This window comes from Aythya ferina (assembly GCF_964211825.1).
Source record: "Aythya ferina genome assembly, chromosome: 2".
Lineage (NCBI taxonomy): Eukaryota > Metazoa > Chordata > Aves > Anseriformes > Anatidae > Aythya > Aythya ferina.
The window spans coordinates 19,271,720-19,393,615 of NC_140297.1; the positions used below are offsets into that span (position 1 = coordinate 19,271,720).

The 121,896-nt window shown below is 39.5% G+C and overlaps 1 protein-coding gene and 2 long non-coding RNA genes across 4 annotated transcripts; all 3 read left to right on the top strand.

The window, feature by feature from the left end:
- The first annotated feature begins 6,258 nt into the window (after positions 1-6,258).
- Positions 6,259-7,142, top strand: LOC311432565. Its single transcript, XR_014690135.1, has 2 exons — positions 6,259-6,493; positions 6,843-7,142. It is a non-coding gene; the product is annotated as an uncharacterized lncRNA (long non-coding RNA).
- Positions 7,143-13,036: 5,894 nt separating this feature from the next.
- On the top strand, positions 13,037-121,588 carry PIP4K2A (phosphatidylinositol-5-phosphate 4-kinase type 2 alpha). 2 transcript variants are annotated; one of them, XM_084509913.1, is made up of 10 exons: positions 13,038-13,458; positions 70,591-70,688; positions 71,718-71,814; positions 88,728-88,880; positions 100,734-100,880; positions 103,368-103,406; positions 112,885-112,998; positions 116,302-116,545; positions 117,310-117,413; positions 119,249-121,588. In XM_084509913.1, the coding sequence occupies exons 1-10, from the start codon at positions 13,318-13,320 to the stop codon at positions 119,327-119,329; spliced, it is 1,218 nt and encodes a 405-aa protein (XP_084366039.1). In that variant the 5' UTR covers positions 13,038-13,317; the 3' UTR covers positions 119,330-121,588. The 2 variants fall into 2 exon arrangements, with proteins under 2 accessions (XP_084366040.1, XP_084366039.1); XM_084509914.1 differs by lacking the exon at positions 103,368-103,406 and having other exon boundaries at positions 13,037-13,458.
- LOC311431925 lies at positions 37,315-39,304 on the top strand. The gene is made up of 3 exons (XR_014689707.1): positions 37,315-37,592; positions 38,234-38,328; positions 38,927-39,304. It is a non-coding gene; the product is annotated as an uncharacterized lncRNA (long non-coding RNA).
- Positions 121,589-121,896: the final 308 nt, after the last annotated feature.

The window sequence follows — 121,896 nt, forward strand, 5'->3', positions numbered from 1 at the left end:
GTACTCCTAAAATACGGTGAGGAGATGACCAGTGTAGCTTTCCATGCATGGAAGAGACAGGGGACTACCTTTCTCTGCCCAGTTTGTTAGGGCTAACCACAACATAGTCTATTACTTTACCATATCCCATGCCCTCTGGTATTCAACTATTGTTTTCCTCCTGGAAACTAGATTAATATACAGAAAAATTATACATTTTTTAAATAGTTTCTCATGCAAAAGTTAGTTAGGTTTGGCTTTTTTTCCTACTTTTCCTTAGAGGCTGTTAGAAGCAACAATATTTCAGACTTACTGGAATGCCTAGAGAAATACATCTTTCTCCTTGAGAGATTTGTTTCAAGCTAATAGTGTTTTCTGCCAGGGAACATGACTGAAGACAGAGCTGAGAGAAGCCTGGTAACTGACAGAAAATATCCCAGCAATGGATGAAGAAGCAAACGAATAAAATAATGAAGTGATAAGTCATACAAATTGTTTCTTTGCTCTGAGTGAAAGGGGAAACGTGACAGTATCTGACAGAGCAGGTCACTTTGATGGCAGTCTTCCTGAGACCTACTGTCCCAGCAGAAGCTATTTGATTTCATTTATAAGGAAATGTTTGTTTCAAAAGATCAGTCTCATTCAAGCTTTCTCTGCCATTCCTTTTTAAACATCTATCTGATGCCTGAACCTCCAAGTAATTTTCTTGTCACAAAGACTGTGCAGAAGAGGAAAGAAAACCCCTGCTGCTTCCTCCCTTCCTTTTCATTTGATTATTTACTTGTTTTTCAGACTCTCTTCTCCATTTCCCTTTTTGTCAGCTCTTTTCTGTGCCAGCCCCTCTTCTTTCTGCCTGGTGCATCTGTGTATGTGGGTCTGCATATTTGCACAACCAGTAAGTGACAAGGAATAATATTTTCTTATATATATATATGCATATATATATATGCATATATTTAATGGTGTCTTTTGGTACTCAGATAGTGATGCTAAAAAGTAGGTTCTGTCTTTCAGTTAGACAAAAAAAACAACCTGTTTGCCACATATAAGAACAGCTAAACTCTCTCCTTTGCAATAATCAGCAGCCAAAATAATAGGGAAAAGCACACACAAATACCAGGTTATGTGGTTGTGTTTACTGCAGTTTTCTCTGCTTTGGAAACAGAGGAGCCCAGCAACATGTCACAGGTTTTCTTTCCTCACCCACGCTCCCCGCAGGAACCCGAACAGAAACCCTGTGGTCTGCAAGCTGGGAGCAGCATGGAGATGGTTTCCTTCCCACTCACACATATTTAAGCGTGTCTGGGTTTTATTTTTGTGTTGATGCTTTTCTGTGAGTAAACACTGGTTCTGAACTGAAAAGCGGGGTCTGTAGCAGTCAGCCTGGTGTTGGTTCAGCGCCACCAATACTCTGACTCTATATCCAGCACTGCCTCTAGGTCTTGAAGCCCTTCCCCACTGTGCAGCAGTAGTTTAAGACGTTTCTTAAGCTCAAGCTCATCCCGGAATATAGATGTTCAAGGAACTAAAAAACACACTGGAACACATGAATATTTCATTCAAAAAGAGACTTTATTCATCTTTGCTTCAAAGAAGAGCAAAACTTCTTGGCTTCCTTGCTTTATTCTTCCACATTGAATGGAAACTCTTAATTTCTGCAGGACCATGCAGTACCTAACATCAAAGAATTGCCGTTTATATCAACACAAAAGCTCTTGCTCTGCTGCACTTACTCTGAAGCCTGCAACCTGCTAGGCGGCCCTTTCTGCCTGCCTGGCAGAGGAAACATGGTAGCAACTTCATTTGCAAATGTAGAAATGGTGACAGCGTAAAAAAGCTGTGGTTTTGCAGTATTTCTTCTTTTGCTTCAATTTTCCGCCCCTCTTACTCTGCACACCTCACACGTGTGAAACTGTACACTGTAAAGGGAGCTTTGGGCATATATCAATTGTTTATCTGCTATTTTTGTCCTTTTTTTTTTTTTCCTCATTAATGAATTAATCTCCAAGCTTACTTTATATATAATCACAGACAAGATGTTCTCCTGGTGTTAACTTGTATAAACTTTTTTTTATTTTAAAGAACTAGGCCTGTTAGGTGGTACTAGCTAAGGTGCTCTGTGCTTGGAAAGGGCATATAGTAAGTCATCTTCCTGCCTACAGTAACTCACACGGATAACTCTATGCCCTGCCTTCATCCGTGTTGTGCCAATCATTCCCTGCTGGATTTTGTTCTCATTCAAAATAGATACAAACCAAATCTTTGAACATTTCTTACTTGTTTTCAAACAAAAAATAGCTAAAAAAAATAAAAGTAGAATACACCAATAACCTATTAGTTTAGTTAACACCTAGAATGGCTCTTTTTTTTTTTTTCACTGTGGGACCACTGGATTTCTCCAGAGCTGAATTCCTAGAAATGCTCACGCTTCCCCAGTGAAACTGAGGGAGCCTCAAGCCTGCTGGCTCCGACAACAATCCTGGGAGATGTGTTGCTGAAGACTGCTGTGACATTTTCAGCGGCAGTGTATAATGATCAAAGCTTTGTCAGCCCACAGGTCAGATTGTTTTAATAACACTAACGATCCCTGCTAACTCATCTCGTACCAGGACTCTGGTCCCTGCCACCAGACCCCCTGTGCAGAGGCAGCAGCACCCTTTCACCCCCAGGATCACCAGGAAACACCACCCCCATGCCTGCCAAGGAGGAAGGCTTGGGCCAAGAGGCCCCTCCTCACACCTGGAATAGCTATGGTTGCTTTGCTTAGCCTACTTTTAACACCAGAGTGGGCAAAGCACTGCTACCTCTTATGGTTGGAGGATGTCATGTGTGCTCTCATGGTGCGGCTTCTCCCACAAACAGGAGATAACCCACCCAGGCTGGTGCAGCCATTTACTGTAAGCACCTCGGCACTTGTAAAACCATTTCTGTTTAAAGTTACCACGCACATTTACTTACAGGAACAAAAAACTGTGTAGATCAGGCCTCAAGCACGTGTATCTTGAAACAGACATGCCCAAGAGGAAAGAGCCATAGTACACCGAACCCCACCACGAGCACTGCCTCCCGTGAAATGGTGGTGCTCTAAGGGCTTGCAACTATGTAGGCCTGTCACAGATGGGGTCTGAGCTTTAAAACACATTACCACACACTCAAAGCCTATCTCGTTATCCGTCTCTACAACATTTTATGCTGTTGCTTGGAGATTTCACTAGAATCTCTTTCGGTCTTATGTCTAACCAGCTCCTACAGCATTTTCACTTCTGCTCTCGTGAGAGCTGGGTTTCGTTTTCTCTTCGGCTCCTTGAAGTTTCACACAGTAATTAGAAAGTAATTAAGATGTGCACATTCTTCTTCCTATCATTTTTCTCCTGTCTTATTCTGATGTCTGGCAAGCTGATTATTTGCATTTATTTTACATAAACTAAAAGCTTTAAGTATCTGTTGGCATCAAGAAAGTTTTTCAGTAACTGAAATAGGCTTAAGGAAGTGACTTTTTCTCATTTCCATTTTTTTAAAAGAATATTTCTTGGAAAACATGTATTTGTTATGTAAATCAAAAGAATTCGAGGTGAGATTGGTTTTATCTAGGATAAAAACTTCTTTAGCAGAAACATATAATTTACTGAAAACCTAAATATTGCAAGTTATTTACATTAGAAATATAAAATATCGTTACAAGGAGAGACGTGATAGACTAAACTTTCTAATAGCATATTTGGGTCTCATTGTCAATTACATATTGTTGAAACAATAATATATTACAACTGAGCCATGAAGAAGAAAATGCAAACTCGTGTCCACCCTGAAGATGGACAAAAAGGAGAATCTGGGGAAATACAGACAAGACAGCTTAACTGCACGCCCTTAGAGGGTTATGGACTGAATTCTTCTATAAGCCATTTCCAAGCAAAAGAAGGATAAGAAGGTGATTGGGAATAGCCAGCACAGAATTATCAAGGGCAAATTATGCCTGAGCAACCTGATTGCCTTCTGTGATGAGGTGACTTTCTCTGTCATGGAGGGAGGAGCACTGACTGCTGTATGCTTTGATTCTAGCAAGGCCTTTGATACAGTCTCCCATTATCTCCTTAGAGCTAAATTAGTGAGGTATGGACTGTGTAAGTGGATGATAACATGGGCAGAAAATCAGCTGAGCCACTGGGCTCACAGGGTGGTAATCAACAATATGAAGCAGAACTGGCGACTGGCTGTACAAGTGGCATCCCTCAAGGATTCATAGCGGAGATAATACTGTTTAATATCTTTATTCATGACCTGGATGATGGGATGGAGTGCACTCTCAGCAAGTTTGCAGACAATATGCCATTGGAGGGAGCAGCTGTTACACTAGGAGAACAGGGCTGCTGTGCACAGGCACCTGGACAGACTGGGGACGTGGTCTGATGGAAACCTCCTGAAGTCCAGCAAAGGCAAGTGGGATCTAGGATCTTGCATTTGAGATGGAATAATTGGGCTGTAAGAGTGTATCCAGCTGGTTGAGAAAAGTGTTTATCCCCCATGTTCACTTCTGAGCCTGTACCTGGCATGCTGAGTACAGTTTTGGAGTACCCAGGCCAAGAAAGGCATTGCCATACTGGAGCAAGCCCCGTGGAGGATCACAAGGATAGCTTTGGGGCCGGACCACATCCTATGTGAGAACAGGCTGGGAGACCTGGTTTTGTTCCACAGTAAGCAGTAAAAGCAACAAAGAGGGCTTACTGCTGCCTCCAGATACCTAATGAAAGAGCACAGAGAAAACAGAATCAGGCTCTTCTCAAAGGTGTCCAGCGACAGGACAAGGAGCAGCAGACACAAGCCGGATCGTGGGGAATTCCTACTGGACACATAGAAAAAACGTGGAGGTGGCAAAATGCTGGAAAGGTCACAGGATTTCCTTCCCTGCAGAATTCAGAACATGAATGGACAAGGTCTGGAGCAAGCTAATGTGTGGTGAAATGTTATCCATGTAAATTCTTTAAATGCAGGTAAGGCCAGATTTTTTAAAACACTACTTTATTTAGATACCATGCATGAGAGACCTGCTTCTCACAAGGACTGTGCCACTGAAGCTTCTGGATTCATTTGGTGTTGTCAGTGCTCAGGTTCTTGGTATCTGGTGTTTCATGTCCAAAAGAGGGGCATCCAGTATTAAAGGATTTTATTTATTTATTTATTTATTTTTTCCAACTTGAGCTTTGAAAACTACGTACTCTACTTTTCCATGAGTTTCACAAGGACTTTTTTTAAGGGCTATTTCTCCGGTATTGGCATTAGTGGAGCTTTTCAATGTCTCCAGAAGAAAAACGCTCGAGAGTTGTTTAGCAACGTTGAAAGAGAGCACAAACAACCTCCTCTAAAAACAAAATCCTTAGTAACAGTGGCAACCATCTAAATTAGAGCATGCAGGAACTACTGCAGCTCTTTAACAGTTCATCAGCTACGGTAGTTCCTGTGATTAACCACAGCAAGCGAGAAACTCTAAAATGGTACACGCTAAGGAAGCTGTATTTCTGGGCTAGAAATTGAAAAGGCTGCTCCAGTGCTGTAGCAGGAAGGAAAATTCCTCAGAAACTTCACAAATATGAAGAATATAGCTAGATGAAAATGGAACTTACTGGCTTTACCAATTAAGACGAGCTCTGTACCAAGCAGTTTCTATTAAAAGTATGTGCCACTATAGGAAGTAAATACTGCATTTTATTTCTTAGACTATTTTTAAAATGTGTCATTTCATGTTTAATTACATTTAAAAATAGAGGAAGCTCAAAATCTTTTCAATCAGAAAAAAGAGTATATTTTGAAAGAAATCAGCTCTTAGACACAAATGTGATTAATGGATTTTTCAAAGTGCATTTATTACCCAGTGTTGATCAAAATACTTTGCAGGTTGAAGAACAAACAAGAAGCATATACAGAATGTCCTTATTGAACTTACATGTTTTTGATACCATAATTTTAGTAGTGAAATCGATCAATTTAGATCTTTTTGCTGAAGCAAAACAAAACAACCTGAAGGTTTACATGTTGTTTAAGGTTTAGATTCTCTATTCCCAAGCTGGAGCAACGGTACCCAGGAGCAATTCTGCAACTCCATTGCTGACTACACCTGAGAAAACAGGATCAGTAAAGAGACGCCAGAAAATCCCAGGAAGCTGCACGTAAACAACTCACCAGCTGAGCTGTAGTCACTGTGAACCTAGAAAGGGTTAAAACCCTTTGCTTCAGAAGAAGGAAGAGGTTAGCCCTTAAAGACTATATAAGCTGCAAAACCTGGCAGTTGTGGCTTGTTAAACTGCTGGGAGGTGGAACTGACAGCTGTGCTGCCTAAGTGGGGGAAGTCATAAAAGGGAAGCAGAGGGCCCCTGAGGGAGTGGGATAGCTGGGCTTTAGCGTTGCTCTGGCTAGGGGGAATTTTACTTTGTTTGAACTAAAATGGATGCGGCTACTGTGAGACACCGATCACGATCACTGTAAGGCTTTCAGTTGGGTTGTTTATGGAGAGTTGAACAAGGTGAGAAGAAGCTGTCCTGGCTTCCATTGCATTTGGGGAGGTGACTAAAGGAGCTACCCCTGGCTGTAATAATTTCCTAAGCCTAGGCTGGAGTAGGTTGTCTATTTTTTTCACCATAAATAAAAAGAAAGCAAAGCATCACTTGAGATAGATGCCTGACTCCTAATTGAGGCTGATTGCCCCCTTCATAGGTCTTTGGTTATGTGCCATGCCTTGTGTTGGGGAACAAAAGGAAATTGGTAATGCTTAAAATGAAATGTAAGACTCCTTTGTGCTTAAGGAATTGCTGCATTGATCTCTGTAAATTAATTTTAATAACTTTGTTTTTGCATTTTAAATTATGTTCCAGAGTTTGTTTGAAATCCTCTGCAATGATGTGAAATTCTGCAAACCCGGCGACTCTTGATGGCACATCTGACGACTGGCAGGCAATGCCTTCTGCCTGTAAACATATATAGGCAGTAATCATTTCCATACACAAATTGTATTTGTTCTTCTGAAAGCAGAGCAATTAAGGAGTCTGCATTTTAAAAAAAGTTTATGCTTACTGGTTTTCTGTTTTTCAGTTTTACAAATGAAGGAAATGCTTTGTCTTCAAAATATTTGGACTGTTCTTTCTGTATTTCCAATAAATTGGTAAATAACTTGACATCCTTGTGGGTTTTATGCTCTTGTAGAAGGTTAATTTATTTCAGGAATTTATTTTCATCATGTCTTTAAGATGAATTCTTTTTTAAAAACAGCAATATTTTAGAACTATGGGCTGGATTTAAAGTAACCCAGCTTGGCTTGAAGTGACATGTACCCAGACCAATTTATAGAGTAATGGAACAATTTATGAGTCTGCCCTAGCTGAAATTAGTTTCTATGGCAGTTGGCCCAGGGATACTCTGTGGGCCTTCTGTTCTTTGCAGCTGCAGAAAATAATTGTAAAGGGCAGTATTACCTTCCAGTAGCTAGGCAAAGCTTCACTTACAAACTGTGTGATATCCCTTTCCTCAGGAGTAGAGACCCTAACTCACCAGAATTGCTCTCGATGATCAGTGAAACAAAAAGCAAGTCATTCCAATATGTGCTGGGATGAAGTATTAAGTTAGGAAGTGTTATGTTTAAATAGTAAGGCTCAGCAGGACTTTGCTGCAAGCATCAATAAGAGCAAAGGGATTTTAATGGTGAGCTTGCTAGTCCCAGGCTTTACTTAAATGCTGAGGTGAAAGCCTGCACCCTGTTTTTAATTTATGCAAACTGTTGATGAAGTCAGTCAAGGGCAACCAGTCATTAGCACAGTCTTGCTAGCTTATTCTCTCCTTCCCTCTCTCCTGTCCACCAGCTCCCCATGGAGCATCTTGTACAGGCACAAGAAGAAACAGGAGAAAAAAAAATAGTACCAATGACAGAAAAAAAATGATGCAGATATGACAAAACAAAACACTTTCATCTCCTCTGGAGCTTCTAACTACTGCTCGGTGCTAATAAGGATAGTAAACCACTTCATCAGAGAGTGAGCACGTTCTGACCAGCTTAGTCCACTGGTGATATCACACCCTTAATAAAGTTCCCAAGCACTGTGAATTGACCCTGGCCGTGCCCTCCTATTCAGTCCTCAGGCAGTTCAAAAGCTTTATATTCAGCCATCAAAAAGTTCTGGACACTCTAAAGGAGTCTTTAACGCTTGTAAATCCACAGGGGGTGGATTTCTTTAAAGTCAAGTAGGAAGTGCCGCTCCGTTGTTGGAGCGTGCGGTAACTCAGAGCATGAATCTCCTATTCCCAAAAACTGTTCTTACCAACGCTGGAAGATACAGATCCCAAACAGTCTCCTAAGAAACAGCTAAAGACCAACTGCTACCTCAGAAGAGGTTGTACTGTCATAATTTGGCCCTTCAGTCTTCTGTCAGGTCCTGGGCCATCATCTCAACATCTATGTTAGCTTGCTCACAGGTTATCTGTGAAGTGAAACAAGCTGTTTTGCTTACAAAGGCTCATGAATGCTGTTGTGGAGATACACTGAACAAGAGATATCTCCCCATAGGCACTACAGGCAGTATTGTACCAGCTTTGGGTTTAGCTCTGAAGTTTTTCAGTCCTCTCCCAGAAGGTCTTTCCTCTTCAGATACTGGATGTACACCACAAACTGATCAGCAACATATATTCACAGTGTCATGCTATAAAAAAAATCTGTCAATGGACTGAAGTACAAGTGTTGTGCCAGGCAGTATATGTGAAACACCTCCTCACACATGCACAAAATTGTCCATAAGCTACAAGGGAGCAAAGAGCAGACCTTGGATGCAGGTTCTCTTTCCCAGAGACAGTCAGCCTGTGTTAGGGTGGGGAGAAATCCCAAGAGGCTGCCAAGGTTACATGGCTACAAAGAGAACTTTCTGGTGTCAGTGCTGGAAGGGGCCCGTGGCCAAGGCTCAGCCTTCAGAACGCATCAGGACCACAGTTAGGGTTAGGGTCAGGAGCAAGAGCCTGCTGCTGCAGGTGGATTGGGGTTGGAAAGGAGTTTCAGAAAGAGCCAGTGGGGTGCAGAGAAAACTTGGGAGGGAAGAACGTTTGGTGGGTGTCTTGGTCTGAGGTTCACCCTGTGGTCACGGTTAGGGTTAGGGCTGAGGAAAAGAGAAAGCCAAGAGCCCCAGTTGGAGGGAGATGGGAAAGAGGCTGCCAAAGGAAATGGCGGGCTGCAAAGAGAACATGGCTGAGAGAAAATTTTGGTGTGGGCAGTCTGGGAGGCCTGGTCAGCATATAGTTGGGCTTAAAGCCAGGGTTACACTTGAGAGAGATGAGAGCTCCAGCTGCAGAGGGACAATGAAGGAACTGGTAATGGGAAGTGTAGGCTGCAAGAACATGGTTGCCAGAACATTTTGGTTTGGCCTGGTGAGTTCTAGGCCAAGGCTCAGCCTTTGTTTGAGTTTGATATGGCTAGTGTTAGTATTAGGGCTGAGAGAAAAAGATAACCTAGAGCTGCGGTGGGACTGGGGTAGAAAGTACTTGCCCAGAGAAAGGGTGGCATGCAAGGAGAGCTTGGCTGGGATAACTTTCTGGTGATGGCACCAAAAGGGGGCAGTGACAAGGCTCAGCTTATGGTTAGGTTTATTTTGGAGTTAGAGTTGGGGCTGGAGAAAAGAGAGAGACAGCTCCAGCTGAAGGGGAGCTACAAAGGGACTTTGAAGGGGAACTTTAGACTGCAAGGAGAACGTGGCAGGGCTGCTTGGTCTGAGGCTCAGCCTCCTCCTAGGTTTGGAGGTAGGGTTAGATGTGTGAGCAAGAGCGAGCCTAATGCTGCAATTAGAATGGGCCTAGGAAGCGCAGGGTGCAGGAAGAACTTGGTTGCTTTTGCTGGTTTTGTTTTGTTTTTTGTTTTTACTGCTTGGCATCCTGGTCTGAGGCTAAGCATACAGCTAGCGTGAGGGTTAGTGTTAACATGGGGAGAAAGAGAGAGCCCAGATCTCCAGCTGCAGGAGAGGTTGAAAGCAGTTGCTAGAGGAAAGGCTGGGACACAAAGATAACTCGTCTGTAAGATCTTTTAGGTGTGTGCACTGGCTGGGGGCTTGGTCTAAGGCTCAGTACTGTCAGGGGTAGGGATAGGTCTGAGGTTATGGCTGACAGAAAGAGAGAGCCAAGAGCTGCAGCTGGCTCAGGGATAGAAAGTGGCTGTCACAGGGACGTGTAGGCTGCAAGAACTCGGCTGCAAGAACTTCCTGGTGTGGGCACTGGCCGGGGGCCATGTCCAAAGCATATGGTTTGAGCAAGCATTAAGATTAAGGCTGAGAGAAAGAGGGAGTCTGGAGCTGCAGCTGGAGTGGAGCTGGAGAGGAGCTCTGAAGAAAAAACAGTGTAGATAAAATGTGGTGTAGAGAAAATGTGGCAAAAGGAACACATTGTGGGCACTGGCTGGGGGTCCTGGTCTAAGGATCTGTGTTAAGGTTAATATCTGGGCAGAGACAGACTAAAGTTGCAGCTGGAGGGGAACATGAAAGGGAACATGCCAAAGGAAAGGTGGGCTGTGAAAAAAAACATGCCTCTGAGAAGGTTTTAGCTTGGGCACTGGCTAGGGCCCCTGGGCTGAGGCTTAGCACAAGACCAGGGTTACTCCCAGGGTTAGAGCTAGGAGAAAGAGAAAGCCCAGAGCTCCAGCTAGAGGGGAGCTAAAAGGGTTTAAAGAGAAGTCTAGGCTGCAAGAACTTGACAGGGGGAATTTTTTGCCTTAGGAATTGGCTGGGTAATCCAGTCCCAGGCTAAGCCTCTGGCTAGGTTTATTTTAAGAGCTAAGGTTAGGGTCACAGTTGAAGGAAAGAAAGAGACTGGGGCTCTAGTTGATGCACAGCCAGAAAGAGATGCAAAAGAAAAGCGTAGGCTGCAAGTGTGACTGGGTTTTGCCTCTTCAAGTGATGCCCACGTCCATCTCCAGGTATATCATGGCACAGGTGGTAGACCTGTGTCATCCCAACAAGATAGACAAGTGCAGGTAACTATCCTGTTCTTGGTGCCTGAAACTGGAGAATACAAACCTGTGCCTTAGACCTCGTCTAGGTAGTCCAGGCACTTGATTTGTTCAGATTGTGCTCTAAAGATTATGATCAACATCTTTTGTTCCCCAGAAAACACATAACCTTCCTTGCTAAGGATTCACATCTGCAGGAAAGAGCTCTTCAGAATCTAGGCCAAGATGACAAGAAAGTCTCCTGGAAGAAAAAAGAAATATGAAAACAAAAAACAACTTCCTTCCTGTGTTGTATATTACACGCTTAAAAACCAAAATGCTTCACTATATGGATTTTATGGATTTATTCTGGAAAGAAGATGAAAGACAAATATGACAGATGTTAGTCACGTTGATGTGTGCAGCATTGCACAATGCTCAGATGTCATGTTCTAAGCATAACGTAAGGAATAAAATGGGTACTGAACTCTTCTAAAAATCTGACTTCAAATCTATATTTAGGCATCTAAGTGACCTGCTTTTATTCAGAGGTGCTGACTATTCAGCTGCTTCCATTGACTGCAGTAAAAACATCAGGGATTTTTGCTGTTGTAAGATTTTTTTTCCAAGAAATATTAGAATTTAGAATCTATCTGTAATTCCTAATAACTTTTTACTCTTAAATAATAAAAATAATAATGAAGTATAGCATTTCTGCTCTCTCCTACTCTCAATAAGACACAGAAAAGAGGTCATATAATAAACCCCAGTAACTGTTTCAATGCTAGAGGGAGATAAAACTATTTACTTGGATACCTTTGCTATTGAGATCACAAAGGCAAAAGAGTAATGGAAAGGATGTGACACTTGACCAACTGAGTTTGGGGCAATGAGGTTTTAAATTTATAAGCACCTGTGTAAGTCAGTCCCATGAGTGCACCTGTAGACCTTAACGGCCTTGAGCAGCCTCACCTGGGAGGTCCATCCCCACCCTCTGCCCATGACCTCTATTTAAGTTCAGGGATGAGGTGATGCTGTGTTTTTGCCTGAGCTATGCTGTAGGTATGCGTGTCTCCAGTCTTGCCTTCTGCATATGCCTTGGGGCTATACCAGCAGTAGCTTGCCTCCAGGCCTCTGTCTCCTTGTAGCCTGGCCTCCTGGATGGACCTTGTGCCTATGCTGAACCTTCCCAGGTGGACCTGGCTTCTCTGGGGCTGCTGCTGCATACTGGGCCCCACTGGTGAGGGTGCTGCCTGAACTGGGACAACCCTTGGCTCCTGGTTTGTCTGCCCATGGGGCAGCCATGCTATTGCTGTTCCCCATGGACCTGGTGACCTTGCTGAGCAAACAGCAAATGCACAAAGCAGGACCTGTAACGGGCACATCCCTCTGTGTGCCTTGGAAGTCAAGGGGTGGCTTAGCCTGAGTGTGCTGGTCCTTGGGAAGGGGCAGTGCTGCCAGGAGGACTTCCACTGTGCAAGGAAGGAAAGTATATTTCGTGTACAATGCTTCTGACTTGGGCAGATGTGCCTTTGCAGGATGTCATCTACCCCCGACCACATCCTCTGTGGTGATAGAGGCAGTTCAGAAACACTTTTAAAACATTTTTTAACATTTTTTGCTGTGAGTACAATTGGGCAAGCGCGTGTTACAGGGGTGCAGTGCCTTCACAGCACAGCAAAGCCCCTGCGTGGTGCCTGCAAGAGGCTGTTTTGTGGTGCTTGCTGCATGCTGGCTGTGACAGCTCCGCTCGCAGGCAGGAGTCAGGTGAGGAGAGGGCTGGCGATGTCCTGTCCGAGGAGGACATCAGTGTCCCCTTGCCCAAGGTGTCTCTTCAGGTGTATTTATTTGGAGGGGAGAGGTGGGGAGTGAACACAGGAAGGGCGCAGAGCAGCGTGTATTTAGCTACGTTGGTGCGATTTGTGATCCCTTCACCACACGGGGAGCAATCCCCAACCCCTCAGGGCACCGAGCGGGCTCTCCCCCCTTTCCCCTCAGCCAGCAGCCGCACGGCCGCCATGACGCCTGCGCGCGCCCGCGGGGCATGCGCGCTGCGGCGGCAGGAACCGAAACTCCCGCGCCGACTGGGAACGGGGCGGGGGGGGGGGCGGTGGCAGCTCCCCCTCCACTCCCCCCCCCCTCCATGCAGCGGGGAGGGGGCGGGCGGAGGGGGCGTGGCCGCGGCGCGCGAGCGGGGCCATTTCGGCGCGCGGCTGCAGGCCGGGATGCGCGCGGCGCCCCGCGGCACCCTGCCCGCCCCGCGGCACCCTGCCCGCCCCGCCGCACGCACGGCCGCGGCGCTGAGCTGAGCACCGCCGCCTGCCCTCCGCCGCCTCCTCCTCCTCCATCCCTGCCTCCTGCCCTTCTTCCCTGCCTCCTTCCCTGCCGGCCGCCGCGCCATGGCGGCCCCCAGCACCATCGCCCCCGCCCTGGCGAGTAAAACCAAGACGAAGAAGAAGCACTTCGTGGCGCAGAAAGTGAAGCTGTTCCGGGCCAGCGACCCGCTGCTCAGCGTCCTCATGTGGGGGGTCAACCACTCGGTAAGCGGCGGGGAGGAAGAGGAGGAGGAGGAGGAGGGAGGGCCGCCGTGCCCCCCCCCCCCCTTCAGGCTCCGGGTGGGGTCGTGTCCCCCCCTGCAGCGCTGCGGGGACGTGCCGCGGTGCCCCCTGCTCCTTTCCTTGGGGGTGGAGGCGGTGAAAACCCCCCAAAAGCTCTGCTCTTAAAGCTGGAGCTGCTCAAGTTCACGGCTGCCTCCTGTGCGGTTTGCATCGGGGCTGCTGCTGGTGGTGGTGGTGCTCGGTGGTGGTGGTGCTTGGTGCCGTGGTGCTGGGCATTTAAAACCAGCGAGCAGCCTGCTGAGGAGGCTGTCACATGGCCGGGCATTATTACGGGGCTCAGGGCGCAGCTTTGCATCTTTAAATAGCCGCCGCGGCAGCTTGCGAGCACGGCCCCCAAAGATCACCCCCAAAAATCAGCCGTCCGGGGGCTGCCAGGCCGAAAACTTCAGCTGCTGCCTCCCCCAGCGCGGTGCCGCCGCTTCCAGGTGCTGCTCGCTGCTGGTGGGCAGCCAGAGGCTTTGCATCAGGCTGCGAGCCTTGTGGCAGCAGAGCAGTCGGTGGCATGAAGCCGGTTTTCCCTTTGTTTCCTGCACATCCAAACCTGTGTCGTTTTCTTTGTGTGTGGTTTAACAGCTCGGGCACAAAGCTGGGCATCCCACGGGGGTGGTGGGGATGTGCTGGGGGCCCCTGGGTGCCAGCGAGGCAGGGAGGGAAGCGGGGTGAGGCTGAACCATCCCCTGAGGGTGGCCCTGCGAGCCGGCAGGAGCTGGTGACAGAGGGCTTCGAGCTGTCCGTAGGTCGGCTGTAAGCAGTGACACCCTGCATCACGAACCGATAAGGAACTAGATAGCTATCTGCTCAGCAAAAAAACCTCTGATTGTGGAAGTGCGCAGCGTGCCGCTTGCCGGAATTAGGCTTACGTGCACGAGTTTCTCTTGCTCCTAGTGGCTATTTTTCTGCACAGCTCCGAGGCAGACAGTGTCAAGGAAAGCTGGTGGAGGTGGGGTGAGGCGCTTCTGGGGTCTCCCTGGGTGGGAGCAGAGACCTGGCTGTAGTTGTAGCTACACGTGCCTGTTCTGGAAATACCAGTGCTTTCAGAGGCTCTGCCCTCTCCAGTGCCGTGCCTAATAGCAAAGTAAATAGTGACAAACACAATAGTGTACATGACTCCTACCATCATGTGCTACCGGGGAGCGCGTAGCTGTGCCAAGTGGAAGAAGCAATGGAGGCGTGCTGCTTCGTGCTTGCAAAGCTAAAAACTGCAAATTGGAATCCTTTAGTTGGGGAGGGTGGGCGCAAAGAGCACGCTCGGGAATACGATAAACTTGGAGAAGTGCATCCCTGTGTTTGTAGAAGGCATGGCTGTGGGCTTGAGCATCTGCCGTGTGCTACAGATATTCTGGTTCCTCACCCTGCTGCAAGGTGTAATCGTGAATAATACTTTGGGCCCCATGGAATGGAAATCCCTCTAAATTAGAGTATGAAAAATAATTTGTGTCCGAATCTAAATACTTCTTAGCCAAGAACGTAGCACCAAAGCGTTGCAGGATCCTCTGTTAGGTGCTCACCCTGTTGGTTTGTAACGCCTGATGTGGCTTTGTCTGACAAGTGAAAATGAGTCTTTAGTGTGATTGGAGCAGGCCCTGTTATCACAAATCAGAATTTCTTGCAGTCAAAATGCAGCATACCTATGTGGATTCGTTAGAAACAGGAATTAAGGATACTTGTGTTTCTTAGCAAAATAAACAGAAACCCATAATAAAAGGTTAGTCTAGGAAATGAGCGTAATTCATAGGTTATGATGATGGTAATTAAATAAACTTTGAGCATATTACTCATCTGAAAAATCTGACTTAAGACTGCTTCCACTGCTGTGTGTAGCAATTAATGGGACAGTAACAGTCCCCGTGTCTCACAACAGATTTGGGAGGAAGGATGCATTGAAGTGGTGCGTCTGAGACGCAGTTCCCATGTTTCTGACAGAATGTGGTGCATGCTGGAAGGAAGCATTTGGTGAAGGTAAAACGTGAAAAATGGGATTCTCTGTAGGCTTCTCAACTTTGAGTGTAGGCCCATAATACTGCTATAATGTGATAGCCGAGTTCTGAGGGATCCTTGGATTTTAAATTGAATGCGTAGAGAGGTGAACTATATAAAGAGAAAGTTACAAGATCTGTGTTCTTAACTCTCCTGTCCTAGAAGGAAATGCGTCTAAAAAGGGAGGTGTAGTGCATCAGCATCACAAAGCAATGGGGATTATAGCAAGTGCATGAATTCCTAATCAGGAAAAAACCTGCAGGGAGGTGCCTGTTACCTAAGGCTCTTAAAACAAGCAAAAGCCTCCTCCCTCCTCAAGCTGTTAGAAAATCGTTGTGGCGGCCCAGGCTGTTGTTTAGGTAGAGAGATACCAAATGCATAATCCTAATTGGGAATGCAGTCAAATTCAGCAAATTAGAAGGGCACGTGGGGGAAAATGACATGTAAGCAGTACCCAAAGATGTTAAGAAGCATAAAAATATGCTCACATTCAGAGCAATAAATTCACTTTTTGGTGTGCTGAAATACGCTGTTGAGTGAAACTTTCCACCACGTGAAAAGGCGAGCAGCCCTGTCCCAGACCCGAGGTGCGATTGTGATACTGGTGGCTGCTGCAGCATCAAAGGCTAATTGCTGGTGTGCTCAGATCTTCCGGGCATCTGCATCAGTAAGAATTGATCTTATCTTGGTCTTTTACGTTGTGTCAAAGATAATCTGTCAGTGCTGCTGAAACAGTTGTTTAAACTCAGCAATTAATGTGACTTAGAGCTACATTTCTAACTAGAACAATTGTAAGAAAATTCCATGTACCAGTGGCATAGTAATTGACATCCTTATTCTCACCTTCATACTGTCACCCCCGGCAGACTTCCAGCAGCTGGGGGAGGGAGCAGGAAGGTGGCACGTAAGTTTTTGTCCAATGCTTTGGGAAGTCATGCTTCCCTCCTTTCATTCTGTGCCAAAAAATGGGAGGCAGGCATACATACCCTGCCTTTCCTGCAGCACACTACAGTTGTCTGGGCCCAGTCATGATGAGTCTGCTCACTCCCGTGTTGGCTGTCTGCTTCTGTCGGAAGCTTGTTAGGAAGGCTGGGAATTTGTAGGGGACCGGGCTTAGGTCCTTTGCCATGTATTGCCCACAAATATGGAAGATCACAGAAGTGGTTTTTTTTTGGTAACTGATTTTAAGGTAAGGAATTGAATGCCGGAGACCTTGCTTCTGACTGCATGTAATGGTTAATGCAGAAGAGAATGAATGCCTAATGAAGTTCTTGAGCATAATGTTGAGTTTATAGAGGGAAAAAAAAAGCCCTCAGCCCCTAGAATCTGTAATCGCCATCTGTTTCAGGATGATTACAAGCTGATCTAAAAATTTACCAGTGCCTGACTTCACAGTGGCACTTGCTGCCTGATAAGCGAATGAAACAATACGAATACATGGATCAAATGCCTTTTTTTCTCCTCCAGCGTATTTACAGAGCGCATCAGAAAGCGTGTACTTCCAATGGGTGAAGAATTCAACAGGCAATAAACTCCAGAATCACCTTCGGCTGGTTACACGAGGCATTGCGAAGCCTGATGCTACTGTTGCACTCCCAGCTGTAATCTGGCTTGATCTTTTTAAGAAAAGTGGAGCAACAACACAAGGACAGTGTAATAAAAGGGGTGAAAGCCATGAACTCCTGTCTGCCAGTGCAGTGTCTTCACCCCTATAGTTAGATGTGGGGAGAAGAAAGCCAGTGGGACAAGTAAACGCAGCTTTCCCCCTTGTATATACTAAGATATATTTGATCGCATTAGGAAACCTTCTGCAATTCCACAGAAATACAGAATAATTAAAGCTTGGCTATGCCCTATAGAGTAAAAACGAATAGCTTATGTTTATCACCAGTTTCTTTTAAAGAAAGAAAAAATGGCAGCACTTACTGCTAGGAGTGCATGCTCATAAGTGACAGGACTTGGTAACTTCTGGGTCTGTATTTTTATGTACTTTTAAACGATAGTGAGACTGGTTAAACCCTGAGGATATGGAACTGTAGTGTTGATTCATGGCATCAGCTGTCAGCACAGCAGACTGGTGGGAAACTGAGAAGGGCAGGGCTGCTCATCAGTTATATTGTCAGCTGTGTTGCTAGTGTTTATGTTAATGCAGAGCATCACCACTGCACATGGGCTCCAACAGGGCTTTTTCGAAGTAAAATGCAAGTTACTGGTTTTAGATTGATCTCCAGATTTGTAAGCGTGAGCTTGGAGAAAAGCCCTCCTTATTAATTGTTTAATGGCAATGGTGGTAGATTGCATGGGAGAAGGCTCTTTCGAAGAAGCAGGAAGCAACAACGTATTAAAAAGCATTGATTACAGCATAACAGATAATAAAGCAATTAAAACTATTTTTGAAAGTTATCTGGGCACTCAGCCCAGATGTTTGTATATAGAAGGAAGTAGAACAGGAAAAGCTATTTACTGAAAACTTGGTTCTTTTTTGGGTGTCAAGCTCTGCGTTGCTGCAGAAATTCACTTCATAATGCTTTTGCATCTCGGTGGACAAACTCTAGGAAAAATACAAATTGCAAATGTTTACTGTGGTTGGAATAAAGGTAGTAAACGTTCTTACATGAAATAAAATCGGGAGTGATGTCTCATGTGGGTGTTCTTCTTTGAACTATTGAAAGGAAATGTACAATAGCTTCTGTTAGGGTTGAGACAGGAAGAGCTATGAACAAAAATCTCACAGCAGTCTCAAAGCTACTTTCTGTTTCTTCCCCTCTACAAAATAAGGCACTGCAAAGGCTAGGGTATTTTGCCTATAGGGTTTTGAAACTGAATTTCATTAACCACAGCAGGGAGGGCTGGACAATGTTCAGCGAAGCAAACAGGCAACATAAATTTGTTTCTCTGAATCAACTTTGTCATCTTATTTGAGTATCTTGCACCAGATGCCTTAAAAGAAATTCTGTGGTGGATTATTTTAGAACTCCTTGGTCAATAATGCAGGCACTTATATTATGCCCATTGGCTAGAGACTGGTAGTTGTTTTTTTGAGCCCTATCCTAGAATGACAAGCTTTGTTTAGTACAACTGTCCCACCCCATTATGCCTCTCCTGGTGAATGATCCTGGTTTCTGCTCTTCTGGGAGAATGCCTCGTGATGGTCTTGCTTCCATGTGTCGTGCAGCTTCATCAGACCCTTGGAGTAAGCTGGAACTACCTATTATTTATTGATCTTCAGTTTAATCTTGCCTAAGCACTCAATTAGAGTTGTAGGCATGTTGGCTGAAAGGTATCTTGACTTGTTGAAAGGTTAGTCTTTGTTGAAAGATGACATTTTAAAGACTTGAAAGAAGTAAGCATTCGTCTTCATTTTCTTCTGAACTCTAGGTGATTGAGTGCTGTTGTGGATAACAGACTCAGTATGAATTTACTACTTTATATTTACTCCTAGGTCCTATTTCCATGTTTTTCTGCTTCTTACCCTTGATGCTTGCTATTTAGGTATCTAACAACTCTTGGCTTCTCTTCTTCCCTTCTCGCTGATAGTGAAACACATCTTAACCTTGCAAAAGGGCTGCAACAGTCTTAAGAAAATTGCTGCCCCTCTGGGATGGTAATGACAAACCTTGGTAGCTTCTACAGACTGCATCCAGGTGCTGTGGCGAAATGGGCTGGGTTTGAATTGTTGGGATGGTAACCTCGGGTATGTGGCTCGCTATGAGAGCATCTGTTCTATGATCTTCCTGTAGAGCCCGGGTTCTACAATAAGTTAATTAGTTTTGTGCTGAGATAGCTCGATAGCGATGTTGTGAAAATTGTTTGAAGTAGCGGAATGCTGCAGTGATGGATCTCACAAACTGAAAAGAAAACATTAGCTTTATCTTCAAAGAGCAGGTCTGAATCGCTTGCAGTACAAATACATACGGCCATACACCTTTTAGAGTACTTATTTTTCATCAGACTTGGTGAACTACCACCTCGTGTACTGAGACAAGGTAATTAGAGTAATCCAGCTCTTTTGAGTGCATTTTAAGTTCCCAAGGTAACCTTAATATCGTGAATGTGGCTGTGAGTATATGCGTGGTCCTTTTGGATTCTAAGAAAAAAAAAACAAACAAAAAAAACAGGAAAAGAAGCAAATTTCCCTCTGTGGCATTATTAGAAAGCCTGTGGAGCTGCTCGGTGAGGCTGGGATTGCAGAACCACCTTGCTGCCACCTGTGCTAACTGGTTTAATCCCTCACTTTCCCCAGTGACCCTCTGGTGTCCCAGTTATGTGCTGTACCACCTCTTGCAGGTCTGCTGTTCTGCATTTGCATCTTATCGAGTCTTTGCCATTCCAGTCTTTCTGGTTAACAAGCTCAGCTGTATCTCCTTTTCCTGATCAGTAATTACCCAGCCCCAAACTAATAATCCAGCAGAACTAATATGCTCTGAATTTTTGGATGGACCGCAGCTCACTGGGGTTCATCATCCAGCCACGCAGACGTCTGTACCAGCACAAAAAATGGGGAAAAGCAGAGATGGTGGGGAAAAACACCTTTGCAAGGAAGTGCCAATTTGTACTAGCATTAGGTTAGTCACACCACAACCTCTGTAACACTTGAGCCAGCCAAAGTGAGGGCTGTTGGGCTTGTTTCCTCTCCTTTTCTGGTACTAAACTGATCCAGTGGTGACTTTGTCTGGGGAGATGCAAAATTTAGGGGAGGGAAGAGGCTGGCATGATGTGCTACAAGGTACATTTTTATGGCTGCGTAGGACAGTTAGAGGGACTGTGTTAGCTCTGGTTTGTGCTCTTCAGCTGATGAGTGGTTTCCTGTCAGCAGTTTGATTTCACATCTGGAGTTGAACTGTTGCCCCTTGTAAAAATAAAAAAAAAAATGAGAGCTCTTAGAGCGGAGACCTTTCCAATTATTTTAACCTTTTGAAATAGGCACGCATTTTGTACGAGGCACAGCTGCCTGTTATACCTGCCAGTTTCCTGTCATCTCTTCCACCGTGGCCTTGAGGAAGATGCAAAAACATTTAACTTTTTAGTTTGCATTTCTGGATAGAAAATGAATGACTTTAGAAGAGTTGCAGTGGCTTCGTAGGGGCTGCACCTTTTGAAGTTTTTCTTAAAAGTAAGCGACAACACTTGGAAGACCACCTAAAAGATATTTCTTGAGTCTTGCCTTAAAGGTTCTGCTGTAGAATACCAAGCCTGTGGTTATAGCAGTCAGTGACTTTTTCTGGAGGGGAGAGAGGAAAATATCCAAGTTGGTTAGCATGAGACCAGTCAGAAGAAAACAGCTTAATAAGAATTTTATTATACCGAGCTGAAACCGAGCAATATCTGATTAGCTTGGTGCCAAGCCTCACTAATTCTGTTACCAAACTAGTAATTATGCTGTGGTGCCCTTCGTCTGCGGGAGGCATGTCCTGGTGTGAGGTAGGCTCAAAGCTGTTCTGCAGAGTTGAGTTCCTGCTTTGATCGTGTTGCCCAGCACATTGTAGATCCCTGCTAGATCATTTAGGTACCCAAACATTGTTTAGCTACTGGCTGTGTTTCTTGTTTGCTCTGCATACTGTTTTTCTCTCCCAGTGCTGCAAGCTGTCTGTGGTTAGAGGGGATTTATTGGTATTCTGCTGTAGCATGGCCCTGCTCGTGGGTTGGGTCCTGGGTAATGATGACAGAAAACTTCCTAGAGGAGCTCAGACTGTTCATTAGGTATGCAACTGTCAGGGCACTTCATAGCGTGCAAATCGGATGTAGTATAGTTGCATGTAGCTGAGCAAAAATCAGTAGATTTGCATAACAAAAGCAGGGTTGCTAAATTATAAGCTTCTTGCTTCAGTCTTTTAACTTTCTATATTTTGGGCTAAATCTTCAGCCAGTTCTGAAAGACCAAATTGTAAAATAACAAAAACTGAGAGGGCAATTGGATGAAGAATGGGACTTTTTTTTTTTTTTTTTTTTTTTTTTTTTTTTTTAAGACTTTGAAGTTGTGATCCTAATAAATCCTTTTTTGTAAAAGCCTAATGGTGATCAAGGTTACTTCTTGGCTTTTGTATAATTTTGAGAACAGCAGAACAAACACTTGCATTCAGGCTATTGGTTCTGAAACTTATGACTCATTAATAAATATCCCCTTTTTCATGAAGTATTGTGTGATTTTTCTTCTGCAAATGATATATATATTAAAAAAATAATAATCACTCAGATCCTGTCCAGGTAAATTCCTTCTCTGGAGTTTCTGCTTGTCATTTGCTGTTCTGTTTCTAGGGGTTTTTTGTGCCTTTCCTGATTGTGAAAGCAAATCCTGTCATCTGTTCCAGACTTGCTTAAGAAGCCTATATAAAGATGTACAACTTCGGTTTTTAAGATGGTATGCAAATCAGTTCTCAATGTGTAAGATGTATAGACTGTCTGCTACAAGAAGTGACAGCATTTAAAAACTTGCACTTGAAATTAAATTTTTACGGTAAGGCTTCTAAGAGGAAGTCCTTATTAAATCTGTTCTCAGTTGGCTATTCAAAAGACTTGGTCGTATTTCTGGGAAAGATAGCAGCCAAAAACACGCTGACTTCACTGGAAAAGCCCATACGTGGCCTCCTCCTCCTCCTCAGCCACCACAGACTTCCCATGGAGGCTGAAGAGATGACTCACGGGGCCGAGGGGCAGCAGCTGGTGGCTCTTGTGGATGGGGCCTTGCTGCTCCTGATGCTCGCTTATTTTTTCCCCCTCTGATGGTAAGGCTGGGGGAGAGCTGAAGAGATTCTCTGGCCTAGCTGTGCTTTCTGGGCCTAAGCAGAATGATCGTATCGGTGAGTTTTTGGTCTGACTCATGCTGCACTTGCTATCTGCGATAAGCAAGCCTGCCTGCTGCTCTTGCACAGTGGACGGGACCGAATTAACAAAAAAAGCTTTCTGGATATTACTGCTAGTCTTCTATAAACTGGGGGGGAAAATAATTTCCAGGAACAAAATCTTGGTATGTTAACACACACACAAAGCCTCGTGACCCCTGTTCTCAGAAGCCTTTGCCCATTGCTATAGGTGCCCGAGTTCCTGATGTAGCAGTTTCCCCAGCTGTTATTTTGGTCTTCAGCTGATTCAACAATGCTGCTTTCTCTTTCCTACCTACAGCTGCAGGCAGTTGTAGCTGGTTATTTCACTGGAATGAGCTATGCCCTCGGGCTGTGTTGGCTTGGGGATGTTAATAGGGTTCAGATGTCTCTTGGCTAGCAGTCCTGCACTCTTCCCTCTTCAGTGCTCCACTGCTGCATGTCAAAGCAAAACAGTATCAAACCCTTGAATCTTGGAGTGCTCTATGCCTTTTTCCTGATTGGAATCGGAAGGATTTTTTTCCTTTCTGTCATTTGCTAGGACTTTTTTTTGCCCCCCAGGTACAGCAGTCACCTGTGTTTAGTAGATATGGTGGATTTGCAGATCAAATTATTTGAAAAGAGTTAACTTGGGAGACTAATCTAATTCGTTTCTGACATGGCAAGCACAAAAATACCAACATAGGCTCTTTAAAGGAAGGATATAGTTTTGGTTGCATATTTTTCAAGATGAAAGTTGTATAACTACTCACCTGGACAAGTTTTTTTTCACTGCAACAACTTCCCTGTTGCTGAAAATCAATTCAAATGCTGATGCTAGTTGGTCACTCAGAAGAAATTTAATACTACACCTTCGGGTAGGTGGAACAAGTAACAGGACTGAGTTAGTAAAGCATCAAGCTACACGTTCTCCATTATTTACCATTACCTTCCTTGCTGACAAGTTTGTCTGAGCTCAAAATTGGCTTGTCAGATTCCTGCCAGTTGTTTGGTCTTCTCCTTTATTTGATAGACTAAGGAATTGAACCCTAACTTAATTTATTTTATGTCCATTTCTCAAAGTATGTTGAAGTCTTGGCAGCTTCATTCTCCAAGTACTTTGAAGAAAGCTTTAAGAGTTTCGCATGTGCTGTTGTAAAGATCCCTCAAGAACCTTGCCATCCCAAGAACAGCACTGGTAATCAGGCAAAGTATGTAAGGAAATAACATCTAGGATCTAATCTTAACAAGTGAAGAGGGAAAATGTGCTGTTAGAAATGGAAATCTTGTTTGACTCTTATGAAAAAAGTCATTTAAGCTGTTAAAGTGCGCTGGGCCTGTAAACTTAGGGAAAGGGGAAAAACCTTACTGTAACTCTGCAATTTACTTAAAAAAAAAAAAAAACAACAAAAAAAAAAACACGTTTCTGGACTTGTAGAAAGTCTGTTTGGGTATTGCATAAATAACAATATGAACTTTTGAAGGTTAGGCAGAGATTCTACAAAAGATGGATTTGATGATCAAGATTCTGCCACAGCTGCCTTCTCCCACAGCTTTCTATCCTGCATTTTATTTGTGTTGGGATTGACACACTCATTAGAGGCTGATCAGTCCATAATACCCACACCCCAAGCATGCAAGTCTCCTGACACAAACATCCTCCACTATTTCTCTGCTAATTCACGTATTTATGAAATGCTGATGAAAACTTTCTCATTTTTATAATCCCATTTCACTGAACAGAAAAAGTTTGCCTCAGAATGAAGCTTGATCTTGTATCTCACTTTCCAGGCACCGCAGCGAATATCCAGAGCTTTGTGCTGTGGTTCTGGTGCACCCCATTTTTCTTACCAGGCTCAAATGTGGGCTGATGGCATATGCCCAGGTAGTCATTTTTTTCCCTCTCCTTGTGTGCTTGATGTGCCAAATGTTTTATTTAAAGTTCTACAGGCTGTAACCATATAGGTTAGTTATATATAGGCTGTAACCTTATATACTTAGTTGATGAAAATGATCTCTTGCTTGCTGAAATGCGTTCAGTTCGGGAAGGCTAAACCTGCCCTAGAGCTGTTGATGCAGTTGTGCCATAGTCTGTTGGAACGATTTGTGCCAAACTTCTTGATCAGGCTTCTGTGAGAGAAGTGTTTTTAAAACTACTGCCAGTATTGGCCAAGTTTTTGGATATATACAGCAGCCTAGAGCTCAGGGTAGGGTGGAGAGGAGCATACAGTCTCACCTCCCGTGTTGGACATGGTTTGGGAGCTGTGTCACTGCAGTGGCTCTTCACAACTGAGGCTTGAGAGATGTATTTATTTTTTTTACAGCAAGCCTGACAAACCAGGAACAGAAATGCTCGGCTTTTAGACTCCTTGAGCATAAAATAAACAATGTGCTGTGAGTCACAGCACTGCCACTGCATAACTGAGGGCAGCTTGCAATTTTCTTTCTTCTTTTTTAGAAACAGACTAGTCAAAAGATTGGTATTGTTGAATTTTGCTGTGCCTTCCAGGACAGAACAGCTGATTTTCTGCCTGATTAACCTAGCACTTCGTGTTTCCTGAAGCCTTGATCCAGTCTATTTTCATATATTTGCCCCTCTCCGAGCAGGCAGCTCTGCAGCTGTGCTGGAAAGGAAAGGTGTGTTAGATGACACTGTGCTAGATAAGCAACCAAACCCAGTGAGATCTCCCCACCTAGGCAGGTCACACTGGCTCGGGTTCAGGGCAGTGAAATCCACTCTGAAGTGTACGAGGTGATTAATTAAATACTTTAGGTGGATGTCTCGAGTTTTTGGATTAAAGTTTGCATCAAAGCCAAGCTAAGCTAACAATACAAATTCTCCACAGCATCGTTAATCATCTTTAACTATCCAGGCTATGATTGCAGAATAGTTGCGTTGCTTTATTGGAAATATAAAATATTTCCTGTGTGAATATAAACAATTTACATAACAGTGACATTTTCCTTGTCATTTAACTCCAGCGCTGTGAAACTGAAGGCATTTAATTAATCTTGTTAACTTTGCATGGTGATTTACTAATGAACTGCTTCAATTATTTATCTTTTTTTTTCCTCCAAGGAGTGCTTAAGTTCAGGAAGCACAAAATAACTAACCTGAAGCCAGTAAAGCTCTAGTGCAATCACTTTGCTCCAAGAGACTTCCAGCTGCTTAAAGCTGGCACTGCATCTCCCCTGCCCCTGTTGGGAAGGGGAGAGTGCATAACCTAGGGTGTGGAGGTCCTGCGTTTGGGGCCTTGTGTTTTGGGACAGTCGTGCTTCTCTAATTTCTGGTGGAGATGTGCAATAAAAGCATGGTTTCATTGTCCTGGTGAGACAAAGTGAGAAGAAAGGGGTGGCACCAAGTAAAACCCAGCGCTGTCACCTCAGCGGTGCCCCATGGAAAATTAACTTTGTGTGAGGGGAGCAGGGAGGACAAGGATGTGATGTGAGTTGCTTTAATCTAAAATAACTACCAAAATTACTTAATTCTCCTCGTGGCCTTTTTAAGCACTGGTGGTAGCAATTAGTGGGCGGGAGAACATGCTGAGAGTTGGGCTGTGTTTCTCCTTTCTGCAGAAGGTTTTTTCTTCACTGCAAATGCCAACCAAACTAAAATGTAGAGGAAATGGAGGTGCAGTCTCTTATTTTTAAACTGGAGTACAGACAGTCCAAATCCATAGTAACTTTTTTTGGATCTTGGAAACACTTCTGTTTGTACCAGCGAGAGACACCAACACCAAGCCTAAGGCTATTGTTGAACCTAGAAGTTAATGTGTTAGACTTCATCCATCTTAGAATTTGGCATTTAATGCTTTGGGCCTTTTTTTTTTTTTTTTTTTTTTTTTTTCAGTAAGTAGTACAGAAACCTTTGCCTGTTCTCCATCATCTTTGTGCAGAAATTGGAAAATGCTTCTATTTTTTCGATTAGTCTTCTGATAAGAAACTTCTTCCTGACATCGTGTAAGGAGGTCTTCAGTACTGAAAAGGAATAGTGTACTTTCTCCATGCTTATAGGATCTCTCGTCTTCTAGTTTTGAATGTGCATTGCACTCATTTCTGTGCCTGTCCCCTTCCTGATGTGACTGTCTTAGTAAATCCCTCCTGTGAGGACAGTTTATGCTTACACCAAGGAGCAATTTGCCAGACCAACAAATAACTTGCATCTACATGTGCTGTGAGAATCTGAGTGCATATGGGAGTCTTGGAGCGGTAACTTTAACTTGTGGTTCAGCTGTGATATGTTGTTTCACTTTTACCTCCTACCAGCAGCAAGAGTTGTTGCTCTTAGCCCAATTTTTTCCATCCCTTAACTTACTGTTAGCTTGGCTGTTAACTAATTCAGCAGTAAAAAACCTTTTGGGAAGGAGGAGTTACTTTTAGGAAAACAAGTAATTATTTCTGGTGGGGTCTGGCAAGTAGCAGCGCCCAAGGCAGGGGCGGGATTGGCCCCATGGGCTACAAGGAGTGGCTGGAGTCTGGTCTGACCCCCTCACAAGGGGAGAAGGTGCTTGGCTCAGAGTCGTGTGTCCCTTCAGCCTTGTTTGTTGAGATTTTAACCTCACTCATATTGTACTTGAAAAATCTCATAGCAGTATTACTTTATAGTTGTCTCAAGCAAGCATGTGTAATTTACATGGGCAAAAAATGTAAGAAGACTCTGCTTGAAATGACAATTTTCTGTGAAGTTGCCACGCATTACCATGTGCTTCATGAGAGGTAACTAGCTTACTGAAAGCTTTCTCGATTGCTGTCCAACACAACATTTTAAGAGGTATTTTTGAGACTCTCTTAAATCTCTTCTCTCTGCCACTCCAACAGAAGACATGCTTCAAATTCAAGAGACTTCTCTCCCGAGAGAGCTGTTTGTAGCTAGCCTTTTCTTAGGCAGTCTTTGTACTAAACCACATCCAGTCAGTACAAGTCACATCCGATCAGCAGCACTACCTGTGGTATAAGGTAAAGGGATGAATGATTCCGGTCAAGCCCTTCCCAGCTGCATCTGGTTTTAATAACAGGAGGCCCAGTGCCTCCTGCTTAGTTTATGCTGGCTCTAGTATTTGTCTGATCATCCAGTAAATCAATTCAGCTTGCTAAAAGACCAGAAACTAATCTGGCAAAAAGTCTGGGTTTGCCTTTTTTTTCTTCTCACTTTTCCCGGGATCATAGATGGGACCAGCTTGCCTTCTTATGAAATGGGGTTAGTGGAGAGGGGGGCAGGGGAAGTGAGGCTGCTGCCACTTGCCAAGTGGCAAGCTGTGTAATTCAGCTCAGCCATGAAGCAAAAGGCTGCAAAACCACAGCCTAAGCTGATCTAACTGCTGGCTGCTGCTCAGGTCAGTCTCCGCTAACCGAGCTCAACAAAAGGCATGTCAAATGCCAGGGGGTAGGAGTGCTGGATCCAGCGCTCACGCTGGCTTAGACGGCTGTGGAGCTGCAGCCAGAGCAGTGGATGAACAAAATGAACTCTGTAGCACTGTGCTGTATGGTAAAGTCTTCTGAGTTTGTCGTTCTGATGATGATGAATTGGTCTGACGATGAGCATTTTCAATTTCTTACTCTCTTAGGCTTCCATACGTCAGATCTGATACTTGGCAATACTTAAGGTGCTAGTGTGCTTTCAACACCAGATTTCAGGCTGTGCATGAGTTATGATGCATCTGCTTTGTGCAAGTGTTCTAGCTCTTCCTTTTTTAGTGACAGCAAGCCCTACTTTGGGCCTGAGGAATCTTCGGAGCTGAAGTAACTCTGAATAAGTCATGTGCATTGAATACTTCTAAACTATTCAGGACCAGGGTGCTGTTTTTTGTTGTTGTTGATTTGGTTTGTTTGTTTGTTTCTGCTAACTTTTCTACTGTTCTTATAAGAGCTATATGAGTCATGACTGTGTACCTTTATAATATTTTGTATCCTGGATATTCTCTGATATGAATAATACTGAATACATTCTTAAAGGAATAATACTGTTGTCTGAAGGTATCCAGAAAGAATTGTGACTGCATGCATATGCAGATATTCTTAGGAGGTGTAATACTCCCCAGTATTCTTGGGACATGGACAAGCTACCTCAGCTCATTTTGATGACGTATTGTAAAGACTTTATCATTCTGATTGCTTTCCATGCTTCCTACCCCTTTCAGCATTTTCCACACAATGCTATTTTAAGAGCTACCTGCTGCTGCACACCCTGACTGTGCTTAGCGGTGAACCTGAGTGAGGTTTTTGAACCACGAATTTTGATGCTTGGCTCCAGCATACTTATAGAAAGCACTGGCCAATACTTGAACTTTAGTTTTGTCTCTGTAGATCATGTTTCATACATGGATTCAAATCTTGGTGCTAGCTATGGTTTGTTCATGTAAGCTGTCACTAGTTCCTTGCTTTCCTATGGCTGAAGAAACTTGGAAGTGTAATGGTTAGTAACTGCTTTGCGAAATGAACCAAACATATCTGAAATCTAGGTGACACCAAGTATGTCTGGTTGTGTTGGTAATGTGCAAATGTAACATTGGTAGTGAGGTAGCTACTTTTTATATGTGTGACAAAAAAACTGTAAATACCCTACCAAAAGTGGAGAATGGTGTATTCAAATACAACCTTGTAATTTCAGCAGACTTAAAATGTAATCAGCTGTCTTGGCAGATGGCCAAGGACACAGAAGGCTCCTGGAAGACTTCCAGGTGCTAATAGTGTATTTTGATTAAATTTAACTATGGACATTGAGTCTGGGTCTTCATATTTCGGTATGTGTTAAAATGAATGTTCTAAATATTAGTATTTCATTTAAAAATCTGTTTTAATACTCAAAAGATCAGGTATCCGGTATCCTCATGACATAGTTCTTCCCTATGTCAAGCACAATAAGGGCTGAAACATCAGTGTTACGTGAGTATGTAGTCCACTGTGTTACATTTCCTAGGGTTCCATATACACACACACACAAAAAAAAACTAGGCATTTCAAAAGCTTTACAATATTTGTCAGCAGCCTCAGATCCTCCCAAGAAACATTGCTGCATTTGTTCTGAAGTCTGTTTTATTGCTGGTGTAATGAGCTATTAAACAAAAAAATCCACCGTAGCAGAATTGTGGTGTGGTGGATGGGGCCTTTGACAAGGCTTCAGGCTTGTAGGTTGGCCCCAGGCCTGCTGGATCAGTTATCTGCCTGTCCATTTTTCTGTTGGTGAAAAGGTTGCAAATCACAGAATCATTTAGGTTGGAAAAGACCTCCAAGATCATCAAGTCCAACCATTAACCTAGCACTGCCAGGTCTACCACAAAGCCGTGTCCCCAAGCACCACATTACACATCTGTGTACCTCCAGGGATGGTGACTCAACCACTGTACAGCGTGCTCCAATGCTGCACAACCCCTTCAGTGAAGAAATCTTTCCTAATATCCAAACTGAACCTCTCATTGAGGCCATTTCTTCCTGTATCTATTCTTGCTTGGGAGAAGAGACCTGCTGCAACCTCCTTTACGTACAAGGAGGTCTCCCCTGAGCCTCCTCTTTTCCAGACTAAACACCCCCCAGTTCCCTCAGCCACTCCTCACAGGACTTGTGTTCCAGGCCCCTCACCAGCTTCGTAGCCCTTCTCTGGACACGCTCCAGGACCTCGATGTCCTTCTTATAGTGAGGGGCCCAAAGCTGAACACAGTTCTCAAGGTGTGGCCCCACCAGAGCTGAGTACAGAGGGACGATCACCTCCCTGGTCCAAAGCAATGGAATGACAGGGCAAGCCTTCATGCTTCCAGATGTGTCAGTGTAGAGAAGAAAACATTAAAGTGAAGTGGCAGAATGAGGTGGTTCTTTTCATTTAATTTAGAAAAATTTGAAAATTTCTCACATTTCAGACCCTGAAGAATAAGTATGTAAGATTTGGTAGGCTGCTGTCAAAGATGAAGGTAGCTGTACAAGTGCATTCCTGTTAAAATACTCACAAATGTATCTATCTTTGATGCTGTACCTAGCTTGGGAGAAGGGGGGAAGTAGGTTACTGTAATATTTGCAGGAGTGCTGGTGTGATCATGAGAGCAGGTGACTGGATGTGGGATTAGTTCAGCTCTTCTGTGTAGAAGTGTATTAGGAGGTGCTTGCATTAAGGGATTGTCAGGTCAATAAGTCAGTCTGACTGAATTCAGGAGCAAGAAAAGTGAAATAACGCTTTCCCTGGAAAATATTTTGGACAACTGATGCAAACTGTAACTGCGTAAATGTTTACCAAGTGAATGGGTGTGCATCAGTAAACTTCTCGTAAAGACAAGTATTTAAGGAGCCTTCAGATAAAGTGTCTTCAAAAGAAATAAAGGCTGCCTAACTGAATGAGTTGAGAAGTCATTTAGGTTCTTAATCCTCGTTTGGTTGTTTTTTGTTCCCAGTTACTTGAATATAATTGCATTGTCACTGCAGTTATGTCACTGTATTGTCTAGAGATGTTTCTAACATCATTGAACTGCCCTTGTCATTCCATCAGTCTTAAATTCTGCAATAAAATTTGCAGTGTCTCAGAGCACCATTAGATATGCTACGATATCTTATTGTAGAGGTCTGATCTTTAAATCATGGTTTCTTTTATTCATTAAAAAGGCCTGATTCATTATTGCATTTTTCTTTTGATCCTTGCGCTGGTTAGTAAAATTAATTTTCTAGTTAGCTTGCAAATAATGTTGTAGTTGAATAGGCAGGTGTTTGTGTAGCCAGGCTTCTCAGCTCATGCTAAGCTTCACCGTGTATCTGATAAGACCGCAGCAATATTTAGCACATCTTTAAACAAGACTCCTATGTCTTTGCTCAGCATTTTTGATGTTGAAGTGATGAATCAAGGCTGTATAATGACGGGAGGCTATTGTGTGCAAAACAGCATCCTGGCTGTTAAAGAAATGGGAATGTATATTGTGCAGAGGGGTTAGAAAACTTATCTGGAGGCTAAAGCTAAGGGAAGTAAAACGAGGGAGCTTCATTCTATCCATCACTGAAAAACATACTGCTAAGTGACTACATTACCCTGATGTGCTGGGCATGATATATATGTTCATTTCAGTATGTTTTAAAAACTAAAGAAATATTGAGTACTTGGATGCCAAGCATGCATTTTGTTTGTATGTTAAATGTGCCAAATATTAAAAATCTTATTTTAACACTTTTTTTTTTTTTTTTTGAGGGAAAACTGAAAAATCATGTTTGCTTTGAGTATTTGCAAATCTTTTGTGTGCTGTGGGTAAAGCAGTGCCCTGCCTTTAAACTCTGAATATCTAAGAAACTGAAATGTGCTATCCATATATAAGTATTCTAGAAACTGATAAGAAAATTAATTCTATCGCTATTGCAAGTATAGAACTTTCTCCGTGGCATTACATATTCATACCTGTTTTGTTTAAGAACTGATGCACGCTCTTTAACTATTATTCAGTGCACGTTTTTTGGTTTGAATGTAACTTCATAGTTTTTCTTCATGCTGTAGAGGCCTCTATACAAAAAGTGACAGTAACTTGTTGCTTCAAGGTGGTTGCATGAAATACATGAAGAAATACCTGATACAGGGTGGGAAGACTAGTTGTTCCTGTACATAGCTGCTGTGTAATTTTTAGAGGGGAATTTCTCCTATGTGTCAGCACAGGACCCATCTCCTTAAAACTAATGTTTCTCAGGAGTTAAAATACATGTTTTATTTTTGATAAAGTTTTTGTTTTGATTAAGTGCACCACCTTTATCCACTACATTCAGTTCCTGTTGTGCACATCCAGTCATTCAGTGCAAGTATCTGACCAAACGAAAAAAGTTAGGTAACTTGCATATCCTCAGCTTAAGTTGTAAGTAAACAAGATGAGGCTGTTTTAAATTACTGATTTATGTAACTCTTTCAATCTTATCAAGTAATCTATTTTTAGTGTTCTTAGCAAAAGTTCCTGAGGTGCATGAGGGCCTCAACTGCGAAATTGTGTATAGGGAGCACTCCATATTAAAGGATCAGGTTAAAGATGAGCAGTTACTAATTCCTGTAGGAAATACTTCAGTTCAAAATCTGTATAAATCTGATCTTCAGAGTTAAATACAGCAAATGTCTGTTGGAAATGATCTTAGTCTGCTCCCCTCAGACTTCTCAGATGTTTAAGCCGGGATCCTGACTGAATTGACTTTTTTTTTTTTTTTTTAATAAGACCAATTACCTGCTGTTTTACAATGCTGAGTCTTCTCTGTTTGAGGCTTGGCTAATGAATGCATGGCTGCAAAATAAAGAACAGTGCTGCCCTTTTGGGATGTGTGGCACTGATCAATGGTAGGAATGACATTAAGAGCCAGACTAATCTTAGAAGGAAAATGAGATTCTCATAGTGGTAGAGAGCTGATCTGGGTCCTGGGAACTGCAGTGTGCTGGGCACGGTGGTTAATGTAAGCAGCTCACCTAAGCTTGAGTTGCTGTGCACTGACAGCTTCTAGTTCAAGCTGTGGGTTTAGCATGAGCTCAGATGTCTGCATGCTGTGTTGCAGCCTGCGGGGCTTTTTTTGTTTCCTGTGGTATTGTGTATGTGTTGTTTTTTGTGTTTCTAACTAGTGTTCAGACGCAGCAGTTCTCAGAAAGGGTGATGGAGGTATTTTTCATGTCTCCGTTTCAGAAGGTGGGAGAGAACGGCTCTGTTCACCTGCTTCTTCACTGCATTTCTCAGAAATCTTTAATTGTCCTTTAAAGCTCTTCTGGCTACGCAGGAACTCTTCCAGAAGGCAGAAAACAAGCAAGAGCTTGACTGCAGCCTCCCCACCCCCAAGCCACATACTTTCTATCTGTTAAACTCTGTACCAGAGGACAGATCCTCAATGACTTTGTTCCTGTCCAGGCTCTGCTTCTGCTGGGGAGCCAGGCATTGGCAAGTGGCATCTTTAATGAAAATGGGTGGCTTGATTGCTTGCCTAGGGAGCAACCTATGGGATTAACATAGAACCTGATCTGTTCCTCTTTGTTGCATTGGAGCCCAGCACCCTGTGCTTCTGAACTGCTAACCTACCTGCATGCTCTTCCAGGTGAATCCCTTCACTTTCCTGCAAAGGGATTCACTCCATCTCCCCTTGTCCCTAAACTCCTGCACTGCTATAGACCCAAGGCATGAAATGAAAACAGATGGTGGTGCTGCTATGGCTTATCCCACAAGTGTAACGTACCAGTATGTGATAAGACATGTAGTTAGCCCATCTGTAAGCAACATAAACGTGAGATAGCAGTGAGATACGTGGGTAATGCTAATGATTGCAACTAATCACGTCTGTGAGCATAAATGTACTGTTTTTACATGTCATCTCATTTGAAAACGTGTTTCCCAGCTTAATGTCGTTTCTGTATAAACCCTTCTGAAGCCTTCTGTACCCGGAGTTACTGGTGCGCTGTGTGTGGCTGGTGTAAAGGCACTCTGCTGAGAGTAGTTCACAAGTAGCAAGCTGCTGCTGTGCAGTTGTTTTGTGGTAGTAGTCTGGGTTTTATAAACAAAATACGGTGAGCTTGTTTGTGAATGAGTTTGTGCAGTTTGTCAAAAAATCTGCATGGACTATGTCTACAAAAGGACATCAATCTCTGAATGGATTGACTTCCAGTGAACTGCTGCACTGGCTAGATGATGAAGCTTGGGGCTGTGTGTGATTATTTTTTTTAATTAAAATATAAACTACTTATGTGGAAACTGGGTTTATTGCAGTGAGAGGAGGAGCTGGCTAACAAATAAAGTTCAGCTACCACTTAAATCGCTGCCAGATATTATTTTTTTTGAGAGAAACAGATGTAAATCTAACTTTATCAAGCCCATGCTTCTGTCTCTGGATATTTTAACCCCTTTCTTTTTTAAAGGGGCTGAAGTGTATAATTTAAGGATCAGTGGAAGTGTCTGCTTGTGTTACAGCAGTATTGTGGACTAGTTGTGCTTACTCTAAACTTGTCATCATGTAGAAAGGCTCAAATAAATGGTAGGTGAGAGTAGACTACTTTGATTTATTTTTTTTTATAGGAAGATTTAAGCATTTCTAATGTGTACAATCAAATAAAATATCAAATACAATCCCAAAGTCTATCTCATTCAAAAAGATGCTATTAAAAAATGGAGGTGAAAAAACGCAAACCACTTTATGAAGAAAATAACTAGACAGCTCATAAGACCTAGATCTCTCAGTGCGACAAGGAGACAGATACAGGACATGAAGATTTTATCAAAGCTGACCATAACCATTCAGAAGTGAGATCTTGGTGTTATGCCACCATGTGATGGGAATCCAACAAGCAATTGTTGTGAATTACTAGAAGAGGAACAAAGAGTAAACCAGACAAGGTTGCCATGGCACTGTGTAAATCCAGCTTGCAGTGACATCCTGAATGCTACGATCCTCTCCTCGTGCCAAGAAATATAGTAGAGCTGAAAGCTCAGATGATGGCAACAGCAATGGTCAAAAACTTGGAACAGCTCTGAAGAAAAAAAAACTCTTTAATAAGTCAAGACTCTTGTGTGGAAAAAGATGACTGATGAATATGTAATAAGTCTTAAAAATCAAGAGTTAAGCTGAGGATTGGGTAAGAAGCAACTTCTGGCTTTTGCCATGCAAGATATGGGAGCCAGGTTCAAATTGCAAGCAAGTTGTGGTTCTTGCAGCAAGGTGTCAAACTCGTTGCTAAAGGGTATTGTGGATGCTAAAACTTTACATGGGTTATAGTGGATGAATTTTTATAAAACTAACCCATTGAGTCTTGCTAAATAGAAACTACATTCTGTGCTATGTGGAAGCCAGGGAAAATTGCATGTGTGTTCACTTCTTACACTGTTCTCCGAGGTATTTATTTATAGGTGCTGTCACACAGAAGGCTGGGCTGGGTGGGCTTTCAGTTTTAAGCATCTGCTCATGTTGTGCTGTTGTTGCACTGTGACCTTGTGCTATATCTCAGACAGGGCTGCTGGGGACACCTGGGGGTCATGTCTTTGAAAGTCCAGCAGTTTAAGGTTGTTATTTTGATAGGTTTGCTTCACATTAAAAGGTGCTCACAGAAAAAAAAATTATGGAATTTTCTACCCTTACATTACATATCTCAAGTTTGTCTAAAATTTATCTGTTAAATATGATGCTATTCCTATGAAGAGTTGCAAATTTGAGGTTTTAGATAATATAAGCTATCTTTAATCTTTGATCACAAATCACTGTGATGTACTATAGGCTTCATTGCTGTCTACGTTGCAAGAAGAGCACTGAATTTTAAACTGTCAAGGTGATGGACATCTGCTTTGTCAGTGGCAAGTTATTGCTACTCCAGTTCATAATTTATGTATATTTTCTGTATTATTTCTTAAACTTTTTTCAGCACAGTAGAAATTTAATTGAATTCTTATAATCTTGCTGTAGTGAATTTGAAACTTAAAATACTAGTATTGTGTGGGGTGTTTTTGGTTTTGTTTTTCTTGCTCTGAAGGCTTGCTGGCAAATTCTCTGAAGTTTGGTTATGTGTTTCATATTTGTTACTAAAATAGTTTAAATAAAAATGTTTCTGATCAGATGTTGCAATGTGTAGTTACTCGTATGAGCTCACGCAGAGGGTGCTGCTCTGATATAACTTAACATTCCCTTCATTGGTTTAACCTGGGAGACTTCAATCAATTTTATGTTAGATACTGTACAAAAGGTTCATAAGGGTGGGTAAGGGAGGCAACTGATAATCACGACCCGTGCTCAGTTCTCGCTTTACCATCTAATCTTCATGCTTTCAGTTGCCCACCTAGATAATCGAAATGCTGAACCTTACTTTCCCTTGTAAAAGAATGGGTAGAGGGAAAGCTCTGCTGAGCAGTTTATTGTAAGAAGTAAATCTTACCCTTGTCCACAATGCACCACCTCAGCTAAAATTAAAGATTGCTTCCTTGATTCAAGTAATAGCAGCAGCAGCTAGGTTAATAGCTTTTTTCAAACACAGGAATTTTACGGTCAAATTTCAAGCCTTTACCTCAAGTGCTGCATCATCCAGCAGTGACTGAGTGCTTGTTTTTATGGACCACTGGCCTCCATCAGTGTCTGTGTATTTCTGGTGCTGTGTTAGTTCCCTCTCACTTCTTTTCTGAAATGGTGACTAAAATCTAGTCTTGCATGGAGTAATACCACCATCATTGGCTTTGTGTTAGGAGATGGCTGAGAACGAGCTGCTATTTTATTTTTTTTTTTCCTAAAACTTTTAGATGAGGAGATGAATAAAGTACAAAGTTATGAGACGTGACCTTTTATCAAAGTCCAAAGCTGCCGCTTGTTCCATTTGAGACTTAATGGAAAAAATGTAAGGCTGAAGGGAAATAAAGGAATTACAGCGAATGGTCAGAGACGGACACTGTGTAATCTCTTTACAGTATCTAACAAAAACAATAAAACTGCTTTGATGCTTTGCTTGGGCTTTAACAGGATCTGGGCAGAGTTACTAATCTGATTTTTGTGACATAAACATCAAAGCATTAAACGAAAATAACGATTACTTCTGAGTAATGTGTAATATGTGCAGTTAAAGGCTTCCTGGTTAGCGTGCTCGTATTATTTATAGGAAAGTTTTTATTATAAAGTATTTTAATAATTAAAGTAGAATTTCTTATGACAGCATAAAGGTTACATGGTTTATATTCAGCATAATGTTTTCTGGTGGACTTGAGGCATCCAGATAGATTGTGACCAGATTTTGTTGCCCTCTGTGCCGTAAAGTACATCTTACGTGCTCCGTGAGACTTCGTCCTTAAAGTTGCTCAGGTGAATTGAGCTGATGGGAAAAGATGACTTGAAAAACATTAAAGATGTACTTTCCAATATAAAAGCTCTTTAACCTCCCTACTGTTTCCGTATGTGGTACCAGTAATAAATAACCTTCCATGCTTCCATGTAAATCTAGTTGCTGTGCTTGGGAGAGGATGGAAATATACTTTGTTTTCCTGTGTGTGCTAACTTCTCTCTTTGTGTTTCTTAGGGCAATGAATATTTGACCTTGGGGTTGTTAAGCATCTGTAACACTTTTAAAAAGAAGATAGCATTTGTTGCATGGCTTAACTCAATTATTCTTGAATTAAGACTGTAATGGTCAGTCTCAAAAACTGAGAGACCTGTGTATCACTGAATCTGATGGAGGAAAACCTTTCTTGGGAGATGGGGCAGTTAACTCTCATCTTCTGAGTCGCTTTTGAGGATGCACGGTGAAAACAGTGGTGGCAGGAGTTGGCTGTGCAGTAACACTGGAAGGGAAGCCAGGCTGTCTTCACCCTTGGGTGCCAGTAGGTGTGGGAGAGCAGGCTGAAACCAGTAAGCACTGATACCCCAACCTACCCTCCTACCCCGTATTTCTCTTTTGCTCTAATATGGAATACCTCTTACCCTTTTCTTTATTAACCTCTGATTGTTTCTTAAGTTTTAAAAGTCATCAGACAGCGGTATTTTAATAAAATGTCTTAATGTTGTTCTTAAGCTTCTCTTAAGGCTAAGAGGAATGTGTTAGGACTTTCCGCACACAGAAGTATATTTAGACTTCAAAGTTGATGTTTGTGTCATGGAAGTAATCTGCAAACTGATAGGCAGAATACCTCCGTACTGCAACATCCACTGCATGGGAGCACACAAGTGATTTCAGGCTGGATTGTACTTAAAAGGGATCCCAGAAGTTGCTTTAACTCCTTATGATAGCAGAAAACTGTCCTGTTCCTCCTCCCCCTTCGCAAGTTGCAGGGAGCAGGCTTGTGTGGGAGGGAGCAAGATTGTCCCCTTTGGGCACTCTTTGAGCTGTTATATAGGCTCCATAAAATGCAATGAGCCATGCTCTTCAAATCCACGTGGATTTTAAGGAATTTAGCACCTTCTGAAGTCTGAACTTAAACTGTTGCTAAATTTCAGAAACAGACACCCGTCTTTAAAGTAAAGATAGGAACGTTTCCCTGCATGTTTTGCAGCCTAAACACAGCAGTAATCACTGTAAGTGACCCCCAGAAAGAAAAACACTTATGCTTTGCTGAGACAGAAGAACAAAATCTACAAAAATAAAAATGTAAGAGCTTGGTAATGCCTGGGAACTTTTAATTCTTAACATTTCTATTAACTTATAATGTTAGATAAATTTTCTCTCTAAAACTCACTTTTGCCTTCAGCCTCCTAGAAATCCAACTCTTGTGGTAGAGATGGGAAATTGCTGCTAATGGGAGTTTAAGTGTCAAAACAGTATCAGTAGAGTTTTTTCAGTAGTATTTTGAGTTGAGTGGTGAAGTGGTGAAACGATGGGTCCTTCCGCAGCCCATGTATATGCTTGAATGCAAGCTACCACAAAGTTGTGAAGGCACTGTGCTCTCATCCTAATAAATGGTATGTGCTGTTTTGTTCCAGCACAGCCCTGTAAAGTAATGCAAGCGGGGTGTTTTGGGGAGCAGGAAGGGGATGGCTGCCTTATCCCCTTCTGTTGGAACTGGGAGCAGCATGGTTTCAAGGTACATCAGCTCCCCTGTCCAGGGCAGACAAACCTTTGGCACTGCAGTTCTTTGCCATTTTGTTCTCTTTAGCTTTTCACTGAAATACCTATAATAAAAAGTAATTACTAAATATGCCACTAAAATATTTTTTTTTTTTTTTATTGGAATATTTGTATTTTACAGATTCTAATGCAGCAAGCAAACTGAAGTGTGAAGAAAATAACAGCACTTAAAAAAACAGTGCTTTCCAGTGGTGTGTTCCAGTAAGGACAATGTAGTGCCTACCTGTGTGAGCCAGATTGCTTAGCCCATTTTTAATGAAAAATTGTACTGCCGGTAGAAAGAGTTGAAGAGAAATTGTATAAATAAATAAATTTACTCTTGGTTACTAACATTAACCTCTTACTGTCCCCATCACTTGGATGTTGGATACGGATGCCATTTTTATATTGAAAAGAAACAAAATGCTCATCAATTGTATTTGATTGGCTCTAGTGAATAACTGGATTAAATCAAGCAATTTAGATTGTATATAGGGATTTAATCACAATAAAGCTCTGGTTCAGCTTCCTCTGCCCTTTTTGCTGTTTTTTGTAGTTTGCTGTCTGTCTTGTGAGTTGTTTTTTTTTTCATTTCTGCTATGTGAAGTTGTCTGATGCTACTTCTGCATCTGAGAGGCTGCTGCAAGAAGCAGGTGTCTGCTGGTACACGTTCCTCAGTGATCCCCGAGGAGCTCGTTTAAAGGCCAGCCTCGCAAGCTCTCAAAGAGCAGGTTCTGGGTTCCACACCTCCAACCTGACCAGAACGTGCCCGTTCCATTTTCTGGATGGACTGGGCATTCAGATAGCTCATTTCAATTTTTGGAGGTCATATGCAATGCGTTTAGGAAACATTTATGTAGTCACACTGTTCATAGCACAGAGGTTTTAAGTATATGGAATGAGGAAACAACATTCAAAGGTCTCATCTGCCACATGCTGCTGGTAGCCACGCTAGGAGTTGCCCAGCAGAAGTGTTGGCTGATGTAAAAACCAGCCAGCAGCAAGCCAGCTGCCTTCCTTTCTCCTCCTGCCCTTTACTTCCTCCTCCCTACTGTCCTTAAACAAACAAACAAACACAACCCCATCCCCCTGCCCCGTGTATTTCTGAGGGGTAATTTGAAGGATTTGAAGAAACCTGAGTGATTTCTCATGAAGCTGCATAGGGCTGGAGGTTTCTCTTGCAGACATCCCTGAAAATAGAAAGTGGTAAACCTATTCATACCTACTTGTGTTGTTTTAAGGATCAAACTTAATCCTGTTGTATCCAGAAAATTACTGAATGCACAAGGCAAATGTGGCCTGAAGCTTAGATCACTGCAAAATACTAGGTTGCAAAGATAAAAGGGGCTGTCTGAAAAGTTAAACGGGCCATTTTAAGCAAGTGCTACTTAAAAACATGGGAGAAAATCATCATCCTATTGGCTTCAGGTTCTTACTACCTACAGAGCAACCTCGACTACCTGGGTCAGTCTGAAAAATCTGAAAACTAAACATCAGTGCGAGCAACGTGCATGTTCCCAGACACTTGAAAATAAGACATGGGGAAAAAATTAAAACCTCATTCACAGATTATTTTTGTTAGCTTCAGGCCTCTATGGATTATATGCTTGGATTTCTGTCTGCAGATGTGTGGGCTAGATGTTTTTGACTTTTCTCTGATATAAAAACAGATGCTAAGAGCGATTCTGGAAACGCGGACTTTCCTTTACAATAAGACTTCTTGTGAAATAGCCTGAGTTACTAACTTTAAACCAGTGTTTCTGCTTTAAAATTCAATAGTAACAGTTTTTCGTACCTTGTTGGAGTAAAAAAGGATTTTATGAAGTACATGTAACAGTTGTGGGTTCTTTCTTTAGGTTTCTGTAACGGTAGTAGTAGCTTATTTTGTTGTCCTGGAGGAGAAAAAATAAGTCATTCTTTCCTTCCCAAGCTGTAACTCTTTTCAATTCTTGCAATATACCATTTTAGCTACCTGTGTGTCAAGAGACAACTGCATGAAACAGGTGGTGGGGGAAGTGCCCACTATAAAACAGGGCAGTGAAATTCAGCAAGCCATTGCTGTCTTCGGTGCATGCTGGAGCTGACCAGGGATGGTACATGTGTGCATTGGCCCAATTTGTGCTGCTGCCTGTGTCTTTCTAGCAAGTCACCAACAGCTTCAAAGTGCAGCTCAAGGATCTAAGCCCACAGCAGTAAAGGTGTGATAGAGAGACTGAAACGTTCTTGAGCATGTAAATGGTCGTGTGTCTTCATGTTGCAGCAGGGGAATGAAGAGCATTTTACGAACATAAATAACTCCTTCTTTCTCTGATAAAGTTAGGCTCACATTTGATGTGTGTACACCATTTTTGGATGTAAATAAAGGCATGGGGATTTCTTGCAGTACTGCAGGAGGTGAAATGTATGGCTAAAGAAGAAAGCAACAGATTTTGCACTAAAAATACTAATTTTGGAGCAGTTAGATACTTCCACAGAAGGAGATGCCAATGCAGGCATCACCTAATGCCTTCACCCTTGTCAGTCACTCAAGCAGGTGGTCAACTGTACACAGTACAGTTAAAAATCCATTTAAAACAGGGGTTTTTTTTAGTTATTATCTTAATAGGCAGCATAGGCACTGGCTTTTTTCGGAAATATAAAGTGCTGGTAGCTACAGTAGTTGTAATTTGAAAGTATTTGTATATTTTTGTTTCCTTAGACGTTAAAAATCATTGTACTCAACTGGAAGAAGAGCTCACCTACAATAAGTCTTTTGATCCAAACTTTAGACTGATAGTTTTGCCCGGCAGAAGCCTGTTTTGTAGCTATTAAAGAGGACCTTTTCATAATTCAAGCAGATTCAACAAGTTAAAGTTGAGTTTTCTTTTCCTTTCTTGCTTCATATATGTATAAAAACTAAGGTATGAGACAGTAAAGTATATTATCTCAAAAATCTTGAGACATGGTGAGTTAAAAATAATTGTGTTGGATAGCAAAGCACAGGTAACTTGAGCAAAGCTTATTTTTCTGCCATTAAAGCACAGTCAAATCTATTTAAGGTATTATATTTAGTTGATACCTACTTTTAAACTATTTAATGCTTCAGTACATTATACAAATTCTGAATTAAAAAAATCTGTTTTGTAAATAATCATCATCTGTTTTCTAATATTCTAAAAAGCCAAGGAAGTCTTTAATTTCCTTGTGCTTCCTAAGTTTATGCGTGTGTCTGCATGCGCCCTATTATACAGAAAAAAAAATCTTTAACTTAGTGGAGAGCATATTTAGCTGTGGGTAAATGAAAATAATAGTTAAACTTCAAACATAAGTAAGATGAATATGTATTGTGTAAATCAAGGGATTTTTTACATAGGTGATGCATTCCTTCATGTTACTCTTGTGGTCCGTTTTATTGTTTGCTTTATTTTTTATATCCATGTTTATTTAATGTTGCCCAACCTGTCTCCTGTTCTGAGACAGGTTCATCTTCTGATATGTTATTCTTTACCAATTACTGAGCTTCAAAACTTCAGTTTGTTAGTTGTGAAATCCCCAATAAGTTTTTCAGATTGAAGTAGTGTATATATACTGTGGGGGATTTAGAGGCAGAGGCGAGAGGATAAAAACCGAGGTGTTTTGTTTTCCATCCCCTTCCTATAGCAAAGAACAAGACTAGATAAAAGCTTGAAGATATCTTAGGGTCTTAAGCCTTTAAGCTCATCTAGGTATGAACTCTTTAATCATTTGAAAAAGCTGTGGAATTGTGGAGATTTGTAACAGAAATCCTGCGATTGATACAAATGCAGGATGAATAGAAATGTGTGTTGTAAGGACAGAGGAAACAGCAGAACAAAGGGTTAAAAGCTGGGCTGTGTTGATAACCAAGGGCACCATTCCTAGCTGTAAAAGCTGAGGAATGCGTTGTTTATGTCAGGACCAAAAGGCTAAAAGGAAGGCTCTGAGGACTGGTTGCCAGCAGACTGCATCCTAACACCCGGAGAATTGTAATGAAGTGGCAGCATATCCCCTGTGCTGTTCATTTCCCCTTGGCTCTGGAGGAAAGCAAATGTATATTGCAAATGAGGAAAAACAGATAATTGTCATACAACCTGACCTAATGCTTACGGAAACTTAAATCAAAGGGATTTTGAGACAAAGGAGCACCCCGTATCAATTACTGACTCCTAAAGGATGTAAAAGATCTGTCTAAAAATTCAGGTTTTTATCACCAACCAAAACCCCAGCAATGTCGGGAAGCCAAGAGAAGCAGGTTTCTCCCTGTTGGCAAAATTGTGGTGGATGCAACATCGTGATACTCGGGCATGTGGGAGTGAGTGAGTGTAATCCGAGAGTGGGGAGGCATAAAATCAGCTTGCTAATATGTGTCTGGAGAGAGATTTCTTTTGGTATCACACTAGTTTTCCTACAGAAGCTTTCTTGAGGATGGTGAATATGTAACTTGCTTCCATTTTATTATTGTTGACAGCTGACGTAGTCAGGGAAATTTGGCTGTTAAAAATAGGTCGAGACCCCATCTTTGTGAGGAGAAAAACAGTATCAAGTCCCTTTACTTACGAAACCAACTTTCTGCAAGCAGGGAAGTAGGTATAAGAACGCTGTGGACTTTATTACACAAAAAAGGAAATGATCTTACATTTTGGGTTCTTTGTCATGCTGATAGTACTTATTGCAGGGAAGTGTGTGTCCTGTAGGAGAGGCTGGCATTTCCTCTGGGACTTAAGTTACTCCTACTGATAACACATTGAGTATTCATGACCCTCATCCTTCATGTCACACCATCTCTGCTCTCCTCATCTAGGGACGGGCTATTCTGATGCTCCTGGTGAATCTTGTTAAACTTGCAGAATTTCTCCTAGCAGCACTTATGATGATAAGATGAGGTTAAGAGCATCTCAGTTGTTGCCTGAATTTGCTGGTTCTGAAAGATCTCTGGAGAACAATTTGCAGTAAAGCATTTCAGGGCTCTTGCATCGTCTTTAAGTGGTATACTTTGGCCCTTGTGGTTGTAGCATTACACCAGCCTGCTAAAAGCAATTAGCAGCACTGCGTGGTGTAACAGGCCTACCGGGTGTATTGGTGTGTGAAGCCAACACGTTAAACTCAAATAGTTAAACACAGGACTTTTAAAACCTTCAATTTCCAAAAGTGCTTTGACTTGTGGGAGATGAGGAAGGGTTGTTCTTGATGGGCTAGTGAACAAACACAGTCTGTGGACCTGCATTTCTGATGCAAGGACATTGGAATATGGGCAAAAACAGGAAGATAAGGAAGCTGTATTTCTTTCTAGGCAATAACCTTTTCTTCTTGCTGAAAGGGACTGCATTAAGTCAAATCTACATCAGTACTGACCAATATTTGGTACTTCTGTGGAACCAAAAATGCTCATCTTAATACAGCAGGATAGTAAGTATCTTAAGCTAGTTTCTGAACTCTAAGGAACAATTTGCAGCCATGTGAGGGCTCTTCCATCTTCTCCAAGTGTTTCTGCAGAAAATCAGAAATATTGATGGACACAGCTAATTCTTATTTGTATGTCAACTTTATGACAGAGAAAGGAAGAGAGAAATAGCCAAACTTCTCTAACAAAACATTTGAACATTGTTTTGTAAAACCCAAGGGTAGCTGATTAGAAAAGCTTTACTTTCCATTTCTTCATAAAGTATTGTAAAAAAAAATCTGAGAGAGCCCAGGGCTGGTTTATCAAACTACCTGCAAGAGGCTGAGGACTTGCTTCCTCCATGGAAAGAGAACTCATGCTCACACAATGCTTGCTTCGTACAAGTGGATGGTCTAAAGGTGAAGCTGGACTTCTGCTAACCAGCTCAGTGTGCCTTGGTTAGCCCCTTGTACTCTCTCTGGGGAGAAGGAACCTCTCCCTTGGTGCAGACTGCTTAGCGGTGATGGAGTCAGGATCTTAGCTTCCTACAAGCTGTATGTTTGAATCCACATGGATCAGAACCTAGAAAGGTGTAAGTGACTTTGGCAGCTCTCGTTGACCAGGTGTTTCTGAGAAGAAACCTTAGACTATAACACCAGCATCAAATTCTGTTTTATTTTCTCAGCTGAGTCCTACTGCAAAATTCTTCCCCGGGCAGGACAGTTCTTACGACAGCCTCTGACTCAACGTTTGGGTTGGCTTTTCCTGTAAGTAGAAAGGGGTCAGCCTGTACCATGGTTGTGTTTACGATTATAATCACTTTACACTGGAATTTGCCATTTTGGACTGGAGGATTACAGTTCTGTATGTGTGCCCTTAAATTATTTTAGTCTAAATTTGTTCCTGTTTGTTTATAGTACGTTTTTGAGCCATTTTTCTCACAGTGGACAATGCCCTAGAGCATAAATAACACCTTCAACAAATTCCTTGTGCCTCATTTTTAAGTGCTTTTTGCAAGTGATGAATATTTTGCAAAATACCCTTCTGTAATAGGAGGACTGGAAGACATCTAGTTTACAGAGCAGCACTAAATATTTTAACACCTAAATTAGCCCAGATCCCAGAGTTGCTTCTGTAATGATGGAAAAAGCAGGAGCTGGACAAGCCAGACTGTGTTTCTGCAGCCTCGGAGTGCTGTGTGTGACAGCTAATGACACCGTGTTCCTCCCGAGACGGCAATGGCTAGCACAGATCCCCTTACAATGAAAAAACATCCTTGTGTGAGGAGGCAATTGAAGCTTTTCATTAAGGAATTCAAACCGACAATAATTTCCATTGAAATCTCGTTTCAAACCCTAAATATTGAAGCCACAGAGGGAACAATAACAAGCCAGCTGTAGCATAATCTTTACTCAGTGAGTTAATTGTTTTTTCAGATATAATGATTTGTTCACAAGTTTCTGTGGAAACTTAAACCCAGAGACATAGGGAATGCTGACTTCGGAGCTAAATAGCTTGTGGAGACTTGGAGTCTCAAAGGAGCTGTAGAGTCCACCACTTACTGTCTGGTTGGAGGCTGGATTTTGTCCTCAAGGGGATCTGTTTCTGTAGTAAATAGCACGGATGCTTGCAGCAGGAATTGATACTGCTGTGACAGCACATATGGGAGCACAGGTAAAGATTTCTTCTTTGTGCAAGACGTGATCACATCAGGTTCCCTGCCCCATCTGGCCCTTCAAACACCTCCAGAAACAAACTGTTGTCAGATGAGGAACTTGCCCTGCAAACCTTCCTTTATCCAATAGTCCTTACTTACATGGCATGTCCCAGTGAGTAAGTAAATGTGCGGTCCTTCTTCGTGCTAGTAATGGATTGAATTTACGCCTGCCTTCCTAAATATCTATTCTTATTTAAAAAATAATAATAAAGGATGTTAATAATTGCTCTGATACCTGGTTGTGGCTATCTTTTAACTGTCAAACTATCTCTATGATGAATCACCTCTACAGTGAGGTTTCCTCACACTTTTTTAAGCACCTTCTTCTTGGAAAAAAGAGATCTTTTAGCAACAAACACCTGAGAGAAACTTACTGCTCAAAAAGGCATGCAATTCCCATTTTTACTGCTTCCTTAAGGGTTAAAAGTGTTAATGACTCAGATAGTATGTTGCAATAATGATGTTATCTGTGCTCATTTTTTCCTTCCTTATAAAGCTTTATCAGTGCGGAGTGTAAAAGTTTTTCCTTTTTGTGTGATGTCAGAAAAGGAGTTCAGTCCATTAACCTGCTTGACTGAATTTTACAGCTGTGCTAACAATAGTTTGTATCAGAAGAAGCATAGCTACTGACGGATCTCCTTCCTTCTGTAAATACCTTTTCTTTCTTCATTTCCTCCTTACTCACCACATCTCACCGGCTAGATAATAAAACATGGGATGTAACGAGGGATGAGGAGTTTGGTGACCACGCTTCCCCTTTTTTCTTCCTTCCCTGCATTATTTATATACTTCCATGGCCTCAGTGCCCCCTTCCGTTTTCTTAGTACTTTTTGATTGTTTTGCTTTCCTGGATAGAAAATATATGTTATTTTATATTGTCTTGAAATATTGAAAAGTTATTTATGAATCTTCGAGTTCTGTGAGCCCAAATAAGTTAGGTCTTAAGCTGTGTTAAAGGAGTAAAGGCACTTCAGAGCTTCTACAAGAAAGCTGCCGGATCTAAGATACACATTTAGTCAACTGTTCTGCCTAAAAATAATGAGGAAGAGGATGTGAATGGAATAGGATACTTTTCCCATTACTAGTAGTAGCTGTTTTAGGAGTGAATGGGCTTTCCTGAGAAGGAACTTGGTACGGGTAGCCTGTGTTTGGTAGGAGGTGTTCCATTGCCCCACAGCCAAATCTTTATACCTTCACCTGATTAATCCTCTGGAAGGTTTCTCCTTCTTTGTACTCTGTGAAGCGTTTGAGATGCCGTGGAGTTATAACTCAAAGCAGGTATAGCTCAGGAGGTTCAACCCTCAGTTGCTTGTCATCTGTGTAGTCTGCCATATGCTTGCATTACAGTCTGTAAAAATTGGTTTCTTAATATAATAAAGAACCAGTAAAGAGATTTCTGCAGTCATCTGGTTGTAGAGCATCAGCAGAGCATCCTCAGAGTAGGTGGGACACTGGCCCACAAGAACCCTGCTGTCAGACTGCTGCTGTAAAGTTTTAAGGGAAAACAGGCAAGACTCCTCAAAATGGTAGTTCTGCATTTTTTCCATAGAACTGTTTGATAAACGTGGTGGTTTGATCAAGCGTTGGATCACACAAAATACACCTTTATCTTTGTGGGCTGCGAGCCAAACGTGTAACAATAATAGCAATTTCAGTAGCATTAATGAAAAAATGCTCTGCAAGCAACATCATCATCCCAAGAAATATCAAGACATTCCTGTTGTGTTATCTTTGTCTCTTAAATTATGCACACCCTTGTTGGAAAAGCATCTACATCTGATCTGACAAGTGGTTAGCAATTAAATGACTCCTTTGGTTTCTGCCTTGTGGTCGGGTGGTGATGGCTGGCATCAGGCAGAGCCGGGATTTTGGTGGTGCTGTGTGATCCCTGCAGCGAGGGGCAGAGAAGTGTCCTTTGCTCTGGCATCCTGCAGCACAGGCTGCTTCCATTAGCCCGTGCTGATGCGTGGTGCTTTACAAAAAACACCCATTGCTTACAGTGAAACTGGGCTCCTAAACATCCAGCTCATGGGTTGTGCTTTGTGGGAGCTTCCAGCAAGCGTGGGCTCCAGGGTACCTTCCTGGGACATGCAGCCATGGCGTGGTGTGCACTGAGGAGGTAGGGAAGGGGTTTCCTCCACATGGAAGAGATTATCAGAACAAACAGCCATCCTTCTCCTTCTGGTGTGCCTGGTTTTCTGTATTGGACAGAAATGGTATGGAGCTTCATCAGCTGCATTACTTTATTCAACAGGTACTTGGTAGGACAGGAGAAAAACAGGTCTGTGGTAGTTTGCTCTATTGCCTGCTCTGAATTTCATACACTGCACTCTGCTGTGGAGATATTAAAGGCTGTAAAATGCAGGTTTTCTAGATTTTCTGTTTCCTGTTTATCGGGTTCTGGTTTGGAAGAGTATAGTGAGTGAAACACAGTCAGCCTCCCCTTCCTCACCTGTAGCTACTCTGGTCCCCAGCTGCAGGCAAGGACACAGGAAGAATATTTTCTGGTGAGATTTTACTGCTCATATTTTTAGATCTATCTTTGTTACTTTGAAACCTTCAGGATAATTAACAAAGCTTGGCATTTGTTCTTTTCTAAGAAAAAGCCTTTAAACCTTTAATTCAGTCGTGGCAGATGTTTTGCTGCAGCACCTGTAGTTCTCTAAACCCACAGCAGGGATGCTGAGAGTCAGGATTTGGCACAGCGTGTACCAAAGTGCTCCATAGTCTTTCACAACCACAAAGGAGATTGTTGTCTTCTTTAGCAATTCTGCAAAAATGTTGGTCTTGAATTCAGGCTACTTTGTCCGTGGATCTCCAAAAAATTTGATAGTATTTGTATCCAAGGGAGAACCTCCTATCGAAAAGACAAAACAAGGCTGAGAATAAAAGGACCTTGTTAGGAAGACCCACTGCAAGTTTCTTATAGCTGCATGCAGTGATAAATCTGTACGGTGAGAACAAAAGTTCTGTGCACTTTGAAGTTCTTGAGGTGTTTGGATTTATAATTTGCTGAAGTTGTGAGATGCCGATATTTTTGTCCTGATGTTATTGCTTTGATCACCCCAGCAGCAGAAGGTGGCTTCCAGCCTGACGACTTCTTGCTCGGATGGGGGATTCTGGCACCGTTCTGGACACAGGTGCCTCTTTCCTCTGGTCTGTCCCTCGGGCTGGTCCAGCAACCGTGGGCTGGGGCAGCTGCAGGAGCAGCACGGAACTGCATGCGTACCAGGAGAGCGAGGCGTGCAGGCGCTTGGTGGGCAGCGCTCACTGCTCTGCGCGCCTCGCCTGATTGCGTGTGCCTGTGTGGGCTCCTCTTGGAGCTGTCTAGACACAAGCAAAACCTCGGGTCTGATAACGTCAGGTTTGCCTCTCTGTTTGTTCTCAGCTGTGTGACTTGCTTCCCAAGTACCGGAGGAAACCTGAAAAACTTGCCTTGCGTTTTCGTATCTCGTGCTTTGGTTGATTTATGGGATCCGACCCAGCTGGGAGGGGGGCTTTTAAAACATTTTATATTTCCAGGTTTGGGGCGCTGTTATTTTTAAATGCATTTGTAAGTTTTCAGGAAGATTAGCACTCTAATTGGATCACTGTGTTTTTCACGAGGCTCCCTGCTTTACTTGTATTCTCCAGAGAAATAGGGGTGGCTTGCCTCTACAGAGTTTGCAGTGCCATACTGCTGGTGTTCTGCTCTCTTAAAAAGCAGAACTTCCTATCATACACAGAGACATAACTGTTTAACAAAACGCGGTTTTCCTAGTACTAACCATGCATTATAGTTACCGTGTAGGGTAGCGTAATGGGAGCCTCACCGTGAGCTTAGTGCCAACTAGCAAATGCGGTGGTTCATGGCATTTTTATTTTACAGCTTTTCAAATAAATATAACTTATACAGAGTGGCAAAACAAAAAGCTGAATGTATCCCATTGAGAACACTAAATACCCCTTTTAAGCAGGTTATAGAATGATTTGGTACAAACATATTTTTGTTCCTTTTTAAAATTTGTTTGTTTGGAGGGAAAGCATCCTTGTGTTTCCTGGTTATCCAAAGATATCCCAAATTAAATCAGAGACCAGTACCTATTGGCAGTTTTCTTTTCCAGCCAAGATTGTGAGGATTGTATGAGAAGGATTAGCTTGATGCATCCAGTATTTGAAACCTAGAAGTAGATCACAGCAAACTTCTGGAGCTTCAGAAAATTATGTGGAGTATGCTGTGTCTTTTTATTTATTTATTTATTTTTTTAATAATCATAGTGCTGGAAGTCAAACTGTTCCAGTCCTGTCCCATCTGTCACCTGAGAGTCCCCTTAAATTTGAGGCAAGACGCTGCTTGTTTAGATCCAGGTGATGGCTTCGTGCCATCAGCTGATGGCATCAGAAATAAATACGTGAAAAGTCTTGATGTGGGAAGGATTACCATAGCTATAGTGCGGGCTGCTCGGGATGAAATACTTGTGACAGTGCAGTGTTCGAGCTACCTGGCTAACTGCTTGCTGTCGTGTCCTGCATCCCCCCTCCTGCTGCCTTGTGCTGGCTGGGGGACGAACCATTTTGGAGTGCTAACTCACTGCAAGGAGAGCTGCAAACCACCATAGTGTTCCCTGTGGCTCAGCAAGAGCAAGCACACGCTGGGGACTGGCTGGGGGTGAGGGGAAAGGAAGGGGAGAGGCAAAGGTGGGGATGCAGTGGAATGGAGGCTGTCTGGGATGCCCCACCACAGTCAGCATCAGACCCAAATATCCATCAATAATGAGTATAACAAACCACTCACAGGTAAAGTGGTTTTCAGGAGAATAGGAAAGGCCATTGCAAGGGCCCTTTGCCATTTCTTCATGCTTGGGGTTTAGGATTTTTGTTGTTCGGTTTATAGGAAAGCAGTTAAATTTAATTCAGAAAGCAGCTGACTTAGCTGTTCCTTGCAATAACAAGATTTAGGTCAGAAAAGATTGGAACAAGAATAGTGTTCTTTTCTGTTGAATTTGCACTGCTTTATTTACAATCCAGAATTGTCATTTTGCCCGTATTGTTGGTCAGTCTCCTTCTGTTTCCTTTCCAAATCGCTGTGTGTGAAAGGCCAGGTAAGCTTTTTCTATATATTTATTTAGAAACATGTACAACTGCAAAGATACTTGGGCAGATGTGGTGCCCAGAACAACTTGTAACTCCAAAAATAGATGTTTTAGATTGAGTGTCACGCTGATACCTTGTTTTTTTGCCTGGATTGCTTTTTGGCTAGCTTCCTTCCTATTGCTGAGTTTCTCCTCTCCTTCATTTAGCTTCTTTCTACAGTTCTTGACTTTTCTTTCAGTTAACCTGTCAAAGTCAGTAGGAATTGCCATTAAATTACAGTAGTTTGAATACTGCAGCCCAGGCCCTATTCTTCTGGATACGGGGAAGATAAACACAGCCAGTCTGACTCACCATTTTATTTCAGTGGTTTTATAAAGGAACTTCGTAGACGTTAGCACAGATATTTTTGATTCACAGCCTTTTGAGTTAGAGGACAGTCAGGCTCTGTGAATCTCAGCAGAAGCTTATAACATCATGACTGTGCATCCTGCGTGCTATCAGGAGACATGGCAAACCTTTCCGTGTCCTTCACCTCTTGTAGTCCACCTCCTTATTTCATGTAGCCATCTTCTCCATGGGTATAGGTTGTTGGCTGCATACCAAATAGATCATCCAACTTCTGTGTTTCTGCCTGCTCCAGAATCATTCATATCATATTCCCCTTTGTTGCAAGAGCTCGTCATTTAAAAGGTTTTAAAATTCTTTTCAGTGGACGCTTTGTTTTCCCCATTTCCATGAGAAAACATGAGATAAAAGACAGCATAAAGGCATTGCAGATCACTCGAGGATAGACTTTGAGAATTTTATAAGAAGTACTGTTATGGTAGCATAGCTGATGCTTAAAATACTTCCTCACCTGTTCAGAGGACACAACAATCTGTTACATTTTGGTTGAGACACTCGTGGGTGTAGTTACTTCACATTCAGAAACACCACAGGGGCCTTCATCACTGTCGCATGCCTCAGCACCTCACATCAGATTCTGTCCAAAGGCACCTTCACTTGGAAATTCCCGTCTTTATAACAACATGCTGTGCATTGTACGTCTTGCATGGTACTGGTTTATCTTGAAATTGAATGTTGAAATCAGCATCAATTCTGTCGTGCAAAAAACAGTCATTCTCTGATAGATAATGTACATTGTTTTCTTATTTTCTTTAATGGCTCTGGCTTTTTTTTTTTAATCTTAAATTCGACATCTTAGGGTGCCGTGTAAGAGAGGGGGAAGGCTGCCCACAAAGAAGCTGTTGTGACGCTTGTTTGATTTGTTCTGCTTCTCTTGATTATTGTTAGTTCAGCGGAAAATCGAGAGATTATTTCAGAAGAGACACTGACACACATTTGAAAAAGACACCATCAAGATTAGTCACCATCCTTGAATGTCAGAAAGTGTTTGTGAGGAATCCTTCTTCTGGCTGTAGACTTGTGTGTGCTTTCCATAGTGTTGCTCTGATCTAGATTATGCCCACAACCACAGAGCTACGCATCACTCCCAGTCCACTACAACTCCCAGGACACAATCTGGGAGGCAGTGGGAGAAGAAAATCAAAGTATCTGGACCTGAATCCTACTTTGTCCAAGGGCAGCCACCTTTTCTGGAGCTGTGATGCTGTGAGACAAGTGCCTGTGCTCTAGGATCGGGAACAGGGATGACTCCTGACTTTTCAAAGAGCAAATCCAACAGTTAACCATTTAATTAGTTCCATTGCATATAGAGCCTATTTTTAAGACTTTATCATTGTTACAGACTTTCTTTTCAGTTAAGGTAACTGCTCCAGAAAAGGAAAAGGTTGGTTATTTTTAGCACAAGTCTGCTTTCCAGTTTGCTGTTCATCACCTTGTTGCTAAACAGTTCCTCACGAATGTGCCAGCAGGTTCTTGCCTCTCTGCTCCAAGAATATGTGTGTGTTGCTTTGTGCAAGAGTTGACCTAAGTCCTGTCAAATTCTTCCTAAAGATATCGTTAAGTTCCTTCAGTTCACTCACTGTCTTTCATGGGTAGTGCTCCTGCTACAAACAAATATTTTCATCCAGACTGTGCCAGATAAGAAAACCAAACAAACACAAAAACTCACTAAATCAGACTTGATGATGTGCTTCTAGGTTAAATAATGCATCCGGGATTTTATTTTTAAATATTGGGGGGCTTTCTAAAATTACAGTAGAAGCAGGTTTGGATTAGTGCATGAAATAGAAAAGATTTTCTATTTCATGAAAAACATTTTTCTCATTGAAGTGTGTTGACAGAGAAGTGCTTATGTATAAAAGTTGCCTGCAGTGAGCGTTGCTACTGCTTCACCTCACTTGTATAGGTTTAGTTCTCACAAAATGAGCAGCTGCTCACAGGTCTTCTGCTTACAATGTGTGTTTCCAGCATCACTGGTTGGGTTTTGTGCTTCCAGCACCTTTACACGTGCTATTTGATAATTGCTCATGTGCCTGTCTGTATTTATATCCTCTGCTGCTTATAAGTCAGTGGTCTTCATCCTCGGTCTCCAAAAATTGTTCCTACTACATAATAGTTCTCAGTAAGTAGGTGCTTTGCAAATATTTGATGAGTGGAGTAGTGAAAGAATTGTAAGTGAAGTCAACTCTGCCTGTACAGTAACAGGCATCTAGAACTGAACTGGGCACCCCAGGCTGCATTTGGGATTAATGGGGAGAAAATGGTGCCTGTAGGGCATTATCTTACAAACTGTTTTAAACACTTGATCATGATAGGACTGATCTGGACCCCTCACTGAAGCACAGCTGAGCCTTATGCCTTAGTTTACATCTTGTCAGTAGTCAGTTGAATTCTGCTCTGTGCATTGCTGCTCTGACGTGTTATTAATAGTTGCAAAAGCTATTTACAGCTTTGATGGTTGCATTAAATCTTAGCGCAACCTGAAGCGGGATTCTTCAGTGGATGTAATTTCTGCATGGGGAAGACCAAATTTGGAGGAAAGAAAGTGGAGGAGGTGAGAACAGACTTAGGTGTCTGCCCATCTCCTGCAAAATGGGACTTGCTAAAGGCTCATTTTGGCAGAAATGGGTTAAGAAGAGGGGAGGCTAAGAGACTAGCAGTGGCTAAGCATGAAAACTTGAGGTGCTTCTGGTAACTGAGATGCTAAGAGACTCCAGTGTTTTGGATCCTTGTTATTTACCAGTCTGCTTGTGACTGGGAGCTGTTTGATAGCAGCTGAAAGAGCAACCAACTTGAGAGGTAGGTAGATGCCAGCTTCCACGTCTCCTAGTTGTCTGGTAGTGGGTTTTTTTGTTTGTTTGTTTCTGTTTTTGTTTTTTGATTTGTTTTGTTTTGTTTTTAGTAAAAACAAGTTAACTGTTTTGGATGTCCCCTGCTCACCAACCCCATCACATCCAGTGAATGCCAGGTCTGATTTTGGTTTTATTGCTTGCCCGGAGACAATAATGTAAGCAGGATACTTAAGCATACTGTTCAAAAGTATTTTGTTGCCAAATTCAGGCTGCTGTTCAGATACATCAGTAGCATAAGGCAATAAAACAAGCTGTAATTAGTAGTAAGGTAAGAATGTTGCAAGTGATGTATATTTGTTTGTTGTAACGATTTGCTTAATGTTTCAGATATTTTTCCTCTTTATTGCACCACACACTTTCACTATACTTTTAAGGTGTTAACAATGAAGTGGATGTTTTAAGAATAATTACGCTTGTAATTGTCCCTAGCTTTTATAAAGCAATCAATGCAGTAATTTATGAACTCTGAAACATTTTTCCTTTAAGCACTCTCCATTCAAAGAATCTATTAAAAAATAATTAATGACCATTTTTTATAAAGACAGCATAGATGCTGTTAAAGAGTCACGTAAGCATTTCAGTAATTTCACTGCAACTGCATTTCTTCTCTTTTTCTGAGTGGCACATTAAATCCTTCTCATGGTCTGGACTTCTCACGTCCTGCAGAGGACTCATTAAACCAGAGTTCAAATATCTGGTTTGCTGAGATGGTCTCATAAACTGAACAAGAGATTATTGCAGTGATGTCACTTTTAGCAAATTGTTCCTTTTTTTTCAGAAAAAAATAAATTTGCAGCTGGTGACAGTTTGTGGGTTAGAGGTTCTGAAAGGAAAATTGGGCAACAGTGTTTTTAATGTAATTATTATGCTACCTTCAGCATTTGTTCTAGCAGAAGATTCCTTAAATATCAATATTCATGCTTTCATAAAGCATTAAAGCCAGTTTTCAGTCACTGGCTTTTTAATACTTTTCTTGGGCTGTAAATCTTTGACCTGTATGTTTTATGTGAAAATGAGATTATTGGCTTACAGGGTGCCACTAGTCAACAATAAATTCACCACTTAATGCTAACTTATTTACATAAGTCTTTAGCTAATACATCTGTTGTGGATTCTTATTTTTACTGTAACTGACACAGTTTGCACAGGGAAGAGATCTCAGCAGCAAATAATGCTCCCTCAGTTTGAAAACTTTGATCTAAACAAATCTCCAGTGGTAGACATGGTGATGTTTGCCCTATTCAAGCCCCAGTCAGAAACATCTATTTTTTGGAGTATAGACATCCCAAACTGAACAGAAGTCAGTGGGAACAGCATTGGGCACTCCTGAAAATCAGACCAGGAGCATTTTAAAGTGAGCACCCAAAAATCAGGGCAAGGTGCTGTAGTCACAAGTGTGAAGCCATGCTTCTAAAGGGAACTGATTTCTGACAGGCATGGTTGATGAGTCGGGATAAAGACAGGTTGATGAAACACTGCTGCATGTTTTCAGTGTGCTTACAAAACTGTGCTCCTTCCAAAACAGCTTGTGCAAACATCTCTGGCTCACAAGAGATGAAGTAATAAGCTACAATGGCAAAAGTGCAACTTTTTCCTGGCGTATATTTGTCCTAAGTTGCGGTTTAATAGTGATACTTTTCAAGTGCAAAGCAAGCTTCTAACTTCATTATGACCTGGATGAAACTAATAATTTCCAGATAATGAAATAAGAGAATACAGCATTCTGTATATAGCATGTTCACATGTACTAAAGCCTGAAAGGAAATATCTCAGATGTCTTTCTTGGGTGATACTTGTCCTTAATTCCACCACACTGTTGAGGAAACTTGGCTACTTTCCATGTGGGATTCTTCTGAGCTTGATGTATTCAGTTCTCCTGGAAATATTTTGCTTCATCAATGAGAAACAAAACTGCTTCTAAGGAGAGGGATAAATTATCTCAGTTCTTTGTGTGTACCTAAAAGCTGGGACATCTTTAGCTTATGCCTGTTTGCAGCAGGTGATGCTCAGGGGTCCTTGCCTTGAAAGAAAGGGAGGACCTTTCCTCTCAGTGGTGTACAAACGTGAAACAAAACACTGGTTCTTGCTTCTAGATCTTTCAGTCCTGGGTATGGGCACATTCACTGCTGAGGTTACAGTTACAACAGCATTTGTTTATCCATCAGCCAGTATTTTATCAGAGATTAATGTGAGGCCATTTTTAGCACTGACGGGTAGATGGTATGTGATTTTAGAATGTGTATTTATTTAGATTTTTCTTTAATGGCGTCTGTGTTAGTATTTGAGGTCACTTCAACCAGCCAGGGCCATATGAGTCATCTTTATCCCATTGAGTTTACACACTGTGGTCTAAAGCATTTCTTTTTACCTCTTTTTTTTTTTTTTTTTCCTGGAGTATGACCCTAGAAAAACAACATATTCCTTGTGTTGTGCCAAGTGTAGCTCTCCTGAAAATTGGTTTTCGTTGATCTGCCTTACCTTCTGGGCTTATCTACTTCTAGGCAGTAGAAGTGGGAGGGAGACAATACAGAAGGCCTGGAGACAAGAAGAAATTAGTGCACTGCTGGCAGGCTTCCTGTGTTTGAAGCCTGCAAAGAAGTCTTTTGTCTAAGGAAGGAAAACAGAGATGAGCATTGGAAAGATAATCCTAACCAAAAATTCAGCAGGGCTTTTTGTTTCATTGCTACTTGAATTCAAGTTTGGGAGTTTGCAGTATAAAGGGCTGGCTGATAAAGAGCTGAAGGTCATACCTAACTGCAAGTGGATGCGTAGGCAGAGGTAGAGTGCACTTCAGAAGGGATTGCTTCCAACTTCGAAATTCTACAACCCTAGTATTAAATGGTTTGTTTTTTCTATATATACTTGATGTCACTGAACTGTTTTTTCTTCTGCTTTCAATTTGATTTAACAGGTTGCCCAGAGAAGGATGGAGCTTTGGGCAACCTGTTCTGGTGGGAGGTGTCCCTGCCCATGGCAGGGGTTGGGACTGGGTGACCTTTAGGGTCCCTTCCAACCCAAACCATTCTGTGGTTCTGTGATAACTAATACAAGACTTGGTATGAGTGTTCTTTTCTGTTGAGGCAGTAAATATGCCTGGGAAGAATGTGTAACATTTTTAGAGTGTGTGGTATACGGAATTGGAGAATGACAGTATTTTAAGACATAAAAAGAAATCTAATTGCTTTTCTTTTTTAGGATATATACTTCTTCAGTCTTGCTGAGGCTTAGTCATGGCAGTTCCTAGCCAAGTATTTGGGATTATTTAGGCGTTTTTCAATACTGCTTAGCAGTTGTATGTATTCTTGCTATGAATAGATAAAATTATGTTTCCTTCGGAATTAAAGAAACCTCATTCTTCAAGACCAAAAGGTAGCATAAGACAAAATTATGTCAAAGCCCTCTTTATGTGAATCTGTAGAGCTGAGCCTGAATTCTCTAGTGAATTTTGAGGCAAACCTTTGCATCAGAAATAAAAAATGCAATGTTAAATTGAAATACTTACAAGCATGTGTTTGATGGCTGGTGGGTTGCTGTGTGCTTTTTCTTTTTGGTGTTTGTTTGCTTGCCTGATTGATTTGGTTGTGTTTTTTTTATTATTATTATTATTTTATAGTTGACTGAACTTGAATCTCCATTTTTGGTAATCTGTGAAAGCAGAGGATAAATCTGCTTACATCTGCTTCCAAATTCTACTTCTACATTACAAACTATGAATTTGGATGTAAAGATTTAAATAAAAATGTCATTTAAGTGATAATTTAAATTGATAGACAAGACGCTGATTTTAATTCTGTTTTGCATTTGTAATTAATGAAGTGATTATTGTCTTTCTGAGTAGAAAGAACAACATATCCCCATCTCCTCTGAAGATTCTTGACAGTAGGGTGGCAGAAAAAGTTTATTTTTTCACAGAAGGATCCTCTTGTAAATCACTTTTGTCAAACTCTGATAAATTGAGAATTAATGCACTAAACAGGCATTCTTTTTCCTAAGTTAAATAAAATAGTCTTAAAATATTCTGGGTATACAAAGTGGAAAATAATTTAATCAAAGGAAGTTGTATACTTGACACAGTAGTATCTTTTAAGCAAATCAGGTATTATCTGGAGACTATAATCAATTCAAGTCACAACTGTGCCTCAGTATTTCAAAACTAGATCTCATCTTCTGTAACATTTTTTATTACTGAAACAGAAAGAAAAAAAAAACACCAAGTCTTCTTGCCTTTTTGACTCCCAGTTGGTTCCTCAAGTCTGAAGGACCTATCCATTCTGCAAATGTTAGTTGAACTAATAGAAATGAATAAAATATTTTGCCTGCACCTGAAAAGGAAGTTAGTTCCCCAGAGTTGGTTTTGCAGTTCAGAAAACTCTGGTTATTGTTTGTTTGTGCTTTGTTGTGTATTTGTTTCTTTATTTGTTTGTTTTAGTGTACTTAAATGCTATCAGCAAAAGCTAATACCGAAGTTGCTTTGTGTGCAGCAAGTCCAGTCATTGGTGCAGGTTATTGTTATTTTACAGTACATTTTACAAGGTGTTGAAGTTAAAACTTATTTAAATTTCAAAAATACATTTTATGATGAATTCTTATTCACCTTTTAATAATTAAATCTAGAACAACACACAGCACTTCCAACTTGAGTTTTTTTGCTTGTAGTCTGAATATTTTAAGCCAACAACTTGCAGAAAGAAACATATTTGTCCTCTCATGTGACCTCAGAGTGGGCGATATTGGCAAACTGACCCAAATGAGAAAAAAGTCTTGGTAGCAGGTTTGTTTACAGCTGTGTTGGTTTTCAGCTTGGGTTCAGCACTTGACAATCCCATACCGTGTGTGTCAGAAGAGAAGTGATGGTGCAAAAGCAGGTGAAACCAGGGAAAATTGGAAGTGCTGCTTCAGGGGGTGCTGTTGGTAACGCTGACTTGTTTAAAGCAGAGGCCTTCATGTGTTCTGAAAACATCTGTGCTTCACTTAACCTACTTTCTTCTTGAGATCTTTCTTGCAACTAGGCAGAGGCGTCCCTTCTAGCTTCCCTGAAAACTGCTCTGGTCTTAATTGTGCATTTTAGGTCAAAAGTTGTATAAGATCATACATGATTACATAAATAATTGGGCAAAATATTTACAAGAGAAAAGGCCTGAGCTTTCAAGCTTGAAGTAAATACTCTCAATCCACCCTAATTTTCATATCTTTCCTGATGGTGGAAGAATAGCAAGCACATTTCTTCACTTGTTCTGTGCATACTTCCATCTGATTCCTGTGGCTTGGAGAGCCACCAACTTACCCTTCAGCCACTTTTCTCCCCCTGGGAACAGCAGAAATTAATGTCTGTCTCTAACAACAGCAGCTTTTGGTCTAAGCCTCCCTGAGGTAAGATATACGATGGCGGTATATTTTACTGCAAAGTTCTCTGAAAAAAAAAAAAAATTATTCAGTTCTTTTGGTTTATATTCAAATTATTACTAAGCCTGGTGTTTCCTTCTTAACTCAGTTTTTCAGAAATATTTTTTATGTAAGACTGAAGATGGAAAAGTGAGTGTGTGCGCAGAGAGGAATGCAGAGGGCACACGAGTGCACATTCCTGAGCGCTGCCGCTGGTGCGGCGATGCCGAGCAGCTGGGAGCCACGTTAACCGGCCCATGCCCCTGATGCCTCTGCTCCCAAACATAGTGCTTGGCTTGATACTGCCTGGCTTCAAATCTTCAGAAATGCAGTGCTTTGCTTGCTGTGGGTGCATTATTCAGAACTCTTAAATGATTGTGCTGTGTTTCTTTTTTGTTGTTGTTGTTTCTTTGTTTTACTTTTTGTTGCAGAATTCTGTATGCTATGATTAGCACTAGTGGTTGAAAATGTGTGTTGGTAGCTCAGTAGCTGAGGGCTTTTTTCTTTTTTTTTTCTTTTTTAATTTACATGTATATCTGTGTGTATAAAATATATATCTCTGTATATGAAATTCTTGCTTAGGGGATAAATTGAATCTGTTAAATGTTTTTAATTTTAATTTTCAAGTAAGGAGTTAATCAAAAAGATAGCCAGATTTCCTTTCTCAGAATGTTCATCAGCAATACATAACCTTAAATGAATGTCAGTGATGAGAGAGCATTTTTGTAGGCTATTTTCTAGTCTTAGAAATGTGATCCTGAAGTTCAGGAGCAGGAATGAGTGGGAGCTGATCAAATAGTAACATCAACCATGAAATCAAGAGAAAGTGCTTTTGGCTGGGTTTGAAGCAACCCAGTCAATGCTGCCATGGAGAGTGTAGTAGAAACCAATGTGCTGCTGTCATCGTCATCCTAACTAATTCAATGTATACCCAGTCTATGAAACAAATAACTTTAACCAAAAGTAAAAATTTTCATCTAGCTTCTCCATGCACTTGTTAATAGTGTGTCGTGTACTTTGTGTCTAACAAGTGTATGTTCCCAGCACGTGGAAGGCACACGGGGTTCTGGCTGCCAAAGAAATTTCCATACAGTTTTTTATTTGGTTCTCTGTCGTTGAATCCACTTCTCTGGCAATTTTTCAGGGCCGTACCCTGATAATTACACAGTGGGTATACCTTGCTGTGGCTGGGTGATGGCTGAGGCCTGGCCTGTGGGACAGAGCTGGGCTCTGGCACTCAGTGAGGGGGCTCAGCTGCGAAGTGCTATGCATAAAATATAGTATCTTTACAGTGCATCTTTGTCTTTAGCTTTATGGTAAAAGTAATGTTTTGTTGTTGCTGTGCTTGCTGAATGACAAAGTTTGGGTGTTTCTGTCTGATCTCCCTTCAAAGAAGCACTGCAACACCAGTGCATGTTCAGATAAACAGCATTGAAACCACTGGAACCACTGGTTGCTTTTTATTTATGGACTATGACAAATACAAATAAAAAGAAGATTTGTATCCTCTTGCCTATTGAACATGTCCTGTTGTCCCCATAAGCTCATGAAATCTTCTGGTAACAAAAGTCTGACCTGTAAACTGAGGAAAAAGGTCGTGCAGTTATATTGCTTTTAACAAATTTTGCCTTGCTTCATATCAAGGGATAAAAAGACGTTTGCCTTGAGTTGTTTAAGTGTTTCAATTTCCTGTTTAATCGGAATTGCAGAGTGATGGGACTTGCCATCATTGAGCCCCAAGCTGTGCCTCAGTGCCCCTCAATTCCTTCGAACCGCCCCTACAGCCTGCGGCTCTGCAGGCTGGGGAGGCTTCCTCCAGTCATGACACACCATATCGTGATATACACACTCGGCCTGCAGCAAAATGAACTCTGCAGTGCTTATATATGGTCGGTTAATATCCAATAAGAAATGACAATAAATCTGTGAAATTTTGTATATAGCGTTACTGCCAAAATAAACTGGAATTCAGTGTGGAAAAAGGATATCTAGGCTAGAAGTAAAACCTAGTTCATTGTGTTCCAGTAAATGCAACAGGACACTGTTCTTTCCCAAATCCTAAACAACCGGCACGTAAAATCATGTCTTCTGTAGCAAGAAGCTGCAGAGTATACATATGACCAACTGTGTATTTTTAATTTATCTCGCAGTTAGCTTGACCTCAACTGTTGGCAAGGCATTACAATACTTAGAAGTAAAAACAATGTAAATTCAAGAATACTGTGCAACCAGGATGCCTCAGGGAGATAAATCAAGGGTTTTCTGTACACAGAGAAAATGCAGTGCTTCTCATCCATTTGGACTTACAGTACAGGTTTTTCTCTGGTGCTGTACTGAAAAATGTTACTTTGACTGGAGGATACTGGTCGAGTGCTAACAAAAAGTTTTAGCTGTAGCCTAACTTGTACTTCTCTCTGGTGTCACACATGTCCAGTTATTTTGCTTCATAAATTAAATTTATGTAATGCAAATGGTATTGCTTCTGGTTTTCTGAAAATTTGCTTCAGCCTTCACTTGATCAATAGTCAGAAATGACCCAAAGGAATTAAGTTTTAATGTCATTTTTCCACAAGTCAACAATTTCCTTAATAGCCGCATATTTAAGAGGGTGGTATGTGTGACAGCATATTAAAGTGTGTTACCAATCCTCCCTAAAAAGGTGATGATGATGATAGTAATAGTAATAGTAATAATAATAATAATAATAATAATAATAATAATATGCAGTACATTAGCTCCTTTATGCCATTGTAAATATATTTATATGTATATATGGTTTTTCTACATTTGTTACTGCTTCTGGACAGTAATGGTGCCCATCTGACACATCAGAGTGTTGCTTTATGGTTTTCGTTCTGCAGCCGCTCCATCCTGTCATTCTGAGGCAGGATGCTCTTGAAACCCTCCTCATGAATAAGCAGCTGAGTTGCATGTGTTATATGTGAAATGATTCCTTAGGTTTCTTTTCCCATTACAATTTGCTTTTCTCTGCTGAATAGATTTTTTTTTTTCTCTTGAATTTCATTCTGTGGTTATAGTATTCAGGTAAGACTACAGCATCTCCGTATCTGTTCAGTGGTTTACTGGAATATTACATTTAACTGCATGAACTCATTTTTCCTGTTCAGAAAAGTTATACTTGACAAATATGATCTTAAAGGCTGTTATGAGAGATGATCATTATTTAATAGACTCTTTTAAGCCTGGTTTGTTTGTTTGTTTGTTTTGGTTTGTTTGTTTTCCACGTCTGAGTAACATGATTCATGGAATATAAGTGTAATTTTATTTCATTTTGTTCCTGCTTGTTGAGTTTTTCTTCCAGAATCCACAATAGATCATTTAGGAAATCAGCAGAACATTTATCTGAGTTGTGTATCACTTCACATATAAAATTCAACCTATTTTTTACATCTGTGGTATAAATAAATGCTTGCTGCCTCATAGCATCCTCCTCTTTTTAGATATTCTCTTGTGAACCTTTGAGAACACAGCCAAGTGAAGTTTATCCCTTGCCAAATAAGAGTTTTGTTCTTTAATTAGAAAAATACAAACCAGATTGCCATCAGTCCTTCTGACAAGTATGTCTATTTTAAATCAGTATTTCAAACAACAGCTGAAGATGCCTGTTCCATCAAAGATTATATTAAAGTGCATCAACTTCCCAACACACAAGTTGAAGTTCAAGATTACTTGAGATATTTCTGCTCAAAAAATAAAATATTATTGTATCAATTTTTTGCTAAGCCCAGTGGCTAGTAGCTTGCAAATTGTTGTCTGAGCTGTATGCCTCGTCTTGTTCTCCTTCTGACTGTGGCATTAGCAAACAAGGATGAGCTCATCTGTTGTGTGCAGCACATCTATCTCATCCAGATCTGAAGGACTTTCATTGCTTTACAGTTTCCTTTTGGACCAAGACTGCATTTTATTTTTGTATGCCATTTACTACTCAAACTGTTCTGTGTGACAAAATCACCACTCTAACTCACATTCCTATTACTTTATTTTCCATTTAATTGATGTACGGTAGTATCTTTGTACAGAATTGCATTTCTCCTAGCTTTTTAGGAATATGGGGGGGATATCATGACAGACACTATATCTGAGCTTCTTAATTCAAATTAGGTCTTTGATTATTTGGCACATTATAAGGTGTTAATTTTTGCACTCCTTGAAAGGTGTAAGCAGATGCACAGGAAGTTTAACCAAATCTGTAGAAATATGGCTTTGCACTTGTCTGACAGTATATAGCAGATGTTATGGATTCTCTGCATGGTGGAAATGTCCAAGAGACTTGAAAGACTTACACTCTCTTTACAAATGTTTTGATGCAAGATTTTGTGATTTTAATGCTTTTGCTGTAGGCTCTTTAAACACTATCTGAACATGAGTGATAACCGAGCTATGAAATTCTCGGGCCTATGAAAATTTGGGCCTTGGTTTTCCAAATTTAAAGATAAACACCAAGAAATGAATGCTCTTCTCAAGCATTTTTTCCTCTGCTTTGTGACTTTCTTCAGTATGTCACAATATCTTATTCGGGGCTTTCTCAGCTATGTCACAATATTGTTTTCCAGTGGATGCATGAACTACATACATACATCCCTGCCCAACAATAACATTGTAACATTGAGAACAACAACTAAAATTTTCATGAAAACATCTGTTTTACTGTGCAACTTTATTTTTTATTTGTTTTAATTCAAAGACCATAAGACTTCAGAAAAGTCTTTTTTTGTTTTTATAAAAAATAAGTCATCTTTAATTGATGTGTTCATTTCTCAGAATTTCTAAAATAAATAAATAAAGTGTATTTAGTGGCTCTGCTAAGTAATTCAAATTCTGTGTTTTAGTTCTTAGGGAAAAGTATGTCTTCCTGCGTTAAGACAATTTGAAAAACATTTGGCTCAATTGGGCTTGCTTTTCCAGCACTTGATTATTCAGTTTCACTGAAAGCCAACAATCTAATGACAGGTATCACCTCAACTGTAAAAACATGAAGCTGCTCTGTAGTAATTACAGGTAGATGTTTTGAGACACGTAAAACTTCAACACGTATTTCTCTGGCAGTTAGCTGGGCTTTTATCTTGGTTTGTTTTGTGTTTTTTTTCCCTCCGTATACCTGACATGAAAATGATCCTCAAGATTTGGAGAAAATGAAATACTTTACCCTGTGTTTTTCTCTTAATCATATAATTGGTTTAATTTAATGACTTGTTTCTGAATAAGTAACTAGAAATTACTTACATTGGAGAAGTCTCCTATGGCATTTAAACTCCTAGTACATTGTGTAGTTAATAAAAAATGTCTGGGTAGATACTTTTTACCTTGTGCTTTTAGGAAAAAAAAAAAAAGAAAGATGGATTTGTGTGATTGAAATGATGAAAACCTCATTTAAAACAAATTAAGGAGTATTTTGCCGAACTGATTTATTTCTCTACAGCAGAACTTAGCTTAACCTTTTATTTCTCTTGCAAGAATGGCTTTGAGTGTAATTTAAACTGTCAAATGACATTTATCAAATGATGATTTTGCCCTGTAACAGGCAAATGTCTTCCACAAAATTGATTAGCTGCTGACCTCCTCCACCCTTTTCAGACCCTTCAAGGTAGATTTCAAAGCGCCGTAAAGTAATCACTTCAGGTTCAGTTTATACTTGGGCAGAAGGCGGTTACTGTCCCGGTAGCGATGCTGCAGCGTGCTCCCATCTGGCACGGGGCTGCTCAAAAGCCTGCCTGGCCGTGCCCAACACCACGGGGCCCATTGCGCCTCTAGCCAGGCTGCAGCAAGACAGAAGCAGCTTTAGAAATGGCTTTTTGTGGGATAATAGGATGAATTACGTTACGAATCCTTATCTTCTGGATGAGTACGCTCTAGTAAGCAGGAAAACACTCTATTTCCTAAGACCTGTAGAGCGTTCAGTTATCAAAAAGGTGCCAGAAGAAAGAAGGATGAATCTCCTAAACATAACATTTTATGCTCTCAGCTGGTTTCCCCTGCTGCATTCTTACTCCTCAGCCTTGCTTGGTAAGGGCAAGTCTAGTGAGCTTGCTTTTGTAAGCATTCACCTCCAAGTAAATGAATTAACTGCACCTTTGAAGAAGTGTGCCTGGATTGATGAACCAAAATAGTGGCCCTGTAGCTTAACGAAAAATGCCGCCTAACATTTTTATTTTTCAGAGCTCTGTACGAGTTTCTTTGCCAGAGAAGAAACTGAAATGCAGAAAAAAAAAATATGTTGCACATAAAAATCCCAGAATTGCTGCTGGTGTTAAAAGTTCAATTCTATTTTTAGACCTCAATGATTTCTTTCTTGCAAACTCTCTTCCACTCCCACTTCTTCCAAAATCTGTGTTTAAGAATACATAAATTAGACAAAAATGCACTTGACTTTATCTCAGACGAACAAACCAATTGTAGCTTGTTTGTCACAGTAGATCAGACTGCTGTGAGTTGGGTTTCAATTCAGAAAGCAAGCTGGGAGATGAACACAGAAAAGGGAAGGAGAAGCGTCCACAACTTCAGCCATCATCGGCAGGAGCAGGAGTTTTTCTATTTGTGAAACTGCCAAAAGCCAGGACAGTGATTAAAGTGTTTTATCAAGCTGTTGGGTGTGGAAATACCTAATCCTTCTGTAGGTTCGTCTTAAGTCTGGTTGGCTGATACATTAAATTAAAAGGAAACAGTATCTGTGCTGTGTGTTAAAGCTGAGATATTAAATACAAAAAACCACATATAGAATAAAGGCTTTACAAAGGAAGAGAGTTTCAGAAGCCGCCACTAGGCACTGCTAAGTAGCCTGCATCTGATTTGTGAAATGCTTGGAATGAAATTTTGGGCAGTGTTGTGCCTTGCTTATTCCCATTTCTTTTTTACCAGTAACACCAGCTGTAGTGTGTTACACAGGTTTCTCACTGCAGCATCGTACTGATAGGCATCAGACTGTATCTGCTGGAGAACAGGATCATTGTTCTGGCTCCTCCAGCTAAACATGCAATATGTGCTGTAAATTGCCTTTATTATATGCTGCTTAAATATCTCATTGTCTGCTTTGCATACAAGCAATTTATTGCTGCTTATGTTCTGACAGGATGAAAACTAATGTTTAATTATGCATTGCCCTAGTAATGTGGTGTTTAGGGTGAATGTATCTGAATTAAATAAGGGTCGTTAATAATGCCTAACAATTTATGATATATTCATTGCTTGATTTCAAATCATATAAATTAGAGAAGCTTATTTGAAATGTCACCAATATAAGATGGCTTTCTGGGAACACCTCTCTGTGTGCTAATTTCAGAATCATTACCAGCTGAGTCTTACTATTTATTCAATGTCCAGTAGCTTTTATTATTCCCTTATTTGCAGTTTAATTACAACCTCTGTTTTCCTGACAGTGTGAATTCAATCCTGAACCTGCAGGAGCAAAATGAGTTGCAATCAGTCGGTTTTTGCCTGAAAGCCTCCTTCCCCTTCACCCCCTCCCACCTGCCATTGCTGAACCACGGGGCTGAGCAGATCCCTACAGCCAAATTTATTTATTTTTTTGTACTGAATATTTAAAGGGACAACGCCATGTAAAGCTTTTAAAAGTGTATTCCTTAAAGCTTGGTAGTCATGGGGGATGTCTCTGTCTCACAAAACCAGCAGGTTTTGTACCAATACCACAGAAGATATTTGAATAAATTACTTAAAGAGAGGTTTCCGGGTCACTTCTTAGTATCTTGTGTTCATGAATTTGCACATGTTATTAATAGACATGAGGTATTTCCACATAATATGCATGGTTACTGTGCAGCTAAAATCCTAGTCATTCATCTTTTAAAATAATCTATTCTCCGAGGCTATTATATGGGATTTAAATTCCTCAAAGATGTAGTAAGCAGTCTGTTGCAAATAACATGAGAAACCACAGCAAAATTTTGCATTGGCAAAAAAAAAGAAAAAAAGAAAAAAACTCCACAGTGCAGTTAAAGGTTGTAAGTGGCAGAACTAGAACTGTTTTACAAAAATACTGTCTGAGATGAGTTGGAAGGCTGAAAGTGTCCTCCATGTGTTTCAGATTTGGTCTGTTTCAAGCATGGCTGTTTCTTTACACCGGGATAGCAAAGTGCAGGATGGGTCCCTCTGACCTTTCCCTCTCCTTTCAGTTTTCCAAGGCCCGTTTCTGGGGGAGTTCTGGATCTTGTTTCTTTCCCCCAATGTGGTTCCAGTTTGCACCAAGATGTAATGTCACAGCTATTCCTTCCTCTGTGGTGTTCACTTTCAATGTGGCCTCATCAAATCCATCCGAAAAATGCACTACTGCACAAAGAAGCAGACCTTATTATACTTGAAGGGTTTAAATTAATTAATGGCCTGTGCCACTGGGACATGCCATTACTCAGCTGGTGTGCTATACCAAAGGTCACTTCTACTGTATGTTCATCACCTGCTTTTTCTTCTCTCCTGCTAGAGAGGAATATTTTCTCTAAAATATTAGAGAAATTATTTTTACAGACCTCAGTTAGTGAATCTCCTTTGAAACTAAAATTTCAGGAGGAAAAAAAAAAAAAAAGTAACTCTGTGTTAAACTGCATTTTTTTCTTTGTTCCTGTGAGGAAGGCACGTATGTACATTCACATCTTGTAGAGAACTTCCTGGGAGAACTATTTTGGAATTCCTGGTTAGAATACAACAAGCTCTGAAGTATGCAAATAGAATTACACGTGGCTCTGTTATTCCACTGCGTAGATGATGTTTATAGGGCCTACAGGCACAATTAAAACTGTGCCGCTATAGCACAAATCTAAATCTGTAAAGCAAATCTGTAAATGTATTCAGAAACGCTGTACATTAGCAAATTAAGAAAGTGAATGCATGTGAAATTTTGATTGATGCAATTGTGATAGTCTAAACCTCCCTAATTTGCAAGTGAACTTGCTGTTGTTTTAGATGGGTCATTTTAAGATGTGTGAATTCAGCGTATTTAATATAATGGTCTTGGGATCACTTTTGGCTGCCATGTAGGTCTCGGTTATCCCATTTTCAAGCACAGAATTTGTTGTACAATCTGGCAATCTAAGAGAGTAGCTATTTTTTATGAGCAAACCTAAAGTTTCATTACTGAGTATAATCTATCTACTCATCCCTAGTTTTATTTGTACAAGAGCTAGATTAGTCCTGCAGCCTGGTGAAGCTGCCCTGTGGTTTCAGGGTGAGATTGATGTGCAGCGATACCAAGTGCAGTAAAGAGCATGCATGGTAGATGTTGTGATGTTCCATCAATGCGCTGTTATTTTATGTCATAGCTAATGAGGTGTCAGCATGATTTATTAGGTTTGCACAGCTGTGTTTTCAAAAATTTACTGGAGTTTCTTCTTTCTCCCACTTTGGAAGGAGGAAAGAGCGTTCTCCCAGGGACTCCAAGGAGCGGCTCACGTTCACCCATCCCAGATACCTTTCCATTTCTTTGCTCTGCTCTGCAACTGTGGTGCTTCGATCTATAGCGTTTCAGGGGTTTCCAAGGAAGCATTCTGTAAAGTAAATTCAACTGATATTTATCAGTTTTCCTGTGGGCTGCAGGGGTCTGAATAATGAAAATGAGACATGGCAAGACACATTACCACGACTTAAAAAGACTGAAGAGTGATGAGGCTGTCTGACCTGCCTGATTGCATTGGTTTCTTTCCTCTGTTTAAGAGCAAAAAGGTTCCTCGCTGCTTTCACGTTTTGTTTAAGTTCAGTTCTGCAGAAGGTTATACTTGAAGTGAGTGTGCTTTTTATCCTCCAATATTTATAACCTACGGCTGCTTCAGTGAAAGCTTCTCAGAAAGCCTCCCTTAAGCAGGATAGCATCTGCAGGGAACTACCAGCTTCCCAGTTGGAAAACATTTTTGGATAAGCAAAACCAATGCTAAGAGCACAGGTCACCCCTATTTCGTTACATCCACCTCTACTGAATGTTTGTGCTCTCATACAGAGAGTTCTCCCCTTAACTACACTCTGTAGAAAGCTGTTGAAGCAAAATGTGGTATGCGGAAAGATTTGATCATGGAAATGGAGAAATATTTTGTTAATGATTTGAAAGAGCTGTTGTAAGCTAACAATATTCTGTTATGTTTATTATTCTTTTACTTAAAGTTTATTAAAATAGTAGTAGATTAATACAATTATAAAAACACACCTACAAACTACATAACTGTGAAGTTGTCTACACTTTGTCATAAAGATATGGCCAGAAGTGCATACTTCTGAAATTTCAAATACATAGGAATATTATATATTATGTACTCAGTATATAATAGTGAGGAGACTGGCAATATTTATTTCCAAACTAGAAAGAGCAGATGGTACCCGTAAATATAATAAAATAAGGAAAACCTTAAAACTTCTGCATCTATTTCTAAGCACAAATTTGAATATTTAAGTAGTTTGTCAAACTTGAGCAATCAAAAACGTGCCTGAATGCTGCAACTGCAAAAACTTGGCTGGGGTCTGCACTGTTGTACAAAAAAAAAAGCCACTTCTTACTGAGTCAAAAGTGTGTGCCTTCAAAATTTGGGGATTGTTTTCTAGAAATAGTTTCAAGACATAGACGGGTAAGACTAGTTCATAAGCTGAAAAGACAAATAGTCATCTGAAATACAAAATTTGAATCATCTTAGGAAAATGTAGCTCAGTTGGCTAAACAAGAACAGTGTGTTAGCATTAAAGACCATTTTGCTGGCATCCTCACTGACCTTCCTTAAAGAGCACACTCCAGGTGTGCTTTGAAGCACTTTTTTTCTGAAACCGGTATAAATATGGAATGCTCTTTCTTCTTTTCCAAAGTGTCTACCTTGTCAGTGCATTTAATCTGGAAAGAATAAATCTGGGTTTGCATTTTTCTTTCACTAATTTTCACTCCCAGGATACAAGAAACCATAGGCCAAATAACTTTTTTTTTTTTTTTTTTTCAATTAAGATATATGCAGAATCTTTGCAAAGATATCAGCAACTAAATGTATTCTTTTTTTCTCTAGATCAATGAACTGAGCCATGTTCAAATCCCTGTTATGTTGATGCCAGATGATTTCAAAGCATACTCGAAGATTAAGGTGGACAATCACCTTTTCAACAAGTAAGTACAAGCAACAATTCTTTGTAGAGGGGGATAGTGGCAGTGATATTTTATGAAGTACTATGAACTCTGTTATTTTTCAGTTGATGTGACTGAAGTTTTGATGATTAAGTTAATCCTGTGATAAACATAACCATCTGTGCTGTTCCAAAAAGTAACAGCAGGGGCTGCTGGGTAGTATTCTTCTTCCATATGGTTTATTATTGCCTTATGGATATCTTATATATTGAAGATGATCCTCTCTTGGTGTGTTTATTTATGGCTGATATAAACATTTATTTGGGAATTTTTTAAAACATAAATTGGGGTGCATAAACATTTAGTATTTTAAATTAAAAATTTGAATGAGAATTTAAAGCATATTTCAAAGCTTAATAATGTGCAACTTTTAATAATTCATAATAGGATATTATATCAATCAAAGTTCCAAATGTATTAAGATCATTTAATGTAATATCCACGTCTCTTTAAAATGATGCTACATGAACAGGATGTGCATACATACAAAACTATTAATGATGCTTTGCGTACAACCCATTTAAGAATATTTGGAAAAAATGAATAATTCTGCTATTTTGGGTCTTCTTTACTCTGTGACAGAGTTCAAAGTTACTTTTCTCAAGTATAAGTATGAAATGAACAACTGAATATTAAAACTAGCTCTGTACTCAGTGAGTCCAATTTGCTTGAAGTTTGGCACTGTCAGTACTTCCTAGTGTCACCAAAGGTATAGTAATTCTTGTATAATGCAATCTAAGGTTTCACTTCTGAAATAATTTAAGGGCAATGACAAAACATTCTTTTCTGCTTTTGAGTCCAGGTTCAGCTTGTTAGAGATAAATAGATATAAATTTATTAAACATGGTAAAGGAAAGAACATGGTGAGACCAAATCTTGTTCAAAAAGAGAAGGCTCTAGAGGGGAGATTGTAAATCTCCGTATTTTCTGCTTTGCATGAACAGAATACTCTCGAGTTACTTAATTACATATGCGGGTGAATGAAGTTGATTTGGTTTTGTATTCTTTCAGAGAAAACATGCCAAGTCATTTCAAATTTAAGGAATATTGTCCAATGGTTTTCCGTAATCTAAGAGAGAGGTTTGGAATTGATGATCAAGACTTTCAGGTAAGTTCACTTTCAAAACTCTTAAATCAGGGATATATGCAAGGTTTAAAGGTTCATAAAGCTGCAGTTGCTAACAGGACAAAGTGCTGAAACACTTCAGAGGAAAACTAAGAGAAAAAGAATACATTCTCTCTATTCCTTCCCCCACCTGCAGCCAGAACATTTCTGACTTATTTGTTTGCCTCCCCTGGCTGTCTTCTGGCAGCCTGCTGCTATCTTCTGTCCTCCTTATTTCCCAGTATCTCCCAGTCATTAAAACTGAGGGGTGATACCTCTTGCAGGAGGAAGAAGAAACAATCTCTGGACGCTGCTGACAAGAGATGCTGTATTCAGCTGAGTCACTCTGATAACAGTTGCTTTAGGGATATGTATATGTGAGATGTGGTTTCAGAAACCACCATGTCTGTTTCCTTCATGGTTTTTTTTTTTTTTTCTTTAGACAAGAATGATCTGTGGCCAGGCAATTTCATACTGCTTCATTACACTCCATTTTTCCCTTTTTTAAAAGGGCCTGGAAACAAATAGCTTGCTAAGAGCAGATACAGCAAAACAAGAAATTGCTCTACATTTGGCAGCGTTGTTTCTTGCAGTCAAAGCCTCTTTTCAGCCTTTGCAAAGGAAAGTTCTTGAACTCTGCTTCAGTCAGATTTGCCAATACTCACTGACATTCCCTTTTCCATTAACTGTTCCTAATGCACATCATTTCCATCATAGGGATAATTCCTTCTGCAATCACACTGCTAGACAGCCTGTCCTACATAGCACTCTCTGTGTGACCCACTGTCTGCTTCTTGTCCTGGTCTTTTGCTCTTTTAAGATATTTTGATATGGGTTGCAATTATGCCTTAGTCTGTCACTAAGATATTTAGAAGATATTTAATAAATAGTAATAAATTTTATAAAAGGTTTTGAGTAGCTAAAAAATTTGTACAAAATGCATTTGTGATAACACTCCCATTCATGCTACATAGAGCAGACTGAATGCTGCAGCCCAAATCTGTATCTAATTCTTTCAGCTGTCCACTGATTTTCCCCTTTCTCAATGTGAAGCACTGTGTTAAAATATATACATTGGTTAATGTATGCTTGCACAAGTGCAGGTAGAAATTCGGGTATGAATCTCACTATATAACCACTAACTTTGGGAAGACACTTTGCCAGCAGATGGAGAAGGGGGGTTGTTTTGTTTTGTTTTACTTTCCTTTGGTAAAGCTGTCATGAGCCTGTTGCAGGATTCCTCACTGTCCTGTTTACAGAAGAACTGCTTAAGAGGAAATACATCAAGACTTGGCCAACAGTTAAAACAGCTGGGGCTGTTGCAAAAATATCAGTTTGCATTCCTGGTACAATTTTCTTGGTGGACCAAAGAGATACACTTTGTTAGGGAAGATATGATCCTTTTATATGAAGGTTTTCCTTTTTCTTGATATAAAGGAAAAGGGTCAGTGTGTCAGAGAGGAAGATGTGATTGGTCCTAAACTTAAAATTATGATGTCAGCTCATGCTTTGTACCTTTGAGAAGATGGGGTAATAACATTAGTAGGCAAATACATATGAGAAGATTCTGTCATTAGTTAAACCTGGTAAAATTAGCATAATCAAAAATTCTGCATACCACAGTATTGTGGGCTGTTTTTATCTCTAGTACTATGCTAGCCAAATCAGGAATTCCTGTGTTGTAACCACTACTGATTGGATTTATTAATTGTAACTAAATAAAATGTCCTAATTTTCAGATTAAAAATAAGTGGTTTTTAGCTATGTGTTTTGAATTTTTATGACAATGTAAGCAAACAACAATCCAAAAGAAGAAAGTGCAACCACATCCTGTTTTTTGTTTCAACACTTATGTGTTAGCTGCAACATCTTCAGTGCTATTCAGTATTTCAAGCATATCTAGCATAAAGGAAAAGATTAGTTAATATAATTTTGACCAAAGGGAAGACAATATCTGCATTCACCATTCTTTTTTTCTCAATCCAAGCAGTTTATCACTCTGAATTCTCATTCTACTGGACTGTTCTAATAAAATAAAAATACTCAGAGTAGTAATATGTTTTGAACACATTTTTAAACTTAAATTATCTTTACAGGAATACGCATAAATGAAAATCCATGCCACCCTGGCCTTGTATGTAAAAAAGGGATTACCCCCATTAAAAGTAGAAGTTGCTTTCATTTTAATGCTACATTTCCTGTGATATAGAAAGGGAATCTAATTTGACAAAGGGAGCTGACTATATGTATATACTTTTTTTTTTTCAGATAATATTTATGTTCAGGAAGTTATTCCAATGAATGTTGATCAAAATGATTGACTTATACTCAGAAACCAAACACGATATGGAAAAACACAATATCGAACTGAGAGATAGTTAAGGGAAGAGATAGCACATAACTTTCTCTACATAGTGTGTTTCTTATAAAATATTTCAGGAAAGGAGTCTCAATCAATTATGGACAATGTCATTCCCGTTATTGAGCAAGACAGTACTGGTGTAGATAAATAAAGCCATTTACCCTCTTCATTAGTCAGACACATCAGTATAAATTAGGCAGAACACTCCTTTTAAACGTTCTTGTTTTCAGAGTGTTCTGCAGATACCCTTGATGAGTTGTTCCAGAGGGCAGATAGTGCTAACTCATAAGGAAAGATTAAAAAAAAAAAAAAAAAAACTACCTCATGAAAAGAATTTGTTAGTGTATGGTTAGTTACTAGGCCATACTCATTTTAATTCTTGACATTGTGTTATTTACTTTGTACAGTAGTTTAGTGGACTGCTTAACACACAGACAGATTTAGTTCACATACAGTGCGATTAATACAAATATTTCCCCGCAGAGATCTCTTAACCCTGAAGAGGGATTTAAGTCTTATCAAGTACAGTTTTTTCCCTACATTCAATCCAACTTCAGAGTCAGGAGAACTGACATAGTTCCTGCCCTGCAGGAAGCCATTTCTAGTCATGACGATTACAGTTCCTGTAATGGGCTCCCACCCTTCACATGATGAAAAGCTACTCCTTTTGTTGAAGCATCTTTGGTAACCTATCCTACATCTGTCTGCCTTTCATAGCTAGTTGGGCATCACTGAAAGATGTTTTGATTAGTACTGAGATGGGATTAGTTTCCTAGAGACACATGTGATTCATTCTTTATTATGGACAGCAATGTGGAGAATATAGTACAAAGTTAAACATTGGGTTTTGTTCAAAGTTTGCCTTTGTTATGACAAATTACAAACTTGTTATGACATATTACATCTTTAACCTAAGCTAAGAAACTTTGATCCTATGTCAAAAATTGCTTTATTGGACCCTGACTTTCCTTCTTGTTGATCACCTATTACTAGGGTATTTATTGCATCAAATAAAAATGGTCTGGCTGTTTTTCTTGTGAAAGGGAACACAGGTGATGATTAGTTAGTGTGAATCAAAATTGCATTTGAGTACTGTAAAACCTTTAAAACCATTTTAACCACTTATATAGATGATAAATTATCAAAGTGAAGGAGATTTTGTGCTGTTGTGTGATTTAGATCTCATACTGAAGATAATTTTTAAGTGTCAAAGAAATTCCACAGCCCAAAGCATTAAATAGTGGCAAATTTTGCCTTGATAGGGTAAATTACCTTGAGATACTGTTTTTGTTAGTGTCTTCTATTTCACTGAAGAGGAATCCATAACTCTAAAGATTGTTATAACATTGACAGGAAAATATTTGAGAACATTAACTGTTCCTAGCAGGGGAAAAAGATAATAATTCAGTAAAGGAAATCACTCACTACAGTCCTAAATTAATTTTTAATTTCTGCATTCCCCTTTAGCTTCAGGTATTGGTTTTGCAAAAGTTATTCTACAAAAATGCCTTTTTTCCAAAATGTATGGAGTCACTGAGGTAACCTTGGTGTTTATTTTCAACTTGTTTGACATAATTTCTTACCTAACAAAATCCATTAATACAATTCTGTCAAAAATTGTAGGACTGGCTTCTGGAAACTGTAAAATTATGACAGATAAGCAAGCTAGCAGCTAACTGACACCTCCTCCAACCAACTCCAGAAAAAGAGGGTCTACTACTGTTACAAGTGCTTCTGCTTCTGTTGCTTTTTTTTTTTTAAAAAAAATTAATTTACTGTCCTCTCACACATCTGTTCTTGTTTAAAGTTCTTGCTGAATCCTACATCTGGATTCCACTAGGCAAAAGAGTTCTTGCCCTATAAAATAGAATTTCTCATACCAGAGGGCACTGATGTCCTGCTGTACCTAAGATCCTTCTGCTGGCGATGGGGGAGAGGGCAACTGATTTTCCTTAAAGTTTTATTACTTAGTGTAATAGGAGACATGTTCACTTCTCGCTTTGCCTGTCTGCAGGAGCAATTTGTAGAGGCTGTCTGTGCAGGATAAACAATTCATAAAGCACTTGTAGATGGTCCATAAGTTCATTTTAGTGTAGAGCTCCTTGTTATTTCTGTATGTGCATTTTTTCATATACAAGCTTAAAATCCAAAAATGAAATTTGAAATTGCCTTAATAAAAAACATATGAACTCAGTATCTTTCACTTCTTTAGGAGAGATGTGAACCTCTCCTAAAGTTTCAGTATCTTTCACAGCTTTCTATACAGAAGAATTTCTCGAAGTAGTTTGTAGTCGAGACTGTAGTATAGCTTCAGGTAAATACTGCAAATTCTAGGCTATTTTTTCAGAAGTTATCCTTTAATATTATTTCCTTCTGAGGTACTTACATTTCAAATCACCAAGATTCTTCTCAACCTGTGAACATTTTTGCTCATTTTGTGTGACTGTTCCAATTCCAAGATAACATATGAGGAGTTTGCAGACTATATTACAACCTAATATGATGTATTCGTTGGATCGAAAAAATATCCATCAGCAATGGTGCAGCTTTTTGGAACAGGCTAGTGGCTTGTTAGTCTGGCTGAGATGGAGTTAACTTTCTTCATAGCAGCGTGTATGGTGCTGTGTCCTGGATCTGCTCTCGACCATAAGTGAGCGGCTGTGTGGGTGCTTGGCTGCTGGGCAGGGTCAGCCTGCCACATCTGTCTGCAGAGGTCCCTTTTCAGTGCATGGCTGTGTGCTCAGTGCACAGAAAGCGGGGCTGTTTTGAGCAGTGATGGCTGTTGAGGCAGTGTCCTGAGCTGGCTGCTGTCCACAGATGAAGGCATAAAGAAGAGTTTCAGTTTCTTTAGACTCCCCACGGCTATTAATGGTTCTCTGAAGTATCTGTGTTCTCCAGTCCTTGAAAGGGAGGCACAACTTGCCTATTACAGCTAGGAAAAGCGAATTATTAATACTAATCTGTTGTAACTACAGTCTTTAATGAGACGTATTTAAAAAAAAAATCCATGCAAAAGTTGTGCATATAATCCTCTTATAGAGACCTACCCCTCAACAGAAGTGTCAGCCCCTAAGTCGTAAGTAATTTGAGATTTCTCACAGCACCTCTGGATGACAAGTACAGCTGGTGCCATCAGTGATTAAGTGTTACTCAGTAGTGCCACTGTTTTAATCAGCTGCTGTTTTTTCAAAACAAAACACACAGTGAGGAGTGATCTTAAATGTCTCTCCCTCATGAAAATGAGCTGTGAAAGTCTTGCTAGGTCTTAGGTGGCTAGATTGATGAGGAAGGTGACCTCCAGAGGTCCCTTCCAACCTCAGCCATTCTGTAGCTCTGTGATTGAATCAGCTGGGAGTGTCCAAGGTGCATTTTAGTAATTTCGTATTTCTCCTGTATGAGAGAGGGGGGCTGTATATGGCAGAATGATCCAGATTAATGCATATCTTTTAGGTTTCCCACATCCAATTCATTTCCTTATGAGGCTTAAAATAGAGCTCTATGCTCATGCATTTGCACTGAATTCCTTCATTTATCAGCCCTTGGTTTGGGAAGCGACAAGATGCCTCTAACATCAAACTACAGACAACAAGGTCAGCAATAAATGTCTCAGCAACAACTACATTTAGAGTTGGATCTTGTTTCTAAGACAATATCCTTTCACTGACTATTTGATAAAATGCATAAATAGTCCTGGAAGCAAGAGCCATCTGAAAGAAAATTCCTGTGGTGGTCATTTTAGCATGGTAAATCTGTGGAAAAGTTCTTCATGAAAAGTTCTTCAGTTCATCTGCCAAATGAGGGACCTGTAGCAGAGCATCAGTCTCTGGATCCAAAACTGACATTGGCACCAAGATGGTCAGAGCTACCAACATCTTGTTTGACATGGGCACGTGTGGTAGTGGTAGTAAGGTGTTGAGCCAGTTGTACTAACAAAAACTGTGGCGTTTGTAGTCTTTCTAGCATGTAAAAAAGTACGCAATGTGAATGTGATGTTACAGGATTTGGTGCCTCAAGTGTGAGTCCAAATAGGGATTTATGGACTGTGGGACTGAACATTAGTAGGTATGACAGCTCTGAGGTATTTTAACCTCTGGCTTCTCGTAGTCTTCCCTGGAGCAAACAGTTATTTTGCCTTGCTTTCAGCAGTGTCTTGCCTAAACTAAATAACATTCACAACTAGGTATTCGAACCAGAAAAAAAGTAATTTAGCATGTGTGGGCAACATCAAAAAATGGAGCAAAAAAATAGGAGCACCCTGAGCAATTACAGAGGCAGCCCTTGAAAATGAGGCATCAAGCCAAGCTTTGCAGGGCTGAAGGAGAAAGGCTCATAGATAAAGATCCCTAACTCTTTCCAAAGCAAGCGTATGGCTTAAACTGGCAGCTTCATATCCAGACAGTCTGAATAGGGTAACTTGATTTAGGAAAGAATCTCGTATTTTATTGATTATGCTCTCATTACACCAAATCAAAGAAACCATGACCTTGCTCACAAAGGGATGGCTCAGTGCTAAAAAGAAGAAAAAGTTTGTGTTTCACCTTTCTCTGTTCAAGATGTTCATGTCTTTCACCACAGTAATGACTCCCTGAATGCAATTTGCTTTTGAATGTTCATAGGTGTTCAGACTGTGTACATCCACATCTGAATGAGGCCATAGCAGGTACTTGATATTTCTGACAGGTGACTCATAGGACCAGAGTGGCTTGTTTTTCTCTTTCGGAGCCTCCATGACATTCACCATAGCTCATTTGAGCCCTGCTTTTGAGCTGACAAGAAATCCTCGTGCAGTGTTATCTATACATCTGCCAAAGGCAAGGGGAGGTCATGCCACTGAGTGTGTTTGCAGGATATGTTAGTGGTCAGGTATGCATTGCTACATGCTAGACTTCTTAGACATATGTCTGTGTCAGAGATCAGTGTTTCTTGATGGACTGACAGACAGATTCAACCTGCAGATGTAATGGAGTGTGCCTTCCAGAAAATTTATCAGCACAGGCTCTAGCAAAAGCAATTTTCCCACCTCCTAACATGACAACTTATATGTTAGGAGAGAAATGTCTTCCTTTAAAGCTATTCTTCTAAAGGAAAAAAATAAAAAATTAAAAAAAAAGAATTTACTGTGAAGTATTTTCCATTGTACCATCCTATTGCATATATGAATGTGCTCAACAGCAGTGGTAGAATGTGTGATGCCAACACTCAAAGTAAACCCCAAAGTCTTCCCTACCCTTCGTTGTGTGACAAAACCATGCGTCTCTGCGTTTGATGCTTCTGATGTTACAACTCAAATTACAACTCAAATTACAACTCAAGCCTCTGAGGCTCTACATCCAGTTGTATGACACTGTTTCTGTCTGATATGCTTCTTAATCAGTAATCCAGGTCTAATTCGTCCACATCAATGATTCCCAAGGTCATTTTTTCATTTTAAAAATAAAATGAAAAAAAAGTTGGGGAAAGCTGCAAGCTCGTCTTTGTAAGAACCTGTGCATGGCTCAGGCAGCGTCACAGAAGAACAGCCAGATCCTCTGTACGTAATTCCCCTAACAGCAGCGAACCCCTGCCAGGCTTTCCCACTGACCTATGATTTCAGTCATCACAGAGCATCATCTGTGCACTTGTTTTTGCCTATTCGTTCATGCAAAGCTTGCCCAGAGGCGCTCGTAAATAGCTTGGGATTTGATCTGATTTGTCTTTGGGGTATGTGGTTGAAATAGTAGGGGAATGTCTTGTGACGCTCGTTTCAGCATCCCACGACTTCTGAATGAGATCACAGTACCAGAAGCTGTTGTTTTCCTTTTGTCCAGACGTCGCAAGATGGGAAAGATTTAAATCAATGAGAAGCTGTTAAGCCAGTCAGTTAGAAAAATTACTGTTCCCCTAAATCTCTCCAAGCTTTATCACCAGAATTTTCCTATTGCCCTTTTTCTCTTTTTATGAAAAGCTCTGTCTCGATGACAATTTCTATTAGGCTCTCTTTTTAGATTAATTACATGAAGTATTTCTATTACATCCGACACATAGTTCACACGTTCAAAGTTTCTAAAATATAATCTCGTCTGCTAAAGCAGCAGTTAAAAAACAATGACATTTACATTAGATGTGTAAAAGATTAGAATGAGCTAATTAAATTGACCTTTAAATCTCCCCACCCTCTCAGAGGCCGTGGCTAATCCTTGGCCTCCCACTGTGGAGATAAATATCCTTGCTGTGAACGCTTCAAGCAAAGTGGCCAGAGGAGGAAGAGCCTCACCAGCAGTTCGTCTTTGAAGATGGGGGCACCGCTTTGCCAGTTATAAATACTGCTTGCAATTATGGACGGGGGGGGGGCAAACCTCTCCTGTAATCCAGTGGCAGGGCTTATGGCTGTGCCCTATGTGCTTTCTCACAAAAAATGTTTCATTCAGAGCATATAGCTCCAAACAGCTTTACTTGCTGCTGATAGAAGCAACCAACAGCTCTGTAAATCGGGCTACCTTTTTTTGCTATCTGGTGTTGGTATAATTAGCATTATCAATTATACAGTAATTTCTTAGTTACAACAGGCTGCTATTTTTATTGACCAATGTGCAAGGTAAAAGGAGACTGAGGATGCCTCTTACAAAGTGTTCGGCTTGATATTTTGTGACTTTGTTATTTTCTATAATGCTAATTATTTGGGGGAGGGGAGTAATCAAAAAGTAAAAATTACGTGAATAATAGATGATTAAATGACAACAATCAAAATTTAATTGTCAATGAGCAATTGACATTTCGTGCAGTGAAAACCTGAAGATGCAAAATCTGTCCAAATGGTAAAGCGTGATAAAGACAAGGATTTCATACAAAACAACTTGGATCACCTGGCATCCTGAGCCTGTCCAAACGTGATGCCTTTTAATACAGTTAGATGAATAATTATATGGATAAAAGGGAAAGCAGAACTACAGAGGGGAAGGCTGCATTTGAGGAGGTAGTAGCTCTGAAAAGGAACAAAAGGTCAAAGAGGACAAGAATTTAGCACTAGTGTGAGCTCCTGATGAGAAGGAGTAACTGCTCCCTTGGGTGGATAAACTGGAGGATGTAAAATAAGACCAGGAATAACTATAACTTTTTTGAACATCTATTTGTTTTATGCTTGAAGTTAATACTATATATAGTTTTGGTGCTAGTCATCTTTAAAAACAAAGCATGTTGACAATTTGGATATAGAAGAAATATGGGAAACTGGCATCAAAGGAATTTGAGAACGTAGAGAATGCCTGTGATGGGAGTGGTAGAGCTTGGCCTGCCTCATTTGTAAAAATGAGAATTGAGAAGTAAGTAGCATGTGAGTATCCTTGCAGAGAAACAGTTGTAGATATTAGATAAGTAAGAATGACTGGAACTGAAAATCATTCAAATTCAGAATTAGACTCACCTTTTCAGCAATATAAATGATTAAGTACTAGAACAACTGTAGTGGTGAATCTTTGCCTTTTGAAGCTGAAAAATCAAGACTGTCTTTCTCGAAGTTGTGCTTTGACCAAAAGCCTAGATCAGAGTTCAATTTAAGAGAAGCTGGGTGATATGAAATGGCTTGTGATGTGTAGCATTCATGTTGGATTCTAGTTTGTGAAATTCTGTTGAAGGCTCAAGAGGAGCTCCTCTGAGCTTCAAAGGATTTTGGATCAAGTGCCAAGAGCACCTCTAGAAAACACATTTTCCTTAACTAATGCACTTTCACTGTAGCAGGTAAGCTAAAATTCTACACTGACTGAGATGCTGAGGGAAGAGAAGGGGTCTATAGTAAAATGAAGTGAACTTTTAATTAACTTGTTAAAGAATATGCTATTCTTAGGTGAAATTATGATATAATTTAGGTGTGCTGAGTAACTTTCTGTATCAAGAACTCTTTGGGAAATGACATACTAGTAAGTGGTGTAGCTCTTACTCATTTATTTATATATTCATATATTTATAGCTGTACTTAGATTATTTCCTCAGAAATTAATTCTGTGCTACAGGACAAGTTCTTTGTTATTTGTAGCCTGTTACTAGGAAAGACTAGGTGAATATTTCTGGTTGCCTGCTATTCAGTGCAATGTAGCTGATTCTTTTTATATTGATTTATGTAAGGGCAGTGAGACTTTCAGGCAGTTATTTCTCAGAGGGAAACTATTTGGGAGAGAGGGGGAGGTACACAAAAGAGAAATGTATCTGCTAGAGGTATCTCTGAACTTGGCACGCTAAATGTGTCTTCAGTTGTATAAGTAATTACACAAGTAATTTAGCGTAGTCTTTAAATGACCTCATAAAAGTATTCACACTTCAAAAGTACAAACCCTTTCCATTCTCCTGAGACCAAAAGCCAGCAGGCACAAGATTAAAACTTCACAAATTAGAGGCGAATGGGGAATTGGCAGAGCACCGCCACTCAGAGCAGTAGGCTTCGGGAGAGCTGCTAAGTGAAGCTGTTAAGTGGGGCAGGGTATGTGTGGCTGGCAGATGTTGGAGTCGTGAGGGCGAGGACCGAGGCATGCAGAGACAGAAGCTGAGACAGCTGAGAAAACATGAACAGGGTACTGTGACCCTGTTTTCTTTGAGTTTTCTGCTCACTGAAGGTATAGTGTAAGCAGGTGATTTTTATTACCTTGTTCTAACTAGGGCTCTGATACTGTACGGCTACTGCACTGTCTCCTCACACAGTATGCAAGTGTTAGGTATCATCAGCAGTGAGTGATAGTAAAAGGGTTGTTAGGACATCAAACCTGTATCTTTGGAGGATGAATCTCAGAAGTTTTTTTTCCTATGTCTGAAATTCCTATGTTCCCTGTTCTCTTTGCGGCTCATAGATCTGTTCTAAGTGAGGAGAGGCTCCTTTCCTATCTGCTCATATTCCACTTGATCTTCCCCTAATTAAGAAGCAGAGCCCGAGGGAACTCAGTCTGGCATTAACCATCATCTGTCTCTTCCTGCTTCTCCTTCCTCCTCCCTCCCTCCCTTAGTCCTGCTTCTATTTTCCATTTGGAAAAAGGAGATGCTTAACTTTCTATTTTTCTTTTCTATTCTATTCTATTCTATTCTATTCTATTCTATTCTATTCTATTCTATTCTATTCTATTCTATTCTATTCTATTCTATTCTATTCCATTCCATTCCATTCCATTCCATTCCATTCCATTCCATTCCATTCCATTCCATTCCATTCTCTTCTGCTCTGCTCTGCTATTATGCCCTCATCTAGATATGTCTTTTGGGGTAATACGTAATTTTAAAAGAGAAAATTCCACAAACTTTACATGCTTTGTGTGGTAGACTGTGTATATTGGACACCACACGAGATGTTGCTGATATTTCTGTCAGGGATGTCTTACCAGTTTCAGCTTTACTAGTGGCTGTGCGTGAAAGAGACTTTAGCAGGACCTCCTTGGAGACTTTATGTGCTAACTTAGAAGAGACTTCGTATTTTCCAGCAAAGACTCTCTTCCATGTCTAATATATGTACTATTTATTTGATGGTGTAGTATAGCAGATTTGTTTGTCAAGGTTGAATGGGGTGCAAAATGCTTTGATTTACACTTGACAGTTTGTGTCAAACAGGTGCATTAGATTAATTTACCTCAAAAGTGGAGGATCTTAAGTATTATAGAATCACAGAATGGTTTGGGTTGGAAGGGACCTTAAAGATCATCTAATTCCAACCTCCTGCCGTGGGTAGGGACACCTCCCACTGAATCAGGTTGCTCAAAGCCCCATTCAACCTGGGTGTTTTTAAGATATTTTTAAGTAGCCATATTGTTTCCACGTTGTTTGTTGAATAATGATTTTTCAAGTGCAAACCAATTTCTGTGATTTTTTTAAAAAGATTCATTGTAGCGATAATCATGCAACAACTTCATGTATTTTATTGAAGACGGATTTCTAGTTATAAAGGAATATAATCAGTATATTTGAAAGGTAGGATATTTTGCATGGTACAAAGCAGCTTTAGAGGAATTAGAACTTTTCTCTGTTCACAGAGGTAAGTGTGAAACACGACAAAGAAAACTGTCCACAGACAATGCTGAGCCATGCATTATCAGCAGAGGAAAGTGATAATACATTGACTAGTAATGAGCCCAATATGATGGCATTCATTTTAATTTTTCATCTTTTTAAAACATACATATTAATTAAACTTACACAAGTATCAAAAGAACACACAGCAATTATCATTGATCTTAAATATCCTTCATTTTCCACCTCCTTTCAAGTGTTCAAAGGAGCTGTATTCTGTCTCTGAGGAGAGCATTGTATTGAAAGAGTTATTACAGGAATGGAGAGTTAGCAAAAACAAAGTGTCAACAATTTAATTAGAGGGGTTTTCTTATCTTCTACATATTTAATGTTTAAACATCTGATCTTTAATTTATTACTAGAGTCAGAGTATTGTAGAGAAGGCAGTCAGGTTACCTGTGCTCATATATAGTGGTGCTGCTTAACACAATGTTGTTTGGTTTATTCTAACAAATTAATTATGTACATGGTAAAATGATAGTTATATGCATTCTTAATTAAACTTGATATAGATAACTAATAATAAAATAGCCATCTACTCAGAAATAAATGCCTCACCATTTCTAATCTATTAAAACATTAAGAAGCAGTAAATTGTACACTAAATAATTATCTACAGATGTATTATATTCTCTTGTTAGAAATGTGTTCGGTATGATAGTTGTATTTGCAAATTAACTTGTCATTACAGTTAGCAATCAGGCAGAATTCATTTCCATTAGAAAAAACAGCTATTGCAGGAGAAGACAAGAATCAGTGAAAACTAAGTGACTTAATGAGGTTTCGTCCAGTTGATTTAGAATATGACTACATTTATTAATTTCTATTGGAATCTGACTAGTTTCTATTTTTTATGTCTGGCTTGAATTGTAATGAAAGAAGCATGATAAAAGGAATAGTAGATAATTCATTCTCTTATTTTTGCGGCTGTCACTCTTTTTAAGTTAGAATTTCTTACTGCTTGCACTGTCTATTTTTAAATGTGTCGAGTACCATATTCCAACAAGAAATATTACAAAAATAATAAGAAGAAGAAGAGTGAGAATATATATGTGTTGTTTTTGATGGGTTAATACATAAATATATACTATATATTTCTGGTTATTAATGAGGAGGTTGTGTTTGCAGGAACGCTGTACTTGAAAAGCAGGAAGAGCTATTTTAAGGCCTTACACTTGGAAGAGTGCAATAAGTGCTTGTGAAGACCAAAGGCAACAGATTCTAAAGGAGTGAAGGTTATAGGAATAGCAGTGAGGTGGTATGTGGTAAAAATTGTTTATTTTTGTCCCATTCTGGGCACAGAATTGTTGACTGAGTTTCAGCAGTTGAAAAGTCCAGAGAAGCAGCATCTTCTGTGTGCTGCATCTCAGCCGTGGCATTACCAGCAGAGATTCAGAGAGACTTTTGGAAGCAGGGTGCTTTTACTTGTAGTAAAAACACTCATTTTTTTCAGTCATATTGAGTACTCCCTGATCTTTCTTTCACTCAAATCTGACATGGCTTTTGGTGAAGAATGTTGGAATATACCTTAAGAGTACCTGAAATTTTGGACAATAATGCTAGTCCATGTCCTCCTTATTGTCTTCCCTCTTTCCCTCCTCCTTCTGAGGTTCCTTGGCAGATTGACAGGTATACTCTTTGCAACTTTTTATAGCAAAACAACTTAAGGCTCCCCCTAGGTTAATTGCTTTCAAGATTTATACCACATGGCTTACAGTTTAAAGGGTAGGATTCTCTGGGAGCAATACGTTCAGAAAACTGTGGTTACTGACAAGTAGTTTAGCTTTATTGCAACAGTTAACCTCAGAATAATGCACCTTTTTCTTCTGGGAACAATAACAAATAATTACCCAGTAGCCTTTATTATTGCTAACTGAATTATAGCCTAATAATTTAGCAGTAGTTCAATTCATTATATACGCTGATGATTACCCATGCTTTAGCTTTTTTCAAAACTAAGAATAATTATTATGTTTCATCATATTTTCCAGAGTTGGTGATGAAAGTAACTGGATTTGCATAGTATTTGGAAAAAAATATATATTATCAATTTGACATTTAAAACAGTTAAATATAAGCCCTGGAAATAAAGCCAAGTTCTGACACTGGAACACAGAAGGTTTCAACAGAGGGTGGTTTCTAAGACTAGCTCGATTTATGATTCAATTTTAAAATTAATGGAGTACTGACAAGTGTAGTACTAAGAAAATTCAGTCAATTTATAGTATGTGTTCTCTTGAGTAGACATTGTCTGTACATAAAAACATTTCAGTGATGGAGTGGTGGGAAATGAATTTGAATAAGGAACATCTAAAAGCAGGTATGGAAAACTACAATAATGCTTAAATTCCCATATCTAGTATCTTCAGTGTATCAGGGCTTTCATCTGTTAAAATTGGCTACCAAAGGCCAGTGCAGAGCAGGAACTGAATCTTCAGTGGTTGTCCCAAAAGCTCTGTTCAGTTTAGAGAAATTATTTATTTATAATAAGCATTAGGGAAGCATTCACATACTTTTTTTCTTTAGTGGACAGAGAGGATTGCAGAGGAAAGCATCACGTTTTATCACAGATATTAATAATGACTAATTCATTGAACAAGTCTAGAAGTACACAGAGAGAAGTGTGCAAAGATTTATTTCTCCTACGTGTCATAACGAAGCTTTTCATTTTCATAAGGCCTCGTAGAGCTGTGTGCTTTTAGGTGACTTAGTGTTATTCCTACTCCTCCTGAGTATTTCAGTAGAACAAAGTAAGCTTGTGGGAAAACGTTCTTACCTCATGTTAAATTGATTTAAGAAAGCATCCCACATTTGGGACAGGACTTAAATATTCTGAAGGCCTGTTGAGGCCAGTGGGTTTCCTGTACACAATTAGAAATACGGAGTTGTAATTGCGTGTGTTCAAGTGCCTACTTAAATTGGGGTTACAGTTGCCCTCATCTCGTGGTTGAGGTTACTATTTAATAATAATTGACACCTGTGCTGACCTCCTGGCACCGTGGTTGGACACTTTTGCATGTGCAGCTCCTGCTGAAGCTCCTAGAGCTCGTGATCACAGATTCCTGCATTGCTGGAATGAAAGCATAAATCTTCCTTCCAAAGAAGATACAGGTCCTATAAAATAACCTCTGGTGTTTTGGGTACCAGGTTGTGGTAGAGGGAGACTACTTGTAATTACTTTGTGAGTACTTTGTGACTTGATTCGTGGGGCCTTTTCAAACACCCAGAACATGTCGGGTTCTGTAGCTGCTGGAATTGAAATTTTGATATTTAGGAATCTGTAAAATCTGTTGCAAAGTTTCCACTTAGATACAAAATTTAATTACATTTCTTTCTGTGAAAATGGCTTTTCTTCCTGGAGGGAAAACGTTATTCCATCTGAGTATGGAAGGGGGGAAGTTTGTTTCGATTTAGCAACAGCTGTTGGTGCAGTGTGGTGTAATGAGAAATGATAGCAGGAACTGGATTTTCCTTTTACCAGGAGTGATATACCAAATGGACTTACTGCAAGTACATGTACATTGCATAAGCATAGAAATACTACAGTCCCTGACTATATTCCAGCAGGCTGTAATTAACTTGTTTAATCTTTACAGAGTATGGGCCGTGTTTATGGAAATATATACAAGGTGTAAGCATGTGTATTCTCATGGCTGTGCTGCTGCTCTTACTATTTATTTTTTAAAATGCTGTGATTCAATTAAGTAACAATTGGTGTAACATTTACTGGTAAAGAAAGATGAGCCAAAAGCAAGTTGTTATATTTTGTCTAATTTATTTTTACTGTTTTTAATTATAAAAATTCTGATCTGAATACTGCTTACTTTCTGGGGAAAAAAAAAAAAAAGCAGCAGCTTTTGCTACTGTTGGAGCACACGTAGTCTCAAGCTTCAGTCTAAAAATGGTCTCTAACCTCTAGCTGTCTTTTCTCCTGACTGCTGTACAGTCATTAACTGATCTTCCCCTCCTGAGCCAGTGGGAAGATGGATGTGTCTGTTTTGCCAAAAGAACTATACAATAATATCACTTGCTTAATACTAGATAGGAAATCATTGGAATAGCTCTGGTACTAGAACTCAGAAATCTAACTCTTGTTATGTATCAGATCACGCTGGCTCAAGAATAGGTCCTACTCAGTTGTAAAATGATCCTCTTATTAGGGATGAATCCTCTATGTATACTTCCTATGGTATAGTACAGTGGTTCTTTTGGATTTTAATGACTATATGTTTACTTCCCAAATGCTGATAACATACACATAACAAAGGGCAGTAAATTTTCTTTGACTTCTAAATTGGTGATGGTCTGTACGTTTCCCCAAACACTCTTTTGTTCTGAAAATATTTTTTAAATGATTTGTCAAGGTAATGCAATATAATTAATTAAATGCTTTGCCGAATTCAGCTTACTGAATTCATACTGAATGCATCATGAATACTGAAAAAGATTTTAAAATAAATATAAATGTTTTATATTTGTTTTTATTAAAATTTGCATATTTTTGTCTGATGATGTGTGTTTTTTAATCAATTGACAGAACTCATTGACAAGAAGTGCACCGCTTGCCAATGATTCCCAAGCACGCAGTGGTGCCCGGTTTCATACATCCTATGACAAAAGATATATCATCAAAACTATAACAAGTGAAGATGTAGCAGAAATGCACAACATACTGAAGAAATACCATCAGGTAATAAGCTATTTATTGTCAGGGTGTGGGATCTCTTCTAATATATTACAATGCCAATCTTTTTTTTTAGAGTTTTAACAGTTTTAAATGAGTAAGCTTCTTTTCTTTATTAGGAAGATTCTCTTTCTTTGCATTCCAGGCTTGAAACGACTTTATTTTGGGCTAGCTTGGAGGTCTCTGTGTACAAGTGTATGAATGCTGCAGATGACCTCTTTCTTCCTGTTCTAATCACTGAATGTGTTTCACTAACAACAGATGTCAAATAATAAATGTTGTATTGTATGAGAAATGAAAATATATAAATATAATTAATGTAAAATTCCTGCTATAATGTAAAAAAAAAAAAAAAAAAATTGCTAATATGCGTTTCTATAAATTGCTTTAAAGTGAGAAGAGGAGAAGATCCCTCAAATCAACACTGGCAGTTTTGATACTGTGCCAGTGTATGATTTTTGTGGATGGTACAGAAGGGTACAGAACAGGTACAGAACTTGGGAAATAGAAGAAGCCTTAATAAAAATCAGTGCTAACTTTCTTAGTCCCAGATCTGTTTGAATAAGATCTAAAGCTGCATAAACCAGGAAAGACGCTAAAAATCATATAAACTATGATACCCAAAAGGAGGTGTGTTTTTTCCCTTCTTTCCACTTTCTTGCTCACTTCTGTGGGTTGGGATTCCAGGTAAAGACTTAAGGACAATCAGGTTTTTTGTTGTTTTGTCTTATCTTGTATTGTGGTGATGTTTAGTCATTTTCTAATAGTTTCAGCAACTATAATAGAAATCACAAACTCCATTTTGAATGCAACACTAAGTGAATATAAAGTACCCACCTTGACTATTTTTTTATACTGTTACTCGTGTAAAACCAGTTTTAAAGCCATCTTTTGAGAAAGAAGAGAGACAAAAGCATGATTTTGGCGTGCTAGGAATTGAAGGAATTGCTTGCCATCCCTGGTTTCTTCTTCCATCTGCCTCCCTCTCCACTTTTGTTGTGTTCAAGTAAGATCTGTGAGTCCTATTCAAGCCCGGAGTGGCTGTGAAGCCTTCAGTGAGATAGATGTTAATTCCTTCCTCTCTGCATGTTGTTGTTCTGTGTAAATAAAATGTAAGACCAGCATGTATTTATTTTAACAGACAAATATTGTCCCTATCATAAATCTTTGTTAAGACCATCTTTTAATTACAATTTTACTAACGAGAAATGTAAACTATTATTTAATTGTAATTTTGGGGTAATTGCCTATTAGAATGTTCAAAGTTACAGTTTTAGCTTTAATTGAAAACATTTTTTCATTTGTGAAGCAGTGTGGGAAAATTAAAAGTTCTAGTCCATTTCTTGTTTGGTATTAGTAACTAGTATTAATGATCCAGATTTTTGAAACCATTAATCCAGCTGAGAAGTCATATTGCTTTTCAAAACAGTCGCATCCTTTCAAGAGTGTGTCCATGAAGACAGTGCTAACATGAATTAACCGTTATTGTAGTCTTTATTCATTCATGCTTTCCAAACATCGGGGTTTTGTAATAGGCTAGGTTACGAGTAATGATGATTTGCAAGTTATCTGTACCAGGCATCTGATTTGATTTTCTACTGGCAAACGTCCATATATGAATGGAAGCATGCGCTTATGTAGTATTAGTAACATCTTACACATCATTATGTAAGTATCTTAAATAGCTTCAATCTGAAAGCTTTCAGTGTAGCCTCCAAAAGATTCATAAAGATACAACTGGTATTTCTTTTTGTCTCAGAACTTGAGAGCACTTTACAAATGCCAAGGAATTCAAGTACAGAGGCAATTTAATAATTGGACTTTTAATGAAATGAATTAATTTCAGTGTCTTCAGTAATGTGCTGTTAAAAGAACAAAATTGTTCTAATTAATTAAAGAAAATCTAAATTAAATCCCACTAACTCTGGCGAGGTGACTGATACCATGTCCTGTGTTTTGCTGCTGGTAATTACAAGCTTGGTATCATTAGGTACAGCAGCTTGTCCCCTCATTTCTCTAGACATTTTTCAGAAAAGGGAAGCATAACTTGGCATGCTTGACAAAATCCAGAGAACCCATTGTCCTGGTGAGCAGGTTTTTAAATAGTTCTCCTGACCAAGTCATCCCACACAGGTGGGCCTTAGGCTGCTTCTGTACTGGCAAACCATTCAGTGGTGTTAACGTAGGCCAGTTGCTATTCCTGCTTTGGAGTTTGAACATGGCCATCCTGTTTTAGGGAAGGATTTCATTGTTTGGATGCAAGTTCTGCCATCCCAGCTAGAATTGATTCCAGAGCGCAGTCCATGGGCTGTCCACTTCTCACAGGGATGGATGGATGGATGGATGGATGGATGGATGGATGTACCTGCAGGTTCTATCAGATGGCTTCATTGCAGCAGTGTAGGGCTCTTCACATACGGCACTGCTACGCTTGTGGAAATCCTTGTCAATAAAACAAGTTCTCTTGAGCTCCGTTTTATTTTGGCCTACTCTCTTCTGCCAGTAGAGTAAATATATACATGACAAATCTACTGACTTATGTACTTACTGCCCAGTATCTTCCTGAATTCTAATCATTGCTACAGCTGAAGAGGCTAATTGTAATTGCACCCAAAAGTATCCCATTTTTAGGGAAAAGTCTGCTCGTTAGCGTTCCTCCATTTTCAGTTCACTGATTGCCAGCAGCACTCACCACTTATGTGAAAATTTCTGACCCGGTTTGCTCCACAGCCCAAGTGTGATCATGTCTGATTAGTTTGGGACTTCCAGTGACATGGCCTCACACGAGACCCTGAGCCAGGTCACTTTCAGAGCAGAGCTGTGGCTCTTAGAGGAGACCTTGGACACTTGGTCTTCCTAGGAGAGGGGCATGCAGACATGTTGAGACCCAGTTATGTAGTGCAGGGATTCTCCTGGGAGGAATAATCTTTCTTGGGTGCATGAAGACCAGAGAGGTGATTCATGTGAATTTCATGATTCACGTGAATGTTTACCACGTTCCCAAGTTTCCCATGTCATATTAGTACCTCCAAGGGACCTGACATTAGGTTATCTGTCCATTATGAACAGTAACTTATAAACATTTTGTGTCTTGCACGCTCTACCACCTGTCCAGGAAGGCAGTAATTATTTTCCAGTTACTTCTGACACGATTATGATTGAAATGCATGCCATTTGTGACAGATCATCTCTTTCCTATCTCTTTCTCAGTCCTTTTTTTTTTTTTCTCCCACAGATTGAAACTCTGAATGAGTTTCATGTAAACCATAATATTTACTCACCTGTTTTCTTATTCCTGCTAACAGCTCCAAGTTGATGGAATTGTTCTAGGCCTTGGAAGTAACTCCCTCCTTGCTTAGAACAAAATAAGCCTTACCAAATGGTTTCCAGGACTTCTTGAATTTCTGAAAAATAAATACAATTGGGTAGCTGTCTTTAACCAAGGAGGACTAGGGAGTGGATTATGTTAAGATAAGTCAAGACGTGTGAGAGACTGTGTATGTTCTTCGTTCATCAAAATAGTCATTATCCCTGCCACTTACAAAATAGCTGTCATTCCACTTGCACCTTTTTTAATTACTGAGCTACCAATGAGGCATCTGGGAGATAGTGGGGTCAGCAGAGAAGTACAGCAGGGCAGTTTTCCCATGAACATCTCTGAAATCCACCTCCAACTAGCAGTGATTTTTTTAAATCACAGAAGGATCAGAAATAGACATGTAGACTGCCACTATCAAGTGTAGAATGCCTGGTTTTTAATGAACCAAAATTATAAAGGACACGACTGGACAACTTAGAGAAATTGGGCTATTTCCATGAAATAGAATGGCTAGTAACTTGTTAAGAGTGAAAATAAAATTTGTGAGTTTGACTGAGTTAACAGCTTTCTGCTTTCTGGGTAGAGGCTCTAGTGCAATGTTGGGTGGTGTTTTTCAAAAGTAGTCAGGTTAGATGCCTCCCAAGTTACAGTATTGCTACTACTATTATTTAAAATTTAAAATAATAATAATAAAAACCTTAACAATATTAAAAATGAAATGATTGAATTCCAAGCCTAAGGCTACGTACTAGAAATTGGTAAATAACTAAAACTGTACCAGGCTTGAAGGGTTATCGGGAGAAGTTACTATAGAAACAGCATATAAGTATATATGGCAAAACAAAATTAAAACTGTTGAATTGTAAATAATAGTTCTTACAATTTTAAATTATAGTTACTATCCAGAATCGAGAGTTGCATTCATACGTTTACCCCATCTGACATGACGCCTGGTTTTTTGTTAGTGGCAGTCAGGCCTACAGCCTCAGACAGATGGTGAACACTTCAGTCTAAACACTCACACTTACTGTCTACTCATCAGATGAGTCTGATGCTTTCAGCACTGAGTAAGAACACTACAGCTCATTATTTTTTTTCTTGCAAATCTGAAAAAAGAAAATCTGGGGGAAAAAATAAACAACTAAGCCCACCACTTCTGGCCTAAACAAATAGAGGGATTAAAGCCTTTCTCCGTGCTTGAAGTTGCAAAAGATGCTGACATTTATAGCAAGTGTAAAGTCCATGTTCAGATTTCCATCTACATTTAAAAATCAAATGGCCTAGACCACGAACCAGCCAGATTTCTAACCACAATGGTAAATATAGACATGTATTGCGTTAAGTTCTTCTGCTGTGAATTTCCTTGCTGGCCAGTTTTTAACTACGACAGTATTTTCTGATACTTAGTGTGAAATACTGCTTTTAGTCGTATTCAGTTTGGGCTGCTTAAAATATTGGTATACTATCAGTTATTAGTAGAACTCTCCTATCTGCTCTTCAGGCACTATTTCAGTTGAACATCATTTACCTCTCAAATATACTAGAACCATTGTAATATGGTCAAGTGGGTCAGACTTTGCCATACTGGAAATGTCCTTGCTGTGTGGGCCTTATTTACATTTAGTGATTGAACAACTTAAAATTGTGTAAGTTAATCAAGCATGTTAATGTTAAATACCTAAATAGTTTTTGAGGGCAAAAACAAATATTCATTTGAAATGCCTTCAAAGCCAGTGATGTTTTGTTTAAAACCTTTGCTCCAGACGCCCAAAGCACGGATCAGAAAACTGGAGTTTAGCCTACAGCTCCTTTTGTCATTGTTACAGGAGAGCTCAGCAAAGTCTGCTGTGATAAGTGCATTGCCAGGATTTCAACCTGTGTATAAGAACAGGTGTACAAATACAAATTTTTCAAGGACAAATATTTTCAAGGACAATCAGTGCCAGTTGAACAAAATTCTGTAGAAAGATGTTGTTTATGAACTGTCTGAATCAAGACATGCTGTCCTTCCCAGCAAGCTAAACTTGCTTTAAAGATTAAATTGGTGTAAATCAATGTCCTCTTTGAGAATAGATGGACAGGATGGATATTTTAAAAAATAAAATGAAAACAACTTGAGTTGTTTCTCATGAAAACCAACACCTTTTGCACACCTTTTTTCATTAAAATGGACTTCAGAAGGGATGCACTATTCCTCACTGCTGACACCCAGGTGATTTAACTGTTCTTGCAAGGAAAACAAAATTGAGAAGCCATCTCAAACCAAGTGAACAAGAGGGCATTGTTAGCATACAATCTTTCGAGGATAAAACTAATCACGAGTGTGGGTATCCTTCAGGTTTTCCATAGCTGGCTGCTGACTGCATGTTCTCTTCCTTGCACAGGTAATTGCATGCAGAACTGATACTTATTGCACTGCCTGCCTGTTTCTATGGCAACCTGCAGAAGTGAATAGTAGATGCAGCACGCTGGTAAAGGAGAGAAAGTGCCCATTTACTGGAGGCAGGGAACAGGGGAGTGATCTGGAAGTGAATGAAAAGAAAGGAGAGGATGGAAGGAGCTAAAAGGGAAAGACAACAGCATAAAGGAGAAAACAAAAGCAGGAAAAATACGATCTTAACTTCTGCAGAGGTAAAAATGTGAAAGAAACAGGAAAAAAATTGAAAGGAAAAATCATAGACAATAATGCAAAAAATGGGGAAAATGTACCAAGAGTGTATGGTTCAGGGCTGCTCACAAATCAAGGAATAGTGCAAGGTTATTGAGTGGGAGGTAGGTGAAAACATGATAATCGTAAATAGATGGAGAATCATTACTGCAGGCTACAAGCAGTTTTGTCCCCAAAGTGGTGACAACCTAGGCTGGGGAATATCCCAGAAAAGCAGGTAGGAACCAGGTGTTTAGTAATTTGCACTGAGGTAACCTAACATCAAGCCAGTAGCTTGCTAAGGCAGAGCTATATTTAAGATTGTGTCATCCCCCATCCATGTCATTACTTGCATGGGTTGTCAATGGGTAGGGTTTTCTTTTTCCTCCCTTTTTCTTCCTGAGTTACATCTGTATGTATGACAAAAAGAAGGGGAAGGGTCAGTGAAAAGGAAAAAAAAATGTGCTATTATTTAAATACAAACTTTCATGAAGGATATGTTCCATCTAACGGTGACCCTGACTCTATGTGTCCCCCATTGTAGTAAGAGGGTAAGATTTATGGGAGTTTTGCTTAAAAGCATGCTTTGGAAAAGCCATTCTACTAGCTCCTGGTGTGAATCAAGAGGCTGCACAGAACACGGTCTTCTGCCCTGTGGAAAGATAACTTTCCTATAAAGCAGCTTTGATATGAAAAAACAGGAGCAGCAGAAAAAATAGAGATAGGAATTGAAGTGTTCTTATCCAAACAGACTATGTTTCACCTCCATCACTTGGCACACTGTTACCTATGCTAGAAGTGACCACAAAGATAAGTAATTTGTTAACATGGGCATTAGATGGAATTCAACTTGTGCAAATGGGCCAGACCACCATGGACTGGAATTGTTACTGAAAAACACCTCACTGAAAGATTGGATATTTCATAGGTAGATATCCCATCTTCCAGTGAGGTTTTTCAGCTGTGTCTGTTGAGGCCTGGATTTCACTAGCAGCTGTTCCTTGTATATTCAGTGTATTTAGTATTCTGCTCCTGATGCTCTGCAGAGCACTTTCAGAAGACACCAGCAATTGCCTCGTTTGATTGTAGCAATATCAAGACTAATGTTCCTGGTAGCGGATATGCAGCCTAGATAATCACAGGTGTTGGTCATGTTCAGGTTACGTTGCACTTGACAGTAAATTAAACTCAGGGCCGAGTCTGAATCAACATGAAATATGAGTCTCTGAATCACAGGGCTTGTATGCTAAAAACTTTATTTATTGAACACTTCCTGAAATAAAATTACTTTCTTAAATAATTTACTAGAATAAAACAAGTTTATGTATCATGAAAATCTACATCTAACGTTGTTGTAACTTCCTGTTGTGTGTTGTAATTCAGCTAATTAATTCTTTCAGTGGGTCATATATATAGTGAATGGATATGTTCCTGTGAAATTAGTAGGTTTCAAGTAAATGGCAATAATCTGAGTATTCTGAAACTTGATATAACTCTTTGGACAACTCTTCAACCTCCTTTCTGGGAGCTGATCCCACATGCACATGCATGTACACACAACATACTGCTGGAAGATATTTTCTGATTGTGGGCAAGAAGATGTGAAAGTTGAGCCGAGAAAAAAAAAAATGTCTTTCAGCATCCAAGACATTTGTAAATAGTTATATATATTGCTTGCCATTCAGTTCAATTAATGAAAGTGTCCTAGTGAATATATAGACTTGTCGTCTAAGCAGTTGATAACTCAAGCACAGTGTTCCCTTAATCAAGTTGTGGGAAATCTTGAAGATAACACATAAAGGGGTAACAGAGGATGAGCATGTTGTATGTTTCTGAATTAACGTTTCCAAATAGCTACCTGTCAGAAATAGCAATGTTGAGTTTTCACATAAGAAATGAGATGGATCTATTTCAGGAGTTAGTCCTCGCTGATGTCAAGCTCATTCCCCAGATAATTTTCAAGGAGAAGAGGAGAAATAGCAAAAACGGGAATTTTACCCTATATTTTTTAAAAAGAGCCAAAAATGGCATAGTATATATTTGCCAGTACAATTATGTGCGCTGTGTTATCTTTTAGTCTTCCTGATAGCTTACTAGCATTACCAAGGGGAAGTAAGAAGCTAAGAGTCATATTTTTCATGTAAAATGAGATAGGATAAGTTCTGTTCTTATTAAGGAAATTTGAGGCTGTATTTATACAAAGAATAATGAGGATATAAGGTCATAAAGAATTTCTTACTCATTTTCAGCTTTAAGCATGGGATTCAAGAGAGCTCAGAAAATTACATATTTAAAAACTATATGCTGCACAGCTGATAAAATGTGTCAACATGCTGATCATACTTTATTTTGTTAATGGTAATATTGTCCTCATGCTGTGCAGAAAAATGAAAATTGTCTGAATTAATAAGAAAAAATGATAGGGTGTTTATTGTAACACTCTTTAAAAAATGGATTTTGTTACTACATAGAAGGACTTGTAAATGTATTAGCTAAGTGTTATAGAATTATTTAGCAAGGCTGCTTGATAGAATTGTTTTAATGTTCTTTTTGGAAAGAATTAACAAAAAGGAGTGAAGGTCTTTTCTTTCACTGAAATTTAGCAGTCCTGTTAAGCATGTACCGGCTTATTTTCTAGGCTCACTTTTATTCCAGCTGTGAGTGGGAAACTTCAGGAAATCATTCCTAAAAAGCACCTTGGGGTGACTAAATTGCTACTTCATTTATATCAAGATGGACAAATTGAAAATCTACCAACCACAGTCACCAGTGCAAGTCCTGCTGGACTCCCAAACAGATGACACGTTTTGCCTCCTCTGTGATGCAGATATGGGGGATTGATAGTTTCAAAGGTAGGAAGTTCTAGACCAACCTTGTAGATTCTGGAAGCGAGCAGCATTCCTCCCTCTTTCCTTTGTCTCCCCGTCAGGATAAGAAATGCTGTCATGGAAAGCACTGAAATAATTTTAGGGGCTTTTCTTTAACTTGCAGTGGCACAAGTCTGCACAGTCATCAGAAAGTAGGAAACAATGGTTGCAGTACCTGATCTGCTTTGGGAAGGAAGTTCTCCTAGCAGTCTGCAGTCATACAGCCAAATCCCTTTTTATCAGATGTCCTGTGCTCCATGCTAGCGACATGGGCTTTTCAGAAGACATGTTAGCAACATATTAAAATGAAACAACCACGTTAGCAAATGACTGACTCCAACTTTCAAATAGGACTTAAGCTACTCTCATTAGTTGCCTTTTCCCATGGCACATCACACAGAACAGTTTGGGAGATGGCTGTATACTGCCAACCAAATGCTTCGTTTTATGCTGTTACGCTGGGTATTTTGTACGTGTTCTGTGTTAATGGCATTGATGTTTTACAGATGGGGACTCTCAGGACCAGAAAGGTTAAAATCAGAGAGATGGGGTTGAAGAGATGATTTAAGTGTCAACACTCTGCCCTTGCAGCTGGAGGAAAGGCAACAGGGGAGGCAGGGATTAGCCTGGTACTTGACATGCCCAGGTCCATTTCTTCGAGAGGCACAAATTCCCTGTTTCTTCTGCATCTCAGTTCCCCATCTGGAAAACTGGAATAATAGTGTTTCTTTTACAGCATGGGAAGTCAAACTTTCTAAGTAAGAGCTGTAATATTAGAAATGGATGGATTCTTTATGCAGTTGAATGCCCTGAAATTCAGTGGCACTGAGCTCTTCTTGGAAGCTATATTTGTCACAGAAATGAAAGATCTTACAGAAGGAATCATCCAGTGAACGTTGTTGTGAGAACAATCCTTCCAACCTTCTAAAGCAGTAGAAAGACATTTGCCTTTAGAATATATGCCATGTACTTATGTTTGTAGCAGCATAATCAATGCAGCCTGAATAACAGGAATTGCTGTTTTAAACAGGTTTTCCATAACCTTAGCGTAAATAGTTGTAATTTCACTTTATGATCAGATCTTTAGGAGAAATTGCTGACATTCAAAATGAGTGATGTGTCCTGGAACACGCTATAACTGCTTTGTGAGGTTGATAACAGTCCTGTGACCAAAAAGCCTTTAATTCAACAACTCCACTTCCGCATCTGGTAAAAACAGAAGCGCTTCTCAGATGCAAAGCGATCAATCTTTGCGCACTCTTCAGTACTGAAATTGCCTTTGTGGCCACGCTGCTTACATTCAGGGGGATACATCTTTCCTTACCAAGGTTCTGATTTGCTTTCGCTGAGACTCTGTTGTGGCTTAGAGTGTTTTGCCCATTCATAGGCAGTTTGAGCTTAAAATGCTAGACTAGAGCATGTGTGGCATCTGTTTGGTATTGTAACCTCCCGTAAAGCCGCAGGGCAGACAGATAATGTCACAGCCTAAACTGTTGTAGCCTCAAGAGCTTGTGTGTCAGAGTTGTTAGCCAAAATTTTGTTCAATGCACCATCAGCAGCTTTCAAGCTTTCTTTTTCATTCACTTTGGTTCATGCCAGATAGGGTTGTTTTCAGAACTCTTAAATCTTTCTTAAAAGCTATTTTTGATTTTTGTCATTTAAAAAAGGAAAGTCTGTATTTGGTATGCTCAGATTCCAGTATAAAGTTAGTGAAATTCCTTAAAACCAGCACAGCTAAATATTACAGTCAGTTAAATTACGAAAATTACATCTTCACAGTTCCAAGAGCTCTGTTATATAATTTGTCATCAAGCAAAGTATCTTTGTTAAACAATTCAAATCGCTTATTCTGTCAATTTGTTCTGAAGTCTCTTGTGTTTTAGAGTAATGTGTTTCTAATAACCAGGTCACTTTGGCAGAAAAGAAACAGAGGTTTCACTATTCAACAAACATTTAAAATCTGGTGTGCTTTGAAAGCTGACTGTTGGTTAGTTTTCTTGCTTCCTATTAAGAAAATTATTTTTAAATTTTCTCCAAGTTCCTCTGTTTGAGAACTGGTAATAACAGAAAGAACAAAGCTGTTGATTGCTTTTCTGTTCTGCATCATCTTGACTTAACAGAGTGGATGTATGCAAGTTGGTTTTAGGATTAATATAGTATGGACATTCCTACTGTAGGAATAAGTATTCATCCTTAAATAGTTCTCATCATCAATGTAGTCTGTACTTTTTCTGCTTCCTCCAGTGGTTGTTAAATAGTACTGTGAACTAATATTTGTAAGGCAGGTGATTTAAATAAATATATATATATATATATTAAGTTGGGCTTCAGGTACAATTGACCAAACTTTCCAATGTTGGTAGCGCGTTTCTATTTCAATATGGAAACCTTAAGGGTGTGAAATGATTCTTAAATAAATTAAAAAAAAAAAAAAAAAAAACAGAGATCTTGCATTTCTCTGCTCGACTCTATTGACCCTGAAATGCAGCCATCACGTGGGAACTGGCAGATAGCTGCTGATAATAAATGATATGCCTTGCTGGTGACAGCACTGTAAATGGTCATCATAATAAACAAATACTGAGAACAGAGAAATATACAAATTAAATAAGGGACAACAGAGTACAAAATACAGCATTGTGACGTTTGAAAAGTATTTCTGTTTCGTGATGTCAGTACCAGATATGCTATCTGCATTAGGTGCACTTTTGGACCATAGAAGTGGACAGGTCTGCCACATGGAGCCTTCTCTTTCAATAACATCGTCTGTAAAAGTTGAGAGTTACAAGTTTAACCTGTAACTTGCAGTTCAAGATTTTATTTTTTAAACACTGGCTTAAAAGCAGGATAGCCTCCTGCTGAAGTGTTTGTTTCTGGCATGATTTTTCAAAGGTTTGTCTCCAAGCAAATATGTATTCAATAAATAGATATGTTCTTTCTCGTTGATTCATCTTTAAAAATGTGTAAATATATATTTGTATAAAGTTTATCCATCCTCATTCCTGTTTTTTATTTTGCTTCTGCAGTTTATTGTGGAGTGTCATGGGAATACGCTTCTTCCCCAGTTTTTGGGCATGTACCGGCTCACTGTCGATGGAGTTGAAATATATATGATTGTTACAAGAAATGTGTTCAGCCATCGTTTATCTGTTTATAGAAAATATGATCTAAAGGTGAGAAATAACTGCTGATAATATAACTGACAAAGTATCTGAAAAACTTTAACATAATTACTATATTCTGCTGATGCTTGAAGATGGCTCAAAATTATAATTAATTTAAAACTGTGTTATGTTACAACCAGCATTTGCTGGTTTATTTCTGTATCTAAGTTTAGAAAAGCTGAAAAATGATTTTATAGAAATTGTACAAATTTATCTGTACTGTGCATGTTTTAAATGGAGCAATTTAACCAAATATGTTTGTTATATATAACTAAATGTCTAAGGGTAAAACAGTTCACACAAGTAAAATAACAATTCTGCTTACTATAGGCTTTTATCAACATTATGGAAAGCCACAGCTAATTCTGCAGAAGACTTATAAAATGAATGCATAATGTCATAATGTTGTTAATAAACCAACTACTAAAAAAGTAGTTATGCTGCTAAGTACATCACTGCTATGGAAGCTTCATATTTCATTTTGTATTTTAAAAATAATTCAAGTAAAAAGAGAATGGTTCTTAGTACAGAATTTCTGTTGCTTTTCTCATAAGGTGTGTTTTAGTTTTGCTCCAAAATGTAATTTTTCTCAGTATTTAATATAAAGCCCTTAGAGTGAATGCCCAAAATACGGTCTTAGTCTTCCTGTCTCTAAGGAATTGGTTTTTTATTTCCACCATACAGTTTCCCTGAGAAATCTACTTCTTTCTAATGCATTTAATTTCTTTGTTGAACCACTAAGTGCATCTGCAAACTTATTTTAAGATATTTACTTAACATTCTATATTAAGAGACACATAGCATTACATATTGCACCATCCTTCCTTACTGTCAGGTATTTACCTAGAAATTGGTTAGATAGTTGGCTGAACCTGGTTTGCAAGAACTGATTTCCTGACTGTTGACTTTTTGGTTTTCAGTGTTCAACAGAGCTTACCAGAGAAAGATATTTTTCATTTTGTTTTTGTTCTTTTTTGAATTTACCCTCACAGACTTAAGCAGTTTTTCATTTGATATTTACCAGTTGATGCATGACATGACTAGTAGATGGGCAGAGATCAACTATTCAGTCATAACTTGGCTTCTTTTGGAGGATTTTCTCCAAAAGTGCCACTAAGAAGGAGTGAGCGATCTCATACTTAAATTGGAGATGAGTAACTTCCAAAAATTTGAGATAATTACATGTGTTTTAGAGCATCATAATGTCCAGAGGCATTAAAAAATGGGGACAAAAGCACAACAAAAAGAAATATAAATAGTATTCTTAACATTTGACAACCTCCGTAATTTCTACTACCGTAAATCCTCTTTTTTTTTTTCTCCAGTTTGGTTTTCTGCTCACCTTTGTCCAGGCCCAATAGTTATGCAGGTGGAGCACAGAATACAATGTAAAAGATGTATCATCACTAAACCAAAATATCATAAACTTTCACTAGTTTTTTTGTTTTGTTTTATCAGTTAAATATATAATGAAATGAAATCGCTGCTTGCTGGTCCATACAAAATACTGAGGGTGTACTCTCATATTTATCTTTTCTCTCCATCCTTTCTGAGTTTTCTAAGTTTGTCTCTGCAAACAGAACAAACAGGGTATGAAAAGGTGTGGTTGGGAATCTTCACATTCTTTAAACTAGTGTAGCTCCACTCCAGCATTTCTTTACACAGTGCATACTTTCCAACAAGAGAGAGATGATCTACCCATCTTTCAATATCCAATGGTTATCATGTTACTGTGTTAATGAAGATATAACTATAGTTATTACTTCTTGCACTGCTATTATGATAGATAAACTCTGGGTACTTAAAGTGTGGTCCTGCTCCAAAAAAAAAAAAAATGAGAGGAAATATATACAGCCATTTTTTGGTCACTTAAAGCTTATTCATAAAGCCCATATAACTTACTTAATTTTTTAACGATTATAACTAGTATTTTAAAATATCCAAGATGCCATTGGCAAACACTGTAAATCTTGTGAAACCACTGTTGATCTCATCTCTTCTTTTGACTTCATGTTGCACTGAGGTACATTGTTCTTGTTTGTACTTTATGATCTTTTTAAATATTTGTATGTATTTATATTGTGACATCTTTTTCAAATGTGTATTACGTATGTCCAAGTAGTTATATAGAATAGGCTATTCCACAGCTATACAGCTAAATTGGCACAAAAAGATCAGAAGTCTGACAAGCCAACTGAACTTCCAAGGTTGTCTCAAAATTAGGATGAGAGGTGAGGAAGAAAACCCAACAGTCAGGGGGAAAATAGATGTAGAGCATTTGAGGATTTAATCCATCTTTCTTCTCTCATGATACATCTTCTTCAAGTGATGGCAGAAGTTCAGTGCTATGGACATTCTACCTCCTGTATCACCTTTCTTTAAAACAGCTCTCAAGTTCAGAAGATGCAGTTCATCCACTTTTTGACCTGTTATCGTAACGATTTCAAATTAGTTTCTGACATATGCACATTTTTAGATCCATTTTTTCTGTTTCAGGGCTCTACTGTGGCTCGAGAAGCCAGTGACAAAGAAAAGGTATGGTGCATTTCTGTTTACTATTCAGTTATCTAAACTGCTAGCTAGTGTCAGGACAAGCATAATCAGTGCTGTTCTGCCTCTTTTCTTTGTTTTCTGTCATATTCTCCCCTCTTGAGTTCTACCTTATTCCCTCCTTTATCTTTCCCATATTTACTGCAGACCTTTGACTATTGGTTTGCAATGGTGTTGAAATTTCAGAGGTAAGTGAGCCACTCCTCTACCTCCTCCTTTTCCTTTTTTCTCTTCTCTTCTTAGTTTCTTCAGGGCCTGCCCTGTGGTAGGAAAACATCAAGAACTTCATTCTCTTTCTTCTTGCTTCTTCATCTTCTTTTTCTTGCTCTTTAGTACAGAGATTTATGGACACTCCATGTCAGTTAATGGAAAGGTGTGACATGGCACCACTTCTAATGTGAATGCAAAGTAGAACCAAACCTTGAATTGTGAGAACCATTTGGTATATAAAGGTCGTATAAACAAGCTAACAACTGACAGAGTTAGATGTATATGTAGCTATAATGAGAGCAATTCTCCCTCAAATTCTGTAGCTGGAACTTTGCTCTAAAAGGAAGTTGGTCACTTTGTTTGTCTCCATCTCCAACTTCAGTTCATTTGGAAAATTGAACGTTCTCAAAATAAACATTTATCTGAGGTACCAGTGAAATACGCCGATGGCACTTAAGGAGAGGTTTGTCTAAAGATTCTGCAAATAATTGAAGGTGGGATATAGTCTCTGATCTGTAAGACTTCTTAGATTTCCAAATTTTGAGTGAAGTCTAGGAACCCATACCACTAGTTTTCTTAAGTTTTCCATATTCCTTCTGAATTATGCTGTTGCATAAGATCATTCAGCAATTTGCTTAAAAGACTTCATTTTGTTTTGTCCCAAAATTCCATTCTGATCACTTGTTTTTATCCTAAGCATTAGTCATACCATACCAGCCTCTTTAACTCTTCTGTGAATGACACAACTACAGTAAGGGGTAAGGGGCATGCAATAGCTGTCAGTGCTGCAGTTCTAGCTGCAAGAAAAACTCTGCGTGCTAAGTTTTTCCACTTCCTCCTAAGGTATGACTCAACACTTAAACTCTTCTTCCAGCATTATGCAACTAACATGTGCCAAATGCCAATTGCAGTTTCAGTAATCTGCTTTAGCTCTCTTTTGCTGTACTAGGCCCTCAAGATCATGTCTTGAATGGTCTTCATTCTTTTCTTGTGGTCTATTTTTGTTCTTGTTTAATAGCGCAACCCTAGTGTTTTTGAAGCAAAGAAATTAACCCTTCAGTGTCTTGCAAGTGATAACCTACTGTCACTGAAAAGCTCTGCTGGTAGTACTAAAATAATTTGGTATAAATGAGGAGGGCAAATTATTTGGATGGGACTACATTAGATTATAATTAATACTTGGAATAATAATGTAAAAATTAACAATATTATGCATTTTCACTCAATCATAAATAAATAATAATACACAGATATTATATGGTAATACTAAGTGATATATTATCACTTAGTAAACTGAGTGAGAACCTGAAAGAAACACTGCCTTAATTCTGTTTCCATGCAAGTCTATGGCAAAATTACTATTGGAGTTCATGATAGCAAAGTTGAAACTAATCTGTATAGTTTTGTATAACAATACAGAAAAAATATTCTCTATACGTAGTATGAAATTCTGACTTTAGTGAGACCAATGACAAAATTCCTATGAACTTCAATATGTCTAGAGCCTCCCCTTCCATTTCATATATTTATATGAAAGATATACAAAAAATTGCTCCCCAAAATTCTCCAGATAGTTTAAGTTTCAGACATCATTTTCTTTTCAAAGGAATTTGATTTCTTGGAGGCAGAAATATCTTAAGCCTATCAAAGCTGTAAGCAAACAGTCTCAGGCTGCTAGAACAGATTTTTATTACTCATAATTCCCCTCAAATGTCAATAAAGCGCAGCAAGGAGGCGACAAGCTACCGATCAGAACAAACATTTCAGAGCAAGAGAATGAATTGGGCAGACAGCTAACTTCATAGAGGGAACAAAATTTTACAAACACTTTAAGAAAGAATCTTGCAGATTATTCCAAGCAAAGGAAAAAATAATATTTTGCTTATTACATGTTTTCTGTGTAAATTTTCAAATCTGTCTTTTCATCTAGAAAGGGTGAGAAGAATGCACTATGTCTTCATTGTAGATATTTGGAACAGTCATTATCGTTGTGATCTGAATCTCTCCTGCAATAGGCACTAGTTTACTCGCATAAACTACTTCAAGTATTTCTAAAGAGCAGTTTTTGAGATTAAGTGAAAAAGTTTTTGTTTAGTGATGTGAACAGACAAAGAAAGCTTGGTTTTTGAAGCTATATAAGCAGTGCTAAGACCTGCTATCAGGAGATGTGTTTTGTGTGTCACTACATTGAAGACTTTGAGGATTGTGTTGAAATCTCCTAAGATGGAAGAAACTGCTCTTCAATTGCTCTTCTAGAAAACAAAATCTCAAATAACTATCTGGTGTAGCAGCTTATTAGCAAACTTTTAGCCAGAGGCAAATTAAATCATCAATTTATTAATATTGCCCTGAAATTACGTAAATAACAATAGAAATCCAATTAATGGCAGCATTAATCAATTACATATTATAAAGATAGACATTGCTCTTCACATCTGAATAACAAAAAAGTAATAAAAGATGGGAAGCTTTTGGTGCTCAAATATAGGGCTAAAAATGTCTGCCAATGCTGTAGTTTTTAATGGGCTCTTAAGTAATTTGAAATACCAGTATTCAAGTCATCAAATGGTTTTCAGAATATTGAGCATAGTATTTTGGCTTCCTTTACAGTTGTGAAACCCAGAACACAGAAAAGCAGATCTTTCAGTCATTTGCTAACAAAGATTTCAAATTTAAAATAAATTACTTTGAAAAGGCTATCATTTTGATGTTCTTGAATCGTTTTCCTATCAAGCTACTCTTTGTTATTTAGTTAACAAATAAGAGGCAGTCAATTATGCAAAAAATTAATGGACCATAAAATAAGAAATCAGAAAAAAAAAAAAAAAAAAGTATTTTTCTATTTTAGTTTTGTAGTGTAAAATAGGTATTACAATTCAAACATCTTAATCAGTGTTTAGGAAGAAAAGCTGACTGGAATGACTCTGAGAATGTTACTTTCTGTCCTGTTCTCAGTTTATCTTCTTTTTGACTGTTTTCAACTGTTTAATATCCCAACATATTGATGATAAACTCCGAAACTGTCATTTCAATATTTTATGATAATCAGTGTGGAGACAAGCTCCATCCCCAAGATTTCACCTTAACACACAATTCCTCTCATTTGCATTATAAGTGATATTTTTAATAATAAAGGCATCACTTTCTTGGCAACAAGTATCATAACATGCACTTACAGATGTCTTGAATTTTAAAAGAACAGTATGCTTCAACAGTTGTCAAGTTCTGACAGCTGCTCCTTTATTTTTTTAGTCTTTAGTTGTCTCTCTCTCTCTTTTTTTTTTTTTTTTTTTTGAGTAGTGGGCATTTTCTGTTCATTCCTTGGACAATTTTGCCCTCTTAAGTGAAACAAGGATAATGCAGAACTCCCCTGGTGGTCTGTCCATAATTATGCTGTACTTTCAGTATGACATCAAATTAGCAGTTACAGCTGAGTATACTTCTACTTACAAAGAACTTTAGGATGTAGCTAGTGAGTGAGCAACTCAGAAGGAAATTCGAATAAGAAAAATAAAACCTAACTGATGTGAAGCCTACCCTATTTCATCTTTCTTGGTGAATGTCATAGACTGATAACTGTATGTCTTTAAATTCATGTAAAATTGGTTGCGTTGCCAACTCTGTGGTATGTTTTTTCATAACACATAAATGCATAAAAATGACAGAAAATATATCTGAACAAAGAATTTTCTAACTAAGTTCATTTTTGGAAAAAATGCTATCACTAACAGCTACTATGTTACATATTATTTAAATTATATGCAAAATACATAGTTTTGATAATTAGTTTGGAAGATACTGCTAGATATAACAAGACACTTCTTATCTTAACTTTTTATTTTATACATTACCACAGCTTTTACTTAACTTACCTGATTTCTGAGAGGACAGTTTTTCTTTTAGGTGGCACAGGAGTATAGCACCAAGTTTACTTGTTTACAAGCTTACCCTTTTTCTTCTGATGTCAATAGTTAAAACTTGATTCAAGGTAGATCATCCTCAAAACTGAGCTATTTTTTCCTGCTAATTTAAAATTGCTAATGCCAGAACAGCATTTTTTACTTATTTCTTGTAATGATTTCAATCTGATTCATATGGCAATATCACACAACAGGCGTGAAGCATATCTTCCCTTTCTCTATGGAATCAACCTCAAGCGGGCATATACAGAGTTTATAACTTCACACTGCAATACATTGCAAAAATAGCAATGAACATTCAGAGTTCAGATTCCTTTTTCAGTGTTCAGCCTTCACATGACACTAACCCTTGCTGTTTTTCAAAACAAGTCATTATTTTTCCTTTGTTAGATTGGTTTTGGGGTTTTGTTTGTTTACTTGTTTAAAAGTCTGTTTTCCATATATTAAAAAAATAAAAATAAAACGACGTCTTTGTCTTGCATTATATGTTGCACGTTTGTTTTGCAGTAGGAAAACATTAACTTTAGGGATAATTGTGCATGCATTTCCCTGAGCATTTAAAAGCTGTATAGCTACTATTCTGGTATATGCTTGAATTCCTAATCCAACTTCTTGCACAGTCTTTTGTCCTACAAAAACCTCTCTGGTAGCTTTTAAAACTATTCCAGTGTTCCCTCTCAATTCCCATTTTTGGGGTTACATCTCTGATTCCTTTGCCATTTGCACTCCCATGATACCAAATGCTGCAGACTTCCATAAGGGAGGCTCCAGTTATTCTTCCTTGTTGTGGATCTGGTGACCTCAGACTTTTGTCTCAGTTCAAAACTACCTGTGCCAAATTACTGCAAACTATATGTAGCATAATACCCTTTTTTAAATGCTGTGTATGCTGGTAAGCACCGTAAATGCTGTGTATGCTGGTAAGCACCGTAAATTTGAAGTTAATCTAACTTACTTAATATAAAATACTATTTTTTTAGGTTCATGGGAGCTATTCACTGTGAAAAGAAGCCTAGGGTGTGGAACATCGCTCCTGGCAGATGTTTTATACCACTTCCAAAAGTTATAAACTGTTTGCCAGTTACTAGCTGTGTGAGTAACTTAGCTGTTGACTAGTTCCAAACAAACGAACAAGATTACCGTGCAGCATTTCTCCTACAATCTCATCTTTGCTTTTGCTAGGTGAGAAATTGCTGCCAGGTTGTGAAATAAGTGAGCCTTTTCTCCTTCTCCACTCAAAGACTTACTCTCAAACTTAGCTGTCCTACAGCTATTTTGGCAAACATTTTCCAAAATACCAGGATTAATACTAGCCAGGATCATTATTCTAGGTCATGATGTACAAAAATCCCTCTGGAAAAAAAAAATCTTCATTTTAATATTAGTATTATAATTTAATAATTTAATATTAATATTTAATATGCTGAATTGAGACCTATAAGAAATCTGCAAAAACTAGATCCTTGTTCACACCAATATTAAACCTTACCTCTGGTTCTTACCTTTCAATATTTTTTTTTACAAAAACATTAAGTCAGTGAACTGTTTCACAGTAATTTTAGTTTTTTATCTGGCTTTACATTTTCTGTCTTCTTAGTCAAAAAACCTTTATTGCTTTTCAGCCTTTTGAAAGACAGTAAAACCTTCCAGTCATTAAAATTGTCTGTGACCATGACAAATTTTAGAATGCCAACCTGAAGTGTATTGGTAGCATGCTTTTTTAGTAAATACTTCGTATTTGTAAAATTTGTGTTTGTCTATGTATGCCTTCCTTGCATCTTTAAGTAGGGGATTAAAAATGATGGAGGTGGTTCAGAAAGAAAATCTATTATTAATTTAGTGGAAGTGGTTAGATGTTCATCTCCTGTGCAGCTCTTAAAATATTTAGTTCTTTAATGATAGTAATATGTTCATTATAATGAATTACATTCTGGGAGAATCTTTTTCCAACAAGGATTTTGCTTCATTGGAAATAGTTGAGACTTCATTAAAAATTGATCATATCAATTATTTCATTAAAGCAAAGTCTCAATTTTTTCATTCAGATAGTGTTTCAAACTGCTACAATGTGGTTTTCTTTGTATTTATTCAAGTGCATAAGAGGAAAATGTCCGTGTTCGAATTTTTCAATATGAGTACATACATTAAGAATTTTAAATAACTACTAGAGCCCCTCGTAGTTGCATATTTCATGGGCTTTAATTCCTAAATTCATAAATTAACTTTAAGCCATTAATTTCAGTATAAGTGCTACTAGAATTGCTACTTGTGCTGGCTGTCATGAGTACTATTTGGTATTGCAACAGTACCCTAGGGCTATTAAGGTTTAAGTAAATGTGGAGTTACATAGCCTAGCACAGGAAAAAAAAAAGAAAAAGGAAAAAAAAAAAAGATCTTTCTCTAGTAAAGGAATAGATCAGGCTGGGAGGCATCATACAAGTGACATGGTGAGAGAGCAACCACTGACTCACAGCTTTTTTAGCTCCAGTTTCTTATATTGTACCTGCTGCTTTTACTTCCTCCCTTTTGTTTCCCTGCGTCAGTTTTGGCTTTTGATTTCTTCTGGTCCGTGTTTGCCAAGTCTTCTCTGCTCTGGGCATTTGGGTGAGGAAACATGACCTCAGATAAAAATCCTCAGGGTGATTACTGAGGACGGGGGAGGCTACAAGGCTGGTAAGAGTCCAGCTTTTGGGAGAGCTGATTCACTGCCCTGAATGTCCTTGGGAGTGCCCCTTGCCTTGTGATGACAGACAAAAGATGCAGCTGTGTCAGATTCGTAGCTCAGTTTTAATAAAAATAGCTTATTGGCAAGGTGAGAGTGGCGTGTGGTACCTGTGCTACTGGATTGTAATATCTTCCCAAAATGCTGTTTGCAATTGAGGTTTATTTTTGCTGAAGACAGGCCTGCCCTCAGAGGAAAAGCACGCCTCCCCTCCCACCCCAGCAGGGTCTCATCAGCTGCTCGGCGTTGTGCAGGAAGTCTGCGGCAGGGCCTGGCGCTGAACCTACATGTCAGTGTCTAAACCACAGGCACATCCTTCCTCCTTGCCTCCCCCAGTTTTAAACAGCATTAATAGGGGTGTTTTTTTTCAGAATCGATGGGCTTGTTTCACTTTAACCTCTGCCTCGTGGGATATACGAGGTGCAAAGATAATCTAAGATAAGGACGTTTCAGTGATTTTGGTGCTAAAAGGGAAGGGAGCTTGGTTTCCTGCATTCTTTTCATTATTGTTCCAGCCTAAATTAATTCATCCAAATCTCCTCTCCATTCTTGAGCATCCCACGCATTGGATTCCATCCCCTGGCCTTGGCAGCATCCCTGGATCCCCAGCCCCGCCTCTGCAGAGTTAGCCCTCGTCCGTGGGGCAGTTTGCTCAACTGCATATGGTAATCCCTGCAGCTGCCAGTCCAGAATGCTTATCTGATATTTCCCCTACTCTTCTTCATCCTAAACCACTTACTGTGTAGGCCAGAAGGAAAATCAGTGCCCACCGTGCTGTCACAGAGCAGTAAACAACTCGCTGTTTGCTTTAAGGAGCACCTAACGGTGCCTGCGAGCCAAGCAGCAGCGCACTTCAGAGCGACTCGTGCAGGGAAGCCGTGTGGGCTGGACACATGGCTGTGCTTCCATCTCAGCTGCCTGAGGCGGGGTTTTCCTCTCCTTTTTCAGCTAAAATAGATGGAGTCTCTGGAGCAACACTAGAGGGTATTCTAATACATCATAAAATTCTAGATGCGACACAGTAACATGTCAGGGCAGTGAGGCATGGACCTTAGTTTTTTGCAAAGTTCATAGGTGCTGAGATGCAATGGGTTTAACATGGCTTCATAACTACTAAAATCTTAGGGAATTGTTTAAATGTTTGGGACAGTTATTGGAAGAGAAGCATCACTTCTCTAAACAAATGGAGCATGCTGGGATCTTCAGCAATTCATAAATTCCAGGTCCAAGAAAATAATTTGGGACAGTCAGGGAACTGAGCCACTTGTGTACATAGCCCAACAGCAGAAGGAACTTTTGCCCATTGGGAAGATGCAGAAAGGCATTGCAGGGTCTGCTCTGATACTCACATTTTAATGCTGTGCAATCCAAGGCATATGTTTGGGAGAAAAGTAACTTGGTGATGCTTTTCCTTACGGTGTTGTTGAAAGAAAATAAACCTATAAAAAAAAAAGTACTGTCTATGTTAAAGTTAGAAGCAATGTCTTACTGATGAAACTCCTGGAGGCCATTCCAGCAGGATGCTGTTAGCTGCCTTCCATTCCCAGTGTCTTTCCATATGAAGACTCAGGTGTTCTGCAGTATTTCCTGCATAAACAAACCCTTCTCTTATGTTTATTAAAGGCGAGGGCAGGGAGAAAGGCTGTTCATCAGTCTTAATAGGTGAATTTTTTCAAGGCTCTGATTGCAGAAGTTACTATTACTTCCAGGTTGCTTGACCAAATACCCCAGAGAAACTAGGTTTTTGCTTGTTTTGTTGGTTTGCTGTTTCTTTTAAGTGAGCCTTCAGTCTTTGCCCTCTGAAGACAGAACCCATTTGAGGGTCTTAGTGCTAAAACCAGTGGTTACTTTATCTGCAGTGCTCATGTGAGAGTTTCTGGCTTTCCTTAATGCTGTTGCAAATTGCTTCATGGGAGAGTTAAAGATGAAGATATTCAACTAATGCTCCCATCACAAGAATATTTAATTACAGATTTAAAAGGCAGCGGTCTTCTCTGACATTCACCACTTCTAAGCAGCATTACATAATTCATGTTCACTTGATACTTTATAAACAGTTATTTGGTATTAGGCACTTACAGACATTGAGGTGGATACATAAAATGTAATCCAATCTGGCTAAATCTATAAGATCTGGTGCAGAAGTGCTTTGTTACGAGGTACAGATTGTGTTTCGACTTCACTTAATGTCAGTCACTTTGACAAATGACATCTTGGAAGAAGCATGGACTTGAAGGTTAGATGCAAATGAAGTGCTGAGTTTGGTATTTCGTCTCACTAAAATTTACATCATTCCCAGTAAATATACACCTTCTAGGCTATTCAAAGCGTGGATAAACTAAGGAAACGGGTTTCTGTTTGCAGTTATGAACAGCTGCATGCCGTGGAGGTGTGTTTGCTTCAACTGCAGAAGCAGTGGTGGGGCTTTCAGCTGTGACAGCTCGCTAATGCCCTCTTTTGGGCCTTGGAGAGCCTTCTGCATTTTGGAAGGCCTGAAGGTTTAGCTCTGGTGGGGTTGGGGAAGGTTTTGCTCTGTACCCATGCTGAACCAGCAACTTCAATGTGCTTCTGTTTGTGTTCTGGCTCTTACTGTAGTTTTTGTTTATTTTAGGCCAAAGAGTTGCCGACGTTCAAAGACAATGATTTTATTAATGATGGCCAAAAGATTCACATTGATGAAAATAACAAAAAGATGTTCCTTGAGAAGCTCAAAAAGGACGTTGAGGTAAGAGTGCACCTGTTCAGTTACATGTAGTAAAAATATGTGCCAAAATACAGCTAGCCCAGGAAACCATACCTGTAATTCATAAATGAAAGCTCTTGTTTGCAGGACTGTAAGCACTGACTGTTTTAAATGAAACATAATTTAAACTTGCAGGAGTTGATCACTACTTTTGCTGATGTGATAAATGGCTTGATGGCATAGCTGATGGCCATACTTTGTCCCTGCCTTGATGATGTGATGTTAAACTGATGGTACTACTTGGTACATAAGTGCTTTACAAGCACAGTACCTCCAAATGCCCCTGGTGAGTATTGCTGGTTGTATTTTACAGGTGGAGGTACACCAAGACTACCTGACTTCAGCTGGAGCCATAAATGGACTGTAGTCCATGGTGCTTCCCCTGCTTACAGTTGTGCATTCTCTATTTGCTTCATATTAGTAATGCAGTTTTAAATCTTCTTTTGTATCACCAGAACAGAGTGCCTCAGAAGCTTGTGTGCAGCAGGTGGACTCATTATCACAGCGCAGTCATATCATAAATTTGTAATTGGCTGAATGTAGTCAATAGTTAATCGGAAGTGTTACTATATGAGTTTAATGTAATACTTATTATACCTGATTTATCTCCTCAGCAAGTAAACTAAATTTTGGGTTGTCTAGTTCATACAACTTGGCTTCAGTTTCCATAATTCAAAATATTATCACTAAGCCCAGTGTTTTGCAGTCCCTATACTCAAAGCCTAAAATCTGTTTGCCTTGTTGGAAGAGACCTGATAGCAAAATGTTTCAGTGGCTTAATAATGCTTTCAGCTATTTTTATCAGAATGGCTGTGTGAATTGACTGGTCTAGTTCTTCAGAGCTGTGTCCTGTTGTTGTTCAAAAGCTCAATAGCTAAACACAATACTGGAACTTGAGAATTCGCAATCATTTGCTTTTGAAGAAATCTAATTTCCCATCATCATAAAGATGAGAAATGTATGATGATGATAATTGTGAAAATGTAAGTATTTTGTGAAATATCAATATGTGCTTATTTTATATTTGGAGGATTGTGCTGGAAAACTGCTCTGTCGATGTCACAGCTCTAGAGATAGGTATATTTGAACTAAATTTCTGTGACCTTTTACCGTACTGCAGTTGCTGACTAAAGCTTTTACATTAAGTAGGTTGCAGACAACATCTTAAACATGTGCAAGGAATAGAGAAGATACTTCATTGCTGCAGAATGTGGACTGTGTGTGCTATCTTCTACATCATTTACTGGATTGCAAATACAATGGCAGATTCCAGATAATGTCTTGAGAGGCTGTGTTTTATGGTTTTGAAATTTATACAGAGCATCATTAAACGTACATGTAGACCACTAGTGTGAAGTGATCTGACACCTGATTTTAACAACAGCAACCTATTCCTCAGCCTTGTTTTGCTTTACTGGTCCTTCTGCCCTTGCTAGAAGACTAACAGCATGCAGTTTGCATCCAATGTTAGACACTCAGATTTTACCACAATGAAAAGAAATGCACAACACTTGGCATACGAGTATCTTATGAGGCAGTATTCACAGTTAAACATGTTATGGAGTAGTGTTCTAAAGTATATGACTTGGTATCCATTCTTTTTTGTCATTAAATATTTTTTCTTGAACCGTATTTTTCTCACAATCGATTCTTACATCTCTTTCTCGTGTTCAAACAGGCACATTGCTGCTGTTTTGATGGCCTCTTCTCTGTGACTTTTCTCGGTTCGTTTCTGCTTCATTCTCCTGCTGTCTCATCCCACTGAAACTGTCCTGAGAAAAAACACATCAGGATATTCTTTCCACTTTAAATCAGATGATCTTTTCTTTGTGCTGATCTTCCTAAATCTTTTTGCTGTCATCAGCAGCACACTTTTGTTTCCCCAAGACCCATTTTCTACTAATTTGCAGTTCACTCTTCTTCCCAAGGGTCTGTTCTCTTTCATGCTATTTTTTATGGTTATTGGTAGATTTTTCTCCTCTCTCTCGATATTTATCAAGTACCTAATGATGTGCCTGGAGTCTTTCCACTCCTCCACTTTCCACTCCATCGCCTTTGGCCAATCTCATCTGTTCTTCTTGTATATCATTGTATATCATCTCTACCAGCTCAATCTCTTTGAGACTTGTGAACAATCTTCTGCATTATTGTATTGAAATGGTTAGAAACCAATTTCTTCTTTCTTCTTAAAACCTATTCTCAATCTCACTCTTCATAAGGTATTTCCAGCACTTGAATTCGGAGTCATGTTGTTATCTCTGATTCCTCTCTCTTCTCAGAATAAGGATTTTGACGGCCATTTCTTATTTCCCTGTGTTTTTATACTCATTTATCCCTGCCATTATTCCAAAGTCTGCCTTAAATCCCTTCTCCTCTGGTCTGCTCTAACTTCTGTATTGTAGCCCTTTAGAGCTTCTAAAAGCTGAAACAATTTGTATTTTCAGGCTCTCTTTGTGCATATCGTAAGCAGAGGCTCCACGGGTCATCCTATGGCAAGTTCAAAATCCCAGGATCACTTTGAAGCTGCAGCACAGCGCTGCCCTGCCTGCCCCTCACCCTTGAACTGTTTATCCCTTCTTCTTGCTTTTATACATTTCTTATTTCTATCTCCCTCTCTTAACTTTCTGCCTTACTCTGTTTCAGTCAATTGAAATAACAATTTGTCTATGGCAACTGTGTTCATTTTCCAGTTGTCTTCAAACTCCCATCTTTAGCCTCTATTCAAAAATACCCTTTTATTCACATTTTGTTTATGTGGCTTACACTGGGAACCTTTCACTCTGAAGGGAATACAGCACCACTCCATTTCTTCTTCATGTAAACCTTCACTATATTTCCACTGCAAGAATATTTAAACATTTTGGCTTGGTTTTTTAACAAGGCTGAACAGGGCTTGAGGAGGCAAACGTAGCACCAGCTCTAGCAGCCTATTGCATGGAGGCTGGTGTGGCACCGAGTGGTTAGCAGAGTAGCCCTAATTAAAACACCAGACTGGAGTGACAGACACTGGTCTTCACCACACGGAAGATTACTTTTCCCTGAGGATTTTGGGAGAGTGTCCTACAGCTTGTTTCAGTATAAGTTGCAACTGATCTCTGTGCTGTTAGTTTATCTTAATAAATTCAAGTACATTTTTACCAGCTTTATCACTTAATCCTCCATTTTGCTTCTCTCAGAAGCACTGATGTCCTTGACTGATGGCATCATCGTGTAACTTATCATATTTGAAAGTTGATCTTAACGTTCTTCTGTGATATTGATAAATTGCTTATTATCACTTCCTAGTTTCTTGCTCAGCTAAAACTCATGGACTACAGCTTGCTGGTTGGAATTCATGATGTTGAAAGAGCTGAACAGGAAGAAGTAGAGTGTGAAGAGAATGATGGAGAAGACGAAGGTGAAAGTGATGGGACCCACCCTATTGGAACTCCTCCTGACAGCCCAGGAAATACGCTGAACAGCTCACTGCCTTTGGCTCCAGGGGAATTTGATCCAGCTATTGATGTTTATGGAATAAAATCCCATGAAAGTAAGCAGTAATAAACATTTGCATGTTCAGATGTTTTGATTCTTGCACCAGAATCCTAGCACCTCACAACCACACAAAGGCAAAGTAACATTGCATGATATAAATTCACTCTGCAGGAGGGGAAATAGGCAGCTGTTTGGTGTAAGCAAACACCAAACTTTTTCACCAAGCTGTTTGGTGAAAGCAGAAGACATCTGTAATGCTCAGCTCTGGTACTGAATATATTTCTTAGATATTGTAATGTGTGAGAGTGCAGTCATGTAGTTCACCTACTGCACAATCAACCCATATACTTGCTTACCTATTCAGACACTGCAGTTCTCAGCAGCTGTTCAAGACAGGAAAATTGTTTATTTTTGTCATCAGCATTTGATAAATGCATGTTCTTATTTATAAATAAAGTATATATGTTCTTCTTGACTCAAAAGCACTACCTTTCATTTAAAAAAAAAAAATAGTTTTTCCCTACTTGTTTGCATAACCACAAAGGAACTTGAAATCCACATTAAGTGAGCAATAATGCGTATTTCTGTATGCTGGTGATTTATTTTACACTCATTCAGGGGGTTTTGAATCATATACGAGTGCAGTTAAAGTCTCAGTTAAGAACATCTTGAGCCTGTCGTCTTTATAGAACTGTGATTCTGCTGACATTAACCTGCCTGAGCTGCTGACTGATCTTTAAGTCTCCTTTGTTAGAAGGAGGGCTCATGACTAAGATGTCTCAAAAGTCATTCTTACTGTCATGTACTTGCCCTTTGCAGATGCACCTAGGAAGGAAATATACTTTATGGCCATTATTGACATTCTTACTCATTATGATGCAAAAAAGAAAGCTGCCCATGCTGCAAAAACGGTAAAGCATGGGGTAAGTATCTGTTATTGGTTTTTTTTTCCTGATACTATTTATAGTTCTGCATTTTTGTTGTTTAGTACACTGATATAGCACAGTTCAGGAGATCTGTGGAAAGGGGAAATTGTTTTTTCCTGGTTTCATGAGTAATACAAAAGTACAGATTACTTTTTTTGTAGTAAAGCTACACATTACAAACTACAAGTAAAACTCCCTTTTCACCTGTACACATTTTTCTTACCCATAAAGAAGACTAATGAGATGCTGCCTATTTAGGACTTTGTACTATGTTTGTGTGATGCACCTTATTCTTGCAAACAAAGCTGTTCACCAGGCACTTGTTCCAGTATGAAGCTCTGTGAAAGTTGTTGTGAATCTTATTCCAGATGCAGGACCCTAGTGATGGTTTCATTATTGGGTATAGCCTGCTGAAAGTTAATTCCTCAGCATATAATGCAGCTCGCTTTACAAGGTTTCATTAAAAAATACATTTTAAAAAGTCCACTTTGCAAAATTAAGTATGAAATGTACATACCAAATACTTGGATACTATTCAGTGAAGGCTTCTGTTTGACTACCATTAATTTATTTTTGACTGAAATTGCTGTCCAGCAGCAGACACCAAAGAACCATGGTGAAGCAGCCCAGTCTTGCAGAATTCAGATTGGTATCTTCCATTATCACCATATAGTGATTTAAGGTTCAAATTTCATAAACTCTTTTAAAAGAGCTTAATCATCTGTGAGGCTAAAACCCCTCCTCTGTCTAAGTATCCAAGGATCAGGGCACTGTGGGGGGGTTTAACCAAAGAGTTCAGAGCTTTTTAGTTTCCAACAGAAAGTGATTTAGAACGCTTAGCAATAAGCCCTGGACAGGCTTGCAGAAGGTGTTTTTTGTCTCTCCAAAACAACGTGCTCGTTAATCTCTGTGCTCTCAAAGCAGCTGAAAGTTGATGCAGACCATTATCTGGCAATTACTAATGAACGTTGAAAGCAGCAGACTTAAAAAAACATGCTTCTGGCTTAAATAGGGGGTAAAGTTATATTGCAAATAGCAGCTATGATTGTGGAAGCTGACTGTGATTAGAACTTACTACAGAACATTACTTTCGTTTAAACATTTTGTTTCTTTCACTGTCTACATCCTCAGCCACCTGACACTGAAGTTTGTTCAGTAATTGCATGCACGCATTTTTTCCCTTTTGTAAAATGAGGAAATATAAATATAAATGAGTAATATAAATATAAATGACTAATTCTCTGAAAATGTCCAATAAAAAATATGAATGAAATTATGACCTCATTGAAGTAGCAATTGTACAGCTTCTTCAGGGAGTGCAGGTTTAGATGAATATTTGTTGAAAAAATGTTACTCATTGTTACCATGTGTTCTGAAGCAGGTTAATTAGTGTTCAGATAGCAAAACACATTGAGCAAGTAGTGACACACCAGGTCCGACTACAGTAATTCAGTCTGCTCAACATGAAGACACCGCTGCTCAAGAGACCAGAATCTGTGGGTAGCGTGGCTAAGTGAGTGCAGTAGAAATTATACAGGAGACTGAAGTACTGTGAGAGTAAAGAGGAGCAAAGAATGCTATTCAGAAATGGAAGGTGGATATTGTAGGGTTGTGGTGGTGAGCACCAACTACCATACAAGCATCCCTGTCCTGGCATGGAGCCTGGAGAGGCATCCTTAAGATTTTGCTTGTGGGAGTTACTAGATTTTGTGTGTATAGTACCTCGTTCTGAGACTGCAAGAGACTGCATTAAGTAACACTGTCTATGACAAGGCATTGAATAAAATATTTTTTCTTCCTTCTTTCCTCTTCCCTCCCAATTCTCCGCGTAGGCTGGTGCAGAAATTTCAACCGTTAATCCTGAACAGTATTCAAAGCGCTTCTTGGACTTTATTGCCAACATCTTGACGTAACCTCTCATGTTACATGGGACAGACACAAGACCTGGGGACAACAGCAGTGGCTACAAGTGTACGGAAAAAAGGAACTCAGAGAAGCGCTCATCTTGCAGAAAGCAACCCCTTTGTTTACATCTGCTGGCAAAGATGACTGAAGTGGGGTGGAATACTCGCTTTAACAGCTGCCTGATATTCCCAGCATAGTTCTAGCTATTTCTGACTCTTTTGTGTGTGCAAAAAAAAAATAATAATAATTAAATTAAATAAATAGAACAGCTTACTCAGAGTGCACTGTGACAGTCATACTCTGATGCTACCAGCTGAAACGGAATAAATGAGCAAAGAGGTGTGGGGTGGGGGTGGGGAAGAGTAAATGCATGTTAAATCTACAATATTGATATCAAATTGTAAACTGTGGATCAGTTTATTTTTTGAACTAAAAGATACATGACAGTATTCATGATGATGATGATAATAATAAAAACCTTACTGCGAATGTTACACTTATACCATGCACACTGGCACTCCTTAAAAAAACAGCTGCAACAGTAAGCCCTTGGTGCCGGAGGCTTTTCCCATCAGGTTCACTGCAGTTGTTTTTTTTCTTTTTTTTCCCCTCTGTCTCCTATTTTTTTCCTTTTTTTTTTCAGCACATTGCATCAGGAAGTTCAGGCTTTCAGACACCTGAGAGCTGATGTCTCTTATCTTACGAAGAGCTAACATGTAATTCATGCTGTGTGTACATTTTTGCTACAGTAAACTTATGTTAAGGGAAAAACCTTGCTTCTTTTACTTTGTTACCTGAAGTTTTCGTTTGTTTTTTATTCTTGCAATATAGGAACTAATAATGTTACAAGTGGAAAAAAGCTTATTTGAAGACGCGCATAGTTTTGGGCAATAGTAGCTACATCTTTCACCCACGAGAGATGTGCATACTGATAGAAACTCCATTCTCTTGTAATTTAATGGGAATTTGAAGTTTAAATGCTTATGTTGTACTGTTTAAACAGTGGTATTTTATTATAGATTATCCCTCTAAAAATTAACCCTGAATTTTACTGTTTACATTATTAGGAAGGCAGGGATATTTCTGAATTTCAGACTTGTGTACAATATATGATTTTTGAGTTTACATGTAAAGTTATTTTGCAGTACAAATGAAGTAATGTTTGTCATCTTCCAAGGTGTAACGTGCAGTAGTGTACTAAAGTGAATGTTTCGCTCACCTCCGTGAAAGACTCTTTTACAATAAAAAGAGAAAGGTTATTGCAGAGGGATTCTTCCCAAGGTCGTCTTTCGTCAACAAAATGGCCTGTCCTACCATCTACTCAAATCTGATTGTATAGTACGTTGCCTAAAACTGTGCTGATCATGTTTAACTTGTTTAAAATTTTTAAAACACGACGTTGTATTTCTTCTCTTCTTGTATTTTTCCCTGACAGACTCCATGCTTGAAAGACAAATTTACATGTGCTTAAAGTTTATCTACTTATACACTGTGCTAAAGCTGTGCCTTTGAAATTTCTTTATTGAAATTGTTAGATTTTATAGGCAATTTAAAAGAAGTCAAACCCTCCCCGTCATCATTTCTAACTCAGATCAGGAGTGCCAGCATGCCTTCTCCACAACTAATGTCAGTGCTGTTAAGCCTGCAACTGTGCATAATGTATGTAGTGTTTTACTTCAGAGGAGCCTATACAATAGCAACCCATTACACTCTCTTCAGTGGCCAAAGGCAATACTATCCCTGTTGCTGTGTACTAATTTTATTCTCCTTTCCCCTACCTTTCCTTCAGGATTTTTTTTTTGTTTTGTTTTGTTACATTTGACTTAGTGATGTCTGCAGCACTGTAATGTATGTGTATACTTTTGTATTGTATGTATTTAAATAAGTTGGTACTGTGGCTTGGTATTTTTTTTTTGTTCTCTCCCTGTACACCCCGGTTGTCTCCATTTATCACCCGTGTTTCATTTCCTGAAGTACGCTGCGGCTTCTTAAAGCGTGAGGCCACAGCGAGACCCTGAACTAAAAATGAGGTACACGTACTTTGAGTAAATATTTAATTGCGGCCAATTAGTGTACATTTTTAGACAATTTTAGAAATTTACAACAAAGCATTCTTTTTGTCTGTGTAGCAGTTTTGTCACTCATTATTGTTGATAAACTGTTTATTTGGACAGGGCAAAGAAGACTCATTATTGTATGTTAGTGCTTAGATTACACTCCAAACATGAGCAAGGCTTTATAAAATAAAGCACTCTGATGACTCACTAGGTAAATCTTCTGTTCTTGTGTTTCAACTACGTTTCTGATCACTTACAGATGAACTTGGGATGTTAAAATGACCATGTAGACTATATCATAAAGAAAGCGTAAGAAGACACTTTAAACTTTTGCATTAGATTTTACCTTGCTCCTTCCATGCTTATTTAAGTGGCTTGAAATGTTTAGCCTTTGCTTTTTTGTGTTTAGACTGTGCTCCAAGAACAAATACAGAAGTTTGGGAGTGATGATGTGATGGATTAAATCCTAATATTGCTACAGAAAAGGGAAGATGGCCCACAATAGTTAATTGATATAA

Coding starts and splice junctions, on each gene's coding strand:
- PIP4K2A (XM_084509913.1), top strand. CDS start 13,318: ATGGCGGCCCCCAGCACCATCGCCCCCGCCCTGGCGAGTAAAACCAAG. Junction 70,689..71,717: donor GACAATCACCTTTTCAACAA/GTAAGTACAAGC, acceptor GTATTCTTTCAG/AGAAAACATGCCAAGTCATT. Junction 112,999..116,301: donor AGCTCAAAAAGGACGTTGAG/GTAAGAGTGCAC, acceptor ATCACTTCCTAG/TTTCTTGCTCAGCTAAAACT.